The 144,179-nt window shown below is 41.9% G+C and overlaps 2 protein-coding genes across 2 annotated transcripts; both read left to right on the plus strand.

Moving 5' to 3' along the window:
- The first annotated feature begins 40,161 nt into the window (after nucleotides 1–40,161).
- LOC128124050 (pregnancy-specific glycoprotein 22-like) lies at nucleotides 40,162–47,499 on the plus strand. Its single transcript, XM_052760286.1, has 5 exons — nucleotides 40,162–40,222; nucleotides 41,035–41,394; nucleotides 44,267–44,626; nucleotides 45,829–46,188; nucleotides 47,228–47,499. The coding sequence occupies exons 1-5, from the start codon at nucleotides 40,162–40,164 to the stop codon at nucleotides 47,497–47,499; spliced, it is 1,413 nt and encodes a 470-aa protein (XP_052616246.1).
- Nucleotides 47,500–70,239: 22,740 nt separating this feature from the next.
- On the plus strand, nucleotides 70,240–109,324 carry LOC128124051 (pregnancy-specific glycoprotein 22-like). Its single transcript, XM_052760287.1, has 6 exons — nucleotides 70,240–70,417; nucleotides 73,298–73,657; nucleotides 74,870–75,229; nucleotides 76,280–76,500; nucleotides 107,638–107,773; nucleotides 109,050–109,324. Exons 1-6 carry the CDS (start codon nucleotides 70,240–70,242, stop codon nucleotides 109,322–109,324), a joined length of 1,530 nt encoding a protein of 509 aa, XP_052616247.1.
- The last annotated feature ends 34,855 nt before the right edge of the window (nucleotides 109,325–144,179 follow it).

A 144,179-nucleotide genomic window follows, 5' to 3' on the forward strand; every position in this document is an offset into this window, starting at 1 on the left:
CTTCCTGGAGACTTCAGTTGATGTTAGGCCTGGCCGTGATTTCCTGCAGAAAACTGATAAGAGACTCGAACAAAAAGACATATATATGCAGCTAATTGAACCCTTTTTTCTAGAATTAATTAGTAATCTATATGACCATTCATATCTTAACAAACTTTAAAATGTATATATCTATATATCTATATCTATATTAATCTTGTAAATTTTGATATAAAATTTATACTTTAAGAAAAGTTTAAAGAATCAGAATAGAATCAAAGAGTTGAGATTAGTAATAGAATAGTCCCTTAATTAATTTGGTTTCTCCTGTCCCATAGCAGAAGATGGCTCTTTTATTCTGGCATGATACAGGGAGTTTGCATTTTCCTTTTAACAACATGCTTGAGTTTAAAGAAGGAGAGAGCCATTCTCCAACTCCAAAGTCAGCTTTAAATTTTAATTAAACTGGGACTATTAGAAGACCAATAGTGTTAAATCTTTAGAGAAAAGCAGAAACAAACATTTAGGAAGACATAAAATTTTTTAGATAATATATACCCATATGCCATTTCACTCTGTTTCCTGGGATAGATGATTTGTCCCTTTTCTTCAGTTGTCTCATTTGTCCAGTGTTCTTCAGATTCCTTAACCTTCATTCTCCTAAAAGACAAAAACAAAAACCTTTCCCCAAGACTAATTTTGGGGATGTTCCTTTTTGGCAAGTTATTATCTGATTAAATGAAAAGACATGTGTTACTGGTATAAGTTAGTTTAAATTGGATGTTCATGCTGGTTGATGAACTATCACCTCCTCTAATTAAGAGGTTTCTCTTGTTCAAATCGAACCTTTATCAATTTTGATGGTACCCACAGCTTATCTTCTCCTGTAGAAACAAAAGCAAAACCTCGTCCCCAACATAACACATACCCTGGTTTCCATTCTGAGATCAGCACATCCTTAAAGTATATAGGCTGATTTAATTCTGTAGTTTTTTCTATTATCCAATGTCTCTCTGCAGCTATTGTTCCTTTCTCATTGGCATTAAGAAAATTCAAAGTTAATAGAGCATTATGCAGTCTATTTCTGGTGGTTTTTGTTACCCCTTTCTATTTATTTAGCATATCCTTTAGAGTTCTGTTTGATCTTTCTATAACTGCTTGACCTGTAGGATTATGTGGTATGCCTGTAATATGCTTTATATTGTAACAATCAAAAAACTGTTTCATTTTAACGGAGACATATGATGGAGCATTATCAGTTTTGATTTGTGCAGGTATACCCATGATGGCCATAACTTCTAGCAAATGAGTGATTACAGAATCAGCTTTTTCAGAACTCAAAGCAGTTGCCCACTGAAATCCTGAATAAGTATCGATAGTGTGGTGTACATATTTCAGTTTTCCAAATTCTGCAAAGTGAAACACATCCATCTGCCAGATTTCATTCTTTTGAGTACCCTTTGGGTTACATCCTGCTGGTAATGGCGTTTGATTGTAGAAGGAACAAGTAGGACATTTCTTTACTACTTCTTTGGCTTGTTGCCAGGTTGTGGAAAAATCCTTTTTTAAACCTTTACTATTGACATGATGGTTTTTTTTATGAAATTCTGAGGCCTCCAGCACATTTCTTATCAATAATTTATCAATCTCATCATTGCCTTGTGCTAGAGGGCCTGGCAGACCAGTATGGGATCGAATGTGAGTTATATATAAAGGATGACTCCTTTTCCTGATTGTATCTTGTAATTGAATAAACAGTGAAGTTAATTCTGAAGCATCAGGGATAAATTCTGCAGTCTCAATATGTAATACTACTCTTTCAGCATACTGAGAGTCAGTTACTATGTTGAGAGGTTCTGAAAAATCCATTAATACCAACAGAATAGCATACAGTTCTGATTTTTGAACTGAATTATAAGGACTTTGAACCACTTTACTTAAATTTTCTGATTTGTAACCTGCCTTTCCTTGTTTGTTGGCATCTGTATAAAATGTACGAACTCCAGATATGGGTTTTTCCCGTACAATTTGAGGCAAGATCCAATCAGCTCTCTTTATAAGATCAATTCTATCGCTTTTGGGATATTTGCTGTTAATTTCTCCCAAATAATTACTGCAAGCTCTTTGCCAAGGTTCACTTTCTGTCCATAATTTTTCAATGTCCTCCTTAGTTAAAGGTATGACAATTTCTGCTGGGTCTATTCCTGCTAATTGACGAAGTCTCAGTTTTCCTTTCCAAATCAAGTCAGAGATTTTTTCCACATAAGTTTTTAATTTTTTATTTGGTTTATTTGGTAAAAAAATATCCATTCCAATATAATATCTTCCCTCTGCATTAATATTCCTGTAGGAGAATGCCTAGAAGGTAAAATAACCAAAATGCAATCCAGCTTTGGATCACTATGATCCACGTGCCCTTCATGTACTTTCTTTTCTACCAAGATCAATTCTTTCTCAGCTTCAGGTGATAATTCCCTTGGACTATTTAAGTCCTTGTCACCTTCTAAGGTTTTGAACAAATTATGCAGTTCATCATTTTTTACCCCAACAATAGTTCATAGATGAGAAATATCTCCAAATAATCTTTGAAAGTCATTAAGAGTCTGTAGTCGATCTCTCCTAATTTGCACCTTTTGGGGTCTAATTTTTTGTAGCTCTATTTTATATCCTAAATAATTAATAGAATATCCTCTTTGTATCTTTTCAGGAGCAATTTGTAATCCCCAGCAAGGCAGAATTTTCTTTACTTCTTCAAACATTCTTTCTAAAGTATCTGCATTTGAGTCAGCTAGTAAAATATCATCCATATAATGATAAATTATAGATTTAGGAAAGTTTTTACGTATCACTTCCAATGGCTATTGTACAAAATATTGGCACAGAGTTGGGCTATTCAACATTCCCTGTGGGAGGACCCTCCACTGAAATCTTTTAACCTGTTGAGAATTATTATAAGTAGGCACTGTGAAAGCAAATCTTTCTCTGTCTTTTTCTTGTAAGGGTATTGAAAAGAAACAGTCTTTTAAATCAATAACTATGAGAGGCCATCCTTTTGGTAACAGAGTAGGCAAAGGAATTCCAGACTGTAGAGAGCCCATTGGCTGAATTACTTTGTTAATTGCTCTAAGGTCTGTTACCATTCTCCATTTACCAGATTTTTTTTAATAACAAATACAGGAGAATTCCAAGGGCTGGCTGATTCTTCAATATGATGAGCATTTAACTGTTCTTCTACCAGCTCTTCTAAAGCCTGTAGTTTCTCTGTTGTTAAAGGCCATTGCTGGACCCATACAGGCTTGTCTGTTAACCATTTTAAAGGTAGAGCTGTTGGTGTTTTTGGAAGATCATCAGTTGTTGTGCCCTGTTCTTGTATAATATGGATGGCTGGTGACCACTCAGAATAATGCCTTATAATATTTCTCTCAGAAACATGTGCTAGTTTATGATTTGTTTCTGAGATTGGAGGGATGTTAATCTGAGTATTCCATTGTTGCAACAAGGCTCGACCCCACAGGTTCATAGCTATGTTAGCCACATATGGTTTTAATTTTCCTCTCTGTCCTTCTGGACCTATACATTTGAGCCATCTTGCACTCTATTTCACCTGAGATAATGTCCTAACAGTTGAACATTAACCTCCTGAAGAGGCCAAGTTGGATGCCAAAATTCTGGTGCAATTATGGTAACGTCTGCACCTGTGTCTACCGGACCAGACAACAAAACACCATTTATTTTTATCGATAATTTTGGTCTTTGTTCATTAATAGAAGTTTGCCAAAAAATTTTCTTTATGTTTTCTCCTGAATTTTCTATTCTCTCTGTTTCATCATCCTGACCAGCATGATTTATTCCAATAGGCATTTGGTTATTTAATTGCTCTGAGTAGGGGTTTCTTCTACGACTGCAGGAAAGGTTTGAACTGGATTTGCTATTGGGGCCTGCATGAGGCCCCTCTGGGAGTTTCCCAAAGACTGAGGCAAAGGATTACCCTGTTTTTCCCTTGTTGATCTACACTCGTTGGTCCAGTGTTTTCCCTTACCACACCTGCATACTCCAGAAGGAAGGGGCATTCTGTTGCCATTGTTCCTTGAAGAAACATTGTTTCTAGGAATGACCTATTTACAGTCCCTTTTCAAATGTCCTTGCTTTCCACATCCAAAACATCTAACATTCCTCAAATCTTTTGAAATTGCTTCTCCTACCCACATATCATCATGCTCATGAGCTTCAACATTAACTGTGTCTCTAATCCAATCTTCCAAAGGTGCAGATCTTGCCTTTAATGGCCTGATTATTCTTTTGCATGCTGCATTTGCATTCTCAAAGGCCAAAGATTCAATTATTATCTTACTAGTTTCTGAATCCGGGACCATTCTCTTTACTGCTGAAGCCAGTCTTTGTAAAAAATCTGTGAAAGATTCTTTTGGGCCTTGTACCACCTTTGTAAATGACTCAGTTTTTTTCCTGGTTCCTCAACTCTGTCCCATGCATTCAAGGCTGCTGTTCAACATAAAATTAGGGTTTGGACATCATATAAACATTGTGGTTGTGCTGAAGCATATTGACCTTCTCCAATAAGCTGATCCTGGCAGACTTGTATTCCTTTATCCTCCATTTCTTTTCTATGTTTTTAGCTTCATCCTTGAACCAAGTTAGCCACTGAAGCCTTTGACTGGGTTCAAGAACAGCTTGTGCCAGCTCCCACCAGTCCTGTGGTACAATCCTATTATATGTTGACCAAGAGTTTAACATTTGCTTTACATATGGGGAATGCATGCCATAAGATACTATTGCCTCTTTAAACCTTCGTAAATCTAACATTTCAATTGGAGCCCAAATATTTTGTGTAGTCATTTGATCAGGCAACTGCTGTATGGTTACTGGACAAATTAAGGGTGACTGTGTGAAAACAGGCTTTCTTTCTGTAACCTTATGATCCCATCTTGAAGCAACTTCACTCTTAATTTCTTCTGTCTGAGTTTTTACAGGTTTAACAAGTTTTTCTAAAGCTGTCACCCTGGCACTTAAATTGACTATCTTTTTAAATAGTAAAATGAGGATAAGCATAGTAATAAACTGCATAATTCGATCAACATTAATCTTCTCATATAGTTGCTCCATTGTCAGACTGCCTAAAATTGCGAACAAAGCCCAATTTTCTTCCAATGAACACAGAAAACCCATTTTTTTTAATGTGGAAAAAAATTTCTCTTTTAAATAGTTTCCTTTAAAATATCTGATATGTTAAGTGACTTACCAAGTCCTCGTAGAACAGTACAAATCCAAGGGAATTTCAAAACAGCCACCTAGTGTCCGATGTGTGAATCCAGAGAGAGAGAGAGAGAGAGAGAGAGAGAGAGAGAGAGAGAGAGAGAGAGAACACACAAGAATCGTAGCCACAAGTTCTGCCTAAGAGCTTGAATCCAGCCACGTGTTCCCACTTGAGCCTAGTCAAGTCTTGGCTCTTGCTACCTTAAGCTCCAACCATGTGCGTTGGTTTTACAGGCAGGGGCCCTGTTCAGCAGGGCAGGCCTGAGTTGTCTGTAGCACCGGCTTTAAGCAAGTAGCTCAAAGTTAGTCCAGCATGAGGCCAAGCCGACCTGGGCCCGGGCTAGGGAGCCAGCTGCCTGAGCGGGAAACCGGACCTGCCGGCTGCCCAGGTGGGAATCCGGACCTGCCACCAAGCCAAGTTAAGTGGTTTTTAATGGATTCTTGTCACGTTGGGCGCCAAATGTAGATGTAACCAACCGTCTTATTAAATAAGAAACACAGAGCCGATTCAGAGAAGAAAGCCAAGAGGTCAGAGCTAAGAGCCTCACCCTTCCTGCTTCAGCGATCCTCTTCAGACAAGAGAGCTCTCCGAAAGGGACCCACTTCCTGTGTGTATGTCTTTATATAGTCTAGCTGTTCTGCCTTCTCATTGGTTGTAAACCCAAACATGTGACTGCCTCATCACTGCCTGTATATACAGTCCTCCAGGTCCTCTATGGTATTTAGATTAAAGGCGTGCGCCACTGCCGCCACGCACTTGCTATGGCTCTAATAGCTCTGACCCCTGGGCAACTTTATTTATTAACATACAATTAAAATCACATTTCAGTACAAGTAAAATACCACCACATATAAATAGATTACATAATGCTTTATTAATCTTAAAATTTCTCAGTGCTGATAAGAAAGGGACAACAGCTGCAGAGAGGCATCAGGCAACAGAAAAAACTCCTGAGCTAAATGAACTGGTTTACTTGAAAGATGTATTGACCTCAGAATGGAAAGTAGGATATGTCCTACTTTGGGGAAGCTGTTTTGTTTTTGTTTTTAGAGGGAAATAAATGCTATGGATACCAACAAGTTGATGAAAATTTGATTTGAACAGGAGAAACCTTGATGAGGAGAAGTAATAGCTCATCCACAGATGTGACAACTCTACAAGTTGTAAGAAAAACTTAACAAACAAGGATTGGGACAGGGTTCTGACTTTGCTTTTACAAGATAATAGAAATACACATCTTCAAGAAATCATAAGGCCTTGGATACTCAGATGTCTACAGCCGAGGAAAGAACCCATTGGTACCAATATACACAATGTAATATGTCATTGCCTAACATCTTTATCTCTTTAACTCTAAAAAAGTTATAGTCCCAATTCAATCATAAATCAAGCTGGCTTTGGATTTGGAATATGGTTCCCTCCTTTTCTAAACCCAAGCATGTTTCTAAAAGAAAAAAATTAAGAGATTCTGTCTTATATCAGAAGAGCCACCTGGTGTGGGACAAAAGAAAACCAATAATCTAGGGACTACTGTCATCAAGATTCTATTTCTTTCCATGATTGTCCTTGCTTTTGGAGAATTCTTTCTCTCTCCAGAATAAATTCAAACTTTCTATTTTGATATTAATAATGTTCAAGTTTTTCCAAAATACAAAATAAGCCTTTCCAATTGCAATCTCTAAAGTCTCCAAAAGGAAGACAGGGCCCCACAACAATGACTCTACACAGTGCAGAATGAAACCATGAACATTACTCAGCTTTGGACTGAAAAAAATCCAGGACAGTTCTAAGATAAGATGGTTCATCATACTGCATTTCTAGCCAGAATCTCAGAAAACCTTACTCATTACTGTGAGACTGACTGTAGAATCTACAGTTAGCCCTATTGAGACCTAACTGTCTGAGATTTCTTACAGGACCCCACAGAGATAACATTACTCCCTAAACAGCAGGAAGCCATTATAAGAAAAGTACACCCCTCTTCCAAAGGTTTTATTTTCTCTGGGTTATAGATAATGGTTATAAGGTTGGGGGTGGAACAATAAAAATTAGACTCAGTATTCTCCTTAAGAAAAAGAAAAAGGGAAATAGATAGGTATAGGACATTAACATAGGTTATTATATATATATTAGTAAGCTAATTTAGTAAAATATCTGCCTTAGATAATTTGCATGGTTATGGATCCTTGTATATTGCTATAAATGTAAACTTTTTATATTCTATCGGAGATAATTTGTATATTGATATAAATACAAAACTATATTTATTGTATTATATATATATTTCTACACTTATTTGAAATATCTTATATATTGAAACAAAAATTATATTTGTTATACTGTCTTTATGTTCTACCTCTGTTTAAGGTATTTTGTATACTGATACATATTTAGGATAGTTGTCATATTGCACATTACACTATATATTTCTACCTCTGTTCAAGATATTATGTGTATTGTCACAATTTTGAGGTCATTGTCCTTTTACTGTACATTTGTTTACAGACTGTTTACCTTGTTTTTGTGAAGGCTTAGTCCTTAGGTTATTTCAGTAGACTTACAGATTTATAGTCACCCAGGCTTGTCACTCCTATAGTTATGTTAGTTAATTTTCCAGATTTACAGATACATAGGTCATATGGATAGATAATCTTCAAACACTTCATAGACCCAGAGAATATGGCATTTAAATAACTTAGAATTCTGTTGATGTGAGATAGATTATCCTGGTAGTACCAATCTGATCTTGAGAGAATGTTGGGCTTCTAGACACTTGGTTTAGAAGTTTGTCTTCTTTGCATCTAATGGCCTGCTGGGTAAAGAACTGCCCTTGGCCTTGCCTGCTGACAGTACGAATACTGTCTTTTCAGATGAGAGGGACACAAGGAAAAGCAACTACTGAACTCTGCCAAAACAGGTAAGATGGTCTTTCAAAATTCCTGCTTCTGAAAATGGCCTGTCAGATCTTCTAGGCCTGTAGCCAAATTGGATGCCCCAACAGTGCTAAGAAACTTTAGGTGACTGTCCCAGGCTACCAGCTGTCTCTGTCTATTCTCGCAAGATTTTCAAAAATTGCTTGCATACATTTTCCCATTTCTCAGACATTATTGTATTCCTTCTCAGTTCTTTGATGGGTTGAAGATGAATAGTTACAGTTACAGTCTTCTTGTATCTTAGCTAGAACATATTAAGTACTAGATTCAGATTCTTCAGGATAGGAAAGCTTTTGGAATAATCTCTGTAACATGCCATTTACCTATGTTCTGTACATCTCTGGATTGCAGTATATGTCTCTTATTTGTTGTTATTCTTGTTGGTTGTAATTCTATTTTGTTTAGATCATTACCCTTTATTTCTCCTGGACAATCATTCCTATTGTATATAGGTTTGTGATAGGTTAGAGCTTATTTTCTTTCTTTCTTTCTTTCTTTCTTTCTTTCTTTCTTTCTTTCTTTCTTTCTTTCTTTCTTTCTTTCTTCTTTCTTTCTCTCTTTCTCTCTTTCTTTCTTTCTTTCTTTCTTTTTTTGGTTTTTCCGAGACAGGGTTTCTCTGTGTAGTTTTGGAGCCTTTCCTGGTTCTCACTCTGTAGACCAGGCTAGCCTCGAACTCACAGATATCCACCTGCCTCTGCCTCCTGAGTGCTGGGATTAAAGGCATGCACCACCACCGCCCGGCAAGAACTTTCTTATTTAGACAAAAAGGGGGAGATGTAGTGGGTAGCTGTTCTAGCTATGACATGAAGCACACTAGTGAGGTAGCAGGTAACTCTTACACCTGCCTATGATCACAAAGTATATGACCCTAGGGTATGGCTGCTCAGGACCCTTAAGACCTGGGAGGCACATAAGCGGCTCTCTATGCTTCCTCATGGGACTTGGATGCTGGGATGATCTGAGGTTGAAGAACAGTGTGGGATCATGCCTCACCCTTACAGGATTCTGCAATAAATCCTCAGTTCTGTATTGTGAGTTTCTTCCTCTAATAAATTCCTTTGCCCTTTAAGGAGGCTCCATGGATTGCTAGCAATATTTCTCCCATTATAAGTAGGAGTAGAGAACACATACATTGGAATCAATGTACTCTGCCAAATGTGGGAATTGTTCCCAATGTGGAAAAATATCAGGAAGGATTTAGATGCCAGAGATGGGCCAGCAAGTGTAGTTGCAGCCCCTACAATACTGTCCTTTTCTTTGAGTATCAAGAAAAATGAAATGTCCAAGGACCTTCATTTGAAAATTTTGGGACAAAAGGCTCCTCCTGATGATGCCCATTCTCTGGATGAACACAACTTCCAATTCTAGTCCAAGGCTTTCCCAGGAAAATTTGGAACCCTGAATAGACCAATCCTACTAGATGGAATAGGTGTACTGGAGAGCCACAGGGAACAAAATGACAGGTGCTGCATCCCACCTGTTCTGAAGGCATCAGGGCATCTCACAGTTAATATGTTGACCATCCATGGTGTAGCCCCAGACATGAGAGTGCAGTTCTACTAGTGATCTCCAGTGTGTGACATCAGGACACTTGCTGAACAGTAAGAAATTGCTTCTGTGAATCATGACCTTGCCTTGCAGACTGGTTTTCATCTTTATCTGTATTACCCCAGATCTTCCATCCAGGACCCTGATCTAGCCTGCTGGCTGCTTCCTGTGTCTGAGAACATCTCTCTGCCCTCAGAACATGAAATCCCCTACCTCATGGCATATCTTGTTTGTAAATATGTGATTATCTCAGTAAACTCATCCCACACACAGTTCAACCAACACAAGATACCAGAATGTTGCTTTTAAATCCTTCATAGCAAGAGGGATTCCACAATCCTTTCTAGCACACGCAGATCACATCTTCCTTCACACTGACAATGTAAAACTACTCACACAACTTCTTCTGTGTGCTTCTCTTGGATCAAAACATTGACTGGTTACACCCTTAACAAAGGATTGATCTTCATCCCCATTGATCCTTAACCTGGTCCCTTCACAGATATCTCAGGCTTCTTCCTGCTGTGAGTAAATTCCACCATCCCAGAGCACTGAGAACACATTGCAGACTGGGCATTCACATGGGTCTCTGTGTCACAAGGAGACATAGGTAGGAATGAGCCTTCCTCTTTACAGCTAGGAGACCCAAGTCCAAAGCACAGCAGATGTCTTCCTGGCATGAGGCATTGTTCTCTGAGGGCATGGGGATTCTTATAAACCTTATTTTTATTTTTTTTGTTTGCAGAAGAAACATAGAAAGAAAAGTTCAGAGGGATGTGGGACTGCATAGAGTGGAAGGGACAGAGCTGTGCCTTGGACGCAGACCCAATTATTTACCACCAAATTGATTATTGGAAATGCTCAGTCTGGTAGAATGCTCAGCTCAGAATGAGGAAGGACAGCAGAGCCTGGAGGCCATGTTGGCCCTAAAGCTCTTCTCACAGAGAGAAGAGAGATGGGGGCATCCTCTATGCTTCCCTGCAGGGTTGTCCCCTCTGGCTATGGCTCCTGCTCACAGGTAAGGGTACTGACTCTCTGACTATGATAGTGGATGGGAACTCAGACACAGGCTGGAGTCTCCTAATCATGACAGGAGTACCAGGAGAGACTAAGGGTTCCTCTTTACAGTCATAGGGTAGAAGATACAGTGAGGGACAGAGCCTCAGCAGCTGGAAGATGTCAGTAAATAGGAGGTGATAAGGGAAATTGAAAAGCCCCAACCATTCTCTATTCAAAGTGAGTCACATTGGCTACCATGTTCTGAAGCCAGATGTTCTCAAACTTGACAGGATAACTCTCTAAATAGAAATCAAGCAGGGGTGGGCCAGGAGGATGGCTCAGTGTGTAGAGACATGACAACCTGTATTCATTCCCTAGTTCCCACATGGTAGATGGAGGGGAAAACTCTTTCAGGCACTTCCCTGCCCTCCACACAGGTGCTGATGGATGAAATTGCAGATGTACACACCTGGGCACTTGTTTTCATACAATCACTGTTACATGGGCTGGTGCATGTGCACACTCATGCATATGCCTTCACAAACACACACACACACACACACACACACACACACACACACACACACACACACACGCACACACACACACACACATAGAACATCACTAAATGTAAGAAAATTCAAATCACAATTATTGTCATTAGTGCCAAACACATGAACTATGTAGATAAACCCATGGAGACACCCTTTATTGTTAACTTCCTCCCTCCCTCCCTCCCTCCATCCCTCCCCTCCCCTCCCCTCCCTCCCTCCCTCCCTCCCCTCCCTCCCTCCCCTCCCTCCCTCCCTTTCTTCTTTCCATTTTTCATTTCTGCGTTCTTTTCTTTCTCCGCCGTTGTTTGAGTCTTTTCCAGGAACTGACCCTGCCAAAACTGTCAGAATAATTCATGTCCTCACTAAGCAATGCTTCTATGGAACCCAACATCAGAGTATCCAGAAGATGAAGTCATGGGCCAACTAGAAACAAAAAGGGAACAGAGAAAAAGCATCAGAAAATGAGGATCCTCTAGAAAAGCAGGTCAGAGAGTCATTGTTCCTTGCACCAAATACTCTTTATGTGAGGAGGGATATGGGGACACTTTGTGGGGAGCCAGGATGACACCTGAGCAAAGAATCTCATATAGAGGAAAGGACATAGTTAGAAGCTTTGAGATAATGGAAGTCAGGTTGCTCACCTCCATTAAGGAAGATGGGAACACCCCGACCCACACGCCTAAGCTGAATGATGAACACACCAGAACAGTATTGATTGTTTTCTCTCCTCTCTTCTAGACTCCCTTTTCACATGCTGGCATCTTCCTACAACTGTCCAACTCACCACTGAATCAGTGCTACACCAAGTGGTTGAAGGAGGAAACATCCATGTACATGCCGACCATCTGCCAGAGAATCTGCTAGGCTTTGCCTGGTTCAAAGTGGTGAGGAATAGGAGTCTCAGAATTTCACTATATGTACTGACCACCAGTGCAAGTGTGAGTGATCCTGAATATAGTGGTAGAGAGATATTATACAGAAAACAATTTCTGATGCTTCACAGTGTAACCCAGAAAGACAGGATTCTATCACTTACAGACCTCAAACAGACATGCAGAAATTACATCAACCACCATGTACTTTCACATGTACAGTAAGTGAGTCTCTGTGAACTCTGGGTGCCGGGTAGGATTCATTCTATTGGCCACACACATGAGCATAAGCCTGTCCACTGCACACCTTCTTTCTGCATTGTGTTCCTATCTTGGGGTTTAATCATTTAGTTTAAGCATTTATTGTCATTATTCTATACACATGGTATAGAATAATGACAATAAGTCAGAATCCTTCCTTTGACCTCATCTTGCAGCCATCTGGATACATGATGGGTAACTCACCCCCCAATGTATCAGCCCAAGGACATCAGTCTAGGGTTTCTAGACTCTTTGGATTCTCTCCAGGAATGTGTCCCTGAGGGATGAATGTTGGCCCCACTTTAGGAAAAATGGTAGCCTCACAGAGAAGTGAGCCCCAAGAAGCCCTGTTGACAGACTTTTGTTTCAAACTCAACTCCAGAAAGCCTTGAAAATCATTTTTCTATGTTTGTATTTTAATTTTCTGAAGGCAGGGAACAGTGATTTTTTTGGTAGTCAAAGTTTTGAGTCGTGTGGAGCCAGCTGGCTCACTGTCATGACGGTCTTGGTTGGCCTAGGTCCCTTGATCATCCTCTCTGGGTTTCATCAGGGGAACATAACTCAACAGGTATCCAGGCCATTAACTAACTGTCCTGGTGGGCTTATGAGACTGCACTGGAGGATAATGGTCACCAAGGAGAGAATCAGAGGTCACAGATCCTCCTTACAAGTACTTATTTTCTGGGGTCTAGCTCAGGGAATTCCATCCCTCATGGGAATGACAACAGGCTCTGTTCATGTGAACAGATCCTGAGACATGAGGTGCAATTCCCCCAGTGATAAACAGGTGCAACTATCAAGCCATACAATCAATACTCAGAAAAGTATTTGTCTGAATCAGGATCTTACCTTGTAGCCTGGCTTCTACTTCTCTCACTTCAGACCTTGAAGTCATGGACACGGCCTTCTCAGACCTATTTTCTCCTTCCTGTGTCTGCTACATTGGCGAGGGATTATATTCAGTTGCCCCTTGTATGTAGTTTCTTTGTGAACAAGAGGGTACTCCAGGGGAATGACCTAGAATGAAGTCCAAGGCATCTTAGAAGGCCCGGGGAGCTCATTGGTAGACTATGATACAGCTCAGTAAGCAGAGGGAGTAGGAGCATTGTCTTGCAACTAAGCACGGGACAGTAGAATCCATACACTATTTCTATGACTCAGGTCTCCTAGTCCAACATACCCAGGATGTCAGACTCATGACTCATCTGCCCTTGGGCCTGTGTCCTGAGTCAGAACCTTGCCTTGTGACTTCATGAGAATAGTTCTGTCCCTTTCCTCTTGCATCACGCAGCACCTGGTCTCTTTAGAGCCCTTAAAGACATCTCTTTCCACATCTTGCTGAGAGTAATTCCATCTTTCTGCCACATGGAGGTCACAAGGTAGACTGTGTGTATAACTCTGTGCATTCCACAGGAAGTACAGAGACTCCCTCTTCTTTGCTGACAGACCAAGGCCAGGACACAGCAGAGGGCAGCCTTGGGTTAAGCTACTGTTATCTCAGGGCACAGGGATGCTCATCACTTGTTCACATGTGGTCTGGAGGAATGAAACATGAATACAGAAGGGGAGAGGGACACCTGGCAGCACTGAGAGTGCAGGAGGGAGAGGAGTATATTGACCATAGTCGCACCCACAGTTCATGGGAATCTGGGACATGCAGATACCTTGGAGGACACTCAGCTCAGAGGGGGGAAGGACCACAGACCTTGGAGCTGTTCTGGAGCAGAAGTGCCACAGGAGAAGGACAGTTATGCCACATGACCAGAGAGACACCCTCAGAACCCCTGTGTAAAGGATGAACTATTGTAATTGTCTGCTTTTTATTTTTTTAGGGGTCCTGCCACTCTTCTCCCAAATAAATACATGGGGACTTATTCTTCTTATGAGTGAAGGACTTAGTTTGGCTTGTTTCTTGCCAGCTTTTCTTAAATTATCCCATCTATCGGTTGCCTCTGGGATTTTACCTTTCTGTATACCTTTCATTAATTCTTACTCTTTGGCTTGCTGTGTACCTGGGTGCCTGGTCTCTGAAGTTCTTCTCTTCTTCTCCTTTTGCTCCTCAGTCTCTCTTCCCCAATTTCTCCTCCTATTTATTCTCTCTTTCTTCCAGCCCCAACTATCCATTCTCCTGCTAGCTTTTGGCTGTTCGGCTCATTTTTAGACCAATCAAGTGTTTCAGACAGGCAAAGTAACAAAGCTTCACAGAGTTAAACAAATGCAACATAAAAGAATGCAACACATCTTTGCATCAATAAACAAATATTCCACAGCATAAACAAATGTTACACATCTTCAACTAATATTCCACAACACACTACCTGTCTAGGGCTCCTCTTTTAGGTGTTAAGACTATAACTTGGCAATGTATGAGAGGAGAGGACACACACACCTACTGTTTGAAATATTGTGAATGGCACAAAGACCTGAGAGAAGTTTCTGAGATTGCCCAGGAGAAGACAGAGCCAGAAAGAAGCTACCATCAGGAAGCTCTCAGTGAACAAAAAGCAGGAAGGAGAAGGTAAGGTCAGATTATTTTTACCCAAACTTAATCAGCATGACTATAATATTTTGTTTTTTCTTCTCTCTCTCTGATTGCCTCCCTCCCTCTCTCTCTTGCTTTTTCTCTCTCTCCCTCTGTCTTTATCTCTCTGGTTTTGGAGACAATGTCTCTCTATATAGCCCCACTTGTCCTGGAAATCACTATGTAGACCAGACTGGCCTCAAAAATAACAGAGATTGTCCTGTTTTTGCCTTCTGAGTTCTGAAAGGTGAGGGATGTAGATAAAGTGAGACAAACCAGGCTTTGCTTGTTTTCTTGTTTCTTTGGTCTGTTTTTGATGTATTTAAAAATATTCGCTGGGTGGTGGTGGCACACACCTTTAATCCCAGCACTAGGGAGGTAGAGCCAGGCGGATCTCTGTGAGTTCGAGGCCAGCCTGGTCTACAAAATGAGTTCCAGGAAAGGTGCAAAGCTACACAGAGAAACCCTGTCTCGAAAAACCAAAAAAAAATTCTGTATATTGATCCTCTGTCAGACATATAACTGGAAAACATTTTCTTGCACTCTATGAGCTTTATTTTCAGCTGCTTGAAGATTTTCTTTTATCTATAGAAGCTTTTTATTTCTATGAAGTCCCAATTGTCAATTGTTTTCTTTCCTGGGACAATGGAGTCCTGTTCAGAAAGTCCTTTCCTACACTTGTATCATGTAGGACACTGCCGATCTTTTCTTCTAGCCCTTCCAGCATTTCGTATTTCACATTGAGGTCCACGACCCATAAGGAGTCAACTTTTGTGCAGAGTGATACATATTAGTCCAATTACATGTGGACATTCCCTGTTCCCATTGGCACTAGTTGAAGATGCTATCTCTTCTCCAGTGCATATTTAGCATCCTTGTCAAATACTAGATGGATTTAATTATGTGCACTCACGTTTGGTGTCTTCCATTTTGTTCCACTAGTCTATATGTCTGTTTTTGTGCCCATACCATACCATTTTATTACTATAGCTCTGTAATATTATGTATGTAATATCTGTAATTGCAATTCCTCCAGCATTGTTCTTTTTGCTCAGGATAGTTTTGACTACCAGAGAACTTTTGCAATTCCACATGAATTTTAGGAATTTTTCTATTTTTCTTAAAAACAAAATGGGGGTTTTGTTTGGAATTACACCATGTCTACAAATTGTCTGGTTAGAATGTTTATTTTCACAATATTAGTTATACCAATCCATTAGCATGGGTTGTTTTTCCATGTTTTTCTGCCTTCTTCAATCTTTTTCTTCAGAAATTTAAAGTTTTCATAGTAGAGGTCTTATACCTCCTTGGTTATGTTTATTCTTAGTCTTTCTGAGGACAATGTATTTGGGAGTTTGTTGACAATATTTTTTCCCAGTGTGCTTGGTGTTGGTGGAAAGAGAAACCATTCATGATTGTGAGGTGGATTTGTATCATGCCACTTTGCAGAAATCATTGATTGCTCCTAGAAGTTTTCTAGTGGAATTTTGTGGTCTTTTCTGAGTAATATAATACCATCTGCAAATAGGGATAGTTTAACTTCTTTTTCCCTGTTTATGTGCCTTTCATTCCCTTCTATTGTCTTATTTTCCCAGCCAATGCTTCCAACACTGTATTGAAGATTAGTGAAGATAGTGGAGAGCCCTGTCATATTCCTTGTTTTAATAAGATTGTGTCAAGGTTTTCTTTTTGGGGGTGATTTTGACTATAGATTTGTCACATGTAACCCTTATCATAATGTATGCTCCTCCTGTCATTACTCACCCTAAGATGTTTTCCATGAAGGCATTTTAGATTTTTGTCAAAGTTCCTTTCTATGTCTATATGGGCGATTATGTAGTTTACGTTTACATGTGGTGCATATACACAGTAAAATTATTTAGATGCAAGAAAAAGAAAACATAATCTTTGCAGGTAAACAAGTGGAACTAGAAAGTATCATGACTGAGGTAACTGAGACCTAAAAAGACAGCTTTATGTTCTTTCACGTTTACAATTCCCATAACCAGGAAGTCCAGAGAAAGCAGGAAAGTTAAAAGAAACAATGGAGGTAGGAGGGTCATTGTACAGATACTATGATGGGGGAATGGGAAAAGGGGGGTTAATTGGTGAAGGTGAATGAGTGCAATACAAAGGAAGAAGGACAGAAGAAACATAGATTGTAGCTGAAGTTTACTCCAGTCCTGCCCAGCCCCACAGACCCTGCAGTCACTTATAAAATAATCACTCAGAGCTTATATTAATTAAAACTGCTCAGCCATTAGCTCAGGCCTACCACTGACTAGCTCTTACATTTAAACTCAGCCCCATTTATGTTAATCTATATGTTGCCACATGTTTCGTGACTTTACCTGTGTGCCATTACATGCTGCTTTCTGGATGGTGGGCTGGCATCTGCTGACTCAGCCTTCCTTTTCCCAGAATTCTCCTCTTGGCTTATCCCATCTATACTATACTTCCTGCCTGGCTACAGGCCAATCAGTGTTTTATTTATCAACCAATCAGAGCAACACATTCACAGCATACAGAACATCCCACAGCACCTCCCCTTTCCTGTCTAATCAAAAAGGAGGGTTTAACTTTAACATAGTAAAATTACACAATAAAACAGTAATCAAGCAAGAATTACAGTTACAGTATCTAGTCTACTTATGTTTGGCAAAATTAAAGAAAATATTCTATCTTGTATTTGTGAGTCTAAAGTTTCATATTTAATTTATTTTTTATCATAACCAAGGAAAATTATAACTATCTAGTCTTCAACTACATCAAAGAGTTCAGAAGGATGTATTACCTAAGTAGATAGGAAGAGCGTTGTAAGCAACTTCCAAAAAATCTAGAATGACAAAGACAGCTGGCTGCCTGGACAATCACCCAAAGTTCCTCTGCAATGTTGGGGCATCCATCTTCAGCCCATAGGCCTAGTCTCTCAGTCACTTTTTCCTGTGTCCTGCAGAATATCTGGTAGTCTCCTCTGCAAAGCAGGAACCGGAAGGACTATCTTGCCTTGCAAAGTTACCTTCCTATGGATCCTGCATGTCCACTTTATACAACATGTCAAGCAGTCCAGGCAAGAACAGTTTCTTGCCCAAATGGCTATTTTTGCCAAGAAGAAGATAACTCCATATGGAGTGTCTTTGACACCTATCTTTCTCTCTGAAGTAAATCAGTGCTGCCAGGAGCAGATGTGTCTCATTGTCCAGGAAAGTCTAAGGTTTTAAAACATTTTAAATTCCATATTCTGTACATATTTGAAGTGTTTGAAGATTACCTGTCTATCTGAAATATATCTATGTATACCTAGAAAACTAAACTAACATGACTATAAGTTTGATTATCATAGATGATTAACTATTAATCTGTATTTCTTAATTATCCATTACAATTTAAATGAGTTACATAAACATAATACCTTAAACAAGAATATATATATATATAATATAACAAAATCAACTCTAAATTTGTATCAATAAACTAAAATCCATAGCAATGTAAAACATTTTAAACAAGTTCCTCTTTAAACTTCAACAATCCACCCTTTTATATTATCATATCTATATCCTATATTTCCATATCATATCCCCCTCTCTTCTTTTAGAAAGAGATTGACTATGACCAATAACAATTTGTAACCAACAACCTAAACAAAGACAAACATCCATAATTCATTTTTTGGGGGGAATGTGGGCATAGTGTTTTAGGCTACTTCCTGCTGGTAAAGGGCACTGTAGTCTTATAGGAATCCTGAGAAAATTAAGAATTATGGTCAAGTCCTGAATGAAATAGTCTGTAAAGCTGCATTGTCTGAGCCAGTTGCCTTGAAACTGTTCTGAATGTTGGCTACGGGCCAATCAGTGCTTTATTTATCAACCAATCGGAGCAACACATTCACAGCATACAGAACATCCCACAGCAATAAATCACATTAAGGATATTTGAAAAGTATAGGGACTCATATTATTATATTATGTTTACCTAAAATTACATCATATATATATATATATACATATATATATGTACATATATATATATTTATACGTGTAAATGGTGCTGTACTACCATTGGGATGAGACTGTTCTCCACCAGTTGCCTTCAACTTACAGAAATTCAGAATCAGGGAATATAAATCTTTCAAATTCTTAGTCAGGCTAGTCCAAGAAATTCCCCAAACAATATAGGCTATTACTGTTGCCCTTGCTTGTCTCTGAGAATTTGAAGATAGGTCCTTATTATGGAAGACATGCTGCACTGATAGGACACAAGGCTTTGAGAGATCTAACTGGATCTGACTCAGATGTCTTCTCCCTGGAAAATAGATCTTATAGTAGTTGAAGTTTCTATGAATGCTGGAAACAGAGGAAAACGATCAGTATTCCTACTCAGTTGTGATGTCTATAAGCCTTAACAATAAACAGCACATGAAGATATCCCTAATATTGTAAGAGTGGCACTTATATCTTGGAGGTAACCAACCACCGTCTAATTAGAAAAACAGCAACCTATTTCACAAAATATCTGTTTATGGTCCTTACCTGTGAAAGACAGAACATTACAGGCCAAGACAATGGTTTTGCTTCAAGATCACCCCCAGCAATGGTTAGAGATGACACAGAGAGCCATTTTCTGTCTGTTCTCTGTATAGCACAGCTACCTAAAGCCACCATCACAAGCAACAGTTCTAACCTGATGGAGGTTAAGGACTGTAGTCTTAAAGCATGTACATGAGAGTCAAAATACAACCTATCTATGGAGGAAAAATTGTCAAGTCTCACAGAAGGTGAAAAGATGAAGCTGTTAGAAAGCAACAGGACTCTCACTTCATGAATGCCACAGCTGACACAGGAGTGTAAAACTGGGAACTTAATGAGTGCCATCCAAAGACAAGAATTCACTTTGAACATTGCTTGTGATTATTTTCTGTTTCATCATGGCTGCTACTGCCTAAATGCAGATGTCTAGAGCCATCACACTTAGACCCTCTTGGCTTTGTGATACAGACTCACCACACAACACATAGGCTGGCCTGTGATTTCTGGCCTATCCCAAATACATGCAGCCAGTCCTAGCATTGAGCTAGAATGGGCTGGAGGAATTTCTCCAGCCTAGAGAGGCTCAGGTTGATGGAGGTGGGGGCATCTCAGACTTGGCTCAGTTCACACATGTACACTATACAGTGTATAGTGGGACTGATTTTTGTGATGTGCTGTAGATGGATCAGGGACTGTGCCTGCTATATGAGTACACTTCTACTAATCTGAACTGCAGCTCTGTGTGGGATCTGCTCAACTAAGGTTTTACCAGAGATAAGATAGTTTTCTATAGTTCAGGATTTCCCCTTCCCTCTGTTGATAACACATGCTGTTTTATTCTGTTTGCTCCAAATTGTTCAGGTGACTGGATAACATCCCTCACATGTATTTGTTTGTATCCATGATCAAACCTCAATTATTCTGCCACATTGCCTCTCACTCACCTGCACAGTATTCTTGTCTTCTCAATGGGGAGCTGAAGATACCACCTGCGGTGGGATGTTCTGTATGGCAAATGTGTTGCTAATTAGTCAATAAATAAAACACTGATTGGCCATTGGCTAGGCAGGAAGTGTAGGCGGGACAAGGAGGAGAATAAAGCTGGGAAGTGGAAGGCTGAGTCAGAGAGACATTGCCAGCCGCCACGATGACAAACAGCATGTGAAGATGCCGATAAGCCACGAGCCATGTGGCAAGGTATAGATTAATGGAAATGGATTAATTTAAGCTGTAAGAACAATTAGCAAGAAGCCTGCCATGGCCATACAGTTTGTAAGCAATATAAGTCTCTGTGTTTGCTTGGTTGGGTCTGAGTGGCTGTGGGACTGGCAGGTGAGAGAGATTTGTCCTGACTGTGGGCCAGACAGGAAAACTTTAGCTACACCCACCAACATCACTTTATTTCCAGCATTACTACTAATAATTGAAGATCTTATGTCCCCTTGTCCAGAACTCAGCCATTGACATCAATGACACCAAAGTGAAGAAAATTACAGGTCTTGGGAAGTGAATCCCTGAAATGACCTTTGGGGTGAAGCCTGGGTGTTACAGACAGATATGGAAATTAATTCCCAGCCTGTGTCATGGGCACAAACAAATCCCAATCTTCTCATGAGATTTTTGCTATGATTCTTCCTCCTCTCCTTGTATCTCTTATTTCTCTCGGTGACCCTGGAATGGTAATGGAATGTGTAGTGTGGGGTCCTCCCAAGAGAGAGGATGTTCTCAGGTAGAGACTTAACTTCAAGTAGAATTTTCTTTCTGTCAGTAACTCATGTTTTCATGTCCTCTCCATTTGCTTTTATGATCATGATGATCCAGAAGAATAACCCAAAGCTCTGAACAATGCCTATGTTCCCTTACCCCAAATGCTCCCAGATCCTGTTTTGTCTCAGCTGGTGAGTGGCTTCTGCTCTGATTCTAATGGAGTCAGAAGAAGCAGGTGATGAATGTGCCTGGGAGGCCTGTCCTGAGTCAGGGTGAGACTGAAGTTTTGATGATGCTATTTGCTTATCTCTTCACAATGTCTGTGCTGGATATCACAATGTCCCTGACCTCAGTATCTGAGAAGTGGGAAAAGTGACTCTCAGAGTAGATGTTCTTGAGCAGCTACCCTGTCTCTGAGTGGATGCCAGCACTTGTGATAACTGTGACAGGCACTCACAGACAGACACTTGCTTAGAGAATGGGAAACTTCCAGTGGATTCTCAGAATAACAGGTGTGTGACCTGGCTGCCAGCTGAACCCCCAACTCCCTGAATTCTGTTCCCAAAGACCTGTCATGCAGCCTAAGCTTTACCAGTTTACTAACTGCCCTGGTCTTGAGGTCTGTGCCCTATCCTGCCTGACTTCTTCTGATCAGGCACATGTCAAGCCAGTCAGAAAAACACAGATCCCTGCTGCACCAAATACCAAACTAACCATCAGAAGGCCAGCTCTCAACTTGGACAGAGGCTCCAAACTAGATCGGAGATAATGCCCATGCATTAATGCAGAAATCGAGGCCATAAAGACTAAGACCAAAGAGCAAACAGAAACAAAAGAACAAAACACAAAACCTACAAAGACAAACTTGGAAATTAGGTCCTAGATCTAATCACCTCAAACCCAGAAACCTAAACACCAGTGTAAGAATACAGTCAATAAAGGAGAGGACAATATGGCACCAAGAGAGCCCAGCTATCATCCAACAGCAAGACCTGAATATTCCAGTGCTGCTGAAGGACAAGAAAATTACCTTAAAAACAATTTCATGAAGATGTTAGTAGTCTTTAAAGAGGAAATGAAGGCCTTACTTAAAGAAATTAAGGGAAAGACATCCAAAAATTGGCAGACACCAATAAGTCCCACAAAGAATGTCAATAAACCAAGAAGAAAGAAAGAAACAGGTAAAAGAAACTATTCAAGTTCTGCAAATTGAAATAGAAGCAATAAAGAAAACACAAAATAATGGAATTCTAGAAATGAAAAATCTATGAAAGTGAACAGGGACTATAAAAGCAAGCATGATCAATAGAATACAAGAGACAGAAGACAGAATTTCAGGCATTGAAGATATTATAAAAATAGTTTCAGCAATCAAAGACAATGTTAAATCCAAGAAAACTAACAGAAAAATCCAGGAAATCTGGCTTACTATGAAAAGACCAAACTTAGGGATAACAGGAATAAAAGAAGAAATCTCTCATATCAAAAATCCAGAAAATATATTTAACAAAATCATAGAAGAGAAATTTTCCTATAGTAAAGAAGGACATCCTTATAAAGGGACAAGAACCTTAGAAAACACCAAAGAGATTGGAACAAAAAATAAAGTCATTGAGTCATATAACAATCAAAACACTAAACATACAGAACAAAGAAAGAATAATAAAAGCTGCAAGATAAAAAAGGCCAAGTAACATTTGAAGGCACACCTATTAGAGTTATACTCAACTTCTCAATAGGAGTCTCTGATAGCCAGAAGGGCCTGGACTGATGTCTTTCAGACTCTAAGAGACTATGGATGCCAGTCCAGACTACTACACCCTACAAAACTTTCAATCACCATAGATGGAGAAAACACGGTATCTCATGAAAAATCAAATTCAAAGAATATCTATCCACAAATCCAGCCCCAAAAGACACTATAGGAAAACTCCAACCAAAGGAAATTAACTACACTCACAAAAATATAGAGTATAGATAATCTCACAGAAACAAAATCCAGAGAAGGGAAACACACACACACACACACACACACACACACACACACACACACACACACACACACACACTGCCACCACCAATAACCAAATCACAGGAATTAACAATTACAGGTCATTTATAACTTTGAATATCAATGGACTAAATTCACCTATAAAAAGACACAGGCTAACAGAATGGATATGAAAACAGGATCCATCCTTCTGTGGCATACAATAAATACATCTCGACTTCAAAGATAGACATTACCTCAGAGTAAAGGTTTGGGAAAAGATTTTCCAATCAAATGAACCTAAGAAACAGGCTGGTGTAGGTATTCTAACATCTAACAAAGTAGACTTCAAAGAAAAATTAATCAAAAAAGATGGAGAAGGACATTTCATACTCATCAAAAGAAAAATCCACGATCATGATGATTTACTCAGATTTTCCATTTCCAGAATTCCCTTGGTTTGTGTTTTCTTTATTGCCTATATTTCAATTTTCAAGACTGTTTTCCTTCACCTGTTTGATTATTTTTTTTCTTGGCTTTCTTTAAGCAGTTTATTGATTTCTTCCAATTTTTTGTTTGTCTTGTTCTCGATTTCTTTAAGGGAATTATTAATTTCTTCTTTAAGGGCCTCTATCATTTTCATAAAGTTATTCTGCTTTTTCTGTGTTGGGATGTTCAGGTCTTGCTGTTGTAGAACTACTAGGTTCTGGTGGTGACATATTGTTCTTTATGTTGTTGAATGTATTTTTTCACTGACATCTATCCATCTCTTCCTCCAATTGGTGCAGGCAGTACCTGTGGCTCTGGGGGCTGCTCTACATCCAACTGGTGTAGGTGGCATCTGTGCCTCTGAGGGCCACTGATGCTGGTGGATGGTTGGGTTTGTGGGCTTGGGTGGGACTCATGGGATGGTCTGCAGGAGTCTTGCCTATTGACAAGCTAGAGTGGCTTGGGATATGCCTTGGAGCCTAGGGCCTAGAGATGGGGCTGTCCAGACAGAAGACCAGTCATTCAACTCTTTGTCCAGTCATTGCAGGTGGTGTCTGTGTATCCAGGGCTACCAGATATCAGGAAATTTAAGGCAAATGGATGGAACAAGAAAAAAGATCCTGAGTTTGTACCTGATACCCAGAGAGACAAACATGATATGTACTCACTCATAAGTCAATGTTAGCTGTAAAGTAAAGGATAACTATGCTACAGTCCACAGTCCCAGAGAGGTTAGGTAACAAAGAGCATCCAAAGAGTATACATGGATTTCCCTGCAAGGGTAAATAGAAGTGATTTACCAGGTAAACTTGGGGTGGGTGGGGATTGGAACATGAGGGATTGGATTGGGAGATGGATGGAGGGGGAGAGTACTGAAAGAGATGTCTTGATTTGGGGGGCATTTTGGGGTCAGGTGGAAACCAGGCACTATGGGAACTACCATGAATCTATAAGGATGACTCCTTGCCAGGCAGTGGCGGTACACACCTTTAATCCCAGCACTTGGGAGACAGAGGCAGGCGGATCTCTGTGAGTTTGAGGCCAGCCTGGGCTATAGAGTGAGTTCCAGGAAAGACTCCAAAGCTACACAGAGAAACTCTGTCTCAAAAAACCAAAAAAAAAAGGAAAGAAAAGAAAAAGAAAAACCAAAAACCAAAAACAAACAAACAAAAACAGAAAAAAAAGAATGACCCCACTAAGACTCCTAGCAATAGTGGATAGGAAGCTTGAACTGGCTATCTCTTATAATCATATGGTCACTACCCCATTATTCATGAGAAAGCCTACATCAAGTAACCAGTGAAAACAGACACAGAGACCCACAGCCAAGGTCTGGGCTGAGCTCAGGGAATCCTGTTGAAGAGAGAGATGAAGGACTGTTGGAGCCAGTGGGTTTAAGGTCATCATAAGGGAACACACATAACCAACTCACCTGTGCTCATATGAGCTCACAGGGTCTGGACTGACAACTGGGGAGCCTGCATGGGACCAACCTAGGACCTTTACATATGTGTGACAATTGTGTTCTTTGGTCTACTTGTAGGATTACTAGCAATGGGAGCAGGGCCTGTTCCTAATGCTTTGGCTGGCTTTTGGAATCCTACCCCTCATACTGGGTTGCCTTGCCCAACCTTACTTGCCCAACTACAATGGGAGGAGTTTAGCCCTACCTCACTTGATATGCCATGCTTTGTTGACACCCATGGGAGTTTGGCCTTTATCTGAACAGAAACAGAGGAGGTGTGGATGGCAGGCCTAAGGGGATGTGTCAGGGGGAGTGAATGGCAGAAGAGGAGGGAGTGTAACTGCAGTTGGGATGTAAAGTAAATGAATAAATTTAATAAAAATAATTTCTGTCCCATTCAAAAAAAGTAGATTAATACTATGTTATAGCAAAACATGAAGGACAATTAAAATTTGTCTTATTAATTCTGAATTTGTAAACCTAGTATATTTCTATATGTCATATCATATATCATATCCAAAGGGTATATTGAAGTCTAACAGTAATCTCAAATATTCCTGACATTTATACAATATCCTATGTTATTCTCAGGTAAATATAAGTGAACCTAATCTTAGCCACTGGGTAGTTGAGTCAATTTTAAGCACTAGATATTTAAATAGAATTTACACATAAATTACAGGTGTTAATAACTTTATTGAAATACTATGTCAAGTGTATATCTGTCAAACATCCCAATGAAGAATAGCATTGCTCATTTTCAGAGATTTAAATCCCCCATGGGTATGTTTTGGGGCAGCATACTAGGGGCACAATCTGTATTACACACTAACAATATATGGATTGGAATGTTCCATTGTAATTCCCATAATTACACCTCCTGCAAACACACAGAATGACCCATTAAATTCACAACAGTTCACAGAGAAAATACACGTAACACAACCAAGTAGAAAGTTGTCAAAATTAATCTAACACATTGAGTCTTCATCCCATAAGGATACACTGTATAAAGTCTCCTTGCAATGCAACGCCTTCAACCAATGGAAAGAAAACCAGGTTTTTATACAGAACACATTTATACAGAACAGATTTCTTGATTTTGTCAAAGGAACCTAATACAGGGACCTCTGTGCCAAGACATCCTACATGCTAGTTCTCATGTATATTGAAGAAATTGCTAATAGCTTGCTTCTCTAGCAGAAAATAAATCACAGCATCTAACTTCAAGTTCACTTTCTTGAACTTAGATCACCCACAACTTCAGTAGCTAGACAATGAAGAATTTGTCCTCTACACCAGTTTGTTTTAAAAGTCTGCCATTTTCTAAAATTTCTGTATGTGTGCATGCATTTACAGATTGTCATATGTGCGCACATGCACACGGGTGGGTGTACTTACCCATAAGTTTGTTCAGGTATGGAGGCTACATGATGTCATATGTCTTTGTCAATTATTCTCCACATTATATTTTGACACAGACTTTCTCAGAGAACCTGATGCAAACCATTTCTGCAGGACTTGTTGTCCAGCAGTGTCCTGGGTCCTAAAAAGTGACTAAGTTAACATAAAATTCATTCAGTAAAGAAAGAATCTTCATTTATCTTAAAAAAAAAAACATATTCCAGAAAAGCCACCATTAGGTCTATATAGGAGCCCTCAAATTCCATAGAATAGAACTCATTTGTCTTTGGTTGATATTTAAGTATTTTTCATTAAAAATTTGGAAATACCTAAAATAACACTGTAAGGTCATAAGAAAGCCATTAGTTTATTTCTAAAAAGCTAATTCTTTAATTATTCTGTGATGCAGATCTAAAATAGAAATGATATAATTTCCAGTATTCAAAAATTTAAAATCCTGACCAGCTAAGAGTAAAATGCTATTTACAGTAAAAAATAAATAAATATGTGAAATAATAGTAATGGCAATAATAATAATAATAATTGTAGAAGAGGCATGAATTGGAAAGCAATAGTGGAAGGCATGGGAAGAAGTAGAGGGCAAGACTAGGAATGAGAATGTTGTAAATACAATGTAGTTAATGTATACAAGCATGTAGAAAACTCTAAACAAAATACTTTTAAAAGATTTAAAAAGGAATAAAAACAAAAGAGAGCTAGAGAAATTGAGAGAACAAGAAATAGCTGCCATGAGACTTATCATGGAGAGAGGACAGGGAGCCTCTTCCGAGAGCACTCTCCATTTCTGGGCAACTTCATTGAGCATTCTTCTCCCAATCTCCAGAATACAGAAAATAAGAAAAGGGTGGGCCACCAAAGTGGCTCAGTGGGTGAAGGCACTTGCTACCGAGGCCATCGTGCTGATTTCAATTCTCAGATCCAACCTGGTGGAAGGGGAGAACCAATTCAGTCATGTCCTCTGTTCTACATCTAGGTTCAGTAGCATTTTCTTACCCACACTCTGACGTATATATGAGTAAACACACACATACTCTGTCTTCTCTCTCATACACATATCCAAAACTAATAAGTAAATGTAAATTGAAAGTCAAACTGTAGTATTAGCCTATTTTGTTATCTACCAACTTGAGATTCTTTCAAAAGTCATTCATTCATTCATTCATTCATTCATTCATTCATTCATCCACAGATGTCTGAGGCTTTTCCAGGCAGTGGAACATCCCCACAACAGCGGGGGCATTCAGTCCTTCTAAAGCCCTAGTTTCAAGGGACCAGAAGGCAGACAGGCATCGAGAAGGTGAATTCAGGGATTGACTGGAACCACAAAGGGAGAAAGGAAGAGAATGATAAAGGAGGGCTGCAGGTTTGGCCCAGTGTTTAACAGCACATTCTGCTCTTCCAGAGGACCTAAGTTCAGTTCCCAGCACCTATGTGAAGAGGCTTCATAAGGTTATCTAACTTCAGCTCCTGGGGACTCCACACAGTCCCTAGGCATCCACTTGTCAACTGGGTATCTTCTGAGTATCATCACAGAAAGCCCAGCTGCTCCAGTGCCCAGACCCTTAGCCAATTGTTCTGATGGGCTTATGAGACTTTATAGGAAAGTCAGGGAGCCCAAGGTGAGGGACAAAGGACATAGGTCCTCCTGATGACTGTGTGTCCTCAGCAATTAAGTCTAGTGAATTCTCTCCTGCAGGCAAGTAGTAACAGATGGTGCTGACCTGGACAGCTGTCCTGTCCCAGTGTCAGGGCCTTATTCATATTTGAGGCTACCTTATCACCATGGCAACATTCATTCACCATGTGTGCCATCACTAGGAAATTGAGACACAGAATCCTCACTGTGTACATCTGCCTCATACATGCCATGGATGACAAACAAGCTGTTTATGTACAGCAATGTATCCAGTGTCTTTACCCTGGAGGCCTTCTCAAGTGTCTGGGAGTGTGAGAAGCTGTTTTTCTGAGATGTTAATCTTGGTCATCAGCAGCTTGAGTGAATGTCTGTTCCAGGAAGTGAAAAGTAATGAACAGTTCAATTTGAATTTAGATTAAGATACCTGCCTCCGCAGGATTTCTGCAGAATTTCAGGACTCCCAAGCTTACATACTGGACAGAAAATCACTTGTTTTCTGGCATGCCACTGTCATTACTCCAGAAAGGCAAAGGGCAACACTTTCTTTCATCCTTCCAATAAATCCTGCATCCAACACAGGGCTCCCTCTGGTCAGGAAGTCACTGATTTCAAACGACATAACCTCTATCTCTTATCATTGCACTTTTTAGTGAAATAATGCTTTCAGAGATTGATCTTAGGTCCTGGGTATTAGTAACAATGGTTCTATTTCAAGCTCACTTTTAACCTATAATATGCCCTCTTCTAGATCATTCTGTGACTCATTCTTTGAATTTGGTGATCCATGTCTCATCTCAGCCACCATCAAGCACCTGGGAAGACTGGCCGATGTTATGATCCAGCCTGCTCAATTAGCTGAATGACAGGCTCACTCCTTGTCTCATGTGTGAGATTTCTGAACACACAAGTCCTAAAGACTGTTTGTGGGTGTTTCTCCTGGAAGCTAAACGGGAAGTCTTATTCTGTCCTACCTGTGGGACTTAAACATCATTGCCTTCAAGCACACTGGCCCTGGCTCAGCAGTGGACATCAGTACAGCTAGAGGAACACAGAATTCTTTGGTGCAAGGCAAATAGTGGGTCAGTGAGGTCAAGAAGAGACATCTGTGTGTGTATCATTGTGCATCTGACTCCAGATCCTAGGTCTGCATTATCAAGCTCTGCAGCTCAGCTCACACATGGTAAAGACTATTTTTCTCCCCACACAGCACAAGAGACCCACTGTCTCTGATTACTCAAGTCCTCCTGCATCTGCCTGTGAGTATTTTTCTGCCTGGTTCTGTAAGGACAAGAATTGGGGGTGGATGCAGAAAGATCAACACTGGTTGAAAGAAGCTTTTCAGTGGTCAGAGGTCCCACAGCAGGCCATCTTCTGTCTGTTTTCTGTACAGTACTGCTACACCAGGCCACCATCAGAAGTGAGAATTCTAAACCCATGTAGATTGAGCACAGTAGCATTAAAGCATGCACATGAGAGTCAAAATACAAACTACCTGTGAGGGATAAATGGTCAAAGTCTCTCAGAAGGTGACAGGCTGAAATTGTGAGAGGACAACTGGACTCTCACTTATTCAGTGTCACAACTGACACAGGATACTATGAGTGTATGATCTGGAAATGAGTGACTGCCACCTGAAGTGACCAATTCTGCCTGAATGTTACTTGTGAGTAATTTCTGTTTCCCCATGGTTATGACTGCCTACACACAGAGACCTAGAAGTGAGATACTCAACCACCCTTGAGTATTGACAGACACCACACAGATACATAGGCTAGTTAGGGAATCCTGCTCTAGCCCAAGCATATATAGCTAAGGCCAGCACTGAGCTAGAATGGGCTGGGGGGACTTCCTCCTAGACAGGCTCAAGGTGATGAAGTCAAGGAACATCTCAGATTCAGGCTCAATGCACACATGAGAGTCCAGTAGGATTTTTTTGTGTGTTGTGTTAGTGATGGATAAAGACTTGTGTATGCTACATGAGTACTATTCTACTAATCTGCACCCCAGCTCTGGTTGGGACCTACTCAACTAAGGTAATAGAACAGATTCTAGAGTCTCTACACACCAGGATTTTCCCATTTATTTGTAGGTGTCACATGAGGCTTTATTTGGTTTGCTCCATGTGGTCCAGGTGATCTGATCATATCCCTGTTAGATAATCATTTGTATCCAGGGTCAAACCTCAACTTCTTCTACAATGTTGCCTCTTGGCCACCTGCACAGTACTCTTAGTTTACCAATGGAGATCCCCAGATATCCTGTCAAATGCTCTTTATCCCTAATATCATTACTAACACTTATAAGTCCTGTATCTCCCCTGTCAAGAACTCAGCCATAGGCATCTATAGAACCAAAGTGAAGAAAATTACAGGTGTTGAGAAGTGGATGTCTGAAAGGACAGCATCAAGCTTGGGGTGAAGTCTTGATTTTATGAATAGATACAGAAATTAATTCCTAGCCTGTGTCATGGGCACAAATAAACCCAATCCTCTTATGATTTTCTACCTTTGATTCTTCCCCCTCTCCTTGCATTTCTGATTTCTCTTGGATCACCTTGGACTGGCTTTGGAATGTAAAATGGGGTGTTCTCCCAGGAGGTAGGAACTTCCCTGGTAGAGAAACTTTACTTAAGGTTGAGTATATTTTTCTTTTTGTCACAGTTTCTCTGAGATGAGTATCTGGGAGATGGGAAAAGTTACACTCAGGGTATATGTGCTTGAGCTGTACTGTGGCTCTAATTGGACATCAGCACATGTGATGACCATGGCAAACAAAGAGGAACACTCACTTGGAGAATGGGGAACTCCCTCCGGAATCTCCCTATGGAGGAGTAGTACTTAACAGTGGCCTAGTTAACATTAACTGTCACCCTGAGACTGCCCAAAATCACCTTAGGGGAAAACAGTTTTGAGGCACAGGACACACTTATCAGAAGAACTGGTGCGTTACTCGCTTGCCAGCTGAAATGCAACAGTCCTTAGATTCTGTCCCCAAAGACCCATCCCACAGATTGAGCGATCCCAGATCATCAAATGTACTGCTGTTGAGCCATATTTCTATTTCTGGCTCATTTCTTCTGCTTATGTACAGGTCACATCAATCAGAAGAAGAGGTGTAGGCCACACCATTAAGAAGAACAGAAACCCCTGCTGCACCAAAGGCAAAGCTAACTGCTAGAAGGTAAGCTCCAAAACTTGACAGAGTCTCACTACTAGATCCAATAGTAAAGTGCTGGAAAAAGATTTTCCAGTCGAACTACCTAAGAAGCAAACTGATATAGCTATCCTAATACATAACAAAATAGACATCAAACCAAAATTAATCAAAAGAGATGGAGGAGGACATTTCATATTCACCAAAGAACAAACCCACCAAGATAATATCTCAATTCTGAACATCTATGTTCCAAATACAAGAGCAATGACATTTATAAAATGCAACAGTATCAAAGCTTAAATCACACATTGAAACTCATTCACTAACAGTGGGAGACTTCCACACTCCACTCTTAACAATGAACACATTGTCCAGAGAGAAAATTCAAAGTGAAATAGAGAAACTAAAACACATTATGACTAAAATGAACCTAACAGTTATCTGTAGAACATTTCACCCAACCACCATTTTTCTCAACACCTCATGGAACATTATTCAAAATTGCCCATATACTTGGTCACCAAAGCAAATCTCAATAGATACAAGAAAATTGAAATAATCCCCTGTGTCTTATCAGACCACCATGGATTAAAGTTGGATTTCAACAACAACAGAAACAATCGAAAGCCTATAAACTAATGAAAAGTGAGCAACTCTCTATGGAATTACCACTGAGTCAAGGAAAAAATAAAGAAGGAAATTGAAGACTTCCTAGAATTCAATAAAAGTGAATGCAGAACATACACAAAGTATTGGGACACAATGAAAGTGGTTGTAGGACCAAAGTTGATAGCACTAAGTGCCTTCATAATGAAATTAGAGAAATGTCATACAAGTAACTTATCAGCACATATGAAAATTCTAGAACAAAAAGAAGCAAACACATTCAGAAGGAATAGACAGTAACAGGAAATAATCAAATTGAGGGCCAAATCAATAAAATATAAACAATGAGAACAATACAAAGAATTAATGAAACCAAGAGATGGTTCTTTAAGAAAATCAGCAAGAGAGACAAACCAACAAACTACCCCCAACAAACTAAAAGGCAGAGAGATGTAGCTGGAGTTTTCTCAGGTCCTGCATGGGGTCGCAGCCGCTGAGACCCCAAGGAACACACAGAGGCTTATGTTAATTAAAATTGCTTGGCTATTAGCTCAGGCTAACTACTGACTAGCTCTTGCATTTAAACTCAGCCCATTTCAAATAATCTATATGTCGTCATGTGTTCTGTGACTTTAACTTTGTGCCATTACACACTGCTCCCTGGATGGCGGGCTGGTGTCTCCTCACTCAGCCTTCCTTTTCCCAGAAATCTCCTTGTCTGCTTATCCTGCCCATACTTCCTGCCTATACTTCCTGCCTGGCTACTGGCCAATCAGCATTTTATTAATCAATGAATCAGATTTACACACATTCACAGCATGCAGAACATCCCACAGCACCAAGAGAATGCCCAAATTAACAAAATCAGAAATGAAAATGGGGATATAATAACAGACACTGAGGAAATCCAAAGAATCATTAGGTCATACTTCAAAAAACTGTTTTCCATGAAATTAGAACATCTAAAAGAAATGGACAATATTTTCAATAGATACCACTTACCAAAGGTTAATCAAGATCAGATGAACAATTTAAATAGACCTATAACCCCCGAAGAAATAAAAGCAATCATTAAAATTCTCCCAACCCAAGAAGTTGAGGGCCAGATGAATTTAGCACAGAATTCCACCAGGCTTTCAATGGAGAGTTAAGAACAACACTCTTCCAATTATTTCAAAAAACAGAAACAGAAGGAACATTTCCAATTCATTTTTTAAGATCTATTTATTTATTTATTTACTTATTTATCGATCTATCTATCTACCTATCTATCTATTTATTTATTATGTGTACAGTATTCTGCCTACATGCCAGGACAGGGCACCAGATCTCATTATAGATGGTTGTGAACCACCATGTGACTGCTGGGAATTGAACTCAGGACATCTGGAAGAACAGCTAGTGCTCTTAACCTCAGAGCCATCTCTCCAGCCCCCAAATTCTTTTTATGAGGCCACAGTCACCCCAACACCCAAACTGCAAGAGCCTCAACAAATAGAATTACACACCATTTTCCTTCAGGAATATCGATAAAAATACTCAATAAAATACTCACAAACTGATTCTATGGACACATCAAAAAGTCCATCCACCATGATCTAGTGGGCTTCATTCCAGAGCCCCATAAGCTTCTCGTTTGATTCTAACAAAGCCTTTAAAAAAATCCAACACTCTTTCCTGATTAAAGTCTTAGAAAGAACAGGGATACAAGGAACATATCTAAAGATAATGAAGGCACTATACAACAAACCAATAGCCAACATCAAATTAAATGTAGAAAAACCTCAAAGCAATTCCACTAAGATCAGGGACAAGACAAGGCTGTCTACTCTTGCCATATTTATTGAAGAGATTCCCTGATGTTTTAGCTAGAGGAATAAGACAACTGAGGGAGTTCATGGGGATATAAACTGGAAAGGAAGAACTCAAAGTATTATTATTTGCAGATGATATGATTGAATACATAACCGTGTTGTTGGTTGTTTTCTTACTCTTTGTCTCTTTGGGGAACCCACCACAAAGCTCTCAAATAAATCACACAGGAGCCTTTTTCTTAATTACAAATTCCCGGCCTTAGCTTGGCATGTTTCTAGCCAGTTTTTTCTAACTTTAAGTTATTCCTTTCACCTTTTTCCTCTGGGATTTTTCCTTTTCTTACTTCTGTAATCTTACTTTTACCTCATGTCTGGCTGGGTGGCTAGGTGCTTGGCTGATGGAGAGACAAAGAGTAATAAACAAAAGCATTTTGGTGTATCAACACGACACTTGAATTTCTATAATGTCTGAGAAAGCTTTTTTTAATTATTTTTATTTTTAAAGATACAGCTCCTTTAAGTGTTTCTGCCTGCTGGTAAGCCCTTGAACAGCCATTAGGTTAAGTAGGAACAAAAAACTAAGAAAAAATGCTTGCTAAAGCACAAGTATCATCAGTCTAGAACTCTAGGAATGTTGAATGCAGTTTTCACCATGAACCTCTGACTGGGCTCCTGAGCTTTAGGCTTGACCTTCAGGACCTGAGATGTGAGTGGAGCCAGCCAACAAAGCCCTGGGCAGAGGTCCATGCTGCTTAGCAGTTTAAAGTTTGTTCATGCAGTCAAAATGGCTAAAAGATATGCAATAAGAAGGTCCAGATGGGAAACAATCTAAACAGGTTTCAGTGTGTTTTACAATGTATATAAGCTTAAGAAAGAAAGAAAAATGGTATAGTCATTGAAAAAATGAATAGTTTAAAAATAAAATAAAGTCTTTAAAAAGAAAGTAAAATAAAAAGCTATGCAAGATGGGAAATACACAGGGAGTTTGAATCCTGTATGTCATTGTGTTGATTTTGAATTTTTTGATTGTTGAGAGGCAAAAGACAGCTGCTAGGAGACATGGGATTGTGAACTGCACTGCTAAATTGAACTAATCTAGATGCTTTAGAAATGCCTTAACTTCAAAAGGGAAGTCAAAAAATATATTTGTCAAATGGAAACCAAAAATGCTTTGGAGTTTTGTTCCCACAGGAGAGATAAGAGGCTGTGCATTCCTTCAGAGTTAATATTGATCAGGTTTGATCAGGTAAGACCTTCTGAATCTTGACAGGTGATATCTATCAACAAAATTACTGCTGTTTTTCCCAGGACTTGGCCATTGTCTAAAATTTTCTCAGGGGCAGGCAGCAGGAAGCAGTATGGAGGAAACTATACTAACATTCCCAAGAGTTGGGTGGTGTGGATGGTCTTTGGTTATTTGTTGGTTATGGATGTTTGTTGTAACTTAAGGGAATATAGGAATATATGAGAAAAGACAACTGTTAACCACAGATATTTTGCATTTTCAATGGATTTTGATATATTGATATAAATTTAAAGTTAATTTTGTTATACAGTACGTACGTTTCTAGTGTTGTTTGCAGTATTGCTCATGTAGTTCATTTAAAAATGCAAGTTATAAGTAAGAAATGAGGTTAGTGGTTAATCTATAATAATCAAAGATTTAGGTTTTCTAGGTTAAATAGGTATATTTTAGATTGGTAAATGGGTCTTCAAACAATTCAAAGACCTATAGAATATGGCATTTAAAATGTTTTGTTGACATAGTTTTTTCATGACAATGAGACTCATCTACTCATGGCAGCACTAATTTACTTCAGAGATGATGGGCATTGGAGAAACTCTTTTTTTTTTGGTTTTTTCGAGACAGGGTTTCTCTGTGTAGCTTTGCGCCTTTCCTGGAACTCACTTGGTAGTCCAGGCTGGCCTCGAACTCACAGAGATCCGCCTGCCTCTGCCTCCTGAGTGCTGGGATTAAAGGCGTGCGCCACCACTGCCCGGCGAGAAACTCTTTATGAAGTTTGTTTTTACTGTGGCAAGGTTAGCCATGGGGTAAAGAAACTACTCTTGCCTTTGACTGCTGACAATATGTTGTTCAGACTGGACATGCAGGACAAACAGGAAAAAGACAGTTGAACTTTGCCAAAACAAAGCAGGATAGTCATTCAAATCTCCTGCTTCACTGAGTAGTTCTCCTGATACTATGGTTCTGGAGGCTGAAGAAGAATGCACCAATGTTGCAGAGGAACTGTGAGTGACTGTCCAGGCAACAAGATGTCTCTGTTGTTAGGTAATATCACATCCTTCTTGGTCTTTAACAGAGTTAAAGACTAAATAATTAGAGTTTTGCAAATGGACTGAATATTGTAAATTCTTACTTGATAACTGTTTTTCTTGTGGATAGTTTTACTATGTTAAAGTTAAAACCTTTCATTTTTACTTAGACAAAAGGGCAAATGTTTGGAAATAGTATTTTAAGTTGTGTTACTTTTATTTATGTTGCATTTGTTTAACTCTATGGAGCTATGTTACTGTGCCTCTCTAAAACACCTGGTGGTCTAATAAAGAACTGAATGTCTAATAGCAAAGCAGGAGAAATGATAGGCAGGGCTGCAGGCAGAGAGAATATATAGAAGAAGAAGAAATCTGGAGAAGAAAAAGAAGAGCCAGAGAAGGAGAGGAGGACATCAGGGGTCAACCACCCAGCTACACAATCAGCAACAGAGTAAGAAAGAAAGCTATACAAAAATAGAGAAATGCAAAAGCCCAGAGGTAAAACATAATTTAAAGTTAAGAAAAGCTGGCAAGAAACAAACCAAGCTGTGCAGCTACAATTAAGAATAAGTCTCCATTTGTGATTTATTTGGGTGCTGGGAGGCAGGCCCCCAAAAGAGCAAAAACAAGCAACAACATAACTGAGCCCAAAAATTCTACCAGAGAACCCCTAGAGCTGATAAGCAACACTAAATGAATTGGCTGATTATAACATTAACTTAAAAAACTAAGTAGCCTTCCTATATAAAAATGAGAAAAAAATCAGGGCTAAAAAACTCGCCACAATATCCACAAATAGTAGAAAATATCTTAGTGTAACTCTAAGTGTGGAAGTTTGAAAGAAAATACTCCCCAAAGGGAGTGGCACTATTAGGAGGTGTGGCATTTTTAAAGTAACTATAGCCTTGTTGAAGAAAGTGTGTCACTGTGAGGGTAGGCTTTGAGGTCTCTTTTGTTTGCTCAAGCTTTGCTTCTGTGACAGATCATTTTCTGTTGCCTGGAAGATGTAGAACTCTCAGCTACTTCTCAAGTGCCATATCTACCTGCACATTGACATGATCTGTGACAATATGATAGTGGACTGAACCTCTGAAACTGTAATTAAATATGTTCCTTTGTAAGAGTGGCCATGGTCGTGGTTTCTCTTCACAGCAATAGAAACCCTAACTAAGACACCAAGTGAAAGACCTTTATGACAAGAACTTCAAGACTCTGAAGGAAGAAATTGGAGAAGATATCAGAAGATAGAAAGATCTCCCATACTCACAGATTGGTAGGATTAACATAGTAAAAATGGCTACTTTACCAAAAGCAATCTACAGATTCATTGCAATTCCCATGAAAATTCTAACACAATTCTTTACAGATGCTCGAAGAACAATACTCAAATTCTTATGGAAAAAACAAAAAACCCAAGATAGCTAACACAATCCTGTACAATAATGGAACATCTTGGAGGTATCACCATCCCTGATTTCAAACTCTACTATAGAGCTATAGGAATAAAAACCATATTGTATTGGCATCAAAACAGACAGGCAGAACATCTTGGAGGTATCACCATCCCTGATTTCAAACTCTACTATAGAGCGATAGGAATAAAAGCCATATTGTATTGGCATCAAAACAGACAGGCAGATCAGTGGAAAGGAAAGAAGTGGGCAGAGGCACTGGGATGAGAAGAGGGAGGAGAAACTGTGGTCAGGGTGTAAAAACAGCCAACCAACCAAAAACAACAACAACAAAAGAAAACAGAGTCTCAACCAAGTCAGGACAGGTTGTACATTTCTGTGAGTGATTGTCTTAATCGATACAGGAGGGCCCAGACCATTGTGGACAGCATCACTCCTAAGCAGATGGTCCTTCATTGTATACCAAATTAGCTAACAATGAACCTGGAAACGAGCCAGCAAACAGCATGTTTTCTGCATAGACTTCCTTCAGTGCTACAATATGACACAGTCCCACAAGGGACATGGACTCTACATTCTCTCCTAGACTGCTGTTTTTCATGGTGTTTTTTTTTTCCACAGTAGGAGAAAGAAACATAGAACAATGTGTAGAAGTAATGGTCTTATTAAATAAGAAACATAGAGCCAAAAGCAGAGTTAAAAGCCCAAGAGGTCAGAGCAGTAGCTAAGAGCTGAGACTTAAAACCACCTTCTTACACTTCATTGATGCTGCCATCCTTCCCCTGAGAAAGAGACCTACTTCCTGTGTGTCTGTCTTTTTATTGACTTCTGTTCTGCCTTCTCATTGGTTGTAAACCTAACCATATGATCTTCTTGTCACAGAAGACAAGAGACCTCCGGGTCTCTATTATTGGTATTGAGATTAAAGGCGTGTGTCTCCAAGCTGCCTATGTCCTTGAACATACAGACTCTGCCTGCCTTGTGATCGGATTAAGGGCGTGTGTCACCACCGCTCGGCTTCTGCTATGGATTGCCATTAGCTCTGACCCCCAGGCAACTTTATTTATAAACATACAAATAAAAATCACATTTCAGCGCAAATGAAATATCACCATAACAATGTATAGGGAAGACATGTGTATTTGAATCAATGTGGTTTGTACTAAAGAGCAAACCCCCTCATCACCCTCTGCACAAAGAGAAAATAGTATTTAGACAGCAGTGATTGGCCAAAAAGTGCATGTGCCACCCTCTATATTAGTGAACTCTTCTTTTTAAAACTGGACAGGATTTCTCTGTGTAACCCCAGCTGTCCTGAAACGTGCTCCTAGACCAGGCTGGCCTGGATCTAAGAGGTCCACCTGCATCTGCCTCACTGGTGTTGAGATTAAAGGTATTCACAACCATGCCTAGCTGTGTCCTCTCCTTTTAATCTCAAGATAAATGTCCTAGGACTTTCCTCTGAAATTTCCTGAGCACAAGGCTCCTCCTGAGAATGCCCTTCTCTGGATTCACACTATTTCCAACTTTAGTCCAGGGCTTCCCAGGACAAAGTTTGAACCCTGTCTAGACCCATCCTGCAGTAGATGGAATTAGGAGTCCTGAAGAGCACAGTGGTCAGGAGGACAGGCCCTGCATCCCATCTGTGCTGAACATATCAGGGAAGTTCACATTTGGCTTCTAGACCATGCTTGCTGTAGCCCTAGACATGACATTGCAGTTCTCCCAGTGATCTCCAGGGGGCGGTAGCAGGTTATGTGCTCAATGTTCCAAAAATTGTTTCCCAAGCCATGACCTAGCAGGCTGTTTTCCATCCCTGTTCCTACTAACCTTGTGATACCTCCCTAGATTCTTCTCTGACCCACCGGCTCCTTCCTTTGTCTGAGAACATCTTTCTGCATGAGGACTGTAAAGGTCTCCTCCATCCTGGCATCTCTCATAGTGGAAGACAAGATTACCATGAGGGAATCATCTAGGAAAGGGCAAAAGTGATCCAGGAAGATAAAAGAGGACATCTGCCCAACCAACACAGAATTCTAGAATGTTGCCTTGAAAACATCCATAGAAAGATGGAGCCCACAGTTATTTCAAGGACACGCAGGTCACTTCTTCCCCAACACTGAGCGTATGAAACTCCTCACACAACTGCTCCTGGGCTTCCCACCTGGATCATTAATTTGACTGGTGATATCAGTGTTAAAGAATTGATCTTCTTTCCTAGTTATCATTCAGCTGATTTCTTTCCAGCCCTCAGAGACATTTCAGTCACCTTCCTGCAGGGATCCAGTAAATACCACCTTCTCAGAGCATTGAGAATACAGGGTAGACTGGGTGTTCAGCTGGGTTTCTGTGTCACAAGGACACATAGGAATGACTGAAATTCCCTCTTTGGTGCTGACCCAAGGCAAGACACAACAGATATCAGACCTGGGATGAGCCATTGTTCTCTGAGGGCATGGGGATGGCTCATCAGCCTTGTTGCTCAATGTGTTGTTTGGAGGAGAAACATAAAAGGCAGTTGAGAGGGATGTGGGGCAGCACTGAGAGTCGAAGGGATTGAGCAATGCCTTGGACTCAAACCCCATTACTCACAGTCCATTGGATTCTGGACTGTCTGAGAAAAATCTCAGCCCAGAAGGAGGAAGAAAAGCAGAATCTGAGTTCGGTGTTGGAGCTGAGGCTCTTATCCTCAGAGGAAGGACAGCCGGTGAGAAGATTAATGAAGGAGTCCTCTGTGCTTCTCTGCAATGGGTGTCCTCCCTGGCAGGGGCTGATCACAGGTAAGGGTCCTCACTCTCTGACTGTGTGGGGATGTGAAGGCAGGGGCAAGGTGGAGTCTCCTAAAGGGAACAGAATCTTGAGAGCAGACTCAAGGTTTCTGTTTGCAGTCACGGGGCAGAAGGTACAGTGAGGGACAGAGGCTCAGCAGCCTGAAGCTCTCAGCGGACAGCAGGTGATGATGGTAAGGGAGAAGGGTCAAACACTCCATATTCACAGTGAGTTACATTGGCTGCAATGTTCTGAAGACAGCTGTTCCCAACCATGACAGCATGACCCTCCAAATAGAAATCAAACAGGGGAGGGCTAGTGCGATGTCTCAGTGTGTGAAGATATGACAACCTGAAGCCTTATTTAAAAAAAAAACCACCACTTAAACCACAACCAAAATCAAAAACCAAACAAACATTAACAAACAAAAAACCAAAAAACCAGCCAAACAAAAAGTCCTGGTTCTAGAGGACCTGATATCAGTATATCTGAAATATGAAGCCATGGGTTGACTAGAATCACAAGGGGAACAGAGAAAAAATATCAGAAAGTGAGACCTCTCCAGGGGCGGAGTTCAGAGAGGCATTGCTCCTCACACCAAATACTCTGTGAGGAGGGATATGGGACATTGATAGGGGAACCAGGCAGATACCTCAGTAGAGAATTCCTTAGAGAGTTAGTGACACAGCGAGACACTCTAAGACAACGGATGTTATGTTGATTATGTCTGTAAAAGATGTTGGGTCCACCCCTACTCACACACCAAAGCTGAGTGCTGATCACACCTGTTTAATATTGGTGGTTTTTCTCAATTTCCTTCTAGCCTCCCTTTTAATCTTCTGGCTCCTGTCCACCACTGCCACTGTAAACACTGAATCAATGCCACTCCTAGTGGCTGAAGGAGAAAACATCCTTTTCCCTGTCCAAGATCTTCCAGAGAATATTATAGCCGTAGCCTGGTTCAAAGGACTAACAAAGATGACACAAGGAATTGCTTTGTATGCACTGCACAGCGATATAAGTTGCCCAGGTTCTGTGCACAGTGGTAGGGAGACAATATATCGCAATGGATCCCTGCTGCTGGAAAAGGTCACCCAGAATGACACAGGATTTTATACCCAACGAACCTTTAATAAACACAGAAAAATCATGTCAACAGCATCCATTTACCTCCATGTGCATGGTAAGTGACTCATTGTGAACTCTGTGAGCTGGGTGAGGTTCATTTCACTGGACACATACGGAAGGGAGGTCTGTGCCTACCTTCCCTATGCGTTGTGCTCCCATATTGGGTTTGAACATTTAGTGAAGGACACATGATGTAGAATAATAGCAATAGATCAGAATCTTTCATTTGACTTTACCTTGCACATAGGTGGCTGCATGGTGGGTAACTGAGCCAAGGATATCTGCTTCTGTCTAGACTCCAGGGGTTCCTACTAGGAATGTTTCCATGAGAAAGACCTCAAGGGAATCATCACTGTGCCTCATCAAGGAAAAAATGGGATCCTTCCAGATATATGAGCACCAGGATGCCCTGTCTCCAGACCTTTGTCTCAGACTCAACTCTAGGTGTCCATTAGAAACATTTTATACATGTTGGAGTTTCACTTCCTGATGGCAGGGAACAGTGCTCCCTAGTAGTCACAGGCTTGTGATGTGTGGAACCAGGCAGTGTGCTGTCATGACAGCCTTGGTTGGGATATGTCCCTTGACCATCTTCTTCAGAGAGTCAGCAGGGGAGCATAGCTCAACAGGTGTCCAGGCCATCAATTAACTGTTCTGTTGGGCATATGAGATTTCACATGATGGTCATTGTCCCCAAGGAGAGGGATCGAGGACAGGTTTTCCTGACAAGTGTTTGTTTTCTGGGTCCAGCTTGGGGAAATATCTCCTGCAGGCAAATGGCTACAGACTATGCTGATCTGACAGTTTCCCAGACATGAACTGTAGTTCCCTTGATCACCAGTGATGTTATTGGGACACACAATGAACTGGCAGAAAAGTATTTGCATGAACCAGGAACTCACCTAGTAGCCTGGTTCCACTCCTGTTTTTACAGACCTGGAAATCATGGTCACAGCATTCTCAGACCTACTGACTGCTTAATGTGTCTGCTACACTGCCAGGAGATCATGTTGTTTTCCACTCTAGGTGTTTCTTTTGTGAAATAAACAATATCCAAGGGGAATCAACTGGATAGAGGTCCAAGGCTTCTCAGGCAGACCATGGAGCACATGGGCAAACCCATCACACAGCTCAGCAAACAGAGGAAGCAGGAACATGTTCCTGAAAATCTTGCACAGGATGAAGGAGCTCACAGGCCTTTCCCAGGAATCAGGTCACTTCCTCCCACACACCCAATATGTGAGACTCCGATCACATCCTGGGCCATTGACCTCAGTCAGAACCCTGTCTGATGGCGACTCCAGTGAGAATACATCTGTTCTTTTCCCCACACATCACTCAGCTGCTCCCTTTGGATCCTCACAGGCAGTTTTGTCACCTTCCTGCTGGGAGAAAATTCCATGTGTCCAGAGAAGACTGAGTGCTCAACTGGGTTTTTTTTTAATCACACAGTTGTGCAGATTTTCCATTTTTGATGTTGACAAACCTAGGCCAGAACATAGCCGAGTGCAGTTCCAGGGTCAGCTGCTATTATCTCATGCCACGGGGATGGGCATTTCACTTGACACTCACTCTGTTTTCCAGATGATAGAAACATAAAGGCAGAATTGGGAAGGAACATGGGGCAGCACTGAAACTGGAGGAGCAGAGCACTGTTTTGAACACAGTCTCATCCTCAGCCCATGGGACTCTGGGAGGTGCTCCTTACTTGGGAAGAGGCTCAGCTCAGAAGGGGGAAGGACAGCAGAGCTTGGGAACTGTGCTGGAGCAGAAATTCCTGAGAGGGAAGACAGATCAACCTACTGAGACAACGGATGCCCCTCTGCACTCCTCTGCAAAGGGCGCACCACATGTCAGGGGCTTCTGCTCACAGATGGGAAGACCAGGAGTTGAATGTGTGAGGAGAGGACTGACATACACTCTGGAATCTACTGAGTGTCACAAGGATATGAGAGGAGTCTCAGTGTTTGTAGGGGAGGAAATACAGAGTGCGAATGAGGCTCAGCATTAGGATACTGCCATTGGATATTGAATATTTAACAGTAAGGGTGGGGGAGACACTGTTCTTTCAAGATGTTATTAAGCATGACCACAATATTCTGAAGATTGATGCTCTCAGCTTGATAGCCCAAATAAAAATCAAGCTTTGGTGGATCAGTGACATGGTACAATGGATACAGGCATTGACTTCACTGTCTAGCAAGCTGAGACCAATGAACAGAAGTCCTCTGATCTCCACTGAAGTACTGTGTCCTGGAACCGCCCCCTCCTCCCCACTAGACTAGCCTTTACACTAATCACACACAAGTATAATATGTAAACAAGTGTAAAAAAATCAAAGGAAATGGAATGAGTCAGTAGTGTATCCCTAAACCTATGAGTTTCTTAAATAAATCCATGGACATACATGGTTCTGGGAAATCATTCATTCATTCCTTAATTCAGTCTTCACAAGTATCAGAGTCTTTTCTAGGCATCAATTAAAAATACAAGACAACTCAGGGTTTTTATGAGGTCCTAGTTTGAGTGGACTTGAAGTAAAGAAAGATAGAAGGTAAATTCAGGTGTTGGCTGCAATCCCAAGGAAAACAGAACAAGTTTAGAGAGTGAAGACACAGGGTCTATAGGGGAAGAGGTCAGGCAGGCATCACCCCAACACCAACCAACTGTAAGTTTTAGCAGAGATCTGATGGCAGTAAGCCAGGGCAATGTTGACAACTAAAGAGAGAGATACATATATTGGAAATGACAAGTGTGGGGACACTGAGAACATAAAGGTCATTTGCAGACCTCCACCAAGTAGGACAGGAAGACACTCACCCATGAACCTGGGGCTGAGGAATGGACACAGCTGCTCAGGACATAGGGCCTCATTTTAGTCAAATACAAATGTCACAATTTAGATGGATCTCTCTCTTCCCTTTTAGCTTTCCTTTGGAAGTGTGGCCACCTTGCTACCTCTGCCCAGCCCACTATTGAATTAGTGCCACCCAGCGTTGCTAAAGGGGGAAGTGTTCTTCTACTTGTTCACAATCTCCCAGAGAATATTTTAGGCTTCTCCTGGTTCAAAGGAATGACTGAGGTCAAGAACCTTGTGGCTGCCCAGTTTATACTAGACAGGAAATCAACTGTGTGGGGGCCTGCATACAGTGGCAGAGAGATGTTGCACCCTGATGGATCCTTGCTGCTACACAGTGTAACTCAGAAAGACTCTGGACTCTACACCCTAAGAATTCATAGAACAGATATGGGACATGAAGAAACACAAGTGCAACTCCATGTGTACAGTAAGTGATTCTCTGTGTTCTTCAGTGCTGGGTGGGGCTTAGACACACAGGGCTGTCATGGCTGGTCTAGCCTCCCTGCCCTCTGCCCTGTGTCCCCATGGGGAGGTTTGAGCACTTAATGTAGGACACACTGGTAGAGACAAGTGGCCATAGAGGATCTTCCATCTTCTGATTCCACCTGCATCAAGGAAGACCTTGATGGAAAGTAACTCAGCCTAAGATGTCAGAGTCAGCCCACACTCTTGGGGCTCTAGACCAGGGAGGACTGAGCCCTGTCATCTTTCCAAGGCTGGACTAAAGTGATCCATGGGAGCATTTTTCTAGTGCTGTACTCTTACAAAGCTCATAGGGAACAATGGTTTTAAAACATCTCTGTCTAACTGGGGTATTTATTAGTTCCCAATTGAGAGTGTCATAAAGTTCAGGAACTGATGAAGAGACCATGGAGGAGTGCTTCCTGTTTGTTGCTCTTCAGGTTTGCTCAACCAGCTCTCTTACATCACCCAGGACTCCTAGCCCAGGGCTTGAACTGCCTACATTGGTCTCAATCTTTTTGCATGAATTACCAATTTAAAAAATGTACTGGAGTTTTGCCTACTGGCCAGTCCAGCGGTGGCATTTTCAACTGAGTCCTTGTCTGGCAAAATGACTGTAACTTGCATCAAGTTGATATAAAACCAGCCAGCATAGTACCCAAACCTTTTAAAGATCCAAGCCCGCCTCGAAGATCAAACTGCTCCCAGCCGCCCGAATGCCCTAGACCTGACAGAGCAGCAAGTATATCTATTATGTGGGGTCAGGGGCTGAGTTTTACCTCAAAGGGAACTGGAGAAAAAACCTGGAAAATTAAAGTCCCAGGCCTGTTGAGTTCAGGGGAGGCATCATCTCAAACCCCAATGTACATGAGTGTGTGCAGTGTCTGACTGAGGGCAGTGAGGGAGCAGCCATGTAGACACCCAAGGGGACAGTTCCATGCAGTGAACATGACACCTTCAGGGACACTGTTGGAAAGGAGGAGGTCATGTTTCTGCTCTTTATTAAGTCGGACACACACACACACACACACACACACACACACACACACACACACATCTGCAAATCTAGGCTGAGTGATGAATCCATCTGCTCAGGATGGAGGTCACCATCTTTTCACCAAGTACAATGATCCCTATGTGATGGCTTTTTTCTCTTTTCCCTCCCAGCTTCCATATCTGTGTTCTGTAACCCTCTCACTTCCTCCCAACTCATGATCCAAGTGGTGCCTCGGTATCCTGCTGAAGGGGAAAGCGTTCTTCTCCAAGTTCATAATCTTCCAGAAGATCTGATATCCTTTTTCTGGTACAAATCAAAGTATAGCACCCTGATCCTTAAAATTGTAGAATACAGTGTTGACCTGAATTCCACCTTGTGGTGGCCTTCACATGGAAGAAGATGGATGGTGTATGACAATGGATCCCTGATGCTCCAGGATGTCACCGAGAAAGATGCAGGATTGTACACACTAGAAGTTTTAAACAAAGATTTCAATATTGAAAAAGCATTTGTAGAATTTTATGTAAAGAGTAAGTGACTCTGTCTATGGTCTCTAACTGCTTGGTGTGGCTTATTCTACTTTATACACTGAAGTATCAGGATTTGGCTGTGCCTGCTCTCCCCTCCACTATATTTTGTCTCCCCAATGGGGCTTGGGCCCTTACTGCAGAACACACACTGAGTAGACAAACTAATAGGACAGAAAACCTCAACTGTCTTTACCTGCACATAGGAGGAACTGTGCTGGGTAAACTTAACCCCAGGTGTCAGCCACAGCCCAGACACTTGGGGCTCTTACCACACATGTCCCCAGAAAGACTCTATGGGAGTCAGGCAGGCCATGGCTGATGAAGCCATGGGGTCCTTACAGAGAACACCAGGAATCTGTGACTCCAGTGCTTTGCCCCTGGCTGGACTCAAGGTGACACTGGGGAGATTTTTGTAACTCTTTGTTTAGATTTCCTGTGAGAGCTGACAGGGAGCAAGGCTTTACTGACTGTCCAGTCATGGGACTGTCACATAGAGTGTGGAACCATCTGTGCACTGCTGTGACAGCTGCAGTTAGGTAGGTCACCTGAGCACCTCCTTCTCCTGAGGCTGAGTAGACAGGTGTCTGGGCCATTAGCCTGTCGTTCTGATGGGCTTGAGACTTCACAGGAAGGTCAAGGCACCAAGGGAAGAAATAGAGGCAGCAGCTACTCCAGATTCCTCCTTCACCTCAGGGGTCCAGCCAAGGAAATTCTCTTCTGCAGGTGAATAGTAACAGATGCTGCTGATGTGAGCAACTCCCCATCCCAAGGTCAGAACATTGCTGATAACTAATCTTAACTCATGGACACAGCCATGATCGTGCACTGTGTGTCTTATTACAGGGAACCTGAGACACAGGAAATAGTGCCTGAATTAGGGCCACATAGTCCCTGGGTGGCAGATCCAAAGTATAAGGTTTTTCTATAGTCATGGTTCCAAATTCTCCCCCCTGGAAGGTTTATAAAGTATGAACTAAAGATGGCCTGGTTGAACTCTTTGGACTTCTGTCATTTGGTACCCTCTTCTGTTTCTTCACAGAATATGTGACACAGCCCTTTGTGAGAATCACTGACACCACAGTCAGAGGAGGTACATCTGTGATCTTCACGTGCGTTTCACCCGACAATGATATCTCTATTCGTTGGATCTTCAATAACCAGAATCTGCAGCTCACAGAGAGGATGACTCTGTCCCCAACGAAGTGCGGACTCAGAATAGATCCTGTCGGGAGTGAGGATGCTGGAGAGTATCAGTGTGAGGTCTCCAACCGATTCAGTTTGAAGATCAGTCTCCCAGTCTGGTGGCCATGATGAGTGACTGATCTCTCCTCTCATCCCACAGCGGAATGGGGGCCTTTACTTATCAATGGGGTACAAAATAGAGAAAAGTTTTGTGGTGGCAATGATTAGTTACTACTCGGCTACAGCCAGAATGGTGACTCATATCTATAATCCAGGGATACATGTGCGTACAAAGGAAGGCCAGGATTTAAAGTGAGGTTATTGTAAAAGGAAAATAAAGACATCAGTATGATAAGCAAAAAATAAAAGGCATTAAGAGCTTAGGTTGTGGTTGAAATATATACTGATCCCTCTGAATTCATGGGAACTAATTTCAGGAGCCCTCAATTTTTTTTGTGCTCTGAGTCTGCTGTGAAACTGGTGTGTTGTTTGCATTTAGAAAAACATGCTCTCGTATGCTCAAATACATTCCTTGCTTAACTAATGCACTTAGGTCCAATGCCGCCTGCACACCATCATCCAAGTGAAGTAAGGAAGAGTGACAGGAGAAGGGTCTGCCCATGATTCACTGTGGACATAGCTCGTTTCTAAATAGCTATGATCCACAGTTTGTTTGATGCACAGATGGAAAATCCTTCATGTCTGGGCTGGTCATGCTGTTTTCGTTCTGAGAGTGGCATTCACCTTGCACATGAGTGTGTTTCCTGTTAATATGTATATCTTTCCTTTTTTATTTTCCTCTCATTTATTACATCCTGACCACAGTTTCTCCTCCCTCCACTCCTCCCTTAACCTCAATTCTTCTCTACCCATCTACTTCTCTTCTGTTTCCTCTCAAAAAATGAGCAGATCTCCCAGGGACATCTACAGAACATGGCATGGCAAGTTACATTAGGCTTGCCACTGACACTCATATCTGAGCTCAGAAGACAACCAAGTAGGAAGAAAAGGGTCTAAAGGACAGGTAAAAGAGTCAGAGATGTCCCCACACTTCCACTATTAGGAGTTCCACAAGAATACCCATCTACACTACCATAACTTACATGCTGAGGTCCTAGGTCAAACTCATACAGGGTCCATGATTATCAGTTCAGACTCTGTGATCCTCTACAAGCCCTGCTTACTTGTTTCTGTGTTCCATGTTTTCATGGTGTCCTTGTCCCCTCTGGTTCCTACAATCCACCAATCCCCTATTCTCTGAGGTTCCTCTGGTGCCACCAAGTGTTTGGCTGTATGTTTCTGCATCTGTTCCCAAATGTTGCTAGATGATGCTTCTCTATTGACTACTAGTCTGGACACTGATCTACTAGTATAAAAGAATATTATTAGTAATTGTTTCACTGAAATTTTTTTCTGGTCATACTTTGTTCTTAAATTTCTGGGCTGGCCAGCCTTTGGTTCCTGGCTATCCAGGCAGTGACTAGGTCTGGGTTCCCTCTCATGGCATGGGCTTTAATTTGGAGCAGTCATTGGTTGGCCACTACCACAAGTTCTGTTCCACCATTACCCCAGTACATGTTTCATGAAGGACAGATTGTATGTAGAATGTTTTGTGGGTGAATTGGTACCCACCATTTGGAGTCTTCTGTTGTAGAATATAGAACCATCCTACTAGATGGAATAGATATACTGGAGAGCCACAGTGAACAAAATGACAGGTGCTGCATCTCACCTGTTCTGAAGGCATCAGGGCATCTCACAGTTAATATGTTGACCATCCATTGTGTAGCCCCAGACATGAGAGTTCAATTCTACTAGTGATCTCTAGTGTATGATATCAGGACACATGCTCAACAGTCAGGAAATTGCTTCTGTGAGTCATGACCCAAGGCAAAAACACAGCAGATGTCAGTCCTGGGATGAGGCATTGTTCTCTGGGAGCATGGGGATGCATATGAGCCTCGTTGTTCATTGTTTTGATTGCAGAAGAAACGTAGAGAGAAAAGTTCAGAAGGATGCGGGACAGCACTGAGAGTGGAAGGGACAGAGCTGTGCCTTGGACACAGACCCAATAACCTACTACCAAATTGATTATTGGAAATGCTCAGTCTGGGAGAATGTTAATCTCAGAGTGAGGAAGGACAGCAGAGCCTGGAGGCCATGTTGGCCCTTAAGCTCTTCTCACAGAGAGAAGAGAGTTGGGGGCATCCTCTATGCTCTCCTGCCCTCTGGCTATGGCTTCTGCTCACAGGTAAGGGTACTGACTCTCTGACTGTGATGGTGGAGGGGAGCTCAGATACAGGCTGGAGTCTTCTAAACAGGACAGAAGCCCCAGGAGAGACTAAGGGTTCCTCTTTACAGTCATAGGGTAGAAGATACAGTGAGGGACAGAGCCTCAGCAGCTAGAAGATGTGAGTGAAGAGATGATGAAAGAAACTGAAAAGCCCCAACCACTCTGTATTCAAAGTGAGTCACATTGGCTGTCATGTTCTGAAGCCAGATGTTTTCAACCTTGACAGGATAACTCTCCAAATAGAAATCATGCAGGGTTGGGCCAGGAGTATGGCTCAGTGTGTAGAGACATGACAACCTGATTTCATTCCTCAATTCCCACATGGTAGATGGAGGGGAAAACTCTTGCAGGCTCTTCCCTGCCCTCTACACAGGTGCTGATGCATGCAACTGCAGATGTACACATCTGGGCACTTGCTTCCACAAATCACTGTTGCATGGACTGGCACATGTGCACACTCATGCCCATGCCTTCACAAATACACACACATAAAACATCACTAAATGTAAGAAAATTCAAAACATACTTGAGTACAATTATTGTCATTAGTGCCAAACACATGAACTACACAGATAAACCCACTGAGACACCGTTCATTCCTAGCTTCTTTCCTTCCTTCTCTCCTTCCTCCCTCCCTCCCTTTCTTCTTTTCATCTTTCCTTTCTGCTTTCTTTTCTTTCTTGGTCATTGTCTGAGTCTTTTCCAGCAACTGACCCTGCCAAAACTGTCAGAATATTCGATGTCCTTATTAAGCACTGGTTCTATTGAACCCAACATCAGAGTATCTAGAAGATGAAGTCATGGGTTTTCTAGAAGCAAAAAAGGGAATAGGGAAAAAAACTTAGAAAATGAGGATTCTCTAGAAGAGGAGTTCAGAGAGGCATTGGTCCTTGCACCAAATACTCTTTATGTGAGGAGGGATATGTGTGGGGAGCCAGGACAATTCCGAGGCAAAGAATCTCATATAGAGGAAAGGACATAATTAGAGGCTTTGAAAGAATGGAGGTCATGTTGCTCACCTCCCTCAAGGAGGATAGGAACACCCCCTACGCACACGTTTAGGCTGAATGATGAACACACCAGAACAGTATTGTTTTTCTCTCCTCTCTTCTAGACTCCCTTTTAACATGCTGGCATCTCCCACAACTGTCCAACTCACCACTGAATCAGTGCTACACCAAGTGGTTGAAGGAGGAAACATCCATGTACATGCCGACCATCTGCCAGAGAATCTGCTAGGCTTTGCCTGGTTCAAAGGGGTGAGGAGTAGGAGCCTCAGAATTTCACTATATGTACTGACCAGCAATGCAAGTGTGAGTGATCTTGAACATAGTGGTAGAGAAATATTAAACAGAAAATAATCCCTGGTGACTCACAATGTAACCCAGAAAGACAGAGGATTCTATCATGTACAGACCTCAAACAGACATGCAGAAATTACATCAACCACCATGTACCTTCACATGTACAGTAAGTGAGTCTCTGTGAACTCTGGGTGCTGTGTAGGGTTCATTCCATTGGCCACACACATGAGCATAAGATCTGGCCTCTGCACACATCCCTTCTGCATTGTGTCCCCATCTTGGGGTTTAAAAATTTAGTGCAGGACACACATGATGTAGAATAATGGCAATAGGTCAGAATCCTTCATTTGACCTCACTTTGCAGGCATCTGGATGCATGATGGGTAACTCCCCTGCAACATATCAGCTCAAGGACATCAGTCGAGGGTATCTAGACCCTTTGGATTCTCTCCAGGAATGTGTCCCTGAGAAAGACCCTGAGGAATGAATGTTGGGCCTACTTTAGGAAAAATGGTAGCCTCACAGAGACGTGAGCCCCAAGAAGCCTTGTCTGCAGACTTTTGTCCAAGACTTAGCTCCAGGCAGCCCTAGGTTTGTATCTTAACTTTCTGAAGGCAGGGAACAGTGACTTTTAGGGGCCAGTTTTGAGTTGTGTGGAGCCAGCTGGCACACTGTCATGACAGTCTTGGTTGGCCTAGGTCCCTTGGTCATCTTCTCTGGAGGGTCATCTGGAGAACATAGCTCAACAGGTGTCCAGGCCATTCACTAACTGTCCTGATGGGCTTATGAGACTTCACTGGAGAGTCATGGTCACCACGGAGAGAACCAGAGGACACAGGTCCTCCTGACAAGTACTAATTTTTTGAGTTCTAGTTCAGGTAATTCTCTCCTTTAAGGAAATGGCAACAGGTTCTGGTGATGTGTACAGCTACCTAGGCATGAGCTGCAGTTCCTCTAGTGTTAAACAGGGGAACTATCAGGCCACACAATCAATACTCAGAAAAGTATTTGTCTGAATCAGGATCTTACCTTGTAGCCTGGCTTCTACTTCTGTCACTACAGACCTGGAAGTCACAGACACAGCCTTCTCAGACCTACTGGCTCCTTCCTGTGTCTGCTACATTGTCAAGGGATCATATTCAGTTCCCCCCTTAATGTAGTTTTCTTGTGATTAAGAGGGTACCAAATGGGAATGACCTAGACTGATATCCAAGATATCTTAGAAGGCCCAGGGAGCTCATTGGCAGACTCATGACACAGCTCAGTAAGCAGTGAGTGGGAACATTGTGTTGCAACTAAACATGAGACAGTAGAATCCACACCTTCTTTCTATGACTCAGGTCTCCTAGTCCTACATACCCAGGATGTGAGACTCATGACTCATCTTCTTCTGGGCCTGTGTCCTGAGTCAGAACCTTGCCTTGTGACTTTAGTGAGAATAGTTCTGTCCCTTTCCTCATGCATCACGCAGCTGGTCCCTTTACAGCCCTCAAAGACATCTCTTTGCCCATCTAGCTGAGAGTAATTCCATATTTCTGTAACACGGAGATCACAGGGTAGACTGTGTGTATAGCTCTGTTTGTGCATCCCCACAGGAAGTGCAGAGACTCCCTCTTCATTGCTGGCAGACAAAGGCCAGGACTGTAGATGTAACCAACCATCTTTTTGTTTTTGTTTTTTTTTGTTTTTGTTTTTTTCGAGACAGGGTTTCTCTGTAGTTTTGCGCCTTTCCTGGAACTCACTTTGTAGACCAGGCTGGCCTCGAACTCACAGAGATCCTCCTGCCTCTGCCTCCCGAGTGCTGGGATTAAAGGCGTGCACCACCACCGCCCGGCCCAACCATCTTTTTAAATAAGAAACACAGAACCAATGCAAAGAAGAAAGCCAAGAGGTCAGAGCTAAGAGCTAAAACCTTACCCTTCCTCCTGCAGTGGTCCTACCTCTCTGAACCAGAGCTACCCCTGTGTTAAAGTCCTTATATAGAATTTCTGTTCTGCCTTCTCATTGGATGCAAACCCAACCACATGACCGCCTCGTCACGGCCTGTCTGTATAGACCTCCATGATTGGTATTGAGATTAAAGGCATGTGTATCCAATACTGGCTGTATCCCTGAACACACAGAGACTTACCTAACTCTGCCTACCAAGTGCTGGGATTACAAGTGTACGCCACCACTGCCCTGCTTTCCTATGGCTTGCTAATAGCTCTGACCCCTGGGCAACTTTATTTATTAACATACAAATAAAATATCATCATACAGGACAGAGTAGAGGGCAGCCCTGGGTTAAACTACTGTTTTCTCAGGGCACAGGGATGCTCCTCAGCCTTGTTCATATGTGGTCCTTTCTCCTGCTAGCTTTTGGATGTTCAGCTCTTTATTACACCAATCAGTTGTTTTAGACTGGCAAAGTAACTCAGCTTCACAGATTTAAACAAGTGCAACATAAAAGAATGCAACACATCTTTGCATCAATAAACAAATGTTCCACAACATAAACAAATGTAACACATCTTCAACTAATATTCCAAAGCCCACTACCTCTCAGGGCTCCTCTTAAAGGTGTGGAGACCATAACCTGAGAATGTATGAGAGGAGAGAACACACCTACAGTTTGGAGTTTGTAAATGGCGCAATGACATGAGAGGAGTTTCAGGGATTGTAGGGGAGAAAACAGAGCCAAAAGGAGGTCACCATCAGGAAGATTTTGTTTTTAAAAAAAAGCATCAAAGGGAAGGGAAGGTCAGATTATTTTTACCCAAACTTATTCAGCATGACTACAATATTGTAAAGACTGGTGTTCTCAGGTATGACATCCTACATAAAAAAAAAAAAAATCAAGCTGGTGTTGATCAGTGACACGGTTTAGTGGATATTGGCATTTGCCTCATTGTTGGACGACCTAAGAATGAATGAACATAGGATTTTCTCTGACCTCCACTGTTTGCAGCACTCACCCACCCACAATGAGATGCAGTCTTGAACCCAAATTCTCTCACAAATATAATTTGTAAATAAGTGTAAAAAATTCAAACTAAATGAAAAAAAAACTCTGTGTTCCCAAACCTATGAAATTCTTAAATAATCACCTAGGCCTACAGTGTCCTGGGATATCATTCATTTATTCATTAATTTCCACAGGTATTTGAGATTTTCAAAGCAGTAATTCTTTCAAAAGTATAAGAAAAATCTCAGTTCTCATGAAGCCCCAGGGCTAGTTGACTGACAGACCATTAAAGAAGCTAGAAGGTAAAGTCAGATGTTAACTGGTCCTGACTTTGGTCCAGGGAAAAATCAGAAACCATCTAGACCTACCCTACCCTAGATGGTATTAGGGTGTATGAAGAGCACAGTGGTCAGGGTGAGAGGCCTCGAATTCCACCAGTGATGAAGATCCAGACAGTTGACATTTGAAATACTGACCATTGATGCTGTAGCCCTAGGCATGAGATTTCAGTTCTCCTATTGATCTCCAGGGGACAATATTAAGACACAAGCTCGCCGGGCAGTGGTGGAGCATGCCTTTAGTCCCAGCAGTTGGGAGGCAGAGGCAGGCAGATCTCTGTGAGTTCGAGGCCAGCCTGGTCTCCAAAGCGAGTTCCAGGAAAGGCGCAAAACTACACAGAGAAACCCTGTCTCGAAAAACCAAAAAAAAAAAAAAAAAAAAGACACAAGCTCAACACTCACAAAATCATGTCCCTGAGCTTTCTTTGCCTAGCAGACTGGTTTCCATCCCTGTCCCTACTAACCTGAAGCTCTCTCCCCAAACCCTGCTCTGACCCACTGGTTGTTTCCTGTGTCTGAGAATACTTTTCTGCCTACACGATATGAACTCCCAACCCTCCTGGCATCTCTTATAAGGAAAGATAGGATTCTCTCTGGGAAATCACCTAGACAAAGGGCATAAGGTGCTCAAGAACATCAGAGAGGATATGGGCTTACCAAAAGGTGCCTGAAAGCTGCCTTGAAATCCTCCATAGAAAGAGGGATCCCACAATACTTTCATGGACACACTGGTCACCTCTTCCCCAATACTGAGAACATGAAACTCCTCATGCCTCTGTGCCTCCTTCTTGGGTCAGGAATTTGGTGACATTAGTCATTTAGGATTGATCTTTATCCCTAGTCACTACACAGCTGGTCTCTTTCCAGCTCTCAGCTACATCTCTGTCACTTTCCTGCTGGGAGTAAATCCCACCTTCCCAGAGCACTGAGAAGACTGGGTGTTCAGGGCAGACTGGGTGCTCAACTAGGTCTCTGCATCCCAGGAAGGACATGGACAGACCCCACACACAGCTCAGGCATCACAGGAAGCTGAAGAGTCCCTCTGAAATTCTCCCTCAGATGATGGAGCCACCGACCCCTCTCCAGGACTCAGGTTACTTCCTACTTTTTTCAACCACATGAATCTTCTCACACAACTCCTGGGCCTCATGAAAATTACCCTGAATGGTGACTCCATCAAGAATTGGGTCTGCAAATTGTCTGGTTAGAATGTTTATTTTCACAGTATTAATTATTTCAATCCATAGGTTTAACATAGGTTGTTTTTCCTTTTTTCCTGCCTTCTTCAATCTTTTTCTTCGGAGATTTAAAGTGTTCATAGTTGAAGTCTTACACCTCCTTGGTTATGTTTATTCTTAGTCTTTTTGATGCCAATGTGGATGAGAGTTTGGCAACAATATATTTCCCAGTGTGCTTGGTGTTGGTGGAGAGAGAAACCACTCATGTTTGTAAGTTGGATTTGCATCCTGCTACTGTGCAGAAATTGTTGATTGCTCCTAGAAGTTTTCTAGTGGAATTCTGTGGTCTTTTCTGAATAATATAATGTCATCTGCAAATAGGGATAGTTTAACTTCTTTTTCCCTATTTATGTGTCTTTCATGTCCTCCTCTTGTATAATTTTCCAGCCAGTGTTTCCAGCACTGTATTTAAAAGGAGTGGAGATAATGGACAACCCTGTCCTATTCATGGGTTTAATGAGATTATGTCAAGTTTTTTCTCTTTTTGATGATGTTAACTGTGGCTTTGCCATACATAACCCTTACTTTATTGATGCATGTTCCTCCCAACATCACTCTCACCGGGACCTTTTCCATAAAGACATTTTAAATGTTGTTAAAATCTATTTCTACATCTTTTGGGATGATTTTGCAGTTTATTTTTCCATGTGTGCATATACCCAGTAAAATTATTCAGCTGTAAGAAAAAAAAAGTAAGCTTAAAATTTGCAGGTAAATGAGTGGAACTAGAAAACATAATGACTGAGGTAACTGAGACCAAGAAATACAGTCATATATTCTGTCACATTTATAATTCCCATAACCAGGAAAGCCAGAGAAAGTAGGAAAGTTAAAAATGACAATGTCAGCAGGAGAAGCATTGTACAGATGCTATGGAGGGGGAATGAACCAAAGGGGTGTTCCTGAACTGCAAATGTGATGAGTGCAATCCAGAGGAAGAAGCACACAAGAGAGATAAATAATATTAAGGATCTTTGAAACATTATAGGGCCTCATATAATATTAATATGTTATGTTTCTCTAAAATTATATATATAATTATAAATATAAATATATATATTTAAAATTATATATATATATATATATATATATGAAGTTGTGCTACTTGGGATGAAAATGCTCCCCACCTACAAAAACCCAGAACCAGGGATGAGAAACTTCCTCTCAAATTATTGGTCAGGCTAGTCCAAGAGATTCCCCAAACTATATAGGCTATTGCTATTGCCCTTGGTTGTCTCTGAGAATTTGAAGATAGGTCCTTGTTATGGAAGACATGCTGCACTAATAGGGCACAAGGCTTTGAGGAATCTAACTGGATCTGACTCAGATGTCTTCTCCCTGGAAAACAGATCTTATAGTAGTTGAAATTTCTATAAAAGCTGGAAATAGAAGAAAACAATCAGTATTACTACTCAGTTGTGATGTCTACAAGCCTCAGCAATAAACAACATATGAAGATAGCCCTAAAGTTGCAAGAAAGAATGGCACTTATATCTTGGATGTAACCAACAACTTTCTAATTAGACTTAAAGCCTGCTTGACAGGAGGGAAATCATTTCTGGTATTGGAATCCTAGACAACTACAATTGGCTAGTAAGGTCATAGATCCTAGAGGAGGACATACTAAGGGCACTTTATTGAACTAGTATAATTTCTAGGTAAATTGAAGCACACATTCTTATACCAACAGCTGAGTGTAGCTCTCATAATCATCAATGAAGCCTCTATTTGCACAGATGGAGACCAGTAAAGAACTACAAAATTTGTCTAAATATGTAGAACAACAGATATCACAATCTATTTGTTTGGAGCTCAGGGGTTATCTCAAATGTTAAGATGGAAGGATTATAAAAGTCAGAGGACCAAGATGTCTATTGTGAGATTTTGTCTTGTCTGTATGACAAAGAAGCTAGAACCAATAGTTGTCAACAATATGCCTGCCTAAACAAGACTCAAACAATGACAACACCAACTTTCATGCTATCATGAATGATGAAATCTCCCAAGGCTTCACCCATAAAAAAAGAGCTATAGTAATTAATGAATGGAAAGAGAGAGAGAGAGAGAAACAGTGTTCTTCATAGATGAGTCTCTGATAGATTATCCTATCCCACATGATCAGCCATAAACACATATACACCCGAGCAACACTAAATGGGCCCAGTAGATTGTATTTATATATTTGTAAATTTTACAGAAATAAATGTATAATAATAATAACTATAGAAAATACATGAATTAGAGAGAGTGGAAGGCATGGAAGGAGGAAGAGGGTGAGACTGAGGAATGAAAATGGTAAATACAATAAGCATGTAAAAAATTCTAAAAGAATACTTGTAAAACTTTAAAAAGGAGTGAAAATGAGAAAGAGCTAGGAAGAATGAGAGAACAGAAACAGCTGCCATGAGACTGATCATGGCAGGATTCCAAGGATCCTCTTCTGAGTGCACTCTCCACTTCTGGGCAACATCATTGAGCAGTCTTCTCCCAATCCCCAGCACATAGGAAAGGTGTGATCTATAACTTTATTGGGGCAGGGGGAAGTTTTACAGCAGCTGTTTAGTTCAGTTTAGTGTATGTGACAAGGAGCTTGGAGGAGTCAGGTATTGTAAACTGAAGGCATATGAGTCACAATACAGGAAGTTTCTAAACTCTTTGTTCTAGAGTGAGCTGCAGGAGATGATTAAAGCTGTGGGAATATGGCCTAAAGCTTCAGTTTAGTGTCCTAATGCAAAGTTGTGGAGACCATGCCTTGACAGTGGATGGGAACACAGAGTGTGACTGAAGTCTTCTACAAGAGGAGCTTGAGAGGGGGAAAAGGGTTTGCTTTTGCAGCCTGAAGGGAGAGGAGAGAGAGGGACAAATAAATGTTCAGTAGCAGGAATCCATTGGTGAACTGGAAACAGTAAGGGTAGCAGGAACCCGATTGTTTTCTAGTCAAAGTTTCATCATTGGCAATTATTTTCTGAAGACTGATGTTCCCAACTATTATAATGTTTCCCTCTAAATGAAAATAACAACCAGGTGGGTCACCAAGGTGGATCAGTGGGTAAAGGCACTTGCTTCCAAGGCTGTCATGCTGAGTTCAATACCAAGATTGAACTTGGTGGAAGGGGAGAGCCAATTCTCTCATGTCCTCTATCTTCCTTATAAGAACAGTAGCATTTTCTTATCCATACAGTGATATATGCATGAATAAACACATACATATCTCTCCCTCTCTCATACACCTACATAAAATACACGAGTAATTGTAGACTAGAAGTCACACTGTGGTATTATCCTATATTGTTATCGACCAACATGAGATAACTTCAAAAGTCAGTACCCTTGTATAATCATTCATTTCTTCATTTATACATTCATCAACAGACATCATAGCTTTTTACAAGCACTAGAACATCCCATAATAGCAGGAGTGTTCTATCCTATTAAAGCCCTAGTTGCAGTGGAATGGAAGGCAGACAGGCATTTAGAAGGTGAATTAAGGGGTTGACTAGATCCAGAGAAGAGAATGAGAAAGGGGGGCTGGGGAGATGACCCAGTGTTCAGTAGCACTTGTTGCGGTTCCAAAGGACCTGAGTTCAGTTCCCAACATCCTCATCTAACTCCAAGTCCAGGGGATTCCATCCAGATAGTCCCTGGGCAGCCAATAGTCAACTAGGCATCTCCTTCTGAGTTTCATCATAGACATTCAAGCTGTACTGTTGCCCAGTCCATTAGCTAATGTTTCTGATAGGCTTATGAGACTTTAAAAGACAATCAGGGTCTCCAAGGGGAGGGACAGAGGACATAAGTCATGATGACTGTATGACCTTAGGGATTAAGTCTAGGGAATTTTCTCCTGCAGGCAAGTAGTAACAGACAGTGCTACTCCTGTCCCTGTGTCAGGGTCTTGTTCATATTTGAGTCTACTTTATCACCATAGCAACATTCATTCACAATGGGTGCTATCATTGGGAAACTGAGACATAGAAACAGATCTGCCTCACACAGACCATGGGTGACAGCAAGCTCTCTGTGTACAATCATTTACACAGTGTCTCCATCCTGGAGATTTTCTCATTTTTTCTGTGGGAGGAGAGGAGCTGTTTTTCAGAGGTGTTAATCTCAGTCACTGGCAACTTAATGGGATGTCTGTTCCAGGAAGTGAAAACAAATGGACAGTTAGATTTGACTCTCGAGCTAAACTACCTGCCTCTGGAGAAATTGCTCAAAATTCCAGGACTCTGCAACCTAGATGCTGGACATGAAATCATATGTTTTCTGGAATGTTCTTACCACTAATCAGAAAGGCAAAGGACAAGGCTTTGCTTTCTCCCTTCCAATGGATTCTGCATCTAAAACAGGGCTCTCTCTGCTCAGGAAGTCACTATTTCAAACAACTTTAGCATCTGCCAGTCATCATATCTCATTGTCCTCCTTAGAGAAGTAATCTTTTCAGAGATTGGCCTTAGGTCTTGGTATGAGTAACAATATTACCATATGGAAAATGTCCAAAATCCCTAATCTAGTTCTGCCAAACACACCTCTTCCTTCTACGAGTAATATTTGCTTCTGCAAACATTCACCTGGGAGTGCTGGAGAGATTGATCAGTGGGTAAGAGCAATGATTGCTCTTGTAGAGGACTGAGGTTCTGTTCCCAGGACACCCACAGCAGCTCATAAGCAATTTGTAATTTCATTTCCCAGGGATCCAATGACCCCTTCTGGCTTCTGTGGGCACCATGCATACTTGTGGTTCACAGATATACATGCAGTAAAAATAACCATATACATGGAAAGAAAGAAGGAAAGCATAACAGAAAGGAAAGAAGGAAGGAAGGAAGAAAGGAAGGAAGGAAGAAAAAAGAAAGAAAGAAAGAAAGAAAACAGCAGCCTATATTTCAGGAAATATCTCTTTATATTCCTTACCAGTGAAAGACAGAGCATTACAGGCCAAGAAAATGGTTTTGTTTCAAACCCACCTGGACTCCTTATTCATCTTTTTCCTTGATCATTCTGAGATTCATCATCTTTTGGGGACTTGGGACTCTTCTCAGGAAAGATTGGGATGATTGACTCATGTTATGGTCCTGTGGGCTCATTTAGCTGAATGGCAGGTGAACTCCTGGACTCATGTTTGAGATATCTATGCACACCAATTTGGAGGACAGTCTGTGGGTACTTCTTAGGAAAGCTCAGTGGGAAACCTTATTCTGTCCTACCTGTAGTATTTCCTTGAACATCATTGCCTTGGGGGGCACAGTACCAGTCTCAGCAGTGGACATCAGTACAGAGAGTACAAATCCCCCTTTGGTGCAAGGAAGGATTGGGTCAGTGAGGTCCAGGAGAGATAATGGTCATCTGAATCCACATCACAGGTCTGTATCATCAAGCTCTTCAGCTCAGCTCACACACAGCAAAGACCGATTCTCCTATACAGCACAGACCCACCATGTCTGAGCACTCAAGTTTTCCTGCATGTGCCTGTGATTCATCTTCTGCCTGGTTATGTAAGGACAAGTGTAGCTGAAGTTTTCCTGGTCCCACCTGGCTCCTGTGGCCCTGTGGTCCTGTAGCTGCTCAGACGCAAGTAAGCACACAGAGATACCCCTCAAGTTGCAAGAGTGGCACTTATATCTTCGACATAACCAACAACTGAATAATTAGACTTAAGATCTGCTTGATAAGAGGGAAATCATTTCTGGTATTGAAATCCTAGATAACTACAATTGCCTTGTAAGGTCATGGATCCTAGTGGAAAATATACTATGGCCACTTTCCTAAACCAGCATAATTTCTAGGCAAATATCAAGCACAAATCCTTATACCCATATCTAAGTGTAGCTCTCACTGTTAAAAACAGTGGCATAAAATACAGACACATTGATCAATAGAATTGATTCAAATACCCAGGCATACATTGACACACTTGAGTTTTGACAAAGGTATCAAAATTAGACAATGGGAAAAAGAGCATCTTCAACAAACATGACAGGCATAAATGGATGTCAGATTGTAGAAGAATCCCAATAGATCCATATCTATCAACCTGCACAAATTCAAGTCCAAGTGGTTCAAAGACCTCATTATAAATCTAATAACACTGAACTTGATGGAAGAGAATGTGGGAAGTAGCCTTGAGTACATTGACACAGTATACAACTTCCTGAATAGAACAGTAGTATTGAAAACACTGAGATCAACAATTAATAAATTGGCCCTAATAAAACAGAAAAACTTGTGGAAGCAAAGGTTACTGTCAGTAGTACAAAATGGAAGCCTACAGAATGGAAAAAAGATCCAACCCCACATCTTACACCTGACAGAATGGCTAAGATCAATAACACTGATGTCAGCAAATGATGGTGAGGATATGGAACAAGGGGAACATTCCTCCACTGCTGGTGAGAATGCAAACTTGTACAGACACTTTGGAAATCAATATGATAGTTTCTCAGAAAATTGGGAAATAATCTACCTCAAGACCCAACTGTATCACTTTTGGGAATATAGCCAAAGGATTCTCCATCATATCACAAGGACACTTGCTCAAGTAGGTTACTGAATTCAGGATTTTTTTTCTAGTTCCATCCATTTGCCTTAAATTTTCTGATGCCATTGTTTTTAACAGCTGAGTAATATTCCACTGTGTAAATGTAACATATTTTCTTTTTCCATTCTTTGGTTGAGATGCATCCAGGTTGTTTCCATTGCTATAAACATACTTGAGCAAATGTCACTTATTTAGTGTCACAACTGACACAGGACCCTATGAGTGTGTAACTGCCTACATACATAGATTTAGAGCTGGGACCCTCAGCCATTCATGCGTATTGACACAACCTACCACACAGATACCTAGGCTTGCTAGGAAATCCTTCTCTAGCCCAAGCACATGAAGCCAGGACCAGCATTGAGCTAGAATGGGCTGGGAGGACTTCTTCTTGCTAGAGGGGCTCAGGTTGATAAAGACAGGGAATATCTCAGATTCAGGCTCAGTACACATATGAGAGTCCAGTGGGATTTTTTGTTTGTGTTGTGCCAGTGATGGATCAAGGGATTGTGTATGCTACATGAATACTCTTGTACTAATGTTCACCCCAGCTCTGGTTGGGACCAGCTCAACTACAGTAATAGAACAGATTCTAGAGTCTCTATACACCACGAGTTTCCCATTTCTTTTCAGGCATTGAATGTGGCTTTATTTGGTTTGTTCCATATGGTTCAGGTGATCTGATCGTATCCCTCTCAGATAATCATTTGTATCCACGGTCAAATCTCAACTTCTTCTACAATGTTGCCTCTCACCCACCTGCATAGTACTCTTAGTTTACTGTTGTGAAACCCCAGATATTCTGTCAGAAGGTTTTTGTCCCCAACATCATAACTAATACTTGTAAACCCTATTTCTCCCTTGTCAAGAACTCAGCCATTGGCATCCATGGGACCAAAGTGAAGAAAACTACAAGTCTTGGGAAGTGGATCTCTGAAATGACAGCATCAAGCTTTGGGTGAAGTCTTGGTTTTAGGAATAGATACAGAAATTAATTCCCAGCCTGTGTCATGGGCCAAACTAAACCCTATCCTGTTATGAGATTCCAGCTGTGATTCTTCTCTTGGTTCACCTTGGACTGCTATTGTAATGTGAATTGGGGTGCTCTTCCAGGAGGGAGGGCCTTCCTAGGTAGAGAAACTTTACTTAAGGTTGAGTAGATCTTTCTTTCTGTCACAGTGTTTCATAGATCAGAATCTGGGAAGTGGGAAAAGTTACACTCAGGGTAAATGTCCTTGAGCTGTTCCCTGGCTCTATTTGGACAACAGCTCATGTGATAACCATTTCAAACAAAGAGAGACACTCACTTGGAGAATGGGGAACTTCCTCTGGAATCTCCCTATAGAGGAGGAGGAGTACTTAACAGTGTTCTAGTTAGCATTAAATGTCACCCTGAGACTGCCCCAAATTACCTTAGGGGAAACAGCCTTGAGACACAGGCCACACTTGTCAGAAAACAGGTGCATGACCTGCCTGCCAGCTGAAATTCAACAGTCCCTAGATTATGTTCCCAAAGACCCATCCCACATAGTAAGACATCTCAGATCATCAACTGCAATGCTGTTGGGCTCTGTTTCTATTTATGGCTGACTTCTGCTGCTCAGGCACAGATCACATCAATCAGAAGAAGAGGTGCAGGCTACATCAGTGTGAAGAACAGAGACCCCCTGCTGCACCAAAGGCAATGCTAACTGCCTGAATATGAGCTCCAAAAGCTGACAGAGGCTCACTTTACTACAAGATCAGAGTAAAGAATTGGAAAAAGATTTTCCAATCAAACCACCTAAGAAGTAAGCTGGTATAGCTACCCTAATATGTAACAAAATAGAGTTCAAACCAAAATTAATCAAAAGAGATAGAGAGGTACATTTTATGTTCATTAAAGAACAAACCCATCAAGACCATATCTCAATTCTGAACATCTATGCCCCAAATCCAAAAACACCCACATTTATAAAAGCAACATTACTAAAGCTTACATCACACATTGAATGACATGCAGTAATAGTGAGAGACTTCAACACCCCACTCTTACCAATGTATATGTTAACCAGCCAGAAATAAATACAGAAATAAAATAGCTAACAGGCATTATGACTAAAATAGACCTAACAGATATCTATAGAACACTTCAACTAAATGCACAATGCACAAGAATATGTCTTTTTCCTAGCACCTCATGGAACATTTTCCAAAATTGACCAAATACTTGGTCACCAAAGCAAGTCTCAAATAGATACAAGAAAATTGAAACAATCCCCTGTATCTTATCAGACCACAATGGATTAAAACTGGATTAAACAACAATAGAAACAACAGATAGCCTATAAACTAATCGACACTGAACAACTCTCTATGGAATTACCATTGAGTCAAGTAAGAAATAAAGAAATTAAAGACTTCCGAGAGTTCAGTAAAAATGAATGCAGAACATACCCAAAGTTATGGGATACAATGAAAGTGGTGCTAAGAGGAAAGTTCATAGTACTAAGTGTCTTCGTGAGGAAATTAGAGAGACATCATACTAGTGACATGACAGCACACCTGAAAGCTCTAGAACAAAAAGAAGCAAACACAATCAAGAGGAGTAGATGCCAGCAGAAAATAAGGAAGCTGGGGGCTAAATCAATAAAATACAAACAATGAGAACAATATAAAGAATCAATGAAACCAAGAGTTGGTTCTTTGAGAAAATCACCAAGAGAGACAAACCCTTATCCCAACTAACTAAAAGACAGAGAATATCCAGTTAACAAAGTTAGAAATAAAAAGTGGGAAATAACAACAGACACTGAGGAAATCCAATGAATCATTAGGTCATATCATGAAATCAGAAAATAAAAAAATGGGCAATTTTTCCAATAGATTCCACTTACCAAAGGTAAATCAAGATCAGATGAACAATTTAAATAGACAAATAACCTTCAAGGAAATAGAAGCAGTCATTAAAATTCTCTGAACCAAAGAAGCCAAGGGACAGATGATTTCAGCACAGAATTCTACCATGTTTTCAAAGAAGAGTTAATACCAATACTCCTCAAATCATTCCACAAAGTAGAAACAGAAGGAACATTTCCAATTTTTTTTAATGAGGCCACATTCATACTGATATCCAAACCACACAAAGACTCAACAAAGAAAGAGAATTTCAGACTAATTTCCTTCAGGAACATAGATGCAAAAAGTACTCAAAAAGACTCACAAATTATACAAGGACACATCATAATGACCATCTACCATAATTTAGTGGGCTTCATCCCAGAGAATCTGGGATAGTTCAACATAAGAAATTCTGGCAATGTAATCCACCATATAAACAAACTGAAAGAAAAAATCCCCATGATCATCTCATTTGATGCTGTCAAGGCCTTTGAAAAAAGCCCAACACTCCTTCATGGTAAATGTCTTGGAGGGAACGGGGATACAAGGGACATATCTAAACATAATAAAGGCACTACACAACAAACCAATAGCCAACATCAAAATAAATGGAGAAAGACTCAAAGCAATTCCACTAAAATCATTGACAAGACAAGGCTGTCCACTCTTGCCATTTCTATTGAAGACAGTACTTGATATTTTAGCTAGAGCAATAAGACAACTGATAGAGATTGAGGGGATTTAAACTGGAAAGGAAGAACTCAAAGTATCACTATTTACAGATGATATGGTTATATACATAACCAAGCCCAAAAATTCTCCAAAGAACCCCTAGAGCTGATAAATAATTTCAGTGCATTGGTTGGTTACAAAATTAACTCAAAAAACTCAGCAGCCCTCCTATATACAAATCATCAATGGGCTGAGAAAAAAATCAGGGCTAAAATACTCTTCACAATATCCACAAATAATAAAAAATAACTTAGTGTAACTCTAACCAATACTGGTGGTTTGAAGAAAAATGCCCCCCAAAGGAAGTGGCACTGTTAGGAGGTGTGGCCTTGTTGAAGTAGGTATGGCCCTGTTCAAAGAAGTGTTTCACTGTGGTGGTGGGCTTTGAGGTCTCTTTTGCTCAAGCTTTGCTTTTGTGACAGACAGACCTTTTCCTGTTGCCTGGAAGACGTAGGAATCTCAGCTACTTCTCAAAACCCATATCTGTCTGCACACTGCCATGCTCTCTGCCGTGATGAATAGACTGAACCTCTGAAACTGTAAGTGAGTTACCCTAATTAAATATGTTCTTTTATAAGAGTGGCCAGGGTCATGGTTTCTCTTCACAACAATAGACACCCTAACTAATACATCAAGCAAATGAAAGACTTTTATGACAAGAACTTCAAGTATTTAAAGAAAGAAATTAGAGAAGATACCATAAGATGGAAAGATCTCCCATGCTTATTGATCACTAGGATTAACAGTAAAAATGGACATCTATCCAAAATCAATGTATAGATTCAATGCAATTCTCATCAAAATTACAACACAATTATTTACAGACCTTCAAAAAACAATACTCAAATTCTTATGGAAAAACAAAAAACCCAAGATAGCTAAAACAATCCTGTACAATAAGGGAATATCTTGGTGTATTACCATTCCTGACTTCAAGCTATGCTCTAGAGGTACAGTAAGAAAAACCATATTGTATTGGCATAAAAACAGACAGGTGGATCAATGGAAATGGGGGAAATTGGCGGAGGGACTGGGAGGAGAAGAGGGAGGGGAAACTGTTGTAAGCCTGCATAAATAAACAAACAAACAGAACAACAACAAAATAGAAAACAGAGTGTCAACCAAGTCAGTTCAGTCTGTAGATTTCTGTGAGTGAATGTCTTAATTCATACAGGAGGGCCCAGACCACTGTGGGCAGCATCATTCCTAGACTCTTGGTTCTTGGTTGTATAGGAAAGCTAGCTAAGTATGAACCAGAGTGTGAGCAAGTGAATGAGACAGCAAGCAGCAAGCATTCTGCCTTGACTTCCTTCACTGCTACAATATAACACAGCCCCAGTAGGAAGACGGACTTTACTCTCAGGAACTTCTCTTTTTAAAGGGTGTTTTTATCACAGCAAAAGAAAGAACCATAGACTAGTATATATGGAAGACATGTCTATTTGAATCAATGTGATTTTTACTCAAGAGCACATCCCCTCACCACCCTCTGGACAAAGAGAAGGTAGGATGTAGACAGTAGTGATTGACCAGAAGGTGCATGTGCAGTCCATATATTAGTGTCCTCTCCTTTTCGTTTTTTACCAGACAGGATTTCCCTGTGTAACCCCAGCTGCCCTGGAACTTGCTTCATTGACAACTTTGGCCTGGATCTAAGAGACCCTCCTGCCTCTGCTTCCTGAGTGCTCAAATTAAAGGCATTCACCACCATGCCCAGCTGTCTCCTGTCCTTTTAATGTCAAGAGAAATATCCCAGTTCTTTCCTCTGAAATTTCCTGAGCACAAGGCTTTTCCTCAAAATACCTTTTCTCTAGTACATACTACTTCCAACTTTAGTCCAGGGCTTCCCAGGACAAATCTTGAACCCTGTCTAGTCCCATCCTACAGTGGAAGGAATTAGGAGTCCTGAAGAGCACAGTGATTAGGAGGACAGGTCCTGCATCTTACCTGTGCCTAACTTATCAGGGAAGTTCTCATTTGCTTTTTTGACCATGCTTGCTGTAGCCCTAGACATGACACTGCAGTTCTCCCAGTGACCTCCAGGGGCGATAGCAGGGCATATGCTCAATGCTCCAAAAATTGTTTCCCTGACCCATGATCTAGCAGGCTGCATTCCATCTCTGTCCTGACTAACCTTGAGCTCCCTCCCTAGACCCTGCTCTGATCTACTGGTTTCTTCCTTTGTCTGAGAACATCTTTCTGCAAGGAGACCCTGAAGGTCCCCTCCCTCCTGACATCTCTCAAAGGTGAAGATAAGATTATAATCAGGGAATCATCTAGAAATGGGCAAAAGTGACCCAGGAAGATCATAGAGGACATGTGCACACCCAACACATAATGCTAGACTGTTGCCTTGAAACCCTCCATAGGAAGATGGAGGCCACAGTTCTTTCAATGACACTCAGGTCACCTCATTCCCAACTGAGCATATGAAACTCCTCACACAACTGCTCCTGAGCCTCTCTCCTGGATCATTAATTTGACTTGTGACATTAATGATAAAGGATTGATCTTCATTCCTAGTCATCACTCAGCTGGTTTCTTCCCAGCCCTCAGAGACATTTCTGTCACCTTCCTGTAGGTTTTAAGTAAATACTACCTTCTCAGAGCATTGAAAACACAGGGTAGATTGGGTGTTTACCTAGGTCTTTAAGTCACAAGGACATGTAGAGAGGATGGAGGCTCCTTTTTTGGTGAGGACAGACCCAAAGCCAGGACAAAGCAAATGTCAGCCCTGGGATGAGCTGTTGTTCTCTGAGGGCATGGGGATGCTTATCAGCCTTGTTGCTCAATGTGTTCCTTTGAGGAGAACTATAAAGGGAAGTTGAGAGGGATGCAGGGCAGCACTGAGAGTAGAAGGGATTGAGCAGTGCTTGGACTCAAACCCCATCACTCATTACCCATTGGATTCTGGGAAGTGCTCCTGTCTGAGAAAAATCTCATCCCAGAAGGAGGAAGAACAGCAGAGCCTGAGTTCTGTGTTGGAGCTGAATCTCTTCTCCTCAGAGGGAGAACAGCAAGTGAGATATTAATGGAGGGGTCCATTGTGCTTCTCTGCAAGGGGTGTACCCCCTGGCAGGGGCTTCTGCTCACAGGTAAGTGTACCCACTATGTGACTTTGTGGGGGAAGGGGATTCACTGGCAGGTTGGAGTCTCTTAAAGAGGACAAGATCTTGAGAGGAGACTCAAGGTTTCTGTTTGTAGTCACGGGGCAGAAGGTAAAGCGAGGGACAGAAGCCCGGCAGCCTGAAGCTCTCAGAGGATATGAAGTGATGTTGGTAAAAGAAAAGCTTTAAACACTTCATATTCACAGTGAGTTACATTGGCTGCAATGTTCTGAAGACAGCTGTTCCCAACCATGGCAGCATGACCCTCCAAATAGAAGTCAAACAGGAGAGGGCTAGTGAGATGTCTCAGTGTGTGAAGATATAGCAACCTAAAACCAACCCTCAGCTCTCACAGAGTAGATAAAGAACAGACTTCTGCAGGCTCTTCTCTGCCCTCCACATAGGTGCTGTGACATGCACCCACAGATGCACACCCTGACACATGTGATTTCTCACAAATTTCTGACATACATCTTCATATGTACTCAAGGAGACACCAGCCTTCACAAATACACACATATATTTACATAAGTAAATCTAAAATCATTTATTTCATCCTTGAATATAATTATTGTCATAAGCTCCAACCTAGGAACTATGAATATAAATCCATGGAGACACATTCCTTCTTTGTTCCTTTTTTCCCTTATCCACATTTGTCTGAGGCTTTTCCAGGAACTGAGCCTTTCAAAAAGTTAAGACTCATCCTGCCCTTACAAATCCCTGGTTCTGAATGGAGGCAGTGGCTCAGGCCTTTAATCCCAGCACTTGGGGAGGCAGAGGCAGGTGATCTCTGTGAGTTCAAGGCCAACCTGCTCTACAGAGCAAATTCCAGGATAACCAAGGCTACACAGAGAAACCCTGCCTCAAAAAACCAAAACTAAACCCCAAACCAAAGACAAAACCAAAATTCAAACAAACAAACAAACAAACAGAAAGCCTTGGTACTGGTGAACATGATGTCAGTATATCTGAAAGGTGAAGCCAGGAGTTGACTAGAGTTACAAAGGGAACAGAGGAAAAAGTCAGAAAGTGAAAACTCTCCAGAGGAGGAGTTCAGAGAGTCATTGCTCTTCATTCACACCAAATGCTCTGTGTAAGGAGGGATATGGGACATAGATGGGGGAATCAGGCAGACACCTGAGTGGAGATTTCCTAAGAGAGTTAATGACACACTCAGACATGCTGAATCAATGGAAGTCTTGTTGCTCATGTCTGTAAAGGAGGGTCAGCACTCCCTACTCACACATCAAAGCTGAGTGATGATCACACTCATTTAACATAAGTGGTTTTTCTCAATTTCCTTGTAGCCTTCCTCTTAACCTTCTGGCATCTGTCTACCATGGCCCATGTGACCATTGAGTCACATCCACTCCAAGTGACTGAAGGAGAAAACGTCCTTTTCGTTGTCCATGATCTCCCAGAGAATCTTACAACCTTTGCTTGGTTCAAAGGTCTAACAAATATGACACAAAGAATTGCAATGTGTACAATGGACAAAAATTTAAGTGGGCCAGGACATGTGCACATTGGTAGAGAGACAATATATTGCAATGGATCCCTGTTGCTGGAAAATGTCAACCAGAAGGACACAGAAAATTATACCCTGCAAACCTATAATAGACATGGAAAAATCGTATCAACAACATCCATGTACCTCCATGTGTCTGGTAAGTGATTTGTCGTGAACTCTGTGAGCTGGGTGAGGTTGATTTCACTGGACACATACAGTGGAGAGGTCTGGGCCTACCTTCCCTGTGCATTGTGCCCTCATGTTGGGGTTTGAGTACATAGTTCAGGACACATATGGTATAGAATAACGGCAATAGATCAAAATCCTTCATTTAACTTCACCTTGCACACAGGTGGATGCATGTTGGGTAACTCAGCCCAGGACATAATCCTTTGAATAGACTGTATGGGTTTTTATGAGGGATGTTTCTTGAGAAAGACCTCAAGGGAATCAACATTGTGCCTGTTTGAGGAAAACATGGGATCCTCACTGAGATGTGAGCACCAGGATGCCTTGTCTCCAGATCTCTGTCCCAGAGTCAATGACAGGTGTCCATGGGAAGCATTTTGAAGTGTTGGGTTTTGACTTCCTGATGGCAGGGAACAGTGCTCCCAAATAGTCCATGTCTTGTGATGTGTGGAACCAGACAGTGTGCTGTCTTGGTTGGGATATGTCCCTTGGCCATCTTCTTCAGAGAGTCATCAGGGGAGCATAGCTCAACAGATGTTCAGGCCATCAACTAACTGTCCTGTTGGGCATATGAGTTTTCACATGAAGGTCATGGTCCCCAAGGAGAGGGACTGAGGGCACAGATTCTCCTAACATGTGCTTTCCGCTGGGTCCAGCTTGAGGAAATCTCTCTTGCAGGCAAATGGCTACAGACTATGCTGATCTGACAGCTTCCCAGACATAAGTTTTTTTTACCCCCTGGTGAACATGAGGGATGTCATCAGGACACACAATGAACTGGCAGAAAAGTATTTGCCTGAACTAGGAGCTTACTTAGTAGTTGTTTTTACAGACCTGAAAATCATGGACACAGCATTCTCAGAACTACCAGCTGCTTAATGTTTCTGCTACACTGCCAGGGGATCATGTTCTGTTTCCCACTTTATGTATTTCCTTGGGAAATACAAGATATCCAAGGGGAACCAACTTGACAGAGGTCCAAAGCATCTCAGAGAAATCATGGAACACATGGGCAAACCCATTACACAGCTCAGTAAACAGAGGAAGTAGTAGCATGGTCTTGAAAATCTTGCACAGGATGAAAGAGCTCACAGCCTTTTTCCAAGAATCAGGTCACCTCTTCTCACCCAAAATCAGAGACTCCTGATACATCCTGGGCCTTTGACATTGTTCAGAACTCAGTCTGTTGGTGCTTCCAGTGAGAATAGATCTGTTCTTCTCCACACACATCACTCACTTGGTCCCTCTGGAGCCTCAAAGTCAGTTTTGTCACCTTCTTGCTGGGAGCAAATTATGTGTTTATAGAGCATTGAATACACAGAGCAGACTGGGTGCCCAGCTGGGTTTCTTTGTCACATGATTGTGCAGTTTTACCTTTTTTGATGCTGACAAACCTAGGCCAGGACACAGCAGAGTGCAGTTCCATGGTCAGCTGCTGCTATCTCATGTCACAGGGATGGTCATTACTCTTGACTCTCTCTGTGTATTCTAGAGACAGAAACATAAAGAGAGAATGAGGAACATGGGGCAGCACTGAAACTGGAGGGGCAGAGCAGTGTTTTGAACAGTGACCCACCCTCAGTCCATGGGACTCTGGGAGGTGCTCCTTTCTGGGAAGAGACTCAGTTCAGATGAGGGAAGGACAGCAGAGCTTGGGAGCTGTGCTGGAGTAGAAGTAACTCAGAGGGAAGAAAGATCAGCCTACTGAGACAATGGAGGCCCCTCTGTACTCCTGTCCAAAGGCTGCACCACATCTCAGGGGCTTCTCCTCACAGATGAGCAGACCAGGAGTTGACAGTGTGTGAGAGGAGAGGACTGATGTACTGTCTGTAGTCTCCTGAGTGGTATATGGACAGGAGTAGAGTCCCAGTGTTTGTAGGGAAGAAAATACAGAGTGGGAATGAGGCTCAGCATTAAGATGCTCTCATTGAATACTAAACAGTAAAGGTGGGGGAGACATTGTTCTTACATGAAGTTAGTCAGCATGACCACAATATTTTGAGGACTGATGCTCTCAGCTTGATGGCCCAAATAAAAATCAAGCTAGTGTGGTCCAATGGATACAGGCATTTGCTTCATTGTCTGGGAAACAGATACCAATGAACAGAAGTCCTCTGACCTTCACTGAAGTACTGTGCCCTGGACTCCCCCCCAACACACACACACACACACACACACACACACACACACACACACACACACACACATTAGGCTAGTCCTTACACTACTCACACACAAGCACAATATGTAAACAAGTGTAAAAATCAAAGCAAATTGAATGATTCAATACTGTATCCCTAAACTTATAAGTTTCTTAAATAAGTCCATGGGCATATAGGGTTCTGGGACATCATTCATTTATTCAGTCTCCAGATGCATTTGAGTTTTTCTAGTTTTTTTAAAGAAATACAAGAAAACTCATAGTTCTTATGATGTCCCTGTTTGAGTTGACATGTAGTAAAGAAAGCTAGATGCTTTATTCAGGTGTTGAATGCCCCACCAAGAGGAACAGAAAAACAATAAAGTCAGAAAGTAAAGACACAGGGTCTGTAGAAGAGGTGGGCAGGCATCACTCCAACACCAATCCAGTGTAAATGTGATCAGGGATCTGACAGCAGTAATCCAGGGCAATGTTGACCATTGAAGAGAGAGAGCCACATAGTGGAAATGACAAGTGTGGGGACACTGAGAACATGAAGGTTTGTGCTGACCTCTACCAAGTAGTGCAGGGCAACATTCACCCACAAAATGTCAACTTCACAATGGGCACAGCTGCTCAGGACACAGGGCCTCAGCTTAGTCAAATACAACATTGCCAATTTAAAAAGATGTCTCTCTTCCGTTCTAGCCTTCCTTTGGAAGTGTGGGCGCCTTGGTACTTCTACCAAGATCACTATTGAATCAGTGCCACCCAGAGTGACTGAAGGGAGAAATGCTCTTCTCCTCGTTCACAATCTCCCAGAGAATATTGAAAGCTTCTTCTGGTTCAAAGGAGTGATTGGGGTCAAGAACCTTTTGGTTATCCGGCATATACCAGATAGGAAATCAACTAAGTGGGGGCCTGCATACACTGGCAGGGAGACCTTGTACAGTGATGGATCTCTGCTGCTCCGTGGTGTCACTCAGAAAGACCATGGATTGTACTTCCTACAAATTCTGAGAAGAGATGACGAACTTGAAGAAGCTGAGGTGCAACTCCAGGTGGACAGTAAGTGACTCTCTGTGACTGTTCAGGGCTGGGTGGGGCTTAGACACACAGGAATGTCATGGCTGCCGTGGCCTCCCTCCCCTCTGCACTGTGTCCCCACAGGGAGGTTTGAGCACTTAGTGCAGAACACACTGGTAGAGACAAATGTCCGTAGATCATCTTCCATCTTCTAACTCCACCTGCATCAGGGAAGACATTGATGGAAAGTAACTCAGCCTAAGATGTCAGAGTCAGCCCAGGCTCTTGGGGCTCTAAACCAGGGATCCCTGAGCCCTGTCATCTTTCCAAGGCTGGACTAAAGTGACCCAGGGGAGCATTTTCTAGAGTTCTACTTTTACAAAGCTGGAAGAGAACAATAGTTTTAGAACATCCATGTTAAACTGGGGTATTTATTAGGCCCAATTTGAGAAAGTCACAAATAAAATCCAGGAACTGGTACAGAGACCATGGAGGAGTACTTCCTATTGGTTGCTCTTCATACTTGCTCAACCAGCTTTCTTACATCATCCAGGACTCCTAGCCCAGTGCCTGAACTGCGTGCATTAATCTGAACCTTTTGCATCAATCCCTAATTTAAAAATATGTATTATAGTTTTGCCCAAAGGTCAATATGGCGGTGGCATTTTCAACTGAGGTTTTGTCTTGCAAAATGACTGTAGCTTGTGTGAAGTTGACATAAAACCAGCCAGCCTAGTAACCTAGCCTTTTAAAGTCCTGAGCCTGCCTTGAAGATCAGACTGCTCCCAGCAACCACATAGCTCCAGACCTAAGGGATACGGGACAGAGCAGCAAGTTAATCTATTGGGTAAACTCAGGGGTTGAATGTTGCTCAAAGGAAATTGAAGAAATAACCTAGAAAGCTAAAGTCCCAGGCCTGTTGAGTTCTGGAGAGGCATCATCTCAAACCCCAGTGTGCATGAGTGTGTGCAGTGTCTGACTGAGGGCAGTGAGGGAGCAGCCATGTAGACACTCAAGAGAACAGTTTCATGCAACTATCAGGGGCACTGTTGGGAAGGAAGAGGTCATGTTTCTGCCCTTCAGTAAGTGGAGTAGACACACACACACACACACACACACACACACACACACACACACACACACACCTGCACCTCTAGGCTGAGTGATGAATCCATCTTCTCAGGATGGAGGTTACCATCTTTTCACCAAGCACCATGATCCCCATGTGATGGCTTTTTTCTCTTTCCCTTCCAGCTCCCCTTTCTCTGTTCTGTAACCCTCTCACATCTTCCCAACTCATGATCCAAGTGGTGCCTCGGTATCCTGCTGAAGGGGAAAGCATTCTTCTCCAAGTTCATAATCTTCCAGAAGATCTGCTAAACTTTATCTGGTACAAATCAAAGTATGGGACCCTGATCCCTAAAACTGTAGAATATAACAGAGCTAGGAATTCCACCATCTGGTGGCCTGCACACAGAGGAAGAGGGATGGTGTACAATAATGGATCCCTGATGCTCCAGAACGTCACTGAGAAGGATGCAGGGATGTACACACTGGAAGTTTCAAAGAATGATTCCAAAATTGAAAAAGCATCCGTGGAACTTTATGTAAAGAGTAAGTCAGTGTCTAAGGTCTGCAACTGCTGGGGGTAGCTTATCCTACTTCATACACTAAACTGTCAGGACTGGGCTGTGCCTTCTCTCTCCCCAACTGCCTTGTGTCCCTTCCACTGGGATTTGGGCCCATACTGCAGGACACACACAGGGTAGCCAAACTGTAGTAGATCAGAACCACTCAGCTGTCTTTACCTGCAGAGTGGAGGACATATGCTGGGTAAAATCAGTCCCAGGATATCAGGTGCAGCCCAGACGCCTGGAGCTCTCACCATGTTCATGTCACCAGAAAATTCTGTGGGAGTCAGGTAGTTCCTGACTGAGGAAGCCATGGAGTCCTCACAGAGACCCCCAGGAGGCCCCGACTGGAAAACTTTCCATCTGGCTGGACTGGAGGTGAAATTGGGGAGCTTTTTTTTTTTCACTGTGTGTTTAGATTTCCTGTCAGAGCTGACAGAGAACAAGGCTTTACTGATGGTCCAAATCATGGGACTGACTATCCCATAGAGTATAGAATCACCACCTTCTACTGCCGTGACAGCTGAAGTTAGGTAGGTCACCTGGGCATCCCCTTCTCCTGAGGATCAGTGGACAGGTGTCTGGGCCATTAGACTATTATTGTTCTTATGGGCTTAGGAGCCTTGACAGGAAAGTCAAGGCACCAAGGGAACATACAGAGGAGGCAGATGCTCCAGATTCCTCCTTCATCTCAGGAGTCTATCCTAAGGAATTCTTTTCTGCAGGTAAATAGTAACAGATGCTGCTGATGTGAGCAGCTCCCCACCCCAAGTTCACACTATTGCTCATAACTCAGCTTAACTCTTGAACATGGCAATGATCATGTATGTCCTATTACGGGGAAACTGAGACACAGGAAACAGTGCCTGCATCAGGGTCACACAGTCCCTGGGTGGCAGATCCAAAGCACGAAATATGTCTATAGCCACAGTTCCAAATTCTCCCCCTGGAAGCTTTATAAAGTATGAACTAAGGAGGGCCTGGTTGAACTCCGGACACCTGTCATTTAGTACCCTCCTCTGCTTCTTCACAGAGAATGTGACCCAACCCTTTGTGCGAATCACTGACACCACAGTCGCAGGACGTAGATCTGTCGTCTTCTCCTGCATCTCACCCGACACTGATATCTTCATCCACTGGTTCTTCAATAACAAGAGTCTGAAGCTCACAGAGAGGATGACTATGTCCCCAACAAAGTGTGGACTCAAAATAGATCCCATCAAAAGTGAGGATGCTGGAGAGTATAAGTGTGAGGTCTCCAACCAATTCAGTTTGAAGACCAGTCTTCCAGTCTCCTGGCCATGATGAGTGAGTGACCTCTCCTCTCATCCCCACAGTAGACCCACAGAAGAATGCCGGTATTTCTGTGTCAGTGGGGTGCAAAATGGAGAAAAGTTCCATGATGGAAATGATTAGTTACTCATCAGGTACAGCCAGCATGGTGACTCACACCTATAATTCTGGGATACGTGTATGTAAAGGGAAGGTCAGGATTTAAAGTGAGGTTGTCTTAAAAGGAAAATAAAGGCATCAATATGGTAAACAAAAATTCAAAGACCCTAAGAGCTTAGCTTGTGGTTCAAATATATAGGGATCTTTCAGAATTCATGGGAAGTAATCTCAGGAGCCCTCGAAGTTTTGGATGCTCTGAGTCTGCTGTGAAAATGGTACAATGTTTGCATTGAGAAAAAACATCCTCTTGCATGCTGAAATACATTCCCTGTTTAACTAATTCACCTAGGCCCCATGCTGCCTGCACATTATTCGTCTAGGTGAAGTGAGGAAGAGTGACAGGAGAAGGGGTCTACCTGTGTTTCACTGTGGACATAGTTTTGTGTTTCTTCATGGTTCCACCTCTGTAACTTCTGGGCTTCTAGGTATTTGTCTGTTTCATATCAGTCACTGTACGATTACCCCCATCAGTATGGAGTAGTTATGGAAATTTTAGTAATCTTAAAAATGGACATAAAGTTCTCAAAATTCACTTCTATTATTAAGAATGTTACTCTTTTAAAAATAAAATTAAACTGATTAAAGGTTGCCAATGCCATTAATCACTATCACGAGTACACTTTTTTTTCTTTTATTGAAAATGGATTCTTTTTCTTACAATATATACTGTTTATAGTTTTCCCTCTCTCAACCCTTCCCAGCTCCTTCCTACATCTCCTACCATCAGATCCACTCCCTTTCTTTCTTTCATTAGATAAGATTTGGCCTCTAAGAGATAACAATGAAACATGACAAAATAAAATATAATAAGATGAAACAGCAACTGTCATGTTGATACTGGACCCTGCAACCCAACAGGAGCAAAGGAGTCCCAAAAGCGGACACAAGAGTCAGAGTCTTGTTCTCAGAGTCAGGAGTCTCACAAAAAAAGGACTGAGGTAATAGATATAACATAGATGCAGAGGACCTAGTGCTGACTCATGTAGGTCCTGTGCATGCTGATTCAGTCTGTGAGTTCATATGTGCCTTCCTTAGTTGATTCACAGGGTCTTGTTTTCCTGGTGTCCTCCCTTCCCTCTAGCTCTTACACTCTTTCTGCCTCCTCTACTGAAGGGTTCCTGGATCTCTGAGGGGATAGATTTGATGGACACATCCAATTTAGGCTGTCCACACTGAAAGTGTTACAGCTCTGGATGGAAATGTATCCTGGCCATTAGAAGCCAGGCAATACCTGTAGGTGTTACAGATCTGAAGGGAAAGTTATCCTGGCCACTTGAATCAAAGTAATACCTGTAAATGTTACAGCTCTGAAGGGAAAGCTCTTCTGGCTTTTAGAAGCCAGGTGATACCTACAGCTCTGAATGGGAATGTCTACTGGCTGTCAGAAACCAGATAACACCTACAGCTTGGAAGGGTAAGGTATCCTGGTAGGAAGCCAGGTAACACCTGCAGCTCTGTTCCAGTAGGGCACAGTATCCCTGCAGGAATGTTGCAGTTCTGCTCTTCTCCAGATGAGCCTTTGCAGGCCTGCTCAGCTTTGCTCTGCTGTGCTAAGGGAGTTTCCCTGTAGAGATGTAGCAGTTCTGCTCCTGTTCCAGCAAGAGCCATTACTGCTCTGCTCTGCTAAGGAAGCCTTGAAGAAATGTAGTAGTTCTGCTCCAGCTCAGGCTAAACCAGTTACTTCTTTGCCTGGCTCCACCCAGGTAAAGGAAGGTTTTTCACTCTAATCCCATTCAAGAGATTTATTGGTAGGGAGGAATCCAGGAGAGTGGCTGCCTCTGCCAGGGTGGAAAAAAGGCATCTTCAAACTGAGCAGTAACAGGGCTTGTATAGGGTTTCTTAGGTGCAGCGTTTTTTCAAGGTGAAGATTTTCAGAGTAGGAATTGATTGGATTTCAATCCCTGAGCTCGGACAAGCTTAGAAATTGGAGGGAATTTGTGCTCTCAGGGATTAGTTGGATTTTGTGCTCAGGGACTGGTTGGTTTTCATGCTCTAGAATTGGTTGGTTTTCATGCCAAGTTGGTCAGGATGTGCTTTTTTTGACTCTGGTTTCAGGACCAGGGTATGTTCCTTTCACTGCTCCTTTGTAACCTTTGGGCTCTGGTTTCAGGGCCAGAGTGTGTTCTTTGGCTGACCCTTTTATCCAACACACAAGGTATCTGTTGTGGATGTCTGTATCTGTTCTTTACCCATCTGTTGCCAGAGGTAGCCTCTCTGATGATGAATGGTTAAGGAAATGATCTACAAGTATAGCAGAATCTAGCTGGATCTGATGCAGAAACCTCTTCTCTGAGGACTAGACCTTAATAATACTTGAAGATTCCATGCAAGCTGGCGACAGATGAAAATAATCAATTGTCCTACCCACTTTGGATTCCTACTAACTACAGCAATGACTAGCATGGCAAAATATCCATAAAGATGCCAGAGTGGCAGTTATCTCTTGCAGGTAACCAAAAATTGTCTAATTAGACTTCAGGGTGCACAAAAGGAGGGAAATCATGGCTGGTACTGGAATGCAATCAACTGTACATCGATAATGTTATGAATCCTAGTAGAGAACCTATAATGGCCACTTTCTTAAATAAGTTTAATTTCAAGGTCCATTCTAAATACACATCCTTATTCCCATAGACAAGTGTAGTTCTAGCCCTACATTAAAGATGCTTTTGTTGCACAGTCAGAGGTCACCAAAGAAATCCAAAATGAATCCAAGTGCAGTGAAAAATGGATGCTTGGTGGTATGTATAGGAATGTCTCCCATAGACTCACATGTTTTAATGCTTGACCCTTAGGGAGTTACACTATTAAGTGGTGTGGCCTTGTTGGAGGAAGTTTGTCACTGTGGAGGTGGGCTTTGAAGTCTCCTAAGGTCAAGCTACTCCCAGTGTGGCACACAGTCTCCTTTGGCTGCACAAGGATCACAATGTGGAACTCTCAGCTCCTTCCCCAGCACCATGCCTGCCTATAGGCCACCATGTTTTTAGCCATGACGATAATGGACTAAACCTCTGAAACTGTTAGCCAGCTCCAATTAAAAGTTTTCCTTAATAAGAGTTGCCATGGCCTCCATGTCTCTTCACAGCAATAAAACCCTAACTAAGATAGACATCATGGGTGTCCAGCCCTACCTGATCTATCTATAACGTGACCCCCTTGTTTGATGTTCAGGCTACAGCTCAGAAGAGGTTTGGAAATACTGTAAGAGGCAGAAGACCAGGATGTGTACTATGAGATTGTGTCTTCTATATATTATGGGGAATCTTCACCCAAGAAAAGTTAACTGTATGGCTGCATAGACCTGGAAAATGACAATACCAATTGACATGGTAGGATACAAAGGGAAATCTTTAGAGAGTCCAATTTTCTTAATTAAATTTTTTTATTCATTTTACATACCATACTCATCAGATTACATTAATTTATTGATTTATACATAAATATATCTGTAATAATATAATAATAATAATTAAAGAAATATCAATGAAGTTGAAAGGGAGTCAAAATCCTAGGAGGAGGTAGAGTGGGGGAGGGTGGGATGGAAAGGATGTAATGTAAACACAATATGCATGTAGGAAATTCTAAAAAATTACTTTTCAAAGCTTTAAAAATAATAGTGAAAATAAGAGAGAGCTAGGGAGAGTGAAAGAATGAGAAACAGCTACCAGGAGAGTGATTGTGGAGGGAAATTGAGGCTCTTCTTCTGAGAACACTCTCCATTTCTGGACAACATCATTAGCAGTCTTCTCTTGATCTCCAGAACAAGGGCAAGGTCTGATCTTTTATAACCTTTTAGCTGTGGTGGGGAATTTCGCACCATGTGACGTAGTTCCGTGTAGTGTAAGTGACAAGGAGCGTTGGAGGACCCAGGTAGTGTTAACTGTGAGTAGTCAGGTCACAGCACCGACAGCTCCCACCTACACTCTGTCCTAGAGTGAGCTGCAGGAGATGTGGCCTCAATAAGGCCATGGGAATCTGGCCTAAAGCTGAAGACCTGTGCCCTGGCACAAAGGTGAGGTGACCATGCATTGACAATGGTTAAGAGGCGGGTAGCTCAGAGAATGGCTGTAAATTCCTAAGATAAGGGTTTGAGTGGGACTCAGAGTTTGTGCTTGCAGAGTTCCTAGAGAGGACAGAGAGGAACAGCAGTTCAGCAGCAGGAGGCTCTTGGTGAGCAGGAAATGTTAAGAGGAGGTGGGAAAAGCCAGAGTGTTCCCTACTCAAAGTTAATCACCATTGGCCTCAGAGAGCAAGACAAACTCCATTTTAAAGAAAACTCCATTTCACACAGCATTGGGCCAGAAGCTGAACTTAGTTCCAGCAAAAACCTCAAGCAACTCCAAGAGAAACCACAAACAGCCAGGGCCCTGTTCAAAGTGACCCTACCAGGGTGGGCTGGCCAATGAGTAATTTTGATAAACAACATCTGCTGGTCTCAAATGTCCTTCCAATGACCATTGTTGAAAAATTCCTCTGAACCCCAACCAATAAACTCAAAGGTTAAACACCCTCACCCAATCTTATGATGCAAAGCCTTGTACCACCCTGCTTGCCGTTTTTCCCTTTATAAACTCTGAGAGCTTAGGGTCATCATCCTCCACTCACTGTGCCAGAAAGCTGGAATATGGACAAAGCCCAGGCTCGTAATCAATAAACTCCTGTGTGTTTTGCCTCAGACATCGGCTCTGTGTTGGTCTTGCTTGGGGATCGTATGATGTAGGCACAACAGGCTACTATATTTTGAAGACTGAAGATTCCAATTATTATAGGGTGATTCTCCAAATGAAAATCCAACCAGGGTGGGCCAAAGAGATGTCTCACTGGGTGAAGGCATTTGCTGCTAAGGCTGATATTTTTAGTCAATCCACATGTCCCACACAGTTCAGGGATAGCTCCAACTCCCTCATGACTTCTGACTTCCATAACTCTACAGTAGGATTTTCCTATGCACAGAGCAATAAAATGAGAGAGGAGGGCTGGGCAGATGGCTCAGTGGTTAAGTACACCTGCTGCTCTTCCAGAGGACTTGAGTTCAGTTACCAGCAGCAATATTAGGTGACTTCACCACCAACTTTCTGTAAATCCAGCTCCAGAGGATTCCATAAAGTCCCCTGGTGCCAGAGGCTCCTGCACACAGTTTGTACAGAACCCTATGCATATATAAAATACAATAAATCTTATAAAATTAAAATGAGAAAGAGATTGCTCTCGGATTTTAGAGATAGCAAATGGAGATGGCATCCCTCACCCACAAAATGCTCTTAATTGTGAGCAGACCTGAAAGCAGTTGGGTTGAACCATTCAGAAACCTGAGAACATAATTCCATCCTTGCAGGGTGAATGACATGTTCAGAGCACTAATTGAAAGGAGGTCGTGCCACATTGCTTCTTTCCACCAAATTCTGTATTACCACCCAGACACTCACACAGAAGCTAAGGGATGAAACACCTGCTTAGGACATAGGCCCAGTGTTCCATGAAATGCAAAGGGATCGAGATTCCTCTCTCTTCCCTCTAGCCTCAGTTTTTATCTATTTTTAAAATAATTTCGTTGATGTTCATCAATATTTTGCCTGCTTGTGTGTCTGTGTACCATCTGCATGCAATGCACGCAGAGTCCAGCAGGTGGCACTGGGTTTTCTAGAATTGGAGTTAAACGTTATAGTAGGCTAACCTATAGGTGTTGGGAATTGAACCCATGTCTTCTGAAGGAGCATCCAGTGCTCTTAGCCAAGAAGCATTCCATGCAGCTCCGAGCCTTACTTTCAACTGCCAGTACCCTCCCTGTACTGCTTAACTCACTATATAGAATCACTGTTGCACAATGCAGCTGGAGGTGAGAATATGACTTAGTTCATTTTTTTTTTCTTTTTGGTTTTTCAAGACAGGGTTTCTCTGTGTAGCCCTGCCTGTCCTGGACCTCACTCCATAGACCAGGCTGGACTCAAATTCAGAGACCCACCTTTCTTTGCCTCCAGAGTACTGGTATGAAAGGCATGTGCCACCACTGCCTAGCATTTTATTTGTCCTTAATCTGCCAGGGAATAGCACTAAAAGCAAAAAAGTAAAAACTTTAAAATTTTTATCAATATAAAGAAAGTTTTACTGATGATTGTCAACTGTGGTGGACATTTAAGGACAGACACAGCCATAATAGCCATCCATCAAAGCTTACTGAGGCCTGCATTCAGTGGCAGAGAGACAGTATGTACCAATGGATTTTTGCTGTTTCTAACAACACCCTGATGGACACATGACTTTTTTATTTTTCTATTTCATTTTATTTTATTTTTAATCCACATTAGGGTTTACGCAGCTAGTGCAGGCCCACCCAGTGTAGACCAACTGCAATGTCAATCTTGTATCTGAATTCACCCTGCTGAGAGCAGGATGTGTGGTGGGGTAGCTCACCCAAAGGATCAGAACAAGACTAGATTGTGTGGATCTCACCATAAACGTAGCCCTAAGGGGGGGGGAACCTTGGGACTCAGGAAGATTCTACATGAGAGAACTATGGACTCTTATTAGAAGGGAGACCCACCACCAGGACATCCTGGCTCCAGATCATGGTCCCAGAATCCTGACTCCAGATGAGCTGGGGAATGTGGGCAGGCTTGGAATGTGTCCTGTTAGAGCTAACAGAGAAGAATGACTTAACAGCTGTCTGAATTTTGTACATCATGGAACCAGCCAGTGTTGCCATGAGAGCCACAGTTAGGCTAGGTCACCTCAGCATGTCCTTCTGAGTCTCAGCACAGTGAGCACAGCTGCACAGGTGTCCAGGTCCTTACCCTACTTTTCTGACGGCCTTATGAGACTTCACAGGAATATCATGGTCCCCAAGAGGAGGGACTGAGGACATAGTTCCTCCTGATGACTGAAGGTCCTCAGGGATTGAGTCTAGTGAACGCTCTCCTGTAGGTAAATAGTAACAGATATGGCTGATGTGGACAGTTGTCCTGTCCCAATGTCCAGTTCTTGTTCTCATTTAGTCTACCTTATTGCTATGACAATATTCATTTACCATATGTGATATCAGTGGAATATGGAGATACAGAAAGCACAGTGGCCCAACTAGGTTCCCATAGTTCATGTGTGCAGATGGGAAGCACCAGAAATCTGTCTGGCATCCATGTGTCCAGTGTCTCCACCCTGGAGGCCTTCTCAGGTATCTGTGGAAGGGGAGGAGCTGTTTTTTAGAGATATTAATCTTGGTCATCATCACCTTGAGGGGATGTCAACTCCAGGAAATGAAAACAAGTAGACAGATTTGAATCTATAATTAAGTCTCTGGAGAGTGTCTGCAAAATTTCAGGTCCCTCAAGCCTGACTACTGAACAGAAAATCATGTGTTTTCTTGTGTATTGTAATCACTACTACTGGAAGGTGAAATATATGGCTTAAATTTGTCCCTCCCAGTAGATTCCGTATCTAGCACAGGGACTTTCTGCTGAAGCACTTACTGAATAAATCAATTTTAGCATCTGTCTCTCATCTTACCATATTGTCCCCTTTATAGAAATAACCCTTGCATTGGCCTTAGTTCCTGAGTATTATTAACAATGGTCTCATATGGAATAAGTTAACATCCTAAATCCTTAGTGGAGATCTGCAAAACACAACTGTCCCTTTCAGCCAGAGTCCTAGCAAGTTCTTGCTCTCTATCTTTTACCAGTCAGATCTGTCTCTGAAAACATTCACTTGGAACTGATAGAGTGATGGCTCAGTGGTTAAGGCACTGATTGCTTTCCTAAAGGACCAAAGTTCAGTTCCCACCACACAACTGGCAGCTCATAACCATCTATAACTCCAGTTGCAGGGGATCCAATGTCCTCTTCTGGCTTCTGTAGGTACTAGGTTTGCTTGTGGTCACAGTTACACAGGCAGCTAAAAATGCTGTTCACATAAAGAAAAATAAAAGAAAGAAAACAGCCACTGGTATTTCAGGAAATATCTCTGCATGGCTCTTACCTGTGTGAGACAGGGCAGTGCAGGCTAGGGACGAAGCAATGGTTCTCTGTGTTTCCCATGCTGTGAGTACACCTGCTTACTTACTGTGACAAGGTGTGGTGGTTTGAATAGGTTTGACCTTCATAGACTTATGTGTTTAAATGCCTGGATCATAGGACATGGTGATATTAGGAGGTGTGGCCTTGTTGGAGTAAATGTGGCTTTGTTGGAGAAAGTATGTCACTCTTGGGGCATGCTTTGTGGATTTCTATGCTCAAGCTATGTCTAGTATGGCATACAATTTTCTTCCGCTGCCTGTGGATTAAGATGTAGAACTCTCTCAGCATCTTCTTCAGCACCTGCCGTGCTGAAGACCTTCAGTCCTTCCGTGATAATGTACTAAACCTCTGAAACTGTAAGTCAGCCGCAATGAAATGTTTTCTTTAAATTAAATGTTATAGGAATTGCCACGGTCATGGTGTCTCTTCACAGCAATAGAAACCTTAACTAAGGTACACAGTAACCTGTTATGGCTTATCAAGGAATTAAGATTCTTAGATAGATCATTAATGTATCTAGTTGTATGTAACTCATGAGCTAAAGGCACCACATTAGTAGTAGCAGAGGCTATGATAATAACAATAACAGTAAGACCTAATAGAATCAATCCCATAGTTCTACAGCAGTGTGTGTGTGTGTGTGTGTGTGTGTGTATGTGTGTATTTAAAGTATGACTTCCATTTTATTTTCCAAGGTATTGTTTTTCTTCTGTTCTTATGAAGTCATCTCTTTACACGGGTTTTGGTTGCGGTTGTGGACAGCACCAGCAGGTCTAAATAGTGCTGGGGTGTTCAGTCTTTCTGGGCTTCACAAGATTGATTCCTGAATACATTGCACTGAATGGCACAGCTTATGAAGCAATATAGCTTGACAACGAGTTTGGGAGGCACATGAGTGTGGAAGGCACTTGCTTTGGCTATGGCCCCGACATCTATGACCTCTACAGTGTTCCAAGTGAAGAACTCGTTAGTGGCCTTGCTCTGGGCTCACACTGCACAGTTCATACAGTAAGTTGGCTGCACAGGGGCATGCCGCTTTTTGACACTTTTGTTTCTCTTTATTTTTGTCATCTTGGAGCCAAGACCTGGAAGAGCTCCACTCAACATTTTAAATGCCATAAACAGAAGTCCTCTTAACAAGTTAGAGGATGATTATTTATTAACTGAGCTGAACAAACTTGGCTTGCTTTTAGCTACTTGCTTTAGGCTTAACCTTGAAAACTTATACAGGAAGCTAAATAAGGCTTAATTCTGTAATATATTTGGCATGACTACAAGTATCATCAGAACATCTTAAAGAATTTGGTTATCTGTGAGGCGATAGACCATTAACTTTCATGTCTTAATTTTCTTTTAACAGTTTATAATAATTTAGTATTTTTATTCATTAAAGTTATTTATTTATTTTACATAATGACCCTCGTTTCCCCTCCTCCTCTCCTACCATTGTGATGATATATTGTGTGCCCTAATAGACTTGGCTGAGGATCAGAGGACAGAGCCAGGCACTAAACTAGACACAGAGGTCAGGCAGTGGTGGCACATCCCTTTAACCCCTATAGCACCTAGATGGAAGTCCGGGGACACCTTGAGGGAGCCTTCCTGTCCCTGCACCTTAGAAGACTCCAGCCAGCCTCTGAGCACCCCTCCTCCCACACACTATCGGGGAGTGTTCTCACCTGTGAGCAGGAGCCACCACCAGACACTGCACAGATTACAGGGAAGCACACAGTGGCCTCCATGAAGGCTACTGTCGCCTCTGCCCTCCCTCTGTGGAGGACACCTTTTTGCTCCAGCACTTGTCCCCAAGCTCTGCAGCCTTCCTCCATCTGAGCTCATCCTTCAGACAGGGTAATGCTGACTGTTGTCAGGATGGTGTCCAAGGCCACTCTCTGTCCCTTCTAATCTTAGTCCTGCCTAGTGTCCCAGTCAACTTCTCTCTATATATTTTTCAGTCCTCCAGAACATTCAATGAGCAACAAGGCTTATAATCATTTCTTTGCCTTAGGACAACAACTAAACCTCTGCTGTGTTCTCCCAAAATGCCCCTTATGACACAGAATACCAGCTGAGCAACTGGGTTCTCAAAGCTCTAAGAATGCAAAATGTATAACCTGAAGGAAGTGGTCAGATATGTCTGGGAAAGTTGGAAATGTGCCAGCTGAGTGATGCCTGGGGAAGGGGACAGACCCATTCTCAGTGGATTCTCAAGTCAGGGTGCATTGGAGGATTTGTGTGAGGAGATGCATGTGGGTATGAAACAGGAGGTGAGCTTAGTCCTGGAAAGAGGACGGTGGCTCCACCATCCTAGAAAGACTTTCAGAGTGACCCTCCAATTTCCTGTGATACATACCTTGGGTTTTCAATGTCTTTTTAGGATGTAGCTAATATCTGTAAGTGAATTTCCCATATTATATGCCTGGAGTGGGAATGGTAACCAGGATCCTCTGGTAGAGTCGTATGCTTGGAAACACAGGAAATATCTAGTATGTCTGAGAATGCTGTCAGTGACTTCCAGTTGTCTAGGGAGAGGGGTGGAAGCCAAGCCACAAATAAATAAAGGGAGTTCCAGGATATCTAAGGCTACACAGAGAAACCCTGTCTTGAAAAACAAAACAAAAAGACTTCAGTTTGTCAAATGGCATCAGTTTTGTGTTTCATCATGTTTCTATCTCTATAGGTTCTGGGGTTCTTGGACTTTGTCTGTTTCATCTAGGCCATTCAACAGTTAAAAAACAATGATGAGTACTCATGGAATTCTTAGAATTCTGAAATTGGAGTGTACGGTGTCAAATTTCACTTCTAGTATTAATAATGTTAAACTTTTTCTTCTTTATTTAAAATTTTTTCTATACTTTAACATACCAACCCCTGTTCCTCCTTCATCCCCTTCTCCCACTGCCTCCACCTTCCCATAGCCCACCCTCATGCCCTTCTCATAGGAGGTAAGGCCTCCCTTGGGTAGTCAACACAGGCTGGCATACCAAGTTGGGGCCAGACCTAGCCCCTCCCCCTACATTACAGATGAGTAAGGCCAGGGGACTCACAAACACATCAAGCCACACAACTGTCACTCACATTCAGAGGGCCTAGTGCGGTCCCATGCAGGCTCCCCAGCTGTCAGTTCAGAGTGCATGAGCCCCTACTAGAATGGGTCAGCTATCTCTGTGGTTTTTCACAACCATAATCTTGACACCCCTTGCTCCTATAATCCTTCCTTCCTCTCTTTAACTGAACTCCAGAATCTTGGCCAGGTGCCTGGCTGTGGGTCTCTGCATCTGCTTCCATCAGTCACTGGATGTAGGTTCTATGATGACAATTAAGGTAGACATCAATCAGAGTGCAGGGGAAGGCTAGTTCAAGCACCCTTTCTACCACTGCTATGAGTCTTAGCTAGGGACAACCCCATGAGTTCCTGGGGTTTTCTAGCTGCAGATTTCTCCCCATCCCCTTAAAGGAACACTCTGTCAAGATATTTCTTTCATTGCTCTCCCTCTCCGTCTTTCCCCCGACTCAGCCATCTTGAGCCCTTATGTTCCAACCTTCCATCCCCTCCCCTCTACTCCCCGTTCCCAGATTTCCCAGGAGATCATAACCCTTTGCCCTTCCTGAGGTGATCCATTTGTGTCCTTCTTAGGGTCCTCCTCTTTGCCTAGCTTCTCTGGGGTTGTGGACTGGAGCCTGGTTATCTTTGGCTTTGTGTCTAATATTAACTTGTGAGTGAGTACATACCATGTTTGTCTTTCTGGATCTAGGTTACCCCACTAAGGATGATATTTTCTAGTTCCATCCATTTGCCTACAAATTTAATGATGACATTGTTTTTTACCACTGTGTAAATTTACTCCATTGTGTAAATGTACTACATTTTCTTTATCGATTCTTCAGTTGAAGGGCATCTAGGTTGTTTCCAGGTTCTGGCTATTACAAATAATGCTGCTATGAACATAATTGAGCAAATGTCCTTGTGGTATGTTTGAGCATCTTTTGGGTATATGCCCAGGAGTGGTGTTGCTGGGTCCTGAGGTGGGTTGATTCCTAATTTTCTAATATACTGCCATACTAATTTCCAGAGAGGCTGCACAAAATTGCATTCCCACTAACAGCGGAGGAACATTACCTTTTCAACACATCCTCTCCAACATAATTTGTCCTCAGTTTTTTTGATCTTAGCCATTCTGACAGGTGTAAGATTGTATCTCAGAGTCATTTTGATTTGCATTTCCCTGATAGCTAAGGATGTTAAACACTTCTTTAAATGTCTTTTAGCCATTTGAGATTCTTCTGTTGAGAATTCTCTGTTTAGCTCTGTAGCCTACTTTTTAATTGGATTATTTGATATTTTGATGTCTATTTTCTTGAGTTCTTTATATATTTTGGAGATCATCCTCTGCCAGGTGTAGAGCTGGTAAAGATCTTTTTCCATTCTGTACACTGCCTTTTTGTCTTATTGACAGTGTTCTTCACCTTACAGAAACTTCTCAGTTTCAGGAGGTCCCATTTATTAATTGTTGCTCTCAGTGTCTGTGTGTTACATTTAGGAACTGGTCTCCTGTGCCAATGCATTCAAGGCTATTTCCCAATTTCTTTTCTATGAGGCTCAGTGTAACTGGATTTATGTTAAGGCCTGATTCATTTGGACTCGAGTTTTTTTGCATGGTGACAGATATGGATCTATTTGCATTGTTCTACATGATGACATCCAGTTATGCCAGCATCATTTGTGGAAGATGCTTTCTTTTTTCCATTGTACAGTTTTGGCTTTTTTGTCAAAAATTAAGTGTTTGTAGGTGGAATAATGTCAGGGTCTTTGATTTGATTCCATTGATCAATGTGTCTGTTTTTTGCCAATACCAAGCATTTTTATTATTATAGCTCTATAGTAGAGCTTGAAGTCAAGGATGGTGATGCCTTGGGAAGTTCCTTTATTGTATAGGATTGTTTTGGATAGCTTGAGTTTTTTGTTTTTTCATATGAAGTTGAGTATTGTTCTTTGAAGGTCTGTGAATAATTGCATTGTGATTTTGATGGAGATTGCACTGCATGTATAAATTGCTTTTGGTAAGATTTACTATGTTAATCTTACCTATCCAAGAACATGGGAGATCTTTCCATTTTCTGATATATTCTTCAATTTATTTCTTCAAAGACTTAAAGTTCTTGTCAAACACGTCTTTCACTTGTTTGATTAGAGTTATCCCAAAATATTTATGTTATTTGTGGCTATTGTAAAGAGTGATGTTTCACTAATTTCTTCTCAACCCATTTATCATTTGAATATAGAAGTGCTACTGATTTTTTTTTTTTTTAGTTAATCTTGTATCTGGTCACATTACTGAAGGTGTTTATCAGCTATAGTAGTTCCTTGGCAGAAGTTTTGGACTGTGAGTACTGTATTGAATAGCTATGGGGAGAGTGGATATCCTTGTATTGTTCCTGATTTTAGTGGAATCACTTTGAGTTTCTTGCTACTTAGTTTGTTGTTGACTGTTGGCATACTGTACCTTCTCTAAAATTGAGCACATACATGGAAACAAAACAAATCTTTATAGATACAAAAAATGAATAACCTCCTGTATCTTATCGGGCCACCCATGGCTTAAAGTTAGAATTCAACAACAGCACAAAATGCAGAAAGCCTACAAACTCACGGAAACTGAACAATGCTCAACTGAATCACCACTGGGTCGAGGAAGAAATAAATTAAAGACTTCCTAGAATTCAATGAAATGAATGCACAATACACCCAAACATGTAGGACACTACAAAAGCAGTACTAAGAGGAAGGTTAGTAGCACTAAGTGTCTACATGTTGGAGAATTCTCACACTAGTGACTTAACAGCACACCTGAAAGCTCTAGGACAAAAAGAACCAAAGTCACCCAGGATGAGTAGATGACAGGAAATAATCAAATTGAGGGCTGAAATCAATAAAATAAAAACAAAAAATCAATACAAATAGTTTGTTTTTCAAGAAAATCAACAAGATAGACAAAGCGTTATCCAAACTAACCAAATAGCAGAGAGAGAGAGCATCCAAATTAACAAAGTCAGAAATGGAAAGGGGGACATAATAACAGACACTGAGGAAATCCAGAGTATCATTAAGTCATACTTTGAAAACCTGTACTCCACAAAATCGGAAAAATCTAGAAAAATGGACAATTTTTTGGATAGGTACCACATGTCAAAATTAAATCAAGATCAGATGAACAATTTAAATAAACCTATAACCCCCAAGGAAATAGAAGCAGTCATCTAGCCAAGTAAAAGTGCAGGCCCAGAAGGTTTCAGTGCAGAATTATACCAGAACTTTAAAGAAAGTTAATATAAATACTTCTGAAATTGTTCCACCAATGAAAACAAAAGGAACATTGCCAAATATTTTTTTACAAGGGTACAGTTTCCCTGACACCCAAACCACATAAAGACACAACTAGCAAAGAGAACTACAGACCAATCTCCCTCATGAACACTGATGCAAAAATACCCAATAAAATACTAGCAAACCGAATCCATGAACACATTAAAAAAAAAAAAAAAGCATGTACCATGATCAAGTAGTCTTCATCTCAGAGATGCAGAGATGGTTCAACATATGAAAATCTGTCAATGTAATCCACCATATAAACAAACTGAAAGAAAAAAAACCACATGATCATCTCATAAGATGCTGAAAAAGTCTTTGACAAATCTAAAACCCCTTCATGATAAAGGTCTTCAAGGGATCTAGAATACAAGGATCATACTTAAACATGATAAAAGAGTGAAAGGTCCTTCTCCAACTCTTTTGATTGATTTTAGTTTGAATTCTATTTTGTTAGATAGTAGGATAGCTACACCAGCTGGTTTCTTAGGTCCATTTTATTGGAAAATGTTTTTCCAACACTTTACTCTGAGTACACTGAGGTAATGTCTGTCTTTGAAGTTGAGATGTATTTCTTGTGTGCAGTAGCAGGATGGATCCTGTTTTTGTATACATTCTGTTAGCCTGTGTCTTTTTATAGGTGAATTGAGTCCATTGATATTAAGGGAAATTATTGACCAGCGATTGTCAATTCTTGTTATTGTTTTGGTGGTAGAATGTGTTTGTGTATTTTTCCATTCTTTGGGATTTGCTGGTGTGAGGTTATCTATTGCCTGTATTTTGGTGGTTGAACCTAACTTCCCTGTGTTGGATTTTTTCTTCTAATACTTTCTGTAGGGATGGATTTGTGGATATGTAATGTTTAAATCTCGTTTTATCATGGAATATCTTGTTTTCTCCATCTATGGTGATTGAAAGCTTTTTGTGGGTGTAGTAGTCTGGGCTGACCTCCATGGTCTCTTAGTATCTGCAGAGCATCTGTCCAGGACCTTCTGGCTTTCAGAGTTTCCATTGAGAAGTTAGGTTTAATTCTGATAGGTCAGTCTTTATATGTTACTTGACTGTTTTCCTTTGCTGCTCTTAATATTCTTTCTTTATTCTTTATGTTTAGTGTTCTTTATGTTTAGTGTTGTGACTATTATGTAGCAAGGGGACTTTTTTGTGGTCCAGTCTATTTTGTGTTCTCTACATATCTTGCACCTTCATAGGCATGTCTTTCTTTTGGTTGGGAAAATTTTCTTCTATGATTTTGTTGAATATATTTTCTGTGCCTTTGAGCTGGAATTATTCTCCTACTCTTATCCCTATTATCTTAGGTTTGGTCTTTTCATGGTGTCCCAGATTTCCTGGATGTTTTGTGTTAAAAATTTGCTGGACTTAACATTTTCTATGACTAATGAATCTGTTTCTTCTATCATATCCTCAAGGCCTGAGATTCTCTCTTCCATTTCTTGTATTTTATTTGTTATGCTTGCCTCTGTAGTTTCTGTTCATTTACTCAGATTTTCCTTTTCTTGAGTTCCCTCAGTTTGTATTTTCTTTATTGCTTCTATTTCAATTTTCAAGTCTTGCACTGTTTCCTTCACCTGTTTGACTTTTTTTTTTGGAGGGGTTCTTGACTTTAAGAGATTTCCTGATTTCTTCCAATTTTTTTTGTTTGTCTTTTCCTCCATTTTTAATGGAATTTTTATTTCCTCTTTTGTGGCCTCCATCATCTTCATAAAGTTGTTTTTAAGGTCATTTTCTTCTGGATCATCTTCTTTGGGATGCTCAGGTCTTGCTGTTGTAGGATCACTAGGTTCTGGTGGTGCCTTGTTGCTCTTTATATTGTTTAAGATGTTCTTACACTGCTGGCCACCCATTTCATTCTTTAATCTGTATAGGTGGAGCTCCAGGTCACTTTTTTCCCAGTTGGTGCAGGTGGGGCCTGTGGGTCCTCTAGTTGCTCTTCTTTCCAATCAGTACAGGAGGGGCAGATGGCTATGGTGGTTACTCTTCCCAAATGGTGCAGAGGGGCATATGGCTCTGGTCACTGGTGCTGCAGAGGATGATTAGGGAGGAGGCTGCTGCCTGGTCTCTGGGGCTGCACTGGCTGTGGGGGAGGGGCATGGAATGTGCCTCTGGGGCCTAAAGGCTAGAAAACTGGCCTGACCAGTCCAGAGATCTGGGCCTTACCTGTTCCCAATCAGTGGAGGGGTGGGGGTGGGCATATCCATAGGACAGCCTTAGATATCAAATCTTTGGAGGGCACTGGCCCATGCTGAGCAGCGGTGGTCAGTGCCTCTGGAGGGACACAGTACTTTGGGCTGCATGACCATTCTAGGTGTGTTTACCATTAAGCTCCGTATCTCAGCTCACTTGTAACAAAGTCCGAGTTTCTCCACTATAGCACAGGAGACCCCATCCTGTCTGAGCACTCAGAATACCATCCGTTTCCTATGATTAATATTACTTCATACTCTGGGCAGCAGGGAGGTGGTGAGTAGCCAACATTAGTGGAATGAGACCCTTGCAAGTGTCAGAGGCCCCACACAGGGCAGTCTCCTCTCCGTTGTCTGCACAGCACTGTTACGTACAACCACAAGAAACAACTTCCACTCAGTGGAGGGTGAGGACTCCGTAGCATTAACATATTATTCTGAGTCTCAGGATATAACCTGCCCTGTGGTGGATAAGTGTTCTGAGCCTCTTGGAAGGTGTCAGGCTGAGGCTGAGGCTGTCTGAGAGCAACAAGACTCTCACTTTTCTCAGTTTTATTAGGAATGACTCAGAATGCTTGAGTGCATAACCAGGGAGCCAGTGAGTGCAACAAAATGTGTTCCAGTCAACATAAATGCTATTTGTGAGTTAGTTTTGTTCCACCATGGACACAATTATGTAACTACACAGGGCCAGAGACAGACTCCTCAGTTCCTTTTGGTTTCATGACATAAAACCACCTATACCAACACCTAGATTGGCCATGTCATCCTGTGATTGATCATGCGATTCCATCTAGATCCACGCAGGAGCAAATTATGACATGGGGGGACTTCTGTCTGGCAGATCTCAGGGTTCCCACCTGTGATAGAGAAATGTGACATCTCAGACACAGGATCATTTAATATTTGTGGGTGTAGTTGAAGATACTCAGTATGTATGATGCACTGGTGTTGGAATCCAGGCTGTTGTGCTTGGCACAAAAGTACCCGACTACTTCAGTAGACTCCTAGCCTCAATAAGGTGATATTTTTGGAAGTTGACATGGCTCTCAGAGCTTCTGTGGCCCTCTAAACGTCAGTCTGCAGAATTATCTGTGAGGGATTTTCTTGACTGTCCGAATGGAAGTAAATGGTCCAAGGTTACTGTGGGCAGTGCTGCGGCTATGCAGGTGGTCCTGGGATGTTTAAGTAAGAGAGCTAAGCGTGAGCAAGAAAGAGAGGGGAGAGACAGAGAAAGACAGTGGGATACAGGGACAGAGATACAGACAGAGACAGAGAGATAGCAAATAACTTCCCTCTTCTGTTCCTGCCTTCAGGTCACAGCACAGAGAGCTCGTACACTCTGTCCTACAGTAAGCTGCAGGAGATGTGGTATGGTGATATTTTATTTGTATTAAAATGTTATTTGTATGTTAATAAATAAAGTTGCCCGGGGGTCAGAGCTATTAGCAAGCCATAGGAAAGCAGGGCAGTGGTGGCGTACTCTTGTAATCCCAGCACTTGGTAGGCAGAGCTGGGTAAGTCTCTGTGTGTTCAGGGATACAGCCAGTATTGGATACACATGCCTTTAATCTTAATACCAATCATGGAAAACCTGGAGGCCTATACAGACAGGCCGTGAGGAGGCGGTCATGTGGTTGGGTTTACAACCAATGAGAAGGCAGGACAGGAACTCTATATAAAGACTTTAACACAGGGGTAGCTCTGGTTTGGAGAGGTAGGACCACTGCAGGAGGAAGGGTAAGGTTTTAGCTCATAGCTCTGACCTCTTGGCTTTCTTCTTTGCATTGGTTCTGTGTTTCTTATTTAATAAGAAGGTTGGTTACATCTACAATGTGGCCTAATTAAGGCTGTGGGAACCTGGCCTAAATCCTCAGACCTGTGTCCTAACAAATTTGCAGAGACCATGTCTTCACAGTAGATGATAGGAGGGAAACTCAGAGTATTGTTGAAGTCTTCTAAGACAGGAGCTTGGGAGAGAGCTAGGGGTTTGTTCTCACAGTCCAAAATGAGAACACAGAGGAGGACAAAGGTTTAGCAGTAGGAAGCCCTTGGTGAACTGAAACAGTAAGGAGAGGGGGAATCAGATTGTTTCCTACTCAAAGTTTTTCCTCATTGACCATTATTTGGTGAAAACTGATGTTCCCCACTATGACATGGTACCCCTCTAAATGAAAGTCAGAGCAGGGAGGGCCACCAAGGTGATTCAGTGGGTCAAAGCACTTGCTGCCAAGGATGACATGCTGACTTCAATTCCCAGATTCACTTTCATGAATTGGAGAACTAATTCCCTCATTTCTTCTAACCTCCATATGTGTGCAATAGCATTTTCTCACCCATACACTGATGTGTGCATGAGTAATTACATAAGTATTCTCTCTCTCTCTCTCTCTCTCTCTCTCTCTCTCTCTCTCTCTCTCTCTCTCTCCATCTCTTCCCACATACCGAAAATGCCTAAGAAATTGTAAATTAAAAGTCAAACTGTGGCATTAGCCTATTTTGTAATCTACCAACAGGAGATTCCTTCAAATTAATGTCCTTGTATCATTCATTCATTCCTTCATTCATCCACATGTGTCTGAACCTTTACCAGGCACTGGGACATCCCCAAATAGCAGGGGCATTCTGTCCTCCCAAAGCCCTAGGTACAATTGACCAGAAGGCAGACAGGCATTTAGAAAGTGAATTAAGACATTGACTGGAACCACAGAGGGAAAAGGGAAGATAATGAGAAAGAAGGGCTGCAGATGTGGCCCAGTGTTTAATAGCACATTCTGCTCTTCCAGAGTACCTGAGTTCAATTCCCAGCACCTATATGAAGAGGCTTCACAACGTTACCTAACTCCAGCTCCAGGATGTTTTACACAGTCCCTGGGCATCCACTATTCATCTGGGCATCTCTTTCTGAGACTCAGCATGGAGAACCCAGCTTCACCAGTTCTCAGGCTGTTAACCAACTGGTCTGATGGGCTTATGATGTGTCACAGGACAGTCAGGATCCCCAAGGGAAGGGCAGGGGCCATAGGTCCTCCTGGAGACTCCATGTCCTCAAGGATTAAGACTAGCAAATTCTCTCCTGTAGACAAGTGGTAATAGATAATGCTGATTTGGATAGCTGTCTTGTCCAAGTGTCAGGGCCTCATGCTTATCTGAGGCTACCTTATCACCATGGCAACATTCATTAACAATGTGTGCTATCACTGGGAAAGAGACATAGAAAATACGTGTACATCTATCTCATAGACCATGGGTGGCAGACAAGCTAGCTGTGTAAAACCACGTATCCAGTGGGATATGGGGTATGGAGGCCTTTTCAGGTGTATGTGGAGCAGGAGCAGCTGGTTTTCACAGAAGTCAATCTTGGCTGTTAGCAGCTTGAGGAGATGTCTGTTCTATGAAGTGAAAATAAATGGAGAGTTAATTTTGACTCTAGAACTAAATTACCCACCTCTGGAGAATTTCTGCTAAATTTCAGGACTCCACAGCCCATGTCCTGGACAGGAAATCATGTGTTTTATGTCATGCTGCTTTCACTACTCCAGAAAGGCAAAGGAAGGGGCTTTGCTTTGTACCTTGCAAAAGATCCTGCTTCTTACCCAGGGCTCTCTCTGCCCAGGGAGTCACTGATTTCAAACAACTCTAGTATCTGTCTCTCATCATACCTCATTGTGCTCTTTAGAGAAGCAATCTCTTTGGGGATTGGCCTTAGATCCTGGGTATTAGTAACAATTGTCTCATATAGAGACAGCATTCCATATTCCTCACCCAGATCTTCCAAATACACTTGTCCCTTGCAGCCAGAATTCCAGCCAGTTCTTGTTCACTGCCTTCTATCAGTTAGATCTGCTTCTGAAAGCATCCACCTGGGAGTGCTGGAGAGACAATTCAGTGGTTAAGAGGACTTACTGCTCTTGTAGAGGGCATATTCTGGTACCAGAACACTCGTGGCAGCTTATAACCAGTCTGTAATTCCATTTCCAGGGGATCCAAGTCCCCCTTCAGGATTCTTTGGGCACCAGGTATACTTGTGGTGCACAAATATACATGCAGTAATGTAGCCAAATACATTCAAAGGAAGAAGGAAGAGAAGAAAGAAAGGAAGGAAAGGAGGGAGGAAGGAAGGAAGGAAGTAGCCACCTGAATTTCAAGAAATATCTTTCTGTGGGCCTTAACTGTGCAGGAGAGGGCATTACTGGCCAAGACAATGTTTCTGCTTCAAGTTCACCTATACTCCATATTCTTCCCTCTGCTAGATCATTCTGAGACTCATCCTTTGCTCTTTGGGGATGTGTGCCTCATCTCAGTCATCATCAAATACCTGGGAAGATTGCCCTCATTATAGTCCATCCTGGGTAGTTAGTTCAATGACAGGCCTACTCCTGGTCTCATGTGTGAGATTTCTGTACACACAAGTCCAGAGGAAAGTCTGAGGGTGCTTCTCTCAGAAGCTCAATAGGAAGTCTTATTCTGTCTAATCTGTAGGACTTCTTCAACAGAAATGCCTTGGAGGCCACTGTTCTAGGCTCAGCAGTGGACATCAGCACAGCAGCAGGGACACAGCACCTTTTGGTACAAGGCAGGCAGTGGATCAGTGAGCACCAGGAAAGACAATGGTTATCTGACTTCAGATCCTAGGACTGTATCATCAAGCTCTGCTGCTCAGGACACACATGGAAAGGACAGTTTCTCCGACATAGTACAGGAGATCCACCATCTCTGATTACTAAGGTCCTTCAGCATCTGACTGTGAATCATCTTCTGCCTGGTTCTCAAAGAACATGGATTGGGATTTGAGGTTAAAAAGACCAACACTGGTTGAAAGAGGCCTTTCGTAGTATCAGAGGTCCTACAGGGGCAAACTTTTCTCTGTGTTTGCACGGTACTGCTACCCAAGTTAACCATCATAAGCAACAACTCTAAATCCATGGAGGGTGAGGATGGTATCCTTAAAGAAAGAATGTGGTTGGCCGGGCGGTAGTGGTGCACGCCTTTAATCCCAGCACTCGGGAGGCAGAACCAGGCGGATCTCTGTGAGTTCAAGGCCAGCTTGGGCTACCAAGTGAGTCCCAGGAAAGGCGCAAAGCTACACAGAGAAACCCTGTCTCGAAACCCCCCCCCCCCAAAAAAAAAAAGAATGTGGTCAATTTTGGGAAGGTTCAATGAGGGAAAGGTATTTTAGCCATTGGATGCTAGGCTGTACCCACAGCTCTGTTCCAGTGGAGGTCCGTTTCCCTGTAGGAATGTATCAGTTCTGCTCCTCTCAGGCAAGAGCTCTAAGAACTCTCTGCTCTGCTAAGAGAGTTTCCTCGCAGAGATGTAGCAGTTTTGCTGCTCTCTGGCAAGAACAATTACAGCTCTGTGGTGCTCTAATGAAAGTTGTTACTTCTCCGCCCCACTCCACTGGGGTGAAAGAAGGTCATTACTCCAGCCTTATTCAAGAGATTTATTGGGAGAAAGAAATCCCGGAGGGTGGCTGCTTCTGCCAGGGTGGAAAAAGGCAGCTTTAAATTAAACAGGTACAGGGCCTATATAGGAGGTTGTAGTGGCCTAGTTTTTCCAGAGTGAAGATTTTCAGAGTGTGAATTGGTTGGATTTCAATCCCCGAGCTTCGACAAACTAAGAAATTGGTTAGATTTCATGCTCAGGGATTAGCTGTTTTTCACGCTTATTTGGTCAAGGCAGAGTGTTTTTCTTTGGTTCTGGTTTCAGGGTCAGGGTGTGTTTCTTTGGCTCTAGTTTCAGGACTGGGATGTGTTTTTTTGGCTCTGGTGTCAGGGTCAGGGTGTGTTTCTTTGGCTGGTCCTTTTACCCTACACAAACCCTTATCTATCCTCACTAAAAGGCAAGGAGTCAATATCCAATTTAACAAAAGCAGAATAAAAAATGGGGATATAACAACAGACAGTGAGGAAATATAAACAATCAGTAGGTCATACTTCAAAAACCTGTACTTCAAAATTGGAAAATCTAAAAGAAATGGACAATTTTTTCAATAGATAGTACTTACCAAAGTTAAATCAAGATCAAGTAAACAATTCAAATATAGTTATATCCCCCATTGATGGAAGCACTCATTAAAATTCTCCCCACTGAAAAAAAGCCCAGAGCCAGATGGCTTTAGCACAGATTCTACCAGACTTTCAAAGTACTAAGATGAATGCTCCTCAAATTATTCCACAAAATGGAAACACGATGAACACTGCCACGTTCATTTTATGAGGTCACAGTCACCCTGATACCCAAACCACACACTCAGCAAATAAAGAGAATTACAGAGCAATCTCCTTCATGAACATAGATTCAAAAATACTTAACCTAATACCTGCAAAACACATCCAAGAATGCATTAAAAAGATCATTGGACATGATCTAGTGGGCTTCATCCCAGAGATGCATGGATGGCTGAGCATACAAAAATCTGTCCGTGTAACCTAATATATAAACAAACTGAAAGAAAAAGACACACGGTCATCTTATTAGATACTGAAAATGCTTTTGATGAAATCCAACACCCATTCATGAAAAAAGTCTTGAAGAGATCAGGGATACAAGGGACATACCTGTGTTAACTAGGTTTTTATTGTTGGGAAGAGATACCTTGACCATGGAAACTATTATAGAGGAGAAACATTTTATTTGGTGGCTTACATTTTCAGAGGTTTAGTCCATTATCATCAAGGTGCAACATGATTTCATTATAGGGCTGGAACAGGAGCTGAGAATCCCCTTATATTTTGATGTAGAAGCAATAGGAAATGGTCTTTCTCACTGGGTGGGGCTTGAGCATATATAAGACCTCAAAGCTCCTTTCCACAGTGACACACTTTCTCAAACAAGACCACACCTACTCCAACAAGGCCACACCTATGAAGTGGAAATAGAATAGACATTATGGGCGAAAGGGGACTGGCATCTGGATGGGGGTGTGGAGATTGGAACAGGGGGGCTCTTGTGAGGGATTGATGGAGAGAGAGAGAGAGAGAGAATACTGGGAGAGACAACTGAAATCTGGGGACATCTCTGAGAGGAGCTAGAAACCTAGTGTAATTGAAACTCCAAGGAATCTAGGAAGGTAATTTCCTAGCTAAAACTACTAATAATTGAACTACAATTTGTCCTTTCTACAAGATGTGCTGTGTAAAAATTATCACAGAAATTGTGGGCGTGGTCAACTAATAACTGCATGAAACCAATATTTTGATGATGTTGTTTCACTTACTCTTCACCATTTCTGTGGTGGACATCACAGTGTCCCTGAACTCAGGATCTGGTGAGTGGGAAAAGTGAAACTCAGGGTATGTGTCCTTGAGTTGTGCCCTGGCTCTCAGGGTCCAGCTGTGTGGGGGCAGTGGACACAAGGGCATGTGATGACCACAGCAAAGAAAGAGGGATACTCCCTTGGAGAATGGGGGACTCACTTTGAAATGTTCCTGTGGAGGAGGAAGACTTAGCAGTTTGAAACAGTATCCCAGTTAGTATTAATTGTTACCTTGACACAGGCCAACATCACCTGGGGGAAAAGAATCTCAACAGAGTAACTGCTTTACCAGGTCAGGTTGTACATATCTGTGAGGGATTTTCTTAGGTAATGCAGGAGGGCCCAAGCCGCTATGTGCAACACCATCCCTAGGCCGATGGCCCTTGGTTGTATCAGAAAGATAGCTAAGCATGAGAGGGAGAGTGAAACAGTGAATGAGCCAGTGAGCAGCATGTTTGTTTGTCCTAACTTCCTTCAGTGCTGCAATAGGACACAGCCTCAGAAGAAAATGGACCCTCTACTCTCCCCTCAGCTGCTTTTGCACAGGGCATTTTCTTCAGTCAGAGTGAGAGAAGCAAACACAGAGCAGATGACACATCCATTTGAATCAATGCTCCCTGCACTCAAGAGCAGACCTTTAAAGGACCCTGTGGGTAAAGAGAAGGAAGGATTTAGATACCAGTGATGGGCCAGAACATTCATGTGCAGCCCCTATTTTAATTAATATCCTTTCCTTTTTTCTCAAGATTAAGTTTCTCTGTCTAATAGCTCTATTTGTCCTGGAACTTGCTTAGTAGACTAGGCTGGCTTTGAATTCATAGAGATCTGCCTGCCTCTACCTTCCAATAGCTGTGATTACATACATGGACCACCATGCTAGGCTGTGTCCTCTCTTTTTAGTTTCAACAGAAATGTCTAGGAACTTTTTCTGACCACAAGATTCTTTCTGAGGATGTCTGTCTTCTGGATGAACATTGCTTCCAACTTCAGTCCTGGACTTCCCAGGACAAATCTGCAACTCCATCTAGACCTACCCTACAGGAGAGCATAGTGAACATGATAACAGACCCTGAATCCCACCTGTGTTAAGGGTATCAGGGCAGGCCACAGTTGACTTGTTGACCTTGCCTGCTGAGATTATAGTCTCCTAGTGATCTCCAGGGAAAGATATTCAGGACACACATTCACTGTCAGAAAATGACCTTGTTTAGCACACTTGTTTCCATCCCTGTCTCTACCAAACTGGAGCTCCCTCCCTATACTCTTCTCAAACCTACTGGCTGCTTGCTTTTTCCGAGAAAACTTTCTGCATAGAAAACTTGAACATCCCCTCTCTCCTGGAGTCTCACATAGGGGAAGACAGGATCACCACCAGGTTATCACCTAGGCAAAGGGCAAAGGTGACCCAGGAAGATCAGGGAGGACATCGGCTCACCCAACATACTGCTTAGCCAACACATAATGCTGAAATGTTGCCTGACCCCCTTTATAGTAAGATGGAGCCTTCAGTCCTTTCAAGGACAATTGGTCACATCTTCCCCAACACTGAGCACATGCAACCCCCAGACAACAGCCCTTGGGCATCTCTCCTAGTTCAAAACTTTGACTGGTGACATTAGTGTTAAAGGATTGATCTCCATCCTTGGTTATCCTTCAGTTTGTCTCTTCAGAAGCATCTCTGTCACCTTCCTCCTAGGATTAAAAAATAGCACCTTCCCAGTGCCCTGGGGACACAGGGCAGACTCTGCATGTTCAGCTGGGTCTCTCTGTCACAAGGACACGTAGGCAGGATGGAGGCTCCCTCTGGTGCTGACAGACCCAAGGCAAGATACAGCATGTGTCAGCCCTGGGATGAGCCATTGTTCTCTGGGGCCATGGGGATGCTTATCAGCACTGTTGCTCAATGTGTTTGTTGGAGGAGAAATATAAAGGGAAGTTGAGAGGGATTCTGGGTAGCACTGGGAGTAGAAGCGATTGAGCAGTGCCTTGGACTCAGATCCCACCACTGAAAGCCCACTGGGTTCTGGGAAGTTCTCCAGCCTTCAAGGAAACAGCTCAGAGGAAAAAAGGACAGCAGAGCCTGAGTGCCTCGCTAGAGCTGTCACTCTGCTCCTCACGGAGAGGACAGCACAGTGAGAAGAGAGATGGAGGTGTCCTCTGTGATTCCCTGCAAAGGCTGCACCCCCTGGCAGGGGCTCCTGCTCACAGGTAAGTGTACCCACTCTCTTACTGTGTGGGCGGAGAGGAAATTGAAGGCAGGCTAGAGTGTCCCAAAGAGGATAGGAGCCTGAGGGGAGACTCAGGTTTCTTTTTGCAGCCAGGGGGCAGAAGATACAGCAAGGGATGGAGGTTCAGCAGCCTGAGACTCTGAGCAGACAGGAGGTGATGAGGGGAAGCGAAAAGCCTTGAACACTCTGTATCCACAGTCAATTATGTTGCCTGCAATGTTCTAAAGAATGATGTCCCAAACCATGACTGGGTGACTCTCCAGATAGAAATCAAGCAGGAATGGGCCACTGAGAGGGCTCTCTGTGTGGAGACATGACAACCTGAATTTAATTCTTAGCTCGCACAAGGCAGATAAAGAGAACAGTCTCCTGCAGGCTCTTTTCTGACCTCCACACAGGTGCACCTGCACATGGGTACACTGAGATATTTTTGTCCACACAGGTGCTGTGACATACACCCACACTCGCACCCACAGAGACATTTTCCTCCACACCTATATGTGGCATACACCTTCACATGCACACATCAAGACACCTGCCTTCAGAAACACAGTACACAAGTAAATCTAAAATAATATAAATCACCCTTGAATATAATTATTGGCACTAACTACGAACCTGGGGACTATGTAGATAATCCCATTCCTTTTCCCTTCCTTCATTCCATCCTCTCTCCCTCCCTCCCCTCCCATCCTTCCTTCTTCCCTCCCTCTCCTTCCTTCCTTCCTTCCTTCCTTCCTTCCTTCCTTCCTTCCTTCCATCTCTTTTTCCTTTATCCACTTGTGTCTGAATCTTTTCCAGGAACTTAACTTTCCAAAAATGTCAGAGTAATGCCTGTCCTCACAATGCCCTTGTTCAAGTGGACCTGATGTCCATTTATCTGCAAGATGAAGTGGTGGGATGACTGGAATCACAAAGGGAATGGAGGAAAACAAGAGAAAGTAGGGACTCTCCAGCAGGGGAGTTGAGAGAAGCATTGCTCCTCACATCAAATACTCTATGTGAGGAGAGATGTAGGGACACTGAGGGGGAGAACCAGGCAGACACCTGAGCAGAGAATTTCTGAGAGAGTTAATAACATAATCAGAGGCTCTGATGGAATGGAAGTCATGTTGCTTGTATCTACCAAGCATGGCCACACCACTAACCACACACCTAAGTTGAGTGGTGACCACATCAGCTCAATACTGATGGTAATTCTCTGTTTCCTTCTAGCCTCCATTTTAATCTGTTGGCACCTTTCAACCACTGATGATTTTACCATGGAACCTGTCCCACCCCATGTGGCCAATGGAGACAATGTACTTCTTCTTGTCCACAATCTGCCCGAGAATCTTATAGCCTTCGCCTGGATCAAAGGGGAGATAAGAATGAATCATATAATTGCAATATATATACCAAACAAAAAGTTAAGTGTGCCAGGGCGTTTATATAGTGGTAGAGAGAAAGTGTATGGCAATGGATCCCTGCTCCTCCAAAATGTCAATGAGAAGGACACAGGAATTTATACCCTACAAACCTTTAATAGACGCACAGATACTGTGTCGCAAACATCCACGTACCTCTATGTTCACAGTAAGTGATTGTGAATTCTGCTGTTGGGTGGGCCTCATTCCATTGGACACACACAGTAGAGTATTCTGTGCCTTTCTTCCTTCTGCATTGCATCCCCTTATTAGGACTGGAGCATTCAGTGCAGGGCACACATGGTATAGAATAATGGCAATAGATCACAGTCCTTCATTTCACTTCACTTTACAGAGAGGTTAACGGAGGGTGGCTAACTCAACCTAGGATAACAGCCTCTGTCTAGAGTCTTGGGGTTCTGACACAATGTGTCCTTGAGAAAGATCCCAATGGAATCAACATTGGGCCTGTTGGGGGAAAATTGGGATCCTCACAGTGATGTGAGAACCAAGATTTCCTGGCTCTAGACCGCTGTTCCAGACTCTACTCCAACTAGGCCTGAGATGCATTTCACAAAGGTTGGATTTTGATCTCCTGATGGCAGGGAACAATGCTTTTTAGTAGTCCAAGTCCTGCACCTTTGGAACCAGCCAATGTACTGTCATGAGAGATATGGTAAGTCTAGTTCCCCTGGACATCTTCTCCAGAGAGTGAACATGGAGGGAGAGCTTAGCCAGACAGGTGCCCAGGCCATTACCTTTATGTTCTGATGGGCTTATGAGACTTCACAGGAAGGTCAGGGCAACCAAGGACAGGGAGAGAGGACACAGGTCCTCCTGAAAAGTGTCCTCTGGGGTCCAGCTCAGGGAATTGTCTCCTGTTGGGAAATGGCTACAGGCCTTGCTGATCTGACAGCTCTCCAGACATGAACTGCAGTTGCTCTAGTGATCACCTGGGGTGGCGTCAGGACACACAATAGACTAGTGGAAAAGAATTTGCCTGAATCAGGTCATTATCTAGTAGCCTGGTTCCACCCTCCTTTTTTCAGACCTGACAATCACAGACACAGCATTCTCAGACCTAATGGCATCTTAATGTGTCTGCCAGGAGATCATATTCTACTTCTCCCTTTCTGTGTTTTCTTTGGGAAATATGGAATACCCAAGGGGAATCAATTCAATAGTAGCCCAAGACACCCCAGAAAGACCATGGCATAGAAAAAGTGGAAGCATTGTCTTGAAATCTTACACGGGACAAAGGAGCTAACACCTTTTGTCCACAAATCAGAGCACCTACTCCCATATCCCCGGATGTGAGATTCCTGACACATCCTGGGTCTTTGACCTGGGTCAGAACTTTTTGACTGGTGGCTCCATTGAGAATAGGTTTGTTCTCTTCTCCACACATCACTCAGCTGGTCCTTTTGGGGCCTCACAGATATTTCTGTCACCTTCCTGCTGGGAGAAAATTCCATGTTTTCTGAGCATTGAGAACACAGGGCAGACTGGGTGCCCAGCTGGGTTTCTGTGTCACACACTTGTGCAGATTTTCCCTTTTGGTGCCCAGAGACCAAGGCCAGGACACAGCAGAGTGCAGAGTCCGGTGTCGATTAGAACCCCAAGAGAAACAGTAAAACAGTGATAACAAAGCCAGAAAGTGGAGATGCAGGGTCTGCAGGGGAAGAGGTCTGGCAGGCGTCACCCCAACACCAACACCGTAAATGTGAGCAGGGGTCTGATGGCAGTAAGACAGGGCCACATTGACAACTGAGGAGAGAGCACAACTGAGTGGAAATGACAGGTGTGGGGACACTGAACATGAGGGTCACGTGATGACCTCCACCAGGTAGGCCAGGGAGACAGTCACACACCTAGGACGAGCAGTGGACACAGCTGCTCAGGACACAGGCCCTATCTTATTCAAATACAAAAGTTTCAATTTAGATGGATCTGTCTCGTCTCTTCTAGAAGTCCTTTGGAAATGTGGACGCCTTGCCACCTCTGCCAGACCCACTATTGAATCAGTGCCATCCAGAATTGCTGAAGGAGGAAGTGTTCTTCTATTTATACGCAATCCCCCAGAGAATATTATAGGCTTTGTCTGGTTCAAAAGGATGACTGCAAACAGGAGACCTGTGATTGTCCAATACACAATAGACAAGAAAACAACTGTGTGGGGGCCTGCATACAGTGGCAGAGAGACGTTGTATAGTGATGGATCCCTGCTGATTCACGGTGTCACTCCTAAAGACTCTGGATGGTACGGTCTACAAATTCTGGGAACATACATCAAAAGTGAAGAAACAGCTGTGAAACTCCAGGTGCACAGTAAGTGATTGTCTGTGATTGTCCAGTGCTGGGTGGGGCTTAGACACATGGGATTGTCATGCATAGCCTGTGTCTCCCTCCCCTCTGCACTGTGTCCCCACGGGGAGGTTTGAGCACTTAGTGCAGAACACACTGGTAGAGACAAATGTCCATAGATCATCTTCCATCTTCTAACTCCACCTGCATCAAGGAAGACCTTGATGGAAAGTAACTCAGCCTAAGATGTCAGAGTCAGCCTAGGCTCTTGGGGCTCTAGACCAGGGATCGCTGAATCCTGTCATCCTTCCAAGGCTGGACTAAAGTGACCCAGGGGAGCATTTTCTAGTGCTTTACTCTTAATGGTAGGGAACAATGGTTTTAGAACATGCATGGTTAGACTGGGGTATTTATTAGCTCTAAATTGAGAGTGTCATAAATAAAATCCAGGATCTGGTACAGAGACCATGAAGGAGTTCTTTCTATTGGCTTGCTCTTCATGCTTGCTCAACCTGCTTTCTTCAACTGCTCACAATGGTCTGAATACTTTTGCACCAATCTTGAATTAAAAAATATGTACTACAGTTTTGCTCTCAGAATAATCTGGTGGTAGTGTTTTAAACTGAAGTCTTGTCTTGTAAAATGACTGTAGCTTGTGTCAAGTTGATGTAAAACAAGACAGCTCTTTTAAAGACTTTGGGCCTGCCTTGAAGATCAGACTGCTCCCAGCCCCACACAGCCCCAGACCTAAGGGCTACTTGATAGAGCAGCAAGTGCATCTATTGGGTGAACTCAAAGGTTGAGTATTGACTCAAAGGAAACTGAAGAAAAAACCTAGACAGTGAAAGTCCCAGACCTGTTGAGTTCAGGGGAGGCATCATCTCAAACCCCAGTGTGCATGAGTGTGTGCAGTGTCTGACTGAGGGCAGTGAGGGAGCAGCCATGTAGACACCGAAGGGGACAGTTCCATGCAGTGGACATGACACTTTCAGGGGGCACTGTAAGAAAGGACATCATGTTTCTACCCTTCATTAAGTGAGTTAGACACACCAACCCCTGCAACTCTAGGCTGAGTGATGAATCCATCTGCTAAGGATGGAGGTCACCAAAGTTTTACCAAGCACAATGATCCCCATCTGATGGCTTTTTTCTCTTTTCCCTTCCAGCTTTCCTTCCTCTGTTCTGTAACCCTCTCATATCTTCCCAACTCACGATCCAACCAGTGCCTCAGTATCCTACTGAAAAGGAACATGTTCTTCTCCAAGTACATAATCTTCCAGAAGATCTGCAAGCCCTTTGCTGGTATAAGGCTCCATACCTTAAAATTGTAGAATACAACATAGCCAGAAATTCCATCTCCTGGGGGCCCACACACGGAAGAACAAGATGGATAGTATACAATAATGGATCCCTGATGCTCCAGGGTGTCACTGAGAAAGATGCAGGAAAATATATACTAGATGTTATAAAGAAAGATTCCATAATTGAAACAGCATACGTGGAACTTTCTGTAAAGAGTAAGTGACTCTCTATGGTCTCCAACTGCTGGGTGTGGCTTATTGAACTTCATACACTAAACTGTCACTAAACTGGGGCTGTGTATGCTCTCTCCCCCACTGCATTGTGTTCCCTTCCTGGGGTTGAGGCCCCCACTGCAGGATGCATACTGGGTAGCCAAAGTGTAATAGATCAGGACTCCTCCCCTGTCTTTACCTGTAGAGAGGAGGACCTGTGCTGAGTAAACTCAGCCCCATGATGTCAGCCTCAGTGCAGACACGTGGAGCTCTCACCATGCACATGTCTTCAGAAAGACTCTGGGAGTCAAGTAGTCTCTGGCTGATTAAGCCATGGGGTCCTCACAGAGACCACAAGGAAGCCCTGACTCTAAAACTTTGCCTCTGGCTGGACTCAAGGTGACAGACACTAGGGAGCTTTCTGTAACAATTAGTTTAGACTTGTTTGTTTAGATTTCCTGTGAGAGCTGACAGGGAACAAGGCTTTGCTGACTGTCCAGTCATGGGACTGATTATCCCACAGAGTGTGGAACCATCTGTGCACTGCCGTGACAGCTGCAGTTCATAGGTCACCTGAGCATCTCCTTCTCCTGAGGCTCAGTGGACACGTGACTGGGCCATTAGCCTATTGTTCTGATGGGCTTATGAGACTTCACAGGAAGGTCAAGGCACTGAGGGAAGAAACAGAGGAGGAAGCTACTCCAGATTGCTCCTTCACATCAGGGGTCCAGCCTAGGGAATTCTCTTCTGTGGGTAAATAGTAACAGATGCTGCTGATGTGAGCAACTCCCTTATCTCAAGGGGATAGTTATGCTCATACCAAAGCTTAATTCATGGACAAGGCAATCATCATGTCTTATTACAGGGCAACTGAGACACAGAAAGCAGTGCCTGAATCAGGGACACACAGTCCCTGGGTGGCAGGTCCAAATCACAAGATATATCTATAGTCACAGCTCCCAATTCTCCCCCCTGGAAGGTTTATAAAGTCTGAACTAAATAGGGCCTGGTTGAGCTGTCTAGACTGCCGTCATTTACTACTACCCTTCTCTGTTTCTTCACAGAGTATGTGTCACAGCCCTTTGTGCAAATCATTGACACCACAGTCGCAGGAAGTAGATCTGTGACCTTCACCTGCATTTCACCTGACACTGATATCTCCATCCGCTGGATCTTCAATAACCAGAATCTGAAGCTAACAGAGAGGATGACTCTGTCCCCGACAAAGTGTGGACTCAAAATAGATCCTTTCAAAAGCGAGGATGCTGGAGAGTATAAGTGTGAGGTCTCCAACCGATTCAGTTTGGAGACCAGTCTCCCAGTCTCCTGGCCACGATGAGTGAGTGACCTCTCCTCTCATCCCACAGTAGAATGCTCACATTTTTTTTCAATGGGGTAAAGCATGGAGAAAAGTTATGTGGTGAAACTGATCAGTGTCTACTCAGGTATAGCCAGCAGGGTGACTCATGCCTGTAATCTTGGGATACAACTGTGTACAAGGGAAGACCAGGATTTAAAGACATCCAAATTGTAAGCAAAAATTCAAAGGTCTTAAGAGCTTAGCTTGTGCTTCAAATATACAGCGGCCCCTCAGAATTAATAGGAAGTAATTACCAGAGCCCTCAAACTTTTTGATCCTCTGAGTCTGCTTTGAAAGTGGTGCATTGTTTGCATTTAGAAAAACATGCTCTCATATGCTCAAATACATTCTCTCTTTAAGAAATTCACCTAAGTCCAATGCAGTCTGCAGACCAGTCATCTATATGAAGTGAGGAAGAGTGACAGGAGAAGAGTCTGCCCATGTTTCACTGTGGACATATCTGGTTTCTAAATATCTTTGATACACAGCTTATTTAATGCACAGATGGAAAATCCTTCACATAAGGGCAGTTCATACTGTTTTCATCCTGAAAGTAGCATTCACAATGGGACCTTGCACTTAAGTGTTTTTCCTGTTAATATGTACTTTTTTATTCTCCTCTCACATATTACACCCCAACCACAATTTCTCCTCCTACCACTACTCCCTAAACCCAACTTCCCTTCTACCCCAGATCCACTTCTCTTCTGTTTTTCTTTTAAAAAAATCAACAGACCTCCCATGGATATCTACAGAACATGGCATAGCAAGTTATATTAGACTCATCACAATCCCTCATATCAGAGCTGGGAGAAGCAAACCAATAGGAAGAAAAGGGTCCATAGGGCAGGCAAAAGAGTCAGAGATGTCCCCACTTCTACTATTAGGAGTTTCACAAGAATACCCATCTACACTACCATAACTTATATGCAGAGGCCCTAGGTCAAACCCGTACAGGGTCTGTGATTATCACTTCAGTCTCTTGGTCCTCTATAAACCCTGCTTAACTGTTTGTGTTTCATGTTTTCATGGTGTCCTTGACCCCTTTGGTTCCTACAATCTATCCTTCCCCTATTCTGTGGTGTTCCCCTGGCACTGCCAAGTGATTGACTGTGTGTCTCTGCATCTGTTCCCATATTCTGTAGGATGATGCCTCTCTGATGACTATTAGGCTGGACACTGATATACTCATATAAGAGAATATCATTAGTAATCATTTCATTCAAATGTTTTTCCAATCATGTTTGGTTCTATTCTGAATTTCTGCTCTGCCCAGCCTCTATGTCAAGTGTGGGCTCCCTCTCATGGCACGGACTTTAAGTTGGGCCAGTCATTGCTTGGCTAATCCCACAAATTCAGTTCCACTGTTACTTTGGTATGTATTTCAGGAAGGACAGATTGTAGGTTGAAGGTTTTGTGGTTAGATTGGTGTCCCAGTCCCACTGCTAGAAGTCTTCTGTCATTATAAAAAAGGCTGGTTCAGGCTACCTATCCCTCACTATAGGAGTCTCTACTAGGGTGACTCTTGTAGACTCAAGAGAGTTTTCACTGTAGTAGGTTTCCATTTTGTTCCCCAAATGTCCCACTATTCCTGTCATTATTCCAAGTACTCCTCCTTCCATCCCACCTTACCCTACCTGTTTCCTCCTGTCCCCATCTCCGCCCACCCCCTATCCTTCCACAAAATCTTTTTTATTACTTCTTCCCAGGGAGATGCATGGGTACCACTAGAGTCTTTCTTGCTTCTTATCTTCTCTATGCATGTGAGAAAACAGGACATCTAGTGGCTTATGTGCAATATCAGTTTACATTAGTAGAGCTCAGATGGGTGTTTTTGTTCACCAGTTCCAGAAACTTTTGCAAAATCTTTAAGATCTTCAAAAATTAAGTTTCTGTTATCTGTATATCTATTTTACAGCCAACTAATTGGCCAACTTTTATTTATTTTTGTTGCCTAATTGTTCTGTCTAGGATATCTAAGAGAATAGTCAAGAAAAGTGGCCACCACAAACATTTGTGTGGCGATTCTGGTCTTCGAGGAAAAACTATCAGTGCTCTCACTGAGTACTGAGTTGGCAGTGGTTTTTCATGTGCGCCGCTAACGCACTGGCCTCTCTTGTACCCCTAGTTTGTCTGTTTTCCTCATTAAAAATTGTTCACTTTTGTCAAATGTCTTTATTGATTCAGTCTTATGAGTTATTCACGGAATCAGTTTTGTGTTTCTTCATGGTTTCATCTCTGTAGGTTCTGGGCTTTTAGTTATTTGTCTGTTTCATGAAAGTCACTCTATAATTACCCCCATCACTACTGAGTAGTTAATGAAATTTTAGTAATCTGGAAAATTGACATCTAGCTCTCAGATTTCACTTCTAGTGTTGTCGTTATTCTTTTAAAAACCAAGTTGACCTAATTAAAAGTTTTCACTTTGATGAGTTAACTTTTTTCTTTTATTGAAAATAGATTCTTTTCTCATTCAATATATACTGTTCATAGTTACCCCTCTCAACACTTCTCAGTTCCTCCCCATATCTCCTACCATGGGGTCCACTTCCTTTCTTTCTCTCATTAGAGAAGGATAGCCATTGAAGCAATAACAACAAAACATGACAAAATAAAATATCATAAGATGAGACAGAAGCTATCACATTATTGTTGGACCCTGCAACCCGATAAGAACAATGGAGTCTCAAAAACAGACACAAGAATCAGAGACCCACTTGTTCTCAGTGCCAGGAGTCTCATAAATATATAAGCTATAATATACATGCAGAGAACCTGCTGCTGACTCATTTAATCCCTGTGCATGCTGATCTGATACAGAAATCTCTTCTCTGAGGATGAGATCTTATAGTACTTGAAGATTCTATGGAAGCTGGCAACAGAAGCAAACAATCAATTGTTCTACATAGTCATGATTCCAACAAACTACAGCAATGACCAGCATGGCAAGATATCCCCAAATGTGCCAGAGTGGCAGTTATCCCTTGGAGATAACCAAAACCTGTCTAATTGAACTTTAGGCTGCTCAAAAGGAGGAAAATCATGGCTGGTATTAGAATGTACATGAATCAACTGTACATGAATACTTATTTCATGGATCTTAGAGGAGAACCTATAATGGCCACTTTCTTAAACCAGTTTAATTTCTAGGTTCATTCTAAATACACACCCTTATTTCCACAAACAGGAGGAGCTCTAGCCCTACATTGAAGGTACTCTTTTATGCACGGACATGGGCTACCCAAGAAATCCAAAAGTAATGTAAATGCAGTGAATAATGGATAAGAGCAATGGAGTCTCAAAAGCAGACACAAGAGTCAGAGACCCACTTGTGTTTACATTACATTCTTTTCACCCCACCCTCTCCCACTCTACGTCCTCTTAGGATTTTAACTATAGAAATGTCCCCCATAGACTCACATGTTTGAATGTGTGGCCCATAGGGAGTTGTATTACTAGGAGATGTGGCCTTGTTTGGGTAAGGTGTAGCCTTGTTGGAGGAAGTTTGTCACTGTGGAACAGGGCTTTGAAGTTTCATATGGTCAAGTTACTCCCAGTGTGGCACACAGTCTCCTTCTGCTGCCTGAGGATCAAGATGTGAAACTCTCAGCTTCTCTTTTAGCACCAAGCATGCCTGCACGTCACCATGCCTTTTGCCAAGATGATAAGGGACTAAACCTTTGTAACTTTAAGCATGCCCCAAATAAATATTTTCCTTAATAAGAGTTGCCATGGCTTCCATGTCTCTGCACAGTAATAAAACCCTAAGTTAGACACCATGGTGTGTCCAGCCCCACCTGACCTATCTATAACACAACCCTCTTGTTCGAGGTTCAGAGCACATCTCAGAAGAGGATTGGAAACACTGTAAGAGGCAGAAGAGCAGATGGTCTACTGTGAGACTGTGTCTTCTATATAATATGGGGAAGTTATACACAAGGAAAGTCAACCATATGGCTGCATAAATAGACCTGAAAAAATGACAACACCAACTGACATGGCAGGATACATGGGGGAATATCGAGAGGTTCCCCTCGTGCATAAGGAGTTCCAGGTAATTAATGAGTGCTGAGAGAGGGAGAGTCAGTGTTCTCCATGTATGAGACCCTGATAAGTATTCTAATCCCACAGGGTCAACCACAAACACATATACACATGGGCAGCACTAAATGGACCCATCAGATTATATTTATATGTTTATTGATTTATACATAAATATATATGTAATAATAATAACAATTAAAGAAAAAAGCTATGAAATTGAGAGGTAGTTGAAATCCTAAGAGGAGGTAGAGTGGGAGAGGGTGGGGTGGAAAGGATGTAATGTAAACACAATATGTGTGTAGAACATTTTTTAAAATGTACTTTTTTTTTGTTGTTGATCAATTTAGTTTTTATTTGGTGATTTCTTAGGTAAATGCCCATAACACTTCGATATCCATAAGAATGGCAGGTTCTTTCTTCAAATGACAACTATACACCCTAATATCACTTTGTACAGGAAGAGAATACATGTTTAGTACTTTTAACAGCTTTAAAAATAAGAAAAATAAGAATGAATACAAGAGAGAGTTAGGGGAAGTAATAGAAAGAGAAATAGCTACCAAGAGCCTGATGGTGGAGGGAAGTGGAGGAGCCTTTTCTAAGAACACACTCTATTTCTGGGCAACATCAGTGAGCAGTCTTCTCATCCCCAGAACACAGGAAAGGTCTGATCTTTTATAATATTGTTTTAGTAGTGGTGAGGTGCTTCACACCAGGTGACGCAGTTCAGCACAATGAAAGTGACAAGGGATGTGGAGACGCCAGGTGTTGTAAACTGAGAGCAGTCAGGTCACAGCACGGAGAGCTCCTTCACTCTGTCCTAGAGTGAGCTGCAGGGCATGTGGCCTGACTAAGGGTGTGGAAATCTCAACTAAAGCTGCAGACCTGTGCCCTGACATAAAATGAGGTGACCATGCATTGACAATGGATAAGAGGAGGAGAATTCATAGACTAGCTGGAATTTCCTAAGATGAGAGCTTGAGAGGGGCCTCAGAGTTTGTGCTTGCAGAGTACAGAGAGAGGACGGAGGGGGACAGCAGTTCAGCAGCAGGAAGCTCTTGGTGACCAGGAAATGTTAAGAGGAGGGGGAAATACCAGAATGTTCCCTACTCAAACTTAATCACCATTGGCCATTATATTTTGACAAAGGAAGTTTCCAAGTACAACTCTCCAAATGAAAACCCAACCTGGGTGGGCCGAAGTGATGGTTCAGTGGTAAATCACTTGCTGCCGGGGCTGACATGCTGAGTCAATTCCCATGTCTCACAGGATTCAGTGATAGACCCAAATCCCTCATGTCTTCAAACTTCTGTAAAGAGAGTAGGATTTTCCCCATGCACAGAGCAAGAAAGTGAGAAAGAAGGACTGGGAAGATGGATCAATGGTCAAGTGCATTTGATGCTATTCCAGAGGATCTGAGTTCAGTTCTCATCACTAATGTTAGGTGGCTTCACAACCAACTTTTTATAACTCCAGCTCTGTGGGATTCCAGAAAGTCTCCTGGGGTCAGAAGCCTCCTGCACACATTTTGTACAGAACCATAGGTGTATATAAAATAAAATACATCTTATAAAGATAAAATTAGAAAGAGATTGCTCAGGGATTCTAGACATAGCAAAGAGAGATGGCATCCCTCAACCCACAAAGTGCTCTTAATTGTGTGTAGACCTGAAAGCAGTCGGGTTGAACCGTTCAGAAACCTGAGGATATAATTCCATACTGAGTGAATGACTTATTCAGGAGCACTAATTGTAAGGAGGTCATGTGACATTGCTTCTTTCCACCAAATTCTGTAGAACACCCAGACACTCATACTGAAGCTAAGGTATGAACACACCTTCTTAGGACATAAGCTCAGTGTTCCATGAAATACAAATGGACCCTGGATTCCTCTCTTCCCTCTACCCTCAGTTTTTATTTATTTCAAAAAGAGTTTTAGGTCATTTGTTGATGTTTGTGAGTGTTGCCTGCATGTGTGTCTGTGTATCACCTGCATGCAATACATGCAGAGTCCAGGAGAGGGTTTGGGTTCCTTAGAATTGCAGTTAAATGTGACGGTGAAGCACTCTGTAGGTGCTGCAAATTGATCCCATGTCTTCTGAAAGAGCAACCGGTGCTCTTAACCAAGAAGCCTTTCCTCCAGCTCCTATCCTTACTTCCAGTCTGCTGATAACCCCCAACCCATACTGCTTAAGGTAGTATAGACTCATTTTTGCACAATGCTGCTGAAGGTAAGAATATTCAATTAGCTCATTCTCTCTCTCTCTCTCTCTCTCCCTCTCTCGGATTTTCAAGACAAGGTTTTTCTGTGTAACTTGACTGTCCTCTATAGACCAGGCTGGCTTCAAATCCATAGATCTATCTGCTGCAGCCTCCTGAGTGCTGATAATAAAGGCATGTGCCATCACTGCCTGACATTATATTTGTTCTTATTGAATGACAGTAAAAGCAAAAAAGTAAAAACTTCTTAATTTTTATCCATATAAAGTTTTAGGATGACTTCACAGGAATGTCAGGGTTCCCAAGAGGAGGGACAGAGGACACAGGTCCTCCTGATGACTGTGTGTCCTCAGGGATTAAGTCTAGAGAACTCCCTACTATAGGTTCATAGTAACAGACACAGCTGATGTGCACAGCTGTCCTGTGCCAATATCAAGTTCTTGTTTGTATTTAACCTACCTTTATTGCTCTGACAATATTCATTTACCATATGTAATATCACTGGACTATTGAAGCATAAAAAATACAGTGGTCAAATTAGGCTCACACAAGTAATAGAAGGAAGATGTGAAGCATAAGCAATCTGTCTACAGCTACTTACAGTCTGTCTAAATCCTGGAAGCCTCACATGTCTGTAGAGCTGGGGGAGCTGTTTTTCAGAGATGTTAATCTTTGTCACCAGCAGCTTTGGGAGATGTCTGGTTCAGGAAATGAAAACAAATGGACAGTTAGATTTGACTCTACAACTAAGCCACTTGCCTCTGGAGAATTTCTGCAGAATTTCAGATCTCCACAACCCACCTACTGGGACAGGAAATTATGTGTTTTCTTGTATGCTGTTTATCTCTACACTTGGAAGGTAAAGGACAGGGATTAAATTTGTCCCTTCCAATAGACAGTTTATTTAGCCAAGGGACTTTCTGCTGAAGCAGTTACTGAATAAATCAATTTTAGCATCTGTCTCTCATCTTACCGTATTGTGCTCTTTATAGAAATAATCCTTGCAGGGACTGACCTCAGATCCTGCGTATTACTAACAATGATCACATATGGAACAAGCTAGCATCCCAAATCTATAGGCAAGATCTACCAAACACAACTGTCCCTTTTAGTCAGAGTCCTAGAAAGTTCTTGCTTTCTACCTTCTACCAGTCAGATCTGCCTCAGAACACATCCACCTGGAGTTGATAGAGTGATGGCTCAGTGGTTAAAAGCAATGATTTCTCTCCTAGAGGACGGAAGTTCCGTTCCAAGCACACACAGGCAGCTCATAACCACCTATAACTCCAGTTTCATGGGATTCATTGTCCTCTTTTGGCCTCTGTGGGCAACAGGTATGCTTGTGGTCACAGAAATAAATGCAGTCAAAAATGCCATATGCAAACAAATGTAAGATAAAGAAAACAGCCACTTGTATTTCAGGAAATATCTCTGCATGGCCCTTATCTGTGTGTGACAGGGCATTGCAGGCTAGGGAGAAAGCTATGGTTCTGTTCTATATTTCCCATATTGTAAGAACACCTGCTTACTTTCTGTGCCAAGGTATGGTGGTTTTAATAGGTATGGCCCACACTGACTCTTGTGCTTGAATACTTGAACCATAGGATGTGGTGATATTAGGATACTGCAGTTGTCAGAAAGCAAAAGGACTCTTACGTATTTGATATTACAACAGGCACAAGGACTCCAAGAGTTTGAAATCCGGAACTGATTGATTGACATTCTAAGTAATCCTTTCAATCTGATTATTACCTATGTGTAATTTATGTTTCATCATGACTATAACTACACAGAAACAGAGAGATAGAGCCAGGACACTTGGTTCCTCTTGGATTGGTGATACAGACCCACTACACAGATACCTAGCTGGCCAGGGCATCCTGGCCCAGCCCCAGCACATGTAGCCAGGACCAGCATTGAACTAGAAAGGGTTGGAGGGACTTCCACTGCTCAGAAAGGCTCATGGTAGCCAAGTGGCAATGGCACACATCTTTAATCCCAGCACTCGGGAGGCAGAGCCAGCTGTATCTCTATGAGTTCAAGGCCAGCCTGGTCTACAGAGTGAGATCCAGGAGAGGCACCAAAACTACACAGAGAAACCCTGTCTTGACAAACCAAAAAAAAAAAAAAAAAAAAAAAAAGAAAAGAAAACCAGAAAGGTTCATGGCAATGGAGATATAGGAAACATCTCAGACTCAGGCTCAGTGCACTCATGAGTGTACAATGAGGATTTTCATGTGTTGCACTTGTGATGAATCAGGGGCTTGTGCATGCTTAATGAGTACTCTTCTACTAGTCTATACCAAAACTCTGGTTGGGACCTGCTTAACTAAGTTTATAGAACAGCTCAAAGAGATACTATGACCTTGTACAGGTCTGGGTAAATGGATCCTAAAATAAAATGTAAGCACTGAGCTTTGGAGGTAACCCTTGGTTTTATTGATAGAGAAATTAATTCCCTTCATGTCCTGTGTCTATGGGCACAAACAAACCCCAGTCCTCTCATTAGATTCTAGCTCTATGTCTTCCCTTTCTCTTTGCATCTCTGATTTTGCTTTGGTCACTCTGGACTGTATATGGAATGTGAAGGCTTTTTCTCAGGTGAGAGAAATTTCCCAGGTGGACAGACTGTTTTTAAGGTCAAGTAGATTCTTTCTGTCACTAATTTATGCTTTCCTGTTTGATCCATTTGCTTTCATAATCTCCACAACTCAGAAGGAACACCCAGAGATTTGAATCGTGCTCATGTTCTTCAGCCCCAAATGCTTCCAGCTCCTCCTGTCTTGTGTCAGCTGGTGGGTGGCTTCTGTTCTGATTCCAATGAGTCTGAAGAAGCAGGTGAAGATGAATGTGCTTAGAGGCCTGTCCTGAGTCATGGTGAAACTAATGTCTCAATGATGCTGTTTTACTTACTCTTCACAATGTCCATGGAGGACATCAGAATGGCCCTAGAAATTGAAACTCAAGATAAATGCTCTGAACTGTTTGCCCTCGATATACAGATGTAGATATCTGTGGACGCCAGCACATGTGATGACCACTGCAAACTTTGAGGGACACCACTAGTGCAAATGTGAGTGAGCCTGAACACAGTGGTAGAGACATAGTATACAGCAAAGAACCCCTGCTGCTTCACAAGGTAACCCAGAAAGACAGAGGATTCTATCCTTACAAACCTTAAATAGACATGCAGCAATTACATCAACCACCATGTACCTCTACATGTACAGTAAGTGATTCTTTGTGAACTCTGGGTGGCGGGTAGGGTTCATTCCATTGGCCACACACATGAGCATAAGGCCTGACCTCTGCACACATCCTTTTTTGCATTGTATCCCCATTTGGGTTTTAAGCATTTAGTGCAGGACACACAAGGTGTAGAATGGCAATAGGTCAGAATCCTTCATTTGACCTCATCTTGCAGGTACCTGCATGCATGATGGGTAACTCAGGCCCAGCATATCAAGCCAAGCATATCAGTCTAGGATACCTAGACTCTTTGGATTCTCACCAGGAATGTGTCCCTGAGAAAGACCCTGAGGAATGAATGTTGGGCCTACTTGAGGAAAAATGATAGCTTCATGAAAAGGTGAGCCCCAATAAGCCCTGTCTGCAGACCTTTGTCAGAGATTCAACTCTAGGCAGCCCTGAAAATCACTTTACTAGAATTGGATTTTAACTTCCTAAAGTCAGGGAACAGTGGTTTTTAGCAGTCGATGTTTTGAGCAGTGTGGAGCCAGCTGGTACAGTGCCATGACAGCCTTGGCTGGGTTAGGTCCCCTGGTCATCTTCTCTGGAGAGTCATCAGGAGAACATAGCTCAACAGGAGTCCAAGCCATTCACTAACTGTCCTGTTTTGCTTATGAGACTTCACTGGAGGGTCATGGGCACCAAGGAGAGGGTCATAGGACACAGGTACTGACAAGTACTTATCCACTGGGCTCTAGCTTAGGGAAGTCCATCCTTCATGGAAATTGTAACAGGCTCCGGGGATCTAGACAGTTCCCTAGACATGAGCTGCAGTTCCCTCAGTGATAAACAGGGGGCACTATCAGGCCACAAATCAATATTCAGAAAGGTATTTGTCTGAATCATGACTTACCTTGTAGCCTAGCTTCTACTTCTGTCACTATAGACCTGGAAGTCATGGACACAGCCTTCTCAGACCTATTGGCTCCTTCCTGTGTCTGTGACATTGATAGAGGATCGTGTTCAGTTCCCTACTTCATGTAATTTCTTTGGGAAAAATAGGGTACCCAAGAGGCATGACCTAGACTAAAGTCTAAGGCATTTTAGAAAGTTCAGAGATCTCACGGGCTGATCCATCACACAGTGCAGTAAGCAGAGGAAATGGGAGCATTGTCTTGCTGCTCTGCATGGGACAGTAGAATCCACACCCTCTTTCTATGTCTCAAGTCTCCTATCCCACAAACCCAGGATGTCAGACTCCTGAATCATCTGCTCCTGAGCCTTTGTCCTGAATCAGAACCCAGATTAGTGACTGCAGTGTGAATAGTTGTGTCTCTTTACTCATGCATCACACAGATGGTCCCTTTAGGGCCCTCACAGACATCTCTGTCCCCTTCCAGCTGAAAGCAAATTTCATGTTTCCAGAACGTTGACATCACATGGTAGACTGTGTGTGTAGCTGGATTTGTGCAACCGGCAGGAAGTTCAGAGACTCCCTCTTTGGTACTAACAGAACAAGGCCAGGGCACAGCAGAGGGCAGCTCTCGGTTAAGCTGCTGTTATAGCAGGGCACAGGGATGCTCATCAGCCTTGTTCACATGTGGTCTGGAGGATGGAAACATAATGATAGAAGGGTAGAGGGACACTGGGCACCATTGAGAGTGAAGAGGGCAGAGCAGTGTCTTAAACATACCCACCCATAATTCATGGCAATCTGAGAGGTGCTACTGCCTTGCAGGAGGCTCAGCTCAGAGGGAAGAAGGATTACAGAGCTTAGGAGCTGTGATGAAGCATAAGTGCCACAGGAGGAGTAATTTTATGCCACGAAGACCAGAGAGGCACCCTCAGTACCCTGTGTAAAGGATGCACTCATGTAGTTGGTTGTTTTTTACTCTTTTGTCTATTTGGGAGGCCCATCACCCAGCTCCCAAATAAATACATGGGGTCTTACTTATGAGTGCCAGACCTTAGCTTGACTTGTTTATTGTCAGCTTTTCTTAAATTATCCCATCTATTTTTGCTTTTAGGCTTTACCTTTTTATATACCTTTCTTTACTTTTTACTCCATGGCTTGCTGTGTAGCTGGGTGGCTGGCCTCAGGAGTCCTCCTCTTCTCCTTTTTCTCACCAATATATCTTCCCCAATTTCTCCTCCCATTTATTCTCTCTACCTGCCAGCCCTGCCTATCCTGTCTTATGCCTTGCTAGTGGCCATTCAGCACTTTATTAGACCAATCAGGTGTTTTAGACATGCGAAGTAACACAGCTTCACAGAGTTAAACAAATGCAACATAAAAGAATGCAACACATCTTTGCATCATTAAACAAAAATTCCACAGCATAAACAAATGTAAGACATCTTCAACTAATATTCCACAACATACTACCTGTCCAAGTCTCCTTCTTACATGTGTAGAGACCATAACTTGACAGTGTTGAGAGGAGAAGACATACCTACTGTTTGGAGTCTCCTGAGTGGCACAGGACCTGAGAAGAGTCACAGGGTTTTAGGAAATTTGACAGAGCCAGAAAGAGTCTACTATCTGGAAGCTCTTGGTGAACAAAATGTAGTAAGGGGAAGGGAAGGTCAGATTATTTTACCCAAACTTAGTCAGCATGACTACAATATTCTGAAAACTGGTGTTCTCAGGTATAATTTTCCACATTAAAAAATCAAGCTGGTGTTTGTCAGTAACATAGCTCAGTGAATACTGGCATTTGTGTCATTGTTAAATGACCTAGAAATGAATGAACATAAGATTTTCTCTGACCTCCACTGCATGTCATACTCACACACCCACAATGGGACACTCTTGTACAGAAATTCTCTCACAAATGTAATTTGTAAACAAGTGTGAAACAATCAAAGCAAATGGAAAAATTAAACTCTATCTCCAAACCTATGAAATTCTTAAATAATTCCTTAGGCAAACAGGGTCCTGGGATATTATTCATTTATTCATTCTCCACTGGAATTTGAGATTTTTTTAGTCAGTACTTCTTTCAAAAGTATAAGACAAATCTCAGTGCTCATTCAGCCCCAGTGCCAGTTGAATGACAGAAAGACGAGTAAATAATCTAGAAGGTGAAGTCAGGTAATGGCTGGAACCACAAGAACAGAACAGCAACAGAAAGTTAAGATGCATGTCAGATTATATACCTATGCAGGTATAGGGCAAGAGATCTAAGAAGCATCACCCCAACACCAATGTACTCTAAATGTGAGCAGGGATCTTAGGTCAGTGAGACAGGACCATGTTGATGGTTGAGAGAGTGTCATACCAAGGAAATCAAATGTACAAAGACAATAAGAGGATGGAGGTCTTGAGGGAGAAACTCAGTCATACGTTAGGCTAAGCAATGGAAACACCTGCTAAGGACTCAGGGCCCCATTTTCACCCAATACAAAGATACCAATATTGGTAGATTTTTCTCTTTCCTTGTAGTCTCCCTTTGGAACTGCAAGCACCCTCCCACCTCTGCCAAGACCACTATAGAATCAGTGCTGCTCATTGTTGCAGAAAGTTCAAACATTCTTCCAGTCATTCAAAATCTCCCAGAGAATCTCAAAATCTCCCAGAGAATCTCTGGGCCCTTTTCTGGTACAAAGAAGTGATTGTGTTCAAAAACCTTGAGGCTGCCTGACACACAGTAGGGACAAAGCAAGTCTTTGTTGCCTTCACACAGTGTATTGAGGTAGTGTACAGCAATGGATCCTGGATGTTCTACAGTATCACCTCTGCTGCCACTGGATTCTATATGCTGTGAACTCTGAGTACAGATCTGAAAGGTGAAGTAGCCCATGGGCAACTTCAGGTAGACAGTAAATTATTCTCTGTCATTGTTCAGTACTGGTTATTTCTTAGACACATAGGACTGTCATGCCTGTCCTGTGCCTCCCTTCTCTCTTCACTGTGTCCCTATGTTTGCATGAGACAAATGGCCATAGATGAGACTCCATAGTCTGGTACTCCCCTTGTATGAAGACCTTGATGGAAAGTAACTCAGCCTAAGACACCAGACTCTGCTTGGTATTTTGAGGTTCTATCCTTGTATGTGAGGAAACCATGGCCCTGTTCTCTGTTCCAGGCTTGACTACAGGTGACCCTGAGTTACATTTTGCCAGGACATGACTTACTTCCCCTCAGAGTGGGAGAGGTCCATGACTTTTGTCTACACATAGAAAATAAGGTATTTTTTTATCTCCCTATGAGAGTTCCATAACTATTATCCATTATCTCATGCAGAGACCGTAGAGCAGTGCTTCTTCCTGGCTTGCAATTTATGGCTTGCTCAACCTTCTATTTTTCATGCAGGACCAGATGTGGAACTGAGCAGATGTGGAACTGCCTGCAGTGAGTTGGACCCTCCAACTCAATTAAAAATATATAAGTATATAAAAAGTATATACTACAGGCTTTCCCACAGACCAGTTTGGCAGTGGCATTTTTAACTGAGTCTCCCACTTTCCAAAGGACTCTACCTTCTGGCAAGTTGACAAAGTCAGCCAGTCTAGTACCTGAGCCTTTCCCATGACCTGGACCTACCAAGAAGATAAGACTGCTTCTGTCATCACCCTGTGTGGACTGCAGGGCAGAGCAGCAAGCATATCTAACATGTGAAGTCAGAAATTGACTGGAACCATAAAGCAAGATAGAGAAACGTCATAAAGTGAAATTCCACGATCTGTAGAATTCAGGGGAGGCATCATCTCAAGCAATAGTGTGCATGAGTATGGTGGTGTCTGACTGAGGGCAGTGAGGCTGCAGCCATGTAGGCAACAGAAAAGAGTTCCTTGCAGAGGAAATGAGACATTCAGAGGCACCAATGGAATGGAGAAATTCATGTTGCTGACATCTACCAAGTATGATAGACATACCCACACCTGGATCTCTAGGCTGAGTGAGGAATCTATCCACATAGGATAGAGATCACCATCTTCCCACCAAACCAATGCTGTTCAATTGATGGCCTTTCCTCCTTTCCCTTCTTGGCTCCCTGTCTACACGCTATAACCCTCTAATCTGCCCAACTCATGATTGAACCAGTGCCTCAGCATGCTGCTAAAGGGAAACATGATTTTCTCCTCGTTCGTAATCTTCCAGAGATATTGGAGCTTTTTTCCTGGTACAAATCAGTGTATCAGACAGAAATATTTAAAACTGCAGATTACAGCAGAGCCATGAACTTCACCACCTGAGGGCCTGCACAAAGCAGAAGAGAGATGGCATGCACCAACAGATCCCTGCTGCTGCAGGACATCACTGAGAAAGATGCAGGATTCTACACACTACAAACTTGAAACAGAAATTTCAAAATTGAAGTAACACATGTGCAACTCTATGTAATCAGTAAGTGACTCGCTGTGGCCTCCAGCTACTGGGAGTGGCTTATCCTACTTCATACACTGGACTGCCCTGAATGTGTTAGATCTACTCACTCCCTTATTGCATTGTGTTCCTACACTGGGGTTTTGGTACTTACTACAGGAAACACATGGGGTAGACAAACTGAAATAGATTAGAATCCTTCACCCATCTCTATGTCAGAGAGAAGAACATGGGCTGGACAACTCAGCACAAGGATGTCAGACTCAATACAGACACTTGGGACTTTCACCATGCATGGCCCTAAGAGACTTTGTGTGAAAGTCAGGTAGGCACTGCCTAAGAAATCCAAGGGATCCTCACAGAGAGCATCAGGAAGTCCCGGCTCCAAAACTCTGTTTGTGGGTTGCTTGACTCCAGGTGATACTGGGGAGCATTTTGTCACTGTTTGTTTTTGACTTTCTGTTAGAGCTGTCAGGGAACAGGTTTTACTGACTCTACAAGTCCCATGAGTGTGGAAGCAGCTGTGCCATGCCATGACAGCTGAAGTTAGGTAGGTCACTTGGGCATCTTCTTCTTCTGAGTCTCAGTGGACAGGTGCCACGGCATAAGTAAGCTTAGGAGACTTACAGGAAAGTCAGGGTACCACAGGGCACAGAGAAAACAGTTATTCCAGACTCCTTCAGGTCCTCCGAGGCCCAGCTTAGGTGGCACAGCTATATCTGAATAGAATGGCAGAAGTTATAAAGCCAGCACAGCTGCTTGACAAAGATCCAGCAAAGCTGAGCCACATGATGGCTGCCATGCCACCTTTGGCTTTCATCTCCGCCTGTTACATACTTGGGGCACTTTTAATATTTGTACAATTTGAGGATATTGGATTGATGAAAAATTCCTTATGAATCATTTACGCCTTCTCCCAGGAATGCTGCTTCTAAGCTCACCCAGGAAAGTTCTGAACATACTATTCCCCCCACCACTTTTAGGGAGATATCCTTATCCACTTGAAGGTCTTCCTTATGCCTTGGAGGTTGTGACACATAAAGAAGCCAGAGGTCTCTTCATGAGGCTATGAGACATTCTTGAAACATCTGTCCATGTACTTACACTGGAACAAGATATTCAAAACAAAGTAAAATTAAAAAGGTCAACAAGATTCGGTGGACTAGAGGAATTGTCCACAGTTCAGATTATAAGCCTCTTCCCACTGTACACTCAGACAATTACGTGGCATACAACTCTGCCCCACATAGAGACATATTGATGAGCAAAGTATGGAGTGGAAAGATGATAAAAGTACTAGGTGTTAGGACCTCCCTCTCTTAGAAGTTAGCTCATGTGGAACCACTCTAATGTCATATGACCAAGGAACAACAGAATGCCAGGATTAGACATATAGGCAAATTCTGTAAAGATATGAATGTGAACATTGATTATATTATGCCAGAATTTGAATAATAACTGCAGAAGCTTTAGCCTGAGAATTTTTCTGGGCACTCTGACCACTAAGAGTTAATAATACACTGCTTGGGACATGGCAAAATGCCCAGGGTGGTTGAAGATTTGGTTTTGGTCTAGTGTCCTTGAAACAATCAAACCAACCAGCCTGAGCACTGGCTGTCATATGCCTCTAGATTGTCAAAAGTTGGGTTGTGGGGTTAATGAGTAAGAATGATAACTCTGTTTATTAATGATGTCAAAACTTGAGGGAAAATGATTGGAAATAGTAACTCTGTTCTGTCATAGTTTATTAATGATGACTAAAAGATGAGCAAAAGAAAGTGAAACACATGTCCAAAACCAAAAATGATATGATCTATGTTTTGTAACATCATGAATGTATCTCTGCTAACTAAATTCTGTATAAATAAAGAAATACTCTGGCTGCTAGTCAGTCAGGTTGCAGGATTCTCCTGACCACTATGGCTTGGCTCACTTCCTTCCCCGCAGACTCCTTACATCCTCTGCAGGACCCATTCACCCAGGCTCCCGGCACCTAGGTAATTATTTCTGTAGATAAATAGTAACAGATGCTGCTATTATGAGCAGCTCCTGTGTCCCAAGTTCAGGCCATTGATCATAACTAAATAGTAACAGATGCTGCTATTATGAGCAGCTCCTGTGTCCCAAGTTCAGGCCATTGATCATAACTAAGCTTAGTTTATAGACACAACAATGACCATTTGAACAAATATAGGGAAATTGAGGCAAACACAGCAAAACATGACTATATCAGGGTCACACAGGCCATGGATGGCAGATCCAAAGCACAAGATACATTTATAGTCACAGCTACAAATTCTCCCCTATGAAGGTTTTATTAAGTGTGAACTATAGAGTGGCTGTTTGAGCTCCCTGAAGGGCTACTGGCACTTGGTCCCCTCCTCCATTTTATCATGAGCCTGTGATACAGCCCTTCATGTGAGTCACAGACACCATAGTCACAGCACAGAACTTTGTAGTACTCACCTGCTTCGCAGCTGACGATGGAATCTCCACTCATTGGGTCCTCATTAGCAGATGCTGAAGCTCCAAGAGAGGATGGTGCTTTCCCCAACAGTGTGCTGACACAGCATAGATCCTTTCAGGAAAGAGGATGCTGGAGATCATCAGTGTGAGTTCTCCAACCCAGTCAGTTCAAAGACCAGTCTCCCAGTCAAGGTGGCCATAATGAATGAGTGAACTCACCTCTCATCCTACAGCAGAATGAAGCACTTCTTTATCGAGGAGGTACAAAACAGAGAAAGGCTGTGTGTTAAAAATTGTTAGTAAGTACTCATGTACAGCCAGCATTGTTAATCATGTCTGTAGTCCCAACATAATTATGTGTAGAAGGATAGGACAGGATTTAAAGTGATACTCAGTTTCTAAAGGAAAATAGAGATATCAATATAGTAAACACAATTACAAAGAGGTTAAGAGCCTAAGTTGTGGGTCAAATATATAGCCAACCTTCAGACTCTGTCGAAGCTAATTTCAGGAGCCCCAAACTTCTGGATGCTCTGGGTCCCCTGTTAAAATAGTGCAGTGCTTACATGGAGATAAACATCTTCTCATATGCTCCAATAGTTTCACCTGACACCAGTGCTACCTAGACACCAGTCATCCATGTGAAATGAGGAATGGTGACAGGATAAATGACTGCCCATGTTTCTCTCTCTCTATTCACATAACTGGTTACTAAATAGCTTTCATTCACAGTTTGATGCACAGATGTAAAATCCATGGCAAAAAGTTTGACTAGGCTATTTCGATCCTCAGACTGGCATTCACAGTGCAACCTCACACATGATTCTTTTTCCTGCTTATAAATATTCTTGAGACATGTGTGGGATTTCCCACTTTAGCTCTTTTGAGGTATACAACTGAATGGAAAAAAGTACATTCACATTGCCGTGTTACCATCACTATTGTCCATTGCCAAATAATTTCTAAATCCATCCTACTCCCTCCAGCCCTGTGTGATGTCATCTACCTCATTATTTCTGAGTTGGCTGGCATGACAGAGAAAGACACATCAATATGGCATCCAACATGGGGGATGTATTTCCACACAGAATCTGAGAAAGCTTACGAATATGCAAACAAGCAAACACAAAGTCAAATGTGGTTTCCTAGTCCCACAGGCTCTCAGGCAGGCCTTGGTGTACACAGACAGGGCTCTCTGACATGGCCTGCAGGTTTGAGCCGGCCAGTGCCATGTGTGGAGCTGAGGTAGGTTTAAGGTTTGGCTTACACAGTCAGAGAAGGCTGTAGGTGCACAGTAAAGTGATCCAGACCAAGAAAACCTTTAAACAAGGAAGGTTAAAGAATTGGTATAGATGAATTAGAAAAAAAATAGTTTAAACACAATAGTAAAGTCTTTAAAGAAAGAGTAACAGAATATAAAGAATAAGCCATGTAAATGTGGGAAATACATAGGGATCCTGTATGGTGCTTTGTTGACTTTAAATTTTTTGAATGCTGATTGAGTGTAGAGCAGCTGCTGAGAGACATTGCATTATGGGGGGGACTGTTGAATTAAACCAGCATATGTGCTTTAGAGGTGTCTTGGCTTCACAAAGGAAGTTGGGAAATGTGTTGTGTCAAGGGAGACATTATGCCTTTGTTTCCACAGGAAGTGAAAAGCTATTAGATTCCTTCAAAGTTAATAGAGATCAGATTTGACCAGGGGAGACCTTCTGAGGATCTTGACTACAGACATTAGAAAAGAATATAGGAAAGACTACAAGACTGGAGACATGTATGCTGATCCCTCTTCATAGAATCTTCTCTGAGACTGGTTGTCAGTTCAGTTTCTGTGAGCCCCTGTGAGCCTAGGTTAGTTCATTCTGTGGGTTTTTTTGTGATGTCACTGACCCCTCTGTCTCATACAATCCTTCTTCCCTCTCGTGAGCAGGATTACCTGAGTTTGGCGTAGTGTTTTGCTGTTTCTATCAGTTGTTACAGTATAAAGGCTCTCTGATGACAATTCAGGTGTGCATGAATCATTGAGTATAACAGAATATCATCAGGCATCATTATGGTGACATTTTTATCTCTCCAGTTGTGTTTGGTTTTATCCCAAGTCTCTCTGCCATTGATTCTCTGGGTCCTGGCACTTGAGGTAGTATCAGGGGGTAGTTTCACTCTTGTGGCATGGGTCTTAGGGTGGGATAGCCATTGGTTGTCCACTCCCACTATCTCTGTGCCACCCTTACCACATCACACTCCATATGTAGGACAGACTAGATCAAAGGTTATGTGGCTGAGTTGGTGTCCCAATCCCTCATTGGAAATATTTCCTGCTCACAGGAGATGGTGAGTTCAGGCTACATATCCACTATTGCTAGCAATATTAGGTGGAGTCATCCTTATAGAATCATAGGAGTTTCCCTTGCACCAAGTTGCTAACCCCAATATGCCCCCATTTCTAGTCATCTCTTTCAGTATTCTCCCCCTCCATTCAACACCAACCCCATCTTTCATGTTCTATTCCCCATCTACTCACAGTCTACCCACATGATCTCATCTATTTCTCATTCCACATGAGATCCATCCTTGGGCCCTCCTTGTTACCTAGCCTTTTGGGGTCTTTGGATTGCAGCGTGGTTATCCTTCATTTTATACCTAATATCCACTTAAGTAGGTTGTCTTAGTTGGAGTTTCTATTGCTATGAAGAGACACTAGGGCCATATCAACTCTTATAAAGGAAAACATTTAATTGTGTTGGCTTGCCTACAGTTTCAAAGATTCAGTCCATTATAATCATACTGGGACATTTAGGCATGCTGGCAGACATGGTGCTGGAGAAATAGCTGAGAGTCTTATATCTCTCAGGCAACAGTAGTTGGTGTGTCTCACTGGGAGTAAGTAGCTTGAGCATAAGAGACCTCAAAACACACCCCCACAGTGACATACTTCATCCAACAAGGCCACACTTACTCAAACAGCCACACATCCTAATATTATCAGAAAATGGGGGCCATTTTCTTTCAAAAAATGGGAGCATTGTGAGGAAATACTAGAACAAAGCAAGACAAAAACAGCTGGATAAACTCAAAACTCTGTGTCTTCAATTCTCATTTCAAAACATCCTTCAGATCTCCAATTCCCTTCAGCTTTGTTGACTGAAACACACTTCTCTCTCTTGTATTGTAGCCTGAAAGACCAGCTCTAAAGGCGACACCTAGGGTTGGAGGAGAAAGGCCACAGTATCATGAAATTTAGGACTTTTTTTTTTAAAATCTGAAGGCTAAAGACTTACATATATGATCTGAGGGTTATTCATTTTTATTTTTCTTCAGCTCTAATTTTCTTGTTCTGACTTTCCCTCATTCTCTACCTCTAATTATTGAGCTCCAGTTCTGTAGTTCTAAATTTTTGGTTTTAGATTCTTCCTAGCTCTAACTCTCTTTAGTTCCAATTATCTCTATGCTCCCCTGCTCTGATTCTCCAAAGTTTATATACATATTCAACAGCAAAATATTTTTAATTAAAAGCTACAAAGAATGTTTCTGAAATTAGTGAGTAATGATGGCAACACCTGACTTCAAGGTCCCTTATGTATAAAATGTGGCACAGTGCGTTGAGAAAAACCACAGAAGAACTTTATGCAAGGAGTCATCATGGTCTGCTCTATTGGCTAGACTTGGCAAGAGAAGAATTGGCATCAAGTTGCTTTGAGTTAATTAACTTGGTTAGACATCTGGGACTCTGACCTTGTGAATATCTGTAAATATTTTAACTTAACATCCATTTACAGAAACATTCAGTCTAGTTTGAACTTATTCTGAGGTAAAAATGAGCTAATTGTGTGTAGTTTGTCTTAGACTGGGAAGAATTTGTTTTTTCTTTTGTTAGTCTGAGTAAAAGGAACAAAGGAGGCTTTTAAGTGTCTTACAGTCCTTGTGTGACAACAGATCAAGTTATGAAGCATATCTTAGAGTATTTTTTCTATATATCAAAATTATACAGCTTAATGAGAAGTCATCCTCTTGAACATCCATGGGTATATGTGCCTGTAAGACTGAGATGCAAGATAATGCATACCTGGGAACCCCCACCCATTACTGCCCCAGTTGCCAGTCTGCAGGGAAGATTCCTGCAGACAGGCTCCCCCACCAAAACCCCCCATCAGACCCTGCATTCTACAAGATCCATGCCCTACCCCAAACCTACCTATCCCCCTTCCTAAGACATAGAATCTGTCAACTCTGATCGGATCAAGAGGTGAATGACTCTTCTCTCCCAAACAGAGAGTCCTACATCTAGGACGTAGGCCATGGGACATTAATACATGCCCTGGAACCCCCACCATTACTGCTCCTAGTTGCTAGCCAGCAGGGAAGATTACTGTGGGAAGGCTCCCCCCAAAACTCCCTATTAGACCTGACAATCTACAAGACCCACACCCTACCCCAAACCTATCAGTGGCTTCCTGAGACACAGAATATGCCAGTTCTCATTGGATCAAGAGTGGCTTTCTGAGACACAGAATCTTCCAGCTCTTATTGAACCAAGAGCTCTCATTGGACCAAGAGCAGCTTTCAGAGACACAGAATCCGCCATCTCTCATAGGCCTAAGAGCCCTGATAGGACCAAGAGTGGCTCCAGGAGACACAGAATCAACCAGCTCAGATTGGACCAGGGGTATCTCCCTAAGACATAGAATTCACCACCTAGAATTAGAACATGAGTTAATATTGGACCCAGAATGACCCCCTGAGAAACAGACACAGCAAGCACAGTTTGGACCAAGGGCATCTTGCTCAGACACAGGCACCTCTTGCACCTATTAGAGGAAGAGATGGGTAGATGCCAGTGAAAAATGCATACAACAATAAAAAGAGCAATACAGCATCAACAGAACCTAGCAGTTCTATAATAGAAAGACCTGAATATCACAACATAAAAAAAGAGGAAAGCAAATTTAAAAATAACTTTATGAAGATGAGAAGCATTTAAATAGGAAGTGAAAAATTCCCTTAAAGAAATTGAGGAAAAGACAAAAAAGTGAATGAAATCAATAAATCCCTTAAAGAAAGCCAAGAAAAACATGAAAAAGTAACTAAACATGTGAAGGAAACAGTTCAAGACCTGAAAATTGAAACAGAAACAACGAGAAGACATAAACTGAGGGAATGCTGGAAATAAAAAATCTGAGTAAACAAATAGGAACTACATATGCAAGCATTACCAACAGAATACAAGAGATGGAAAAGAGAATCACTGGAGTAGAGGATACAATAGAGGAAATAGATTTGACAGTCAAATAAAAGTACAAACCAAAAAGTCATAACACAAAATGTCAAGAATTTCTGCGACACCATGAAAAGGCCAAAATCTAAGAATAATAGGGATAGAAGAATGAAAAGAATATCAACTCAAAGGCACAGAAAATATATTCAACAAAATCATGGAAGAAAACTTTCCCAACTTGAAGGAAATATCTATGAAGACACAAGAAGCTTATGGAAAACCAAATAGACTAGACCCCCAATAAAAGTCCCCTCATCACAAAATAATCAAACCACTAAATATACAAATTAAGGAAAGAATATTAAGAGCAGCAAAGGAAAAAGGCCAAGTAACTAATAAAGGCACACCTAACAGAAAAACACCCAACTACTCAATGGAGACTCTGAAAGCAAGAAGATCCTGGATTGATGTAATGCAGACACTAAGAGATCATGGATGCCAACCCAGACTACTATACCCAGCAAAACTTTCAATCACCATAGACAGAGTGAACAAGACATTCCAAGACAAAACCAAATTTAAACAATACCTATCCACAAATCCAGACCTACAGAAAGCACTAGAAGTAAAATTAGAACCTTAAGGAAGTCAGATGCACCCATGAAAACACAGGCAATAGATAACCCCACAGCAACAAATCCCCAAAAAGGGAAAAACACATATACTACCACAAAAAATAACAGGAATTAACAATCACTAGTCATTAATATCCCTTAATATCAATGGAATCAATTTGCCTATAAAAAGACACAGACTAACAGAATGGATATGAAATCAGGATTCATCCTTCTGCTGCATATAAGAAACACACCTCAACTTCAAAGACAGATACTACCTCAGAGTAAAAGGCTGGGAAAAGACTTTCCAATCAAATGGACTTATGAAGCAAGCTGATGTAGTTGTCTTAATATCCTACAAAGTGGACTTCAAACTAAAATCAATCAAAAGAGATCAGGAAGGACATTACGTATTCATTGAAGGAAAAATCCACCAAGATGAAGTCTCAATTCTTAACATTTATGCCCCAAAGAGAAGGGCACCCACATATGTAAAAAAAAAAACACTACTAAAAGTTAAATTACACATCAAAACCCACAGACTAGTAGTAGGAGGCTTCAATACCCAACTCTTACAAATGAGCAGGTCTGCCAGACAGAAATTTAACAGAGAAATAAAAGATACTACAGATGTTATGACTCAAATAGACTTAACAGACATCTACAGAACATTTCACCCTAACAAAAAAGAATATACCTTCTTCTCAGCACTCCATGGAACCTTCTCTAAAATTGACCACATTATTGGTTACAAAACAAATCTCAACAAATACAAAAAAATTGGAATAACCTCCTGTATGTTATTGGATCATGATGGCTTAAAGTTAGATTTCAATAACAAATATTACAGAAAGCCTACAAGCACTTGAAAACTGAATAATGCTAATACATAGCCTTGAGTATTTGGCAGTTTCTGTAAGGTTACTGGATAGATTAATGTTGACTTTTTGAATGCTGAGATAGGTTCACTTTTAAATTCTTCTTTCTGGGTCTGAATAAGTCTATGATCTGTTTTAACAAGCTTTTCTAAAACTTTTATCTTGGCACTCATATCTACAAACCTCTTTAATGATAAAACAAAAATGATCAAAAAATAATATTCATAATTGATGCTATGTAAATCACACAACTTTAATTATTCTCTCATTTAATTGTTCCATTTCCATATTGCCCAATGTGTTACCAAACAGAGATCAAATTCCCTCTTTTGTAAAAATGTTTCTCTTTTCTTAATGTGGGAAAAAATTCTTTTTTGACTAATTTCTCTCTTTAAGATATCTTAATTGACTCACTAACTCTGCTGACTGCATAGAACAGTAGAAACCTGAGGGAGTTTTATGGAAGCTACCTAGTGTGGTAGTAGTCTGAGATGGTGATCCAGAGAGAGCCCACAACACACCAGCAGAAAAGAAGCCAAAGAGACTCTGGCCTATGTGGGGTGGAGAATCCGACTGCATGCAGCTCTGGCCTGAGTCCTAGGAAAGTGGCTTTTTCGGGAATTTGTGCCACAAACGTTGGGTCACCAAATGTAACACAAATTGACAAATAGTCTTATTAATAAAATACCTAGAGTCAGATATTGGGGTGAAAGTTGAAAGATCAGAGGGATAGAACAAGCCAGCCACAAATTCTTACCACTAGGAAATCCTCAGCCCAAGAGAGCTACTTACTATATACTCACACATTGTATACCTTTCTATGCCCTGCCATCTTACCTCTTCTCTCTGCCCACCTACATCACTTCCTGTCTGTATGTAGAGACCTCCAGGTGTCTATGATTAACTAGTGATGGATTAAAGATGTGTGCCACCACCCCTGGCTCTGTTTCCAGTGTGAGCTTGAACTCACAGGGATCCAGATGAATCTCTGTCTCTGAATGCTAGGATTAAAGGCATGTGCTACCACTGCCTGACCTCTATGTTTAATATAGTGGCTAGCTTTTTCCTTTGATCCTCAGGCAAGCTTTATTTGTTAGAGCACAAATAAAATATCACCATACTTCCTGATCTCTTTTGATTGATTTTAGTTTGAAGTCCATTTTGTTAGATATTAGGATAGCTACACCAGTTTGCTTTTTATGTCCATTTGATTGGAAAATCTTTTTGCAACCTTGTCCTCTGAGGTAGTGTTTCTCTGTGAAGTTGAAGTGTGTATTTTATATGCAGCAGGATGGATCATGTTTTCATATTCATTCTGTTAGTCTGTGTCTTTTTCAAAATATTTTTTCTTTACTAAGAATTTTTTCATTCATTTTACATACCAATCACAGATCTCCCTCTCTTCCCTCCCCCCACTCCCCAGATTTCCCCCTCCCCAACTTCCTCCTCTGAAAATATAATACCTCCTGTGGGGAGTCAGCAAAGTTTGGTACATTCAGTTGAGGCAGGTCCAAGCACTTCCCTCTGCAACAAGGCTGTGCAAGGTGGCCCTCCATGGGTAATAGATTCCAAAAAGTTAGCTCATGCACCAGGTATGGATCTTGATCCCACTTCCAGGGGGCCCCTTAAGCAGACTAAACTATACAACTGTCTCATTTATGCATAGTAGATTGTATCTTTTTATAAGTAAATTGAGTCCATTGATATTAATGACCACTGACTGTTATTTCCTGTTATTTTTTGGTGGTAGTGTGTATATATTTCCTTTCTTTGGGATTTGCTGCTGTGGAATTACCTATTGCCTATGTTTTCATGAGTGTATGTAACTTCCTGAGGTTAGATTTTCCTTCTAGTGCTTTCTGTATGGTTGGATTTATGGATAGCTATTGTTCAAATCTGGTTTTGTCTTGGAATATCTTCTGTACTCTGTCTATGGTGATTGAAAGTTTTTCTGGTTATAGTAGTCTCTTAGTGTCTGAATAATGTCTGTCCAAGACCTTCTGGCTTTCAGAGTATACACTGAGAATTTGAATGTTACTCTGATGGGTCTGTCAGCCTTTATACGTCACTTGGCCTTTTTCCTTTGCAGCTGTTAATATTCTTTCTTTATTATGTATGTTTAGTGGTTTTATTATTATGTGACGAGGAGACTTTTTTGGTGTTCCACTCTATTGGTGTTCTGTAAGCACCTTATATGTTAATAGGTGTTTGTTTCTTTAAGTTGGGAAAGTTTTTTTTCTATTATTTTGTTCAATGTATTTTCTGTGCCTTTGGGCTGATATTATTCTCATTCTTCTACCTCTGTTATTCTTAGGTTTGGTCTTTTCATGATGTCCCAGATTTCCTGGACATTTTGTGTTATGACATTTTTGGCTTTAGTATTGTCTTTGACTGATGAATCTCTTTCCTCTATCATATCCTTCACATCAGGGATTCTCTCTTCCATCTCTTGCATTCTGTTGGTTATGCTTGCATCTGTAGTTCCTGTTCATTTACTCAGATTCTCCATTTCCAGCATTCCCTCGGTTTGTGTCTTCTTCATTGCTTCTATTTCAGTTTTCAGGTCTTGAACTGTTTCCTTCACCTGTTTGATTGCTTTTTCATGGTTTTCTTGGCTTTAAGGGATTTGCTGATTTCTTCCAATATTTTGTTTGTCTTTTCCTCAATTTCTGTAAGGGAATTTTTCATTTCCTCTTAAAAGCTTCTATCATCTTCATAAAGTTATTTTTAAAGTTGTATTCTTCTGCTTATTCTACATTGTGATGTGCAGGTATTGCTGTTATAGAACTGCTAGGTTCTGGTGGTGCCATATTGCTCTTTCTGTTGTATGTGTTCTTGCACTGGTGTCTACCCATCTCTTCCTTCAATCAGTACAAGGGGTATCTGTGTGTGAAGGAGCTGCCCCAGGTCCAATCTGTGCTTTCTGTGTCTGCATCTCAAGGGCCCACTTTTGGTCAAATCGGCATTTTGGTCCAATCAGAGCTCTTGGTCCAGTTGGAGCTGGTGGTTTCTGTGTCTCAGGGAGCCACTGAGGTTGTAGGGGAATGGGTAGTTTTGGGGGAGCGTTTTCATAATTCTTGTGCAAATGGAGTCCTGTTCAGAAAGGCCTTTCCTAACCTTGTATCATGTAGGACACTGAAGATTTTTTTCTTCTAGCCCTTCCAGCATTTCATATTTCACATTAGGTCCATGACTCATTTGGAGTCAACTTATGTACAGAGTGATAGATATTGGTCCAATTTCATTCTTCTACATGTGGATATTTTCTATTCTCACTGGCACTTGTTGAAGATGCTGTTCCTTCTCCAGTACATATTTGGCATCTTTGTCAAATACCAGATGGATGAAATTATGTACACTCATGCTTTGTGTCTTCCATTTTGTTCCATTAGTTTATATGTCTGTTTTTGTGCCAGTACCATACTGTTTATATTAATATAGCTCTTTAATATTATGAAGTCTGTAATTGTGATTCCTCTAGCACTGTTCTTTTTGCTCAGGATACCTCTGACAACCTGAGACATTTTGCAGTTCCATATGAATTTTAGAAATTTTTCTATTTTTATAAAAATATGAAATTGGGGTTTTGACTGGGGTTACATTGAGTCTGCAAATTATCTGGTTAGAATGTTTATTTTCACAATATTAATTATGCCAGTCCATTAACATGAGTTGATTTTTTTCCATTCTTCTGTATTCCTTAATCATTTTCTTCAGAAATTGTAGGAGTGTTACACCTCCTTGGTTATGTTTATTCTTAATTTTTCTGAGGCCAATATGGATGGGAGTTTGGAGATAATATTTTTTCCAGTGTGCTTGGTGTTGGTGGAGACAGGAACCACTCATGTTTAAATTGGTTTTATATCCTGCCACTGTGCTGAAATTGTTGATTGCTCCTAGTAGTTCTCCAGTGGATAGTTGTGATCTTTTCTGAGTAATATATTATCATTGGAAAATAGGGATAGTTTAACTTTTTTTCCTTATTTATATGCCTTCTATTTCACTCTCTTTTCTTATTTCTCCAGCCAGTGCTTCCAGCACTATATTGAAAAGGAATGAAGAGAGTGGACAACCTTGTCCTGTTCCTGGTCTTAATGAGATGATGTCAAGATTTTTTCTCTTTTTGGATGATGTTGACTGTGGCTTTGTCATACATAACCCTTACTTTATTGATGTGTGCTCTTCCCATCATTACTCTCACCAGGATTTTTTCCATGAAGGCATTTTAGATTTTGTTAAAGTCTTTTTCTACATTTATTGAGATGACTATGTATTTTATGTTTAAATGTGGTACATATAACCAGTGAAATTACTTAGCTGTAAGAAAAAGAAAGCATAAAATTTCAGATAAATTAGTGGAACTAGAAAATACAATGACTGAAGTAACTGAGACTAAGAAACAAAGCCTCATACACTTCCACATTTATAATTCCCATAACAGGGGTGGGGGCAGAGAAAGTAGGAAAGTTAAAGGAGACAATAGAAGTAAGAGAAGCATTGTACAGATGCTATGAAGCGGGATTGAAAAAAGGGGGAGAAGTTCTTAACTGGTGAAGGTGAATGAGTGCAATACAGATAGAAGGATAGAAGAGGGATAAACAACATTAAGGATGTTTCAAATCTTATAGAAACGTATCATTGCATTTTGCTTACTTAAAATGATATCACATATATATGAAGACATGAAGTTGTGCTACTTGGAATGAGACTGCTCCCTACCAAGAGCCATCAAACTTAAAAAAAAAGCCTGTATCGAGGTATGCAAAACCTTCTTTCAAATTCTTAGTCAGGTTAGTCCAAGAGATTCCCCAAACAGTATGAGTTATTGTTATTGTCCTTGGTTGCGTCCTAGAATTTGAAAATAGGTCATCATTATTTAAGATACGCTGTACTAATAAGACGTAAGGCTTTGAAAAATCTAACTGGATCTGACCCAGATGTCTTCTACCTTAAAAATAGACCTTATAGTAGTTGAAATTTCTTTGAAAGCTGGAAAAAGAAGGAAAAGATCAGTAGTCCTACTCAGTTGTGATGTCTACAAACCTCAGCAATAAGCAGCATGTGAATATATCCCTAAAGTTGGAAGAGTAGCACTTACACCTTGGAGGTAACCAACAACTGTCTAATTAGACTTCAGATCTGCTTGGTAGGAGAGATATAATTTTTGGTATTGGAATCCTAGACTATTACAATTGGCTAGTAAGGTCATGGTTCCTAGAGGAGAACATACTATGGACATTTTCCTTGACTAGTATAATTTCTAGCTAAATTTAAGCATACATCCTTATACCCACAGCTGAGTGTAGCTCTCATAATCATCAATTAAGCCTCTATTTACACAGATAGAGACCAGCAAAGAATTCCAAAATTTGTCCAAATGTGTACAACAGCAGATATCACACAATGTTCATCCCCAATGATTGATATGTATCACAATCCCTTTGTTTAGATCTCAGGATCATCTTAAAAGTTGTGATGAAAAGATTGTAAGAGTCAGAGGACTAGGATGTCTACTGTGAGACTGTGTCTTCTATATATGACAAAGAAGCTGTACTCCAGAATTCTCAACTACATGCCTGTGTAAATAAGACCTAAACAATGACAACACCAACTTACATGTTAGCATGGATGAGGAAATCTCCCAGGGTTCCACCCATAGGTAAAGAGCTGCAGTAATTAATGAATGATAAGAGACAGAAAATCAGTATTTTCCATGGATGAGTCTCTGATAGATTATCCAATCCCAAATGGTCAGTAATAAACACATATGCACATGAGCAACACTAAATGGGCTGAACAGATTGTACATATGTATTTATAAATTTTATATAAATTTATGTATAATAGTAATAATTATAGAAGAGGCAAGAATTAGAGATAGAGAGAGTGGAAGGCATGCAAGGAGGTAGACAGTGAGACAGTGGAATGAAAATGATGTAAATAAGCATGTAGAAAATTCTAAAAAAATACTTGTATAAGATTTAAAAAGGGGTGAAAATAAGAAATAGCTAGGGAGAGTGTGAGAACAAGAAACAACCGCCATGAGAGTGACCAGAGAGTGAGTCTAAGGAGCCTCTTCTGAGAGCACTCTCCAGCTCTGGACAACATCATTGAGCAGTCTTCTCCCAATCCCCAGCACATAGGAAAGGTGTGATTTATAACTTTATAGGTGACGAGGGAAGTTTCACATCATGTGTTTAGTTCAGGGTAGTGTACATGACAGGGATGAGCCAGGTACTGTAAACTCAGAGTTTACGAGTCACAGCACAGACAGCTCCTACATTCTCTGTCCTATAGTGAGCTGCAGGAGATGTGGTCTTATTAAAGCTGTGGGAACATGGCCTCATGTTGCAGATTTGTGTCCTAACACCAAGTTGTGGAGTTTATGCCTTGACAGCAGATTGGAATTCAGAGTGTGGCTGAATTCATCCAAGATAAGATTGTGACAGGAGACTAAGGGTTTGTTCTTGCAGCTGAAAGGGAGAGGATGGAGAGGGACAAATGTTCAGAGCAGGGAGCCCTTGGTTAACTGGAAACGGTAAGGGGAGGGGAAACCAGATTGTTTTCTAGTCAAAGTTTACCATCATTGGCAATTATTTTCTGAAGACTGTTGTTCCCAATTCTGTTGCTAGAGTTTTCCTGCCTGGCCCACAGTCAGGACAAATCTCTCTCACCCGCCAGTCCCAAGCCGCTTAAACCCGATCAAATAAACACAGAGACTTATATTGGTTTCAAACTGTATGGCCGTGGCAGGCTTCTTGCTAACTGTTCTTACAGCTTAAATTAATCCATTTCTATTAATCTATACCTTGCCACGTGGCTTGTGGCTTACCGGTACTTTACATCTTCCTTATCCTGATGGCGGCTGGCAGTGTCTCTCTGACTCAGCCTTCCACTTCCCAGCTTTATTCTCCTCCTTGTCCCGCCTACACTTCCTGCCTGGCCACGGGCCAATCAGTGATTTATTCATTGACCAATCAGCAACACATTTGACATACAGACCATCCCACAGCACCTCCCATTTTCTTTTCTTAAAAAGGAAAGTTTTAACCTTTACACATCTCCAAAGTCAGCTTGGTGTATTTGGGAATTTGGGCGTAGCTTCTCTTACTACTTCCTGCTGGAGGGGGGCGCTGTATCTTTTGGGGAAACAAAGAAAATTTTAGGATCATGGAGTAGTCCGTGAGGCTGTATCATCTGAGCCAGTTGCCTTGAAACGGTTTTGGATGTTGGATCATCTGGGCCATGGTGTCATCGGAGACCTTTCAGGGGGTCTTGGCTGGTCAAACCTGATGTGTCTTAATCTGGAACAAATCCATAGCCTCTTGCTTTCTGTGGAAACAAAAGAGACTCTTTTCCAAAGCAACATATCCTTACATCCAAATTTTGAAGTCAAGGTACCTTTAAAATATACATATTGGCATAACTCAACAGATTTTACAGTCAAATGTTTTTCTGCAGTTAAAAATCCCAAAGACAACACAATCCAGATTCTCTGTGTAATATTCATCTTTATGTGGCTTATTTTTTTATATTTTACTGTCTCTTTAAAGACTTTATTTTTTAAAACTATGTATTTGTTTCTATAACTCTATATATCACCTTTTATGTCTCTATCAAGCCTACGTATATTTTACACACATTTTAAACTATTACATCTGAATCTGTCTTATTGTGAATCTATTGTCTTAAACTGCAGCAGCTGTGACTGCTGGCTCCGCCCACCTCAGCTTCCCAACATGGCGTTTTCCACCAGCTCTGGGAGCTATCGTGGGTCTCTATGCTTTTATCCAAGCAGCGTGTAGCCCAAAAACCTCTTTTTCTTTTTGTTTTGTACTAGCAAAGTCTAAATCCACCATGCAGCTTAATGTGCCACTTGCAGAGGCCTCATTCCCGCCATACTGCAGGTCAAGCACACACGCTAGGAACCCACCAGTAGCTCAAACCAGCAGCTGCCGCTCATTTGAGAGAGACAATTAGGAACTGTTTTTAGCTCTGTTTTAGAATCTTTTCTCAGTTTTTAGGTGGAAACTCTTGCCACCACGTTGGACGCCATTTGTTGCTAGAGTTTTCCTGCCTGGCCCACAGTCAGGACAAATCTCTCTCACCCGCCAGTCCCAAGCCGCTTAAACCCGATCAAATAAACACAGAGACTTATATTGGTTTCAAACTGTATGGCCGTGGCAGGCTTCTTGCTAACTGTTCTTACAGCTTAAATTAATCCATTTCTATTAATCTATACCTTGCCACGTGGCTTGTGGCTTACCGGTACTTTACATCTTCCTTATCCTGATGGCGGCTGGCAGTGTCTCTCTGACTCAGCCTTCCACTTCCCAGCTTTATTCTCCTCCTTGTCCCGCCTACACTTCCTGCCTGGCCACGGGCCAATCAGTGATTTATTCATTGACCAATCAGCAACACATTTGACATACAGACCATCCCACAGCACAATTCTGACAGGGTTTTCCCTAAATGAAAGTAAGAGCAGGCCACTAAAATGGATTAGTGGGTAAAGATATTTGCTTCCAAGGTTGTCATGCTGAATTCAATCCCCATATTAAACTTGGTGGAAGAGGAGAACCAATTCACTCATGTCCTCTATCCTCCTTATGTGTACAGTTGCATTTTCTTATCCATACACTGATGCATGCATGAGTAAACACACACATATTCTTTCTCTCTCTCTCTCTCTCTCTCTCTCTCTCTCTCTCTCTCTCTCTCTCTCTCTCATATATATAAAAAAGTCAAGCTACAGTATTAGCCTATTTTGTTACCTACCAACTTGAAATTCCTTCAAAAGTCAGTGCCCTTCCATAATCATTCATTCAATCATTTAGTTGTTCATCCACAGATGGTTCAGCTTTCTCTAGGGACTGGAACAGCAGGAATATTCTGTCTTATCAAAGTCCTAGTTTCAATGGACTGGAAAAACTGGAAGGTGCCCAGGCATGTAGAAGATGAATTCAGGGAATGTGGAAGAGAATGTCAAAGGAATGCTTGGGAGATGACTCAGTGTTTAATAACACTTGTTGCTTTTCCAGATGGCCTGAGTTCAGTTCCCATCACCCATGTCAAGAGGAATCACAACCTTACCTAACTCCAACTCCTGGAGATTCCACATAATCCCTGGGTATCAAATAGTCAGCTAGGCATTTTCTTTTGAGTCTCAGTATAGATTCAAGCTGCAGTGCTGCCAAAGCCATAGACAATGGTTCTGACGGGCTTATGAAACTTCACAAGACAGTCAGGGTCTCCTATGGGAGGGATAGGGCATAGGTACTCCTGATGACTACAGATCCTTAGGGATTAAGTCTAGTGAATTCTCTCCTGCTGGCCAGTAGTAACAGATGGTACTGATCCATAGAGCTGTCCTGTCCCAGTGTCAGGGCCTTGTTAATATTTGAAGCTACTTTATTTCCATGGCAACATTTTTTCTTCATGTGTTCTATCATTGGGAAACTGAGACACAGAAACCCCAGTGCATAGATCTGCCTCACACAGTCAAGCCGTCTGTGTAAAACCATGTATTCATCCTGAGGACCTTGTCAAATGTCCGTGGAGAAAGAGGAGTTTAATATCAGAAATGTTAATCTTGGTCATTGGGAACTTGAGGGGATGTCTGTTCCAGGAAGTAAGAAAACAAAAGGACAGTTAGATTTTACTCTAGAAGTTAACTACCTGCCTCAGGAGAATTTCTGAAAAATTCCAGTGTTCTGAAACCCAGCTGTTGGACAGGAAATCATGTATTTTCTGGAATGCTGCTGTGACTACTCCAGAAAGGCAAAGTACATGGCTTTCCTTTCCTCCTTTGAATAGATCCTGCATCTAACACAGGGCTCTCTCCAAGAAGTCACCATTTCAAACAACTTCAGCATCTGTCTCTCATTATGCCTCATTGTACTCCTTAGAGAAGTAATCCTTTCATGGATTGGCCTTAGATCTTGGGTATGAGTAACAATGGTCTCATATAAAAAATTTTAAAGTCCAAAATTCCTAACCTAGTTCTGCCAAACACATCTCTACCTTCTACCAGTAATATTTGTCTCTGAAAACATCCACTTAGAAGTCCTGGAGAGATGGCTCAATGGGTAAGAGCAAAGATAGCTCTTGTAGAAGACTGATGTTCTATTCCCAGGACATCCATGGCAGCTTCTAAGAAAATTATAATTCCATTTCTAGGGGATCCAATGGCCCCTTCTAGATTCTGTGAGCACAAGGCATACTTGTGGTTTACAGATATACATACAGTAAAAATAACCATACCAATGGAAAGAGACAAACAGAAATAAAGAAAGAAGAGAAGGAAAGAAGGAAGGGAGGGAGGAAGGAAGGAAGAAAACAGCAACCTATATTTCAGAAAATATCTCTTTATGGTCCTTACTGTGAAAGACAGGGCATTACAGGCCAAGACAATGTTTGTTCTTCAACCTTACCTGTGCCCCTTATTCATCCATTTCCTAGACCATTCTGAGACTCTTGTCTTTTGGAGACCTGCGTCTCATCTCAGTCACCATGAAACACCTGGGAATATTGGCCTGCTCATTTAGCTGAATGGCAGGTGCACTCCTGGTCTCATGTTTGAGGTTTCTGTACACGCAAGTCTGGAAGACAGTCTGTGGGTACTTCTCAGGGAAGCTCAATGGGAAGCCTTATTCTGTCCCACCTGTAGGATTTCCTTGAACATCATTGCCTTGGAGGGCACTGGCCAAGGCTCAGCAGTGGATATCAGTACAGCTAGAGGGACACAGCACTCTATGGTGCAAGGCAGCAATGGGTCACTGAGGACCACAAGGGACAATGGTTACATGGCTCCAGATCCTAGGTCTGTATCATCAAGTTCTGAGCTCAGCTCACAAATGCAAAGACTGTTTCTCTCACA

Source organism: Peromyscus californicus, unplaced genomic scaffold (assembly GCF_007827085.1).
Source record: "Peromyscus californicus insignis strain IS unplaced genomic scaffold, ASM782708v3 Scaffold_4__1_contigs__length_199733344, whole genome shotgun sequence".
In the NCBI taxonomy this organism is placed as follows: Eukaryota; Metazoa; Chordata; class Mammalia; order Rodentia; family Cricetidae; genus Peromyscus; species Peromyscus californicus.

What these genes read in the sequence shown, in the direction of transcription:
- LOC128124051 (XM_052760287.1), top strand. Translation starts at nt 70,240, where the DNA reads ATGGACAAAAATTTAAGTGGGCCAGGACATGTGCACATTGGTAGAGAG. An exon ending in CTGGAGAGTATAAGTGTGAG is followed by an intron (nt 76,501 to 107,637) that starts GTCTCCAACCAA and finishes TTTCCCTTCCAG; the next exon opens with CTTTCCTTCCTCTGTTCTGT. An exon ending in GATCTGCAAGCCCTTTGCTG is followed by an intron (nt 107,774 to 109,049) that starts GTATAAGGCTCC and finishes GTTTCTTCACAG; the next exon opens with AGTATGTGTCACAGCCCTTT.
- LOC128124050 (XM_052760286.1), top strand. Translation starts at nt 40,162, where the DNA reads ATGAAGGAGTCCTCTGTGCTTCTCTGCAATGGGTGTCCTCCCTGGCAG. An exon ending in CTGGCAGGGGCTGATCACAG is followed by an intron (nt 40,223 to 41,034) that starts GTAAGGGTCCTC and finishes ATTTCCTTCTAG; the next exon opens with CCTCCCTTTTAATCTTCTGG. An exon ending in TGTAGAATTTTATGTAAAGA is followed by an intron (nt 46,189 to 47,227) that starts GTAAGTGACTCT and finishes GTTTCTTCACAG; the next exon opens with AATATGTGACACAGCCCTTT.